This window comes from Simochromis diagramma, unplaced genomic scaffold, assembly GCF_900408965.1.
Source record: "Simochromis diagramma unplaced genomic scaffold, fSimDia1.1 OVJJ01000320.1, whole genome shotgun sequence".
NCBI classification, from domain to species: domain Eukaryota; kingdom Metazoa; phylum Chordata; class Actinopteri; order Cichliformes; family Cichlidae; genus Simochromis; species Simochromis diagramma.
Window position 1 is genome coordinate 6,280,768 of NW_024386773.1, and position 143,558 is coordinate 6,424,325.

Sequence of the window (143,558 nt, forward strand, 5' to 3'; positions counted from 1 at the left end):
GGCAAATCAGATCTGGGCCACCATCACTCTTTGCGGTATGTGGGCCATGTGTAATCACATTGTGTGGGCCAGATCCGGGCCATACCAATGTTGCTATGTGGGTATTGGTAGCTGGCTTAAATGTTTTCTATTTGTTAATAATCATTCTCAATGTAGAATGATGAGCTTTTGATTGTTTTTAAATGCCCTAATAACCCTTCCCAGATTGATGTGTTTCTAAGATCATTGCTCATTTCCTGATTGGCATTGTGTTAGCATACACCTGAATGTTCTAAACCAGCAAACTGTCCAGCAAATGTCTGCTCCTACGGATCAAGTGCATTTGATTAAAGGCACCTCTTGCTACTCACCTGTTATTCCCTAATTCCTGTACGCACTACTTTAGCATCTTGATTTAGGTTTTTGATCAATTCTGTATCAGTTGCATGAAGCTTTTTCATTTTTGACTGCACCCCCCCCCCCCCCCCCCCCAAGAAAAACCCCACCTCTCGTGCTCACTAAAATTAAACCCCCTGCACTCCTCATGCTTGCAGATGCCTGCAGCTTCTTACTAAACTCACATAGAAAATTGTAGCTGCAGATGACTTGTGACCATCAGTTCCAAGTCACAAGTTTGGATGCCAGCTTGTGTGTGACTTCACTAATGTAAAAAGCACAAGATTTTTAGTTTGTATTTGATTTGAGATTTTTCTTTTTTACAGTCATTGAATCCAATAACGCAAGTGCTTGAAAATGAGTTTATTTGACGAGTCAAAGAGGAAGAGTGGGCATTCTTTTACAACGAAAACATGTTCTAAAATTCTTTTCTTGATAAAATGTTATGAATATGGATATATCAGAGAGTAAAAAATATTGCTTTTTTAACCATAGGCATTCTTTTAAAGTAAAAACACTTTTGTTAAGTACAGAATTCTTCCAAAGCGAGAATATTTGTATGCATAAAGGTTTACAAAAGCAACATTTGAAGAGAGTAACAAGCATTTATTTCATGTAGTTAATCGAGAAATTGCTTTCAGGTTTTTATTATTACATTGTTGAATTTTGCTATGATCCTATTCATCTATTAACTCTGATGTTGGTCACTTAACACCGAAATACAACCTAAGGACTCCTGTTACATTAAATCAAACTTCTACGTGTGTAAAATAGTTTATTACGAGGGTTTGTAAAATTTGAGTGGGAGCCATGAAATTATATTTGCTGTTATCAACAAACATACTAAGCAATCAAGGAGAAAAACAGAGAAGGCTTTTCTCACTTCTCTGTTGTGAACCTCGTCTGCTCCTCCTTCCTGTGAGCCTGAAATTTACCTTAAGGTGACATGTTGATAGATGTCTCGGTTCCTAAAACGAAGAAGAGCAATGAGAAAAGAGGAGGCTCGCTGGAAGAGCTCTTCACTCGTGATGTATCAAAGAGGCATGACACACAGCTGGAAAACACATGCTAGGAGAAGACTGCATAAATAAGTGATGCTTTTGTATTCATGACCTTTACCATTTGTGTGATAAAAAAAAATTATAATAGAGAAAAATGGATCATATTCAGATCCTTCCTTCCTTTAAAATGAAACCTGTGAGCAAGGATGTCTCATTTTGTTAATTTCCTAGTACCTCATGTTCTCTGTTTGAATGAAGGTATGAGATATGAGGGCAGAAGTGAGTAAATGAGGATGTAAACTTACACATGAAGCAAAGGTGGAGAAAATACGAGTAAACTAACAGAGTAGGGGTTTGTCTCCCTCTGGTGGCTGGAAGGCACACTTCTCTGCGTCTAGTGACAGAAACAAATCCTGACTGTGAACACTAATCAAACAGCTGCCTCCTTATTATCAGAGTTGATGAAAAATAGACCAGCTTGGTTTTTACATCACAGTGGAAGCTGAGAAACAGAGTTTTGAGTCAGTTAACAGTCTCTGAGATCTCACTGAAGTTCACTGTCTGAGTGTCAGAATCAGGAATTCTCCACTGATCCATCACCGCTTGGGTGATTGTGTGTGTGTTGCATCATGCCTACATTCTTTGCAGATCCCAGTGGTGCAAACACACACATGTTCACGCACACACGATCAAGCAGGTGTGAGATAACTGGGCTGCTTTTAGTGTTGTTCAAAGTGTTTGCATCAATGATCAGACGATCCATATTTATTGCAACAGCCAATCTGTTTTTGTTTGTGCTTTTGATCATGCCTTTTATTGTTCACTGTGATCAGTAGTTTGTAGACTAGACTAGAGCAGTGCCCACTTGGAGAAAGTGTACCCCGTGCTATTTTTCAGATTTCCCTTAAATGCTTTATAATCATAAGGTGACTGTTTTAACTCTTTCCCCCATAAAGATGACATTTGAAGACCTCCCTGTACCATTAATGATGAGTTTTCATACCTCAGTTTATATAGATAAAGATGCGGTTTGACAGCCATTTGATAAGTTTCCAGGTTTTTCCAAGGGTGGCTGCATAGGCAGAGCTCCCCCTCACTAACTTCTGATGCAAACCAAGTGATTTTGTTTTGTAAGCAGGCCTAAACTACGACACAAACCATTCAGTTCAAAAAGGAACTTGTAGGGTTACTCCTAGGCTTTCCAGAGGAAAAGAGTTAACAAAAACAACACAGCTGCAAGGATACACTCGCTGAAAAAAGTGTGTGACCGTCTCTCTACAAAACAGGCAGATCATAATAAATTAAATAAAACATTAAAAAAATGCATCGTGTACCTGTCCAGTTACCTTTGAAACCAGTGAGTAACGACATTTTTTGAAAAGAAATGTTAAGTACTTTTTGTTCAGCTCTCATATGTTTTCACATCCCTTTAAAAGCCTGTTTCAAGGTAAAGACTGTTTGAGAGTTAAAGCTAGAAATAGCTTTTGGTTAGGGTTAGGTATGCTCGAGCCCTCTCTGGAACCATAAATCAGATAAGGAGAAGAAAATGGATGGATAGTTAATAAATTTAACTTTTAACTGGATATCAGAGCTGACAAATTAGCGCCTCAGTGTCCTCGGCCATGTGTGCATAAGTTGGTTCCTTATTCACAACTCTGTGAATCTGCATCACTCAGTGTTTATTGGCCTTTTTTTTGCATAAATGTTAAAAGCTCTAAAGTGTTTGGAAGTGAGGACTGCTGCCACTGCTGTTAGTGCAACTGTTATAGATGTGACATCATGGCAGTATGAGGTCAACACACATACAGGAACAAGTCAACACTCTGTAACTCTTCTGCAATCAGAGGCTGACTTCATCCTTCAACCAGCCTCTGTGAGTGTGTGTGTGTGTGTGTGTGTGTGTGTACGTGTGTGTGCGTTGGTCAGCGTTGCGTGTTGATTGCACCTCGTTACGGCAGAAAGCAGCCGGATGGTGATGGTGGGAGTGTGTGTGTGTTTGTTTGTTTTGTTTGTTTCAGTCGGAGGCGGATGGGTGAGTGAGTGTGTGTGTGTGTTTATAGGGTATTGCCTCAAGTTGCATTTGATGGTTGCACTGGAGAGCAATGAAACCACAGACACACACACACACACACACACACACACACACACTTGAGGTATAACATAGGCGTTAATGTAAATACAGAAGAAACATTAAATATTGTTTAGGTTTATATAAACTGATGTCAAAAACTTTTCTCTTTGACTCTGAAAATTCAAACATTCTTTCTTTTTGTCTTTTTTTTTATACATTTAAGAAACTTTCATTTATTTTCTTAATTAAAATGAAACATCAGGAAGTCAGAGTATCTGTTCAGCTGCATGCAGCTTTAATACGAGTCAGTGAGGACAAACTGCTCGTCAGTCTAACTGAGCAGTCACAGCTTCTCCGGTGAATCATTTGTGTCATGTTGCAGTTTTGTTTTTGTTTTTTTTCACAGAGCATTTGGTGTTTTGAATTATTTTGTGGTACAGTTTCTCGGGTATCCTGTCAGCCAAACTTTTGCACTTACATTTACACCATTGGACTGTCCAGAATCACCATCAGGCTGATTCTAAACTGTCCAATGATGCAAATACAGAGGCAAGCTTTAGATGGTCTGGACATGTGCAGAGGAATGCAGTTTCCAGGTAGAAGGAAAAGAAGAAGACCACAGAGACATGGTAACCCCTAAAGGGAGCAGCCGAAACAACATTCACACAGAATGTTGGAAGACGGGATAAGAAAAAGATCCGTTATTGTGATTGAGGAGTAATCACTGAGCATTTATGCCTTTTTCTTATTGGGATAGTTGCCCAAAGTTCTGAACCTCATTTTTAAATAGAACACTGCAAGCTAAATGGACTGTATTCCTCTTTTTTTTTTCACCATATGAGGGAAACTGTCACTGTTAAATATTCAATCTCCAAGACTGAGCATGAAAGGAGGAACTGGGGTGGTTGCCAAGTGGCTTGCAGATGTAGATTATATGATATTTGCCAGTAGGGTGTGTAGAAAGGCCGCAGCTGATTTGGGCTAGCACAGAAATCAGCAGATTTCACTTTCTGGCTTCTGTGAACTAATGTGACCGCACAATTACATCAGATTGCAGACAGTTAACATTTAGATGGCTTTTTAATGGTGCTTTCAATTCATAAATTTCATGACAAAAACACATAGTGACTGTCATATACAATCCTAGATCCCAGCAGCGGTCATAGAGCAAGACACAAAGTACAGACGGAACAGGTTGCCATTCTTACCCACAGTCATTTTAGAGTCACCAGTTAACCAAAGCCCATGCATGTCTTTGGTACCTGGAGAGAATCCAGGGAGAACATGCAAACTCCACAAAAACCCCAGACTGGATCTGAACCCAGGACCTTCTTGCTGTGAGGTCACAGTGCTAACAAGTGCTACACTGTTCAAGGACACACGGTTACTTCTGAAATGTAAATCACTGTTTTTAATGCCCACAAATTCTGTCTATGTAAAACGATTCATAATTAATAAATCCTTTTATTTATTTAAAAAAATCTGACTTTCACCAAACAAACTCTCTAAAGAAGCAACAAATAAAACAGCCGAGCTCTGTCAGCTTTCAGCTAAAAACATCAGAACCTGAATCATTAAAATAACCCTCATGTCTGCTTCTCTGCTGCTATTTATACTGTAACAGGGTTATGTTTGGGTAAATGAGGCGAAGATCTGAGGGTCCCATGAGAGGAAGAGTCTGACTGTTAATTAGCTGCTGATGTAACACACCTGGGGAGGCGCGTGCTGAGAGGAGCTGAGTTTTTTGATTGGACTGGATGAAAGGCCGAGTTGGTTTCACTTTGAGTCCCGCTTAGGTTGATGTTAGGTGGAGCTTTTCTGACTTCATGCAACAATAACGTAAATCATAAAGGTGCAACCACATCCGAGAGAGATCATCTTCTAGGAAGAAAAAAAACTGCCACATTTCTTAAGTTTAAATTGTCCTCTGTATATTTCAAAAGGAATATTGTACTTTTTCTTTTTTATGACTATATCTTTGTACAAAAATTACAGGTAAACCCCTGAAGTTCCTGGTTAAAAATTATAATAATTTTGTAACTTTATGGCTAAAGTGCACGGTGACCTACAAATATAAAGAAAAGAAAACAAACAAATGAATAATAACAAAAAGACATGGCAACATCTGTCGTACAGATGTCCAACACACCTTATAACATTTAAAACTAGAACATTATAAGACTCTCAATCTTGAAGCACAATGTGAACAAGAACTGAGTCCCTGCATCCAGAAGCATATATCGATCACATTATTTTGGACAATGGAAAGACAATTTCTCCTGATATTTTTTCCTGTGTCAATGTAATATATATTTGTTGACAATGTGATGCTAAATTTCCATTTTTACTCTGTGTCATATTGGTAAAAAAAACCCAAACAAACCCAAACCCCCCCAATACCATAAAAGATCCTTGAACTTGGATTCTGACTTCTGATTCAAAAGTTAATCAAGTCTACAAGTCTCAGCTCTTTGAAATATTTTCAGTGCAAATTGTCCATAATTTTTAAGATAGCAAGCAAACAAACAGCGACAGACAACCCACGCCATTCAAAATAATTTCACGATGAGTTAAAAAAAAGGTTTAACTTGTCCAGCCAAAAGTAAATCCACTGAACACTGATTACCTGTTGTAGTCAAACGGCTACATACAGTGAAGATTGCTTCAGTCAAACACACACATGCATATAAAGTGTTACTGAATCAGAAATGGAAGATAGAAACCATCATGTAAAAATGTTATTGTTATAACAGCTAAAATCATTTGATATCTTAGTTCTTTAGTGAGATCTACTCCCTTTCTACACACAGCGTGGAGGTCAAAGTTCAGATACCTTCTTAAAACACAACTTCACATGTGCATACACAGTCATGTCACAGAGGATGGAGTCGTCATGCCAACAGCAGACATTACCGCTGGTTTCATCACAGAGACAATCCCAGGCTGGCCTCTGTGTGTGTGTGTGTGTGTGTGAGACTGTTTATAGAGAACTACACCCCCAACACACACACACATGCATCCATACAGTATTTAAGTGTCTTCTTATCTCAGTTTTGCATCATCCCTGGTGACCTCTGTGTGTGTATGTGTGTGTGGGGATTACAAAGGAGGCTGAGACAAGATCAGGTTTCACTCTACAAAAAGAATCAAAAGAAAAGCACAACAATTATAACTGATAGGAATAATATGTACTGTAATGAGGCTATGGTGATTTTAATAATCTGAGGGATCATACTTTGAAGGCTTTAGTTGCTTTTCATAGCGAAGAGTACTTTGAAGTGATCGTCCCTTCTTGTGCAGCAACAATGGTTGTCTTTCATTTAGAGGTGCCAAAATCAGTTTCTAAATAACAGAAGAAGCACAGGGGTCTTGTGCTTGGATATGAACTCTTAAAGAAGTAACATATTTTAACAAGGGCTTATCAATGGCATATGATAGCATAAGAAAAATCTAAAATCCTGCTGTAAGTAATTTTCAATATGTGGAAATGTCTTTAATATTTATTCACTGTGTTCACTATTGAATAAATACGTAGGCTTTCATGGGTTTTGTAAACTTGTCCAGAATTGCTGATTTGCTATCAGATCAGCATTTCATAATGAAAGTTCAGCTCATGCCTATTAAATCTTTCATTTCTTTTTATTTTTTCATTTTTAACTTTTCTTTTTTTTTTCTGCAGCCATCCATGCAAATTCCATTCATTTAAAAAAAAAAAAAAAATCCTGTTAATGTATTCTAATATGAAATCACACACAGATTAATTTTAGAAACAAGTCTATTAAAGTTTATGTAGCCTATTAGCACCTAAACAATATTTCATAAAGCAGGAAAACCCAAAACAGATCAGTCTGCAAATGTAATTCAGCTGTTTAGGAACTTTTGTAATTGTTTCTCAATCATCAAGAAATCCATGAAACTGAATTTTTTATGCTCATCTACTCATTAAAATACTTCTTCAGTCCTTTAAATAGACAAAGTTGATCGTGCCATACTGTTGTTTACAGTACATTTTATAGTGAAGTGCCCGGACTTCACAGCTCTGAGTCACGGTCACAGTGCTGTTCATTTCTGGATGAATCATTTTCTTTATTGCAAAGTCTAAAAATTACTTATTGCGTTCATGGAGTGCTAACTTTGCACTCTCCAGCTGTGGTGTAGAGTCAGGGGAGTCCAGAAACTAGCTCCCTGCAGCTTTTTAATAAATGTTTACAGTCCGATCAAATGGCCATTTCTATAACATAACACTAGAAGAAAAAAGGCAGGACCATCCTGTGGTGAACAGTGTAAGAGAAAAGTTTTGCTAAAAAGAATGGGACTTGTAAGACGTGTGCTTAGATGAAAGTAGCAACTATGTAACCACAACTATGAATCTGTGCCTCTGCAAACTTAACTGGAAGAAAAAGCATCGCTTGGGTGACCAAAGGCTCAACTTTCCACAAAGCCAGTAAAAATTGTTAAAAAAGGACGAAAAAGCTTTCATGTGCTTGAAAATCTGATTTGCTGCCACCTCTCCAGCACCAGCATGCACTAAATGGAAAACCATCTACTATCTGCACTAAATGGAGAACGCATTTAAAATCACTCTGTACAGAAGGACATCCTAGACCTTACTCCACTCACTAAAATGGATTCTGTTTTTACTTTGAGACAGATTCACAGTCAAAATTATTTATACAGAAATCCGTTTTTATTTGTTTGTTTATTTGTGAACTGCAGGGGATTGCAGTTTTGTCTTCTATAGACTGTATATAAATGATGGCCATGGCAAGGGACTCCACTGGTTGCAAAAAAAACCAACAAAAAACTTGTGAGCTTGCTAAACACTTTTTTGTTTCAGATAGTAGTTTCAATTCAAACCTTGAATGTAGGATGAGGTTAATTTGCTGGTAACTTGATGCTTTTAGAGTCAAAAAAGTGCATAAAGCAGCGTATGCTTTATGTTTTAATAAGTTGTTACTTTATGGTCATTAGTTGTCAAGAGCAACATTCAAAGCACTCAACTGGAGGCATTACAAAGCCTGATGATGTCATGGTGGCTACATCCATCTTTCAAATACAGTCTATAGATCTCATAGACATTTGCCTAAATGTAGGTGGAGAGTATAATACAGACACAATAGCAACATTAAATGGAAAAAACAAAACAAAACATCAGGCCTACAGTGAAATACAGTCCCTAAAAAGAAAGGTTATATACTGTTTATTGCTGTGAGTTTTAAAAGTGAGTGACCATAAATGCATGTAAACAGTTGATTATGTAATGAACAAAACCTGTTATATTGCACTTAGATGTGGTGGCACCAAGTGGCCTAGTTGTAATACATGAAAGTACACCTATAATATTCATGTAGCTCTTAAATATAGCCAATAGGAAACACTATTGTGGAAAAAAAATCAGCTATCAATTGATTTATGCAGCACTTAGCACAGACCACAGAGCGAACAGGTCCCAGGCGAAGAATACGCTCAAGGGTGTTTTATTGTCTAACCACCTCAGGGCTTTAACGGTCTTTAAAAGCTCCCACTGTTAGCCAAATTTTAAACTCAGTGTGTTTCCCTGAGGCTCAACAGATCAGGATGCCCTGAAGCGAAACACAGAGCGGGAGAGACAGACACTGAGAGAGAGACCACCAGAACAGAGCAGAGACCAGCAGGGGTCCAAATACAGGAAGTCGATTGAAAGCTATAATACACAGACACACACGCACAGACAGACACACAGTCACAGACTGCAGCTTTAGTCAGATGGAGATCAAAATATCAGCGTCACAGCAGCACAGGTGTTAGGCAGGTGGTAATCCAGAGACTAAGGACGGTGTGTGTCAGAAAAGAGAACAAATGTGTGTGTTTTAAATGAGTGTGTGTCTCTGCGTGTGTGAGTTTGTGCATGCTGTGGAGTGTTGTTCTCGGTCTGTGTGTGTTCTTGTGGCAGGCCGTAGTTGAGTCAGACACTTGGCCTCTGATTTCATCACGTCGGTTATGAAAGAGACAGTAAAGTTTAACACACACACATCAGACACACGCATTCCTCTGTTTCTTCAATATTTCATCATGTGGCATAAAAACACGCTAACCATGTGGAGATAACCTGCTATGTCTGTGTGTGTGTGTGTGTGCATGTGTATATAACCAGGTCACTCATTCTCTTTACCTGTCACTTGAAATCTGTCCAATCAGAGCAGAGCTGCATATACTCAGAGGTGACAGGTCACCACACACGGGAAATCTACTTAACAAGGATGGGACCTCATTTCCTGTGGAGCAGCTGGTGTCTGTCTGTGATTACTGCGAGGATTAAAGGACAAGTTTGCCCACAGGTCCATACACACATGCTGCTCCTTCTGTTCTTCCTATCTGAGATGCTGTATAATACCCACAGCCCTCATTATGTGTAAAAATGACTCCTAAAGTTAAACTGAACATAATATAAAGCTCAGGCACTCTAAGTCAAACAAATCAGGAGCAGAGTTTCCGCATTTCTATTCTGTGCTGAGATACATATTACCTGTGCTGAGTAACGACTTCACTCATTTGAGTAGACGCTGTTTTATTTTTCTCCTAAAGTGAAATAAAAATGTATATATTTGTAAACAAAAAAGAAAAGATTTTACACATAAATATGATTTTTTTTTTTTAAATAAAAATATTTTAAATCAAACTTATTTTTGACTTTTTCCATTTAACTTTAATTTTGTTTGCTGGAGTGATAGTTTGTTTGTCCAGGCTTACTTTTGTCCCTTTATTAGGTGCACCCGTTCAGCTGCTTATTTAGGCATGTGGACATGGTCAATACAACCAAGCATGTGAATTAGGAAGAACTGAACACTGAACGTAGCATGGTTGATGATGCCAATGTTTTAGAAACTGCTGATCTTCTAAAGCAGATGAGCTTCAGCAGCGTGTGACAAATGCCACAGATGCAACTCCTGTCTGCTAAGAATGGGAAACTGAAACTATAATTTGTATAGGCTCACTAAAATTGGACAACTGAAGGTTGGAAAAATGTTGTGCAGTGTGAGAAATCTGGATTTCTGCTGCAGCATTTGCATGGCAGAGTCAAAATTTGGCGTAAACATGATGAAACACCACTGCCTCCGTGTGTGTTGTGAATCGGAGATTTAGGTCATGGCTGGGGCTGACAAATCTGCAGTAACTGAAGAAAAAAAGAATACAAAGAAAATATGAGCTTGAGTACATTCATGTATAGGGTGCAATCATTGTTTAATGTGTAAAAGTGAAGGGATTCACATTACATTTTTGTAATTCAATGGATTCTGTTACTAATAAAGAAAAATGTCATTTACTGCATATACTGCATTAACCTGTGTACAGATCTGGGCGAGGCGGGGAGGGGCTGAGGCATGTCAGCTGAAATCAAACAGGAGAACGTCACTGGAAACAAAACAAAAATTTAATTAAAGCCAAATGATACGTAAACAAAGCTGAATTCACGTGTTTAAACTGTGTTGGATTGTTAGAACACTGAATGATAATTTGTCATCTCAGACAGGTTGTTTATGGATCTAAATATACCCGAAAATGTCAGAGAGCTGCAATAATACACACATGTGCAGTGCAGTGCTGGTGAGAGGTGTGTTTCAGAGGTTTTAATGCCTGAAAAAACAATCAGACTCAGACAAACCGACACAAACAAGTGCAACTGCTGAGTGTCTGATTGCTCCAGGCTGAAAGGAGATTAAGGTGAGGGGTCAACAGGTGTCTGAAGCTGTGCAGGTCAGCAGTCTGTTTGAATGACTCCAGATTACACACAATATTGCGATTGGTCTGTGAGTGCCAGAGGAAAACCTCCCAGCTAGTTGATGGTGTTAATTAGAATCAGAATGAATTGTTTTCATATGTAAACAATGGGATTGTGTTTTTAACAATCTAAACATTGTACATGAATGTTGGATTGTCTATAATTTAGCAGCAATATAGAAAGTTTAATGACTTTCTTCAAGCAGCAAATGATGAGTTTTCCATCCTGACAAATTTACTGATTCTTTTTTTACTGTTAAGACTTAGCGTAAATTTTCAAAATATTTCAAAAGACAAAACTTACGTGAATAGGTTATCAAAACAGCTGGATTCTTCTCATTCTTTTAGCTTTGCGGAACCGGGAGGGGGTGGGGAGTCTTCAGGTTCCCTTTTTCTGTGAAACTGTGTGTTCAGCGCAGCTGCCATTAACTTGGGATAAACAGGTGCATTTTTATAGACAAAGGAGGCCTGTCAAAACCCTGGAAATCATTAATAACCTTCCTTTCTGTGGTCTTCATCAGAAGTTTACATACACTTATGGGCATAAATCTCATGGAAATGTTTTTTAGCTGTTCTGTTGGTTCCGGACAGGATTTAAATTGGCTAATATTTGACCGCTCTTCCTTTGTAAACAACAAGTTGGGAATTTCTCCTTGGCGGATCTTCACTGAGTTCTTTGAATTTTCCCATTGCTCTGAGTATTGGCCGATTTCACGAGTGCTATCAAACAAGAACTTTTTATGCTGGCAAAGAGAAACTACCAGTTCTCATCACTCATGTCATATTTGAACCAACATGTTTTTAACCATGTGTAGACTAGAGAAAATACAAAATAAACTAACTTATACATGGAATTCTTATCTTTAAGGTTCTACAGTGATTCTACTCTGGAAAAAGAACATTTCAACCATTAAAAGCCCCAAATTACTATGATATTCAAGCCTATGATGATTGTGTGTAAACTTCTGACCACAACTGTACATCACTAGTGAAAAGACTGTGTTCACTCAGTCTGACACACATGTTGCATTTCTGCTTTCCTAAAATTTTTTCATTTTATTCATGTTTTTTGTCCTCTTTTTGTCTCAGTTTTAGTAACTGCTTCTCGCAGGTGACTTAAGAACAGACACAAACTTAAAGAATTCCTACAAAACCTTTCACTGTTTTTGTGATGAGTCATATTTTGCACCTAACGATAATACTCTGTTTGGATTAAATGTGAAAAAAAGACATTAAGCCACAGATTTCACAAGCAGTGAATTTTTTTTATAGTCTTACATGATAAGAGTAGCCACTTCCTGTTAATTCATAGACAATGAGCATTTATTTAAGGAAACACAAAATAATGAAATATGAAGTAGCTGCTCTTTTATTGGTAAACAGTCATAATATAAAGCAGCTTCACTCCCCCGTTTAATAAAAGTTTAAATCATTTTTACTTTTTATCAGGAGTTTCTGTATGAAATTGCATTCTTTCCTTTCGTAACTAGCTTTGTGCAACTTATTCAGCAACGTGATACATTTTTTGTTGAATCATACATTTCACAAGTTATCTTCAGTGTTTATGACACAAGCGGCTCTTTTGTGAAATCTGACTATTGCAGCTTCTGACGTCACATCAGTGCTGTTACAATATTTACAAAATAGTTTGTTAACACCTGCTTTTTCAGAGAGCTGCCTCCCTTTCACATTAGTTGGAAAATGTCTTGTTCTCTTCAGGATAAGACCAAAGAGGTTTGACACAAAATGATCTGCAAATATCACGCCCCCAGATACTTTCTACTTTGGCATAAAAGGAACTTTTGGTAAAAGGCATTTAGAAACTGTGACTCAAACTATGAAAGTAGACACTAATGATGTAACTTGCGTTATAAAAAAAGAAAGCTCTGAAATGACTGACTATGTTGCTATTTTCTTTTTCATTAAAGCCATTCAAGGACATCTTGTGATCCTTCCTGCTGGAAGAAGTCACTTTCATTAGGACTGAAATGTCTCAGGATTAAAAGTTATAATCAGAATAACTTTGTTTTGATTAGCAGAGACCAATATAGCAATACAGAAGTTGGTCAGGTGGGTGTCACAAATAATAAACAACCCACAGTACAACAAAATAGTTTAGGAACAATAAAGGTAACATGTAATATACTCCCCTTTGACTTTTTAGCTACACCTGTTCGAGTACCTGTTAACACAAATCAGACACAAGGCAGCAGCTCAATGCATTAAGGCACGTAGACATGATCCAGAGGACCTGATGAAGTTCAAACTGAGCAAAAGAATTGGGAAGAAATGCGATTTTAGTGACTTTGAACAAGGCATGTTTGGTGGTGGTGCCAGATGAGCTGGTCTGGGATTCCCCTACACGGCCATTTCTAGGGCTTCAGGGGTGAATGACCAGACTGCTTTGAACTGACAGGAAGATAAGAGTAAATTAAAAAACACAACAAAAAACACACACAGAAGTGGAAGTAAAAGATTAAAAAAAATGTTTTCTGGCCTGATGAGTCTTTCTGCTGCAACATGCAGATAGTAGGCTCAAATATTTGGCAATAATACGAAAGCACGGATCTGCTGGTGGTGGTGTAAAGGACATTTTCTTGGAGCCCCTTATTATGACCCGAGCATCATTTAACACCATGGCCTACCTGAGTACTGTTGCTGATCATGTCCATCCTTTAATGCCTATAGGGTATTCATCCTCTGATGGCTGCATCCAGCAGGATGACGCGTCATGTCACAAATCTCACAACTTGTCAGACTGATTTCTTAAACATGATAATGTGTTCATTGTACACATGGAAATACACCTGACTAATGTTTGCAACTGTGTGATGCTATGAATACGGACATACCAAAATGTCGAAGGAACGGTTCCAGCACCTTGTTGAATCTTTGCCATGAAGAATTAAGACAGTTCTGAGAGCACAAGGGGGTTCAAAGCTGTACTGGCAAGATGTACCTATAATTTTCCAGTGAGTGTATTAATGGAAAACTGCTACTTAATTAAATTCTGGTTATTAATAATTTAATGTTAACAAACAATTAACCGATAACAATGTTTAGTGATTGGTTTACATCTGTTTGCAGGGGTCACTGTAAAGTTGTAAATTATATTTACCTCTGTAAATGGTTAACACTGTGTAGCTCATTTATAAGCATTGCTTGAATGGAAACTGATATTTATAGTACTTGATTTAAAGAACGGATATTTAGGGAAGTGCAATGATAGCGTTGCAAAACAAGCTTGTGATCTTGGAGTCCTCTTTTATTCACTCTTTAGTTTTGGTTTCACTTTTTTGGTGACCTCGAGTTACTCTCCCTGTCTGAATAGGTTTAGGGAAAGACTATGGCGTGGGTTAAAACCTGATGAGTTAGTAGTGAAACCTGTATCACTATTGCCACCACAAATGAGTCACAGGAAAAATGCTAAAGGAAACCCCGTGGGTGTCTCTGAAATGACAGCAGGGTTCAGTAAATGGCAGTATCTGATGCCCTTGGGATAAGAACAGGTTCACTGATCACCAATAACCCTCACTATAGTACGCTTTATCTGCTGTAAAATACTACACACTAATATCTTACTCATAAAGTAATTATTTGATGTGTATGAAGATTTTTAAACATTGTTTTATGTAAACTAATAAAGTTTTAATTATTGATCAGTTGGCCATTTACAAGCAACAGTTATCCAACTTAAGGGTTTCCAGGGAGTGCTGGAGCCTATCCCAGCTGCTTTAGGGTGTGAAGCAGAGTAGCAGTTCATCACAGGGCAAACACACAGAGAGACAATCGTTCAGGCAGTGGGAGAAAGCTGAATCATTCTGAAGAAACCCACACAGGGAGAACATACATCCTCACAATGAGTGGTGTGACAGAGGTGTTAACCACCTTACCCCAAAAAGTCAAACAAATACAACAATTGGTTGAAAATGAAGATTTGTTAGAAGCATTTGGGGGATTTTTTGGACTCTTTAAGCTGAAAACTCCTCTTTACTTTCAGATTTTTATAATTTTAGCAGTTTAAATCAGGGGTGTCAAACTCAAATACACAGTGGGCCAAAATTCAAAACTGGAACAAAGTCGCGGGCTAACGTTAATATTTATTGAAATATATTTATTCCTCCAGATATAAGAATGAATCTTTTCTTATGGACTCAAACACGTTTTGCTGAAAAACTGAATATGGAACAAGCAAAACTTAATACTAAACAATATATATATTAGCTGTATAATACCAGTAGGCCAACTCTAATAGTAATTTGGTATGGCTCCGCGGGCCAAAGTTTGACACCTATGGTTTAGATTATCTCACTGCGTTTGTCCTGCTCCATATAATCTCATATGGAGACGGTGCCTCACATGTTGACTTACTTTAGTGAAGTCATGTGAGCCTCACAGGAATGTGTGGTTCATAAAGAGGCATCACTGAACCCCAAAATGCTTACCAGCTGCTGATATGAAGCAGATTAAACATTTCATGCAACAGAAGAACTGAATGCACGAGTGCACATTTATTATAAATAAAATAAACCATTTGTTCTTCATATGATCCATTTCAAACCGGTTTATTAAAGTTACGTATACCCAAATTTCACACTGCGCCTTCCATATTGTACTACTCAAAAACATTTCCCCACCTCTAGTTTGTTGGGATCTCATTTAGCTGCTCTAATGGGTGAAACTTTGTCGAGGTCTTTCCTTTAATCAGTCACCGCTCTGCCATGCCAACCCTCTATTTTCTGACGACTGCTCGATACAGGATTGCAACATCGAAACCCCGCCCCCGCTAGATGACGACACCGGGGGAAGAAATATCGAAACCAAACAGAGCCGAAGTCACTCTGAGTCCGCTCAGCAGTCCGGCTGAAAGTTCTGAACTGCACCAGGATCCGTGGAGACCGGAGGGGATCTTATCCGGACCGGGGTCGTTTTAATGAGACCCGCCGATAGACGGATAAACGGACAGACAGGAGGACCCGAGGACTCGCTTTGTTCACTTTATCTCCGGATATTCACACAGAGAAGGACTCAGAAAGTTTCTCTTCTCTATTTCTTTTTCACACATAAGTTTTGCCGATTTGCTTTCTTTCTGCTGCTTTTTCATTGAAACCAAAGAAGTCGCTCAGAAACCGCCAGCTGACTGACGACAGGTTGCGCAACCTAGACAATAAGAAGCAAACAAAGACGTCACCACCAGTTCTCCCAGTGTCGCGGCTCCTGGTCCCAGTTGTTTTTATGTCTACACCGATTCCTGCTGCAAAGACAGACAGAAGCCAGCACCTCAACACCGACTCTACTGGATTTCTACTAAATCTACTGGCTTCCTGTTGACCTGCAGTCCGGACCAGTCTGCCTCAAGGTAAAAAAAACAACCTGGCTACTTAACAAAACTAACCAAACCACAAACGAATGCGCCTGTACAGACACATGTAAATAACATTCAAACTGTTACTTATAAAATGCAAAAGTATTATCTGTGAAGTGCACTTGAAGTATTACGTCATATTCACGTGTATTTCACGAAGCTTCGTGCATTGTCAGTTTATAAAACGATAATGCAGGTGTATGAGGCAGAGAAAAAGCGCTGTCCTATGAAATATGAACATTAAGAACAGCAAAGATCATTCCTAAGCTTTAAAGTAGTTGCTTGAGAAAATCGAGCTGGAGTTTCGCTTTGTTTCCAGGTATGGCGTGCTCATCATCATTTGGGTTTTGCGCTCTCGTTTCCGGTAGTAAAACCTGAAACTGAACTTTTAGACAGCTTCACCCTTATTTTCAGGCCTGCAGATCTGAGCTGATGAAAACTGAAGCTGTAAGTTTTATGAAAATTTAGGACCTTGAATGATTTACGTTTAAATGCATGTTACAAACTGACTGGATTGTAGCAGTCTGAGTGTGCAGTGTGAACACTAATCATAAACAGACAGATGCATTAAAAACCTCCCAGAATGACACAGTAGACTCAACAGCAAAATACGGCATCAAATAAATTATGAAAATAGGAAGAAGAGAATTGCTGAAAAGCTCTGTAAAAAGTAAAAGTAAATTCTACAAATCAGATTTTCATTTAATTAAGTTATTTAAGCAAAAATGCCAAAAGAAATTGGGATTTTATTGGAGTGACTGTTGAGTATATCTGCTGCATATCTGAGTTTCTGACCAAGTTAAAAAAAACAAAACAAAACACTACAGTGCCACACTGTTCCCGTGCGGTTCAAAAGGTTCAGTGGTGAAAACTGCTTCATCTCCTTTTACCTTTAAAGTACATTTGTGGACGGTCAAAACAGCGGTTCTGACTTATCATTCATATGGAGATAAGAGTAAAAATCACAAGTGAGGCTACGTTAAAGACTTAAGCAAACTCAGAAACAGGAATACACACAAAAAGCCGAGATTAAACTACAGAATTAAGAAACCTTGTAACAAATACCAGTGGGATTTTTGATAACTGCATTTACTTAAACTCAGCCTTGTCACAGATCTGCTTTACCTTTTTAGATGATAAAGTTGGATTGTAATTAAGATTAAAAATAAATAAATAAATGTTAACAGTTGTGTAAACTCCCGTTTCCCATGAGCTCTAGCCCCTCTCAGTTTGAAAAGTCAAAAGTTTATTCTGTTAGTCTATTTAATAACTGCTGTAATTTTGCTGAGCTATCTAAACTATTCCAGCAAATGTTCACTTGTTTTTGAATATGAAGAATAAACAAAAGAAACGGGCATCATTAACAAAATGCTGAGTGCCACTACATTTCAGCACACACTGTTACACACCCCACAAACGTTTTCTTTTAGATTATTTTTAAGAACCGGATTTCTGATTATGAGCTGAACAGAACGTCATGGAGAAATCATTCATCTTAGATTCAGTGTTTGTGTATTTGGGGGTGGATGACGTTGCTGCTGTGACTCAGGGTGTTTCAGCAGAGTGAAAGCAGCATTGCCCCACAGCAGGCAACATAGCGTTACCACAGCGACCACAGGCTCTAAAAAAACTTTACATAAGTCTCACTCACTCACACACACACCCTCTCTCTTGCATGTGTGTGTGTGTAATTGTTGACTGTATTTAAAGCCTGTTTAAACTATAAACTGTTGTGCTCTGATGCAACTATCTGAAAGCTGAAGCACCCATCAGCTTACAGGAAGTTGCATCATGAAGCCTATAGACACACCGACTGTGTAACATGTGAGCAGCGGAGACGCAGAACACGGAGAGATATGATACAAATATAACTTCTCTTACTGTATGTGAAAGTGTTACTGACAAGTGTTCAGCGGACAGAAGGGGCCAAGTCAGAGTGTCACCTGCAGAGGGCGCTGCAGTGCGGTCACGGCCTCTAAAATTAAACAGCCAGCAAATTACCAAACACTGAATGAAACATTACTTAATCATTAACAATAGTGCGCTCCTCTTCATAGTAACTGTTTAGGATTAAGGATTTCTGCAATTTTAAGAGCTTTTTATTAATGCTGCATAAATTGAGACTCTTCACCCTTTTAACAATCATACTGACCATATAATGACAAAATGCATTTATAAAGGTGCAATGCACAGATACACACGCCTGTTATTAGTGCTAAGTAAGATACTAATAAATTACCAGAATCTGAAAATCACGTTTAAAATGCTCCAGAAGTAACCAACAAGAAAAGCAAAGTAAAGAGGACAAGTTCAGTGATTGAATTAGTGGAGATGAGGCCATCCAGAGGTCAGATTGGGGAAAAAGTGTCAGAAAGCGAGGGTTTGGAGCACCCTGAATCCTGGCCTTTTGGCTCACAGGTATTACTTCTAGATATGGTGGCTTTATTCATTGAAATATTGGCTGTGTTTAATTGGGATAGTTTGGGACTGTACTTGCTGCAGCATATTACATGGAAGTGTACATTAACCTGATGATGTCCCCAATCACAGATGAGCGCCAGCGTGTCTACAACCAGATCTCAGCTGTGTCTTAAGAGGCTTCTGGACGAGCCTCAAGGCGATTCACTGAAATGTAAACGAGCCCGTCTGGCTCCACCCCCTACCTCTACTGGGATATCACCCTGCCTGAGACCCACAAGCCCCGCCCCCACATCCAACTCGAGCCAGTCTTCATCAAGAGTTGGGTCATATTTCCTCTTTGAACGGTGTGAGAGGGAAGAGACCTACAGGGCTGTGCATGTGCACACACAGCAGCAGTACACCTGTCAGGTAACACTCAGAAAAATGTCACTGTTACTTTTAATAAGAATTGAATACATGTTAAAAACTGTACTGTCGATACTACAGAAGTAGTGTTAATGATAATATTAGGAAGAAATTACTGTAAAACACTTGTGAAAGTAGTGACTGTATTGTACATCATACTACGTTACCCATGACAGTCACTCCTTTTTTTCCCCCACAGGTGCTCCCACTGCGTGGATACCAGGAGCGGTTGGCGGCCTATGACCGGATTGGTAAACATGAAAACATCTGTGCTCTGCAGGACGTTGTAATTGGCCAAAACAAGGTGTATGTCTTCCTGCCTGGTCACCACGGTGACATGCATGCGTATGTGCGCAACAGGAAACGCCTGAACGAGGAGGAGGCGGGGCTTTTGTTCGCCCAGATGCTGAATGCTGTCATGCACTGTCATGACCACGGAGTCGTTCTGAGAGACCTGAAGCTCCGCAGATTCGTCTTCATCGACAAATACAGGTGAGACTCCGAGACTGGTGCTTTGGTAATAGCACTATTACAGCAGTAATACCTGAGACTGTAAAAGACAGATGTAGGGCCCAGGTGGAAGTGCTGTGAAATATGAACTTTAATGGCCTGCAGGGGGAGACTCTTGTGGTTACAAAATACATTCACGAGGCATATCATAAATGGATGCAGTCCATTCACGCTTACATTTGTAGTCACAAAGGTCCATTTTGAGGGAGTCTAAAAGAATGCATACTACTCCCAACAAATGGACAAGTATAAATATCGCTAGATTGATCTTACTAGCATGAAGGAGGCATATGGGGGGAAAAAAAAAGTACCTCTATTAGTACCTTTACTGTATCTTACAGTCTTGGCTACTTAGCCAAGACTGTACAAATACTACAAATACTGCTGCTGATAAACTTCTGTCTGACTAGTGTTTTCTTTTTCTTTTCCCAGGACTCGTCTGGCACTACTCGGACTCGATGACTGCGTGCTCCTGCATGGTAACAACGACGATGACTCTCTAACAGACAGACATGGCTGTCCTGCCTACGTTGGCCCTGAGCTCCTGACCAATGGGAATGGGTCATACTCAGGCCGTGCCGCAGACATCTGGAGCCTGGGCGTGTCTCTGTACACAATGCTGATTGGCCGATACCCTTTTCAGGACACGCAGCCTGCTGCGCTGTTTGCTAAGATACGCCGTGGAGCATTTAGCCTGCCCGATTGGATGTCGCCAGAGGCCAAGTGTCTGATTGGCTGCATGCTAAGGAAATCTCCCACTGAGAGACTGACGGCATCTGAGCTGCCGATGCACCCGTGGCTTACCAAACCTCGCATGCCACACAGCAACATGCACAAGATACATCACAGCTCCCACACAACACTACAGAATAAACAAGAGGACAATGACCAAGTGGTGCCAATATGGACTGAGACAAATTAAAAGACATCTCTATTTCCCTGTGAGGACCTGAACTGCTATAATGAATCCCTGCAGCCTAAACCTGATTCACACTTCAGGTGTAAAACCTAATCTGGACTATAAAAACAGCGTCTTCGGGATGTGTGGCTCCGTCCTCACACCTCACACTCAAAACTCCAAAGAGGTCTTCACAGATATAGACACATTAAAAGCACAGCCGCACTACAGAGACAGTCTAATCCTGGATTACTTGACCCTTATGTGCCTTCTTTCTCTACCTGTGTCTCAGTTCAAGCCCGGCCTCTTTTAGGTGGCAGGGCCTCCAAAGGTGGTTTTCTTTCTCAAATTTTCCTTACAGTGGACTCCCAGCAGTCACTTGTTCCAGCAGTAACGGACACAAATGAGAACTAATGGTGTGTTCAGGTGCACATCCTCAACAAGTGCAGTGGAGAATATCCTACATCCCAATCTGCCCAACTAACATGTACTTGAGCAATATGATTAAGCAACTGTCATCTACTAGACTGCCCCTCATAAACTGAAGGTTTGAACAGCAGATGGGTGTGGCTTCTGTGCTCAGTGCTATCAAAGCTGTATATTAGGCATACTTGGCCTCACTGACATCACATAGAGCCAAGTACTGCAATAAATTGCTAAAATAGTGTTTAAAGGAAGGTTATGTATACATATGTTGACCTTGTTAAAGGTTTAGCATTATATTTTTATATATAACAATAAGGCATAATAGGTCCCGTTTAAGGGCAAAAGAAATGTACTTGAGTGTGTTGAGAATTGCCCTGAACGCACCTTTATATTTAAAACTGTGGACTCAAAAGGAGGTGGAGCTTAAAATGGGACATAGCTTTTTTGTTTCAGTGTTTACAATGCTGATTTCCTTCTGTGATTGTGAGAAAGATCAAACACATCTTTCTGAAAAACATTAGGAACCAGATTATAATTTTTTTTAATATAAAAAATATTTTTCAGATCTTAGCAGACCTTAAGATCAAAACTTCATTGGGTAATTTAATATAATCTGTTTTTCGTGGACTTATAAAAAAAAAAAAACCCTGTATCTCATAATAATCTCCACAAATTATTTATATTTTGATACAAACTTATAAACTGTTTTCTCATGTTTGACATTTATTTGTGAATGAATAACAACTGTGTTTATTCTGGGACACATCTTATTCTCTCACAATGTCACTGAGCAATTTAATTTGGGAATAACAGGATAAAGGAGAAGCAACATTTGTTGACTCATTAAGAAAAGAATGAAGTGATGATCTTGAGATAATGGAATACGATTAATCCTCACTTACTGGTCTTGTGTGTCCATTGAGGATGATAATAATTAGAAACAAACCTCAATTCAGACAATAAGCTGCTTCCTGGTATGCTGTATGATTCTGGTCCAACTTACAGATGATGAGAAAAAAAATAAAGGTTTTGAAAAATGTTTTGGTGTCAAAGGTTTTTTTTGTTGAATTTTAATTAAATAAACTTGACGTGTTCTGAGCCTGCATGCATATGGTCTCTTTTACATGTACACACACAATCCCCGTATTATCTTAAGACAACATTTTTTCAAGTCTGAAGTGTACCTGTACCAGCATTTTGGTATCATTGGCATTCAATTTTACACCCTTAATTTTTAAACATAATAATAAAAATAATACATGTTTGTATATAACTGTGCAAACAAGTGAATGACCCTTAGAGGTGCTAGAAAGAGAGACTGTTGACCTGTCTGTGCAAGTGCAAAGTTTAGGGTAGCTCCATATTCAGAGAGGGTCTTGGGAAAAACTGATGAAATTTCCAAAAGTGGTGCAGAGTATCATCTGCCAATCATCCAGTAATAAAGAACTGGAGAGTTGCAGTAAGAGTAGTCTGAGTATAACTGGAACTGTTTCATAGTATTATAAATTATACAGCAGTTAAGAAATTCCACCCTTTTTTTTTTTTTTTAAATATCAGTAGTTGTACTGATATTTGATAGTTGTGGGGCGATACCCAGCTACATATTAGTTGAAAGCACAGAGAAATAAAAGAGTAGCCTTGACTTTAACAAAGAAAGTAGGAGAAGAGAAAGAAAAGAAAGATTACAAGTAAACATAAATACTGACAGGAGATTTTTCCCCCCTCACCTTCATGTTTTATTATGAAATCCCACCTGAAAGAGTAAACACTCTGTGTTCATTACTTCAGTCAGACCTCTGACTCACCTCTATTCCATTTCTGTGAAACCTTCACTTCACTTAGAAGTCTGATAAGAACCACAGGCTGCTCTGTCCTTGTTCCAGTCTAAAACATATTGCATCAGCAGTCAGTAAACTGTCCCGCATGCGTCACTAAATCAAGAGGTCAGTGGGAGCAGCCATTTAGGAGCCGGCGTCAGTGTCCATGTCATCAGCTTCATCCCCCTCTGAGCGGCAGATCTCGTCCAATGCCAACTCTACAAGATGTGAAAGATGGCAAAAAAATGTGACAGTTTTAACGTATGAGAACACAAGAGCAATCGGGTAAGGTGTAGAGATGGCACGATACCACTTTTTTATGTCCGACACCAATATCATAAATTTGGATATCGGCCGATACCGATATGAATCCGATATAGTGTGTTTTTTAACCAATAAAACTGTTTTTTTAATATCTTGCTGCTTTTTGTATAAGTTCATACTTAAGTTTAAAAAAAACCCAAAAAAACCCACTAAAGCTATTCCTGTTATACCTGTATGCAAAAAATGCACTGCACCCAAAATATTTCATAGTTCAGCAAAACTGACCAATCTAATAAACTTAAACCTACTCCATCCTCCCTATTCTAGTATTTTAAAGAGTGAGCAACCTAACTAATAGGGCTCTAAAACTCCCAGCAAAAAAAAAAAAAAAAAAGGAACCACCCTCCACCTCATGATGCTTAATCGACGTAATCAACTTTAATTTGATGCAGTGTGGAAAAAAATGCCCAGAAATAAATTATTTTTCAAGAATAATTAAATAGATTCAACATCTTTCTTCAACAGAACTGCAGACTGCACAGATGGTACCTTCCCAAAGGAAAAAGTACTATAACTTACTAGGGTATATTAGACTTAATAGTTACTATATACAGTAATGGACTTCTATTCATTTTACATCAGATTAAAACTTTGGGTGTAAGATTCAGATAATAATTTATTAAAAGCTAGACATTTTAAATGAGAATAAGAAAGAAAAGTATGTCTTTGTGCCCCCTTCTCCCTGTTCATGCCCTATCGGCCCCCCTGGCTAAACTTTGCTAGATCCGCCCCTGCACAGTTACCAGCCGTCAGCTGCGTAGAAAAGGATCCTGGTCTAGAAAGTAATATTAAATAAATTCTAACAACAGATTATCAAGCTTAAACATGCTGCTGTTATTCAGCCGCTGGTTTCCTCTTTCTGGTGCAAAGTGGGAGATAAACAAACAAGAGAGACGGACTCGCGACAGAAAAGCCGATCAGCTGATCACTGATCAGTTTCATGATTGAAGTAGCAGCAGGAGACGGAGGGGGAGAGAAGAGGCAGTCGCTCCATATATCGGTTGTTAAGCTTAACGCTGGAATGCTTTACAAACATTCAGAGATGAACTTACACACTTGCTTTACTTCTCTCTGGGATAACTTCCTCGGAGATGAAATGCTGGTTTGGTAGCGAGGCCACAAACACACAGCCGCTCTATCACGTGAGCACACTGCGCTACGGTTATGAGGAGAGTTACGCCGTGTTGCAAGTTTTGTGAGGTGCTTTTTTTGATATTTAATGGATCGGATTACATTTTTTATTTCTCTCCGATATCCGATCCAGTAATCTACATCAGTATCGGACCGATACGTAATATTGGATCGGTCCATCTCTAGTAAGGTGTAAATACTGGATGATGTAGCTAGCAGTCATACTAAAATGGTCAAATTGATAATATCAATGACATTCAGACATGATTATGTTTTATTATGAGCAATGCACACTAAGTAGCTCTGACGTGGAAGACAGACAACAAAGAGAATTAGTTTAGATCACTCAAAGAGAAGCAGACCCATAAAGCTGCATCATGCATTAAATATGGAGAAAAAAAAAAAAAAAAACAGAAAGCCATCCTGTCATGTTGGGCTGATGAGTATTTGTTTTCTTTTCTTTCTTTTCGTTTTGCACTACAGCAATACTAAAGTTATATTTAAATATCCAGTGATCCTGGTACATACAGCTAGATTTAAATACTGATGAACAAATAAAAAGCTGTTTAGGTTCGGAGATCTCATCAGGATGCCCCCCCAGAACCTGCCTTTGGATGTTATCTGGGCACGTTTAGCTTTGAGGAGACCCCAGGGAAGACCCACAACTTACGGGAGGTTATAAATATATGATGTGACCTGTGAGCACCCAGCAGCTGCAGCAACAGGAGGTGGAAAATGTTGCTGGACAGAAGGTGCTGTTTCTTTCCTTAAGTTTTATTTCTGGCTTTTCTGATATAATACAGGAATAACGGAAGGTGGGAGAGAGAGGCGGAATGACATGCAGCGAATAGTGCGGGGGCAGTTGAATATAGGAGTGCTGCACTAAGGATTTTAGAGTTAAATTTATGGAGCACATGCTCTACCAGGTGAAATCCAGAAGCACCCCAAACCTCAAGTTTAATACCAGCATAATCACAGATCATCAGGTGGAATTCTAGTATAAAAATGGTTTGACAACACGTACTACCAGAGATGCCTCATCACACAACTGAAGACAGACATGTTGTTATCTAACAGCTAAAATTATCTGTGTGATACATGTAAGATTCGAGGTGGTAATTAGTCATATCCAGGAGGGGGTGTGTGAGGAAAAACTCATCATGCTCTTAGCGGTTAAGAGAAAGGAGAGCCAAAGCTCTTCATACAAAATTCAGCTATGTTTGAGTTGGTGTATTCAGGTGTAAACAGTTATCGTGGAACTTAAACATCACATTAAATCTTCCTAAATAGTTTAAAAGATTAATTCAAGGCTTAGATTCAGTGTGCGTGTTTCTGTGCCTCCGTACCCTCGCTCTCGGTCAGATCCGGGATCTTCCTCAGCGTGTCTCGTACAGCAAGGATCACCTGGTCGTACATGTGCAGCAGCGGCCTGCAGCTCAGGGAGAAGTTGCCATGATGCAGAAGCAACCAATGCAACAGCAGCACACACTCTCTGAGCAGAGATGCCGCTGAGCTGTGCCACCACGGCAAAGAGGAGCTACAGCATGGCTGCAGAGGTGAGGCAAACCCTGGAACAAGAAGCAATGCAAAGAAACTGTGTTTTTAGAGACAGACTGTCAGAATTATTATAGTTTTGTATTTATTATTGGGTTTGTATTGTTATTGTCATTTTGATTTTCAGTTGATTCAGTTTAGTTTTAGTTCATTTAAAGAGTGTATTTTCTTATTTCAGTTTCATTTTTATTGTTTGAAATGTTTGGTTTTAGTTTTTTATTAGTTTCAGTGTTTGTTTTAGTCTTTTTTATTATTATGGTAAGTAGGGCATAGATCAGAGGTAAGATTTCAAAATAAATGCAAGTATTACAATAAAAACCTTTCCAAAGCAAGTTGACTCAGATTCTTATAGACATCCAGAACTTCATCCATCAATGGCTCATCAGCCAAGTTGTAACAAAATTGTATCAAAAACTAAGGATAATTCCATTATATTTTTATTTTATTTTATTTATTTTTCCAAGCTCCAAACCTGCTATCCTTAGTTTTAAAAATTTCCAAGGTCTAGTTTATTTCAGTTAATTAATTTTTTTTTTTTTACATATTATTTTATAATAGTTTTTAACTATAGTAACCTTTCAGACCATTGTGTTACTGACATTTCATGCTTTCAACCTGAAATATGACCAACCTGTTGGGTCCGTTTGCTCCTGAGAACCACGCAGATCTAACCACTGACGATGGAAAACAATCACTGCTGTCTGAACCAGCTGTGAAGGAATCAAACACAAATGCATAAAGATGCAACACTCGTCACTCTTCACAGGGACACAACATCGTTTCACACAGTTACCTCAGTATAACACTGACAGCTGCTCCGCTGGTTGGTAGCCCAGCTCTCTGATCTCCGAGTCATCAGTCTGCTCAACAAACGAACCACCTGACACACACAAAAAACCTCACTGATTATTAACGCAGACATATCGTAAATTCTCAAATAAAAGCAGTTCATGTGTTCACAATAACAGCATTCCCAGAACGATTAAACAGTGTATTAAATGCATTGCTTAAAGTTAAAAACTAGAAGAGGAAAAAGATTGTTTAAATCAATGCAATTGATAATTAGTAATATTAATTAAATCAAACATTAATAAAATCAACGAAGCACTTTGGGAGAAATGTATTGTGCAAATGTAAAGTGCAAAAGAAAGAAACACGATGCAAAGAGGATAAACAGTCATAGAGAACAAAGAGGATGAGCACATTGGTGTTTTTTTGGGGTTTTTTTAATAAATGCATCCTTAGGGTTTAAACACTAAATTTCAAATAAACCATGAAATAATTAGTGACCGATATTGTTTCATATACATTTTGATGGCCTTTTTTAAGATTAAGAAGTATGACTCAGGGTGTATTTTAAACTTCAGGGCTTCGCGTGGCCTGGATATTCTCATCCTCCCATTCTAACTTCATCTGGCCTGATCATCATTTCAGCTGCCAACAACTACAGACATCTTACAGTTTGTTTTAGCATTCTTAGACAAGATCCCGTCTGAACATGTGGATCAAAGCATGGCTACCACTTATAGTTTAAAAAAAAAAAAAAAAAATATCTGATTCAGAGAGTTTAGACTACAAAGCCACAAGAGTTGTTGGAGGGAGATCGAGGAGCCCAGACTAACTTCTTCCCAGTTTGGATATTCAGAGCACACACAAATCCTGGCTTCAGATGCAGCTGACACACATTAAACAGAATACTGTACAAGTCAGTACACCTTTACAGTGTGTGTGCACTACCTGAAGGTCTAGCTGAATCCAGTTTGTGTGTGCTGTGTGGTTGTCTGGTCTTGTCCCGATGAACTGAAACAACTTCAAGAAAACACAGGGATCTAAAAGAAAAAGAATAAAAACTGCAATTGATTTATTCTGCTTCACACAGAAACTTCAATAACTTTGTGATTTTTTGAGCTGAAATAAAGATACATAAAAGCATAACAGCACAATAAAATGTCATCATCAGAAATATAAGAGGTGGAAACATGGCACTGAAATCTATGGAAGGATTCACTTAGATATAAATAAATAGTTCTGAGACTTGCTTCTTGTAGGACTTTGGTCGAGCATATAAATGATATTAAACTTCAGACAAGGTAAAGTGCTGCAGAGGGGGCAGCCTCACCATGCTGAGAGCATAGCTTCTTCGCCAGTGCTTCATGGTCAGACATTGATGTGAGGATGGACACACACTGTGAAACTGTCTGGAACCGGCTGTCCACTGACACACACGTACACACCACCGGCATCACACACTCTAACCTGTGAGAGGAAGGAATGATGCACACATGACTAACAGAGATTCATACATTTCTAGGTTTACACATATATTGAGGCCTATATAAAAATCTTGAACATGGTTACGCACATCTAAAAATGAAGAAATTCATCATAAGCATCTTTCACATAAAATGAATAAACTATAGAAAACAAACATAAACTAGAAATTGCAGCTCTGAATCTCTTTTTGATTAAACTATAATTTTGGACTCTTGGACCCCTGTTGGTTTGGATGTTTCACAGACAGGATTTTTGAAGTTAATATCACAATGAAAAACTGATATTACCAGTAAAATTCACATTGTTGAAACTGTCAGGAGTCATGTTGTTAAGAAATGCATTTAATGATTTATGCTGAATAATTATCATCATTACTTTCCAGCATCTTCATCCAGGTCTTGAATGAGTTGTTGTGATTTCAGACTTGGTATGAAATGATAAAAGGAAAATGAGATTCCTGACACCATCTGGAGTTTTCCAGTTTAAAAGCTGGCCCCTGTGCAGAATAACTGTGGGATGAGTTTCACCATTTTCCAGAAACGTCTACAACTGATGGTAATGAAGTTTATATTTACATTTCATCACATTTCTACTTTTAGTAAGATGACCACATTGACCATGAATCACCGCAGGTAGTTTACACTAAGATGTTACGCAAGTACTGTGAGTTAGTGGAAATTCAAACAACCCTATCACTCATCACTCCTCTGCCTGCAGCAGTATTCCACGCAACTGCAGCTGTATCATGTTCATGTGTATGTATAATCCTGCAGACTTTGCACAATATATAGAAGAACCCAAGCATTAAAATGGAGTTTCTGGTCACTTTCTCTCTTCTTTGCAGTACTGACAAACTTGAGAAACATAAACATAGTTTTTTCTTTGTTTCTTTTTCTCTTTATGTTTTCTTCAAAATCATGAAGAAGTCCTCTAAAAGACAAAAGCAACCGTCATGGGATCTGCGCATGTCTATACCAAGTAAGTAACAGGCGAAGTTTCACTTCCACATTACTTTTTAATATTATATTATTTAATGAATTGCTTACATTCTTATTCACCAAGTCTTTTGGTTTACATATTGCTAAACTATACTAAACAAATGTGTTGCCACAGAATAAGATCTCTTAACCATCAGATTTCAATTAAAAATTTTGTGTACCTGTCAACATGTTTGTCTGGCGTTCTCTCAATTAAGACACACAGAGTCTTCATGGCATTGAGGGTAATCGCCTCAATCTGTGGGCTGCTTCCACCGGGCCACGGATCACACAACCGCAGCAGTGACTGTAACAAAGTGTTCTGAGAGCAGAGGTCCACTCCATCCGCCTAAAACAAGAGCGAAGATGAAATTACATCATATAAATCTTATTCTCTGTGCTGGTCAAGACAATGAGGGAAAGTTAATAATGTTTAATATAGCACAACAAAGTGAATAGTAATTCCCTCAGTACCTTACGGTCGATGGCTCTGCTCCGACTCTCCTTTGACAACACAGCCTCCACCACCTGAGGACCACGTAAAATGTCATTACTGCATCACTGAACAGTAATTCATTTGGATAGCACTTTACTGATAAAGGTGTGCTATGTTTTTTTTAAAGTCTGAAAAATATTGCAGCAGTCGTCTGAAACTTTATTATTTTTCTGGTATTGTTCTGTTATGCACATAATGTCACAGTAATGCATATAGTTCATGCTCATATTAAACAAGGACAAAGTTTCAAATTAAAATGTCAGCATATGTAGATGTAACCCCTGTGACCCCAAAGTTCAGGCTTCAGACAGCTCTAAATACTCAGGTTCTGGAGGTTTTTTCTACTCTTCTGTTTTCTCATATTGTTGGATTCATGTAAAATAATACAGATGTTTTCTTTATATTATTGTAGGGTATTTACCTTACAATATAAAGTGCCTCGAGGTAACTGTTGTTGCGATTTGGCGCTATATAAATAAAACTGAACTGATTTGAGTATGATGTCAATAAGGCCAATAACAAGATCACTAATTATCCATGCCATTACCAAAGGGCAAAAGGCAGGGTACCTAATGGTAACTAATTAATAAGCTGTTAATTAGTGAGTGCTAAACTCAGATTAATTTTTCAACCAAAAAAATATCCAATGAAGCCAAGGCTGTTTTAGACTAATAAAGAGTATTTAGAAATCTGAATCATGCAAAGCTACTATTGTGAAAAACAATATGGAGTTGTGACGAAGATCAGGAAAAAAAACTCCCGACATTCACCATGCGGTTTGCAATTTGTATATTTGAGCCACCATTACACATTGTTACTATACTGTTGTTCTTGTGTCATCACCTCATCACTGTGGACAAGCAGGAGACAAAGGAGCCTCAGAGCAGCTAGGCCAATGTCCTCCACGTTAAACCCACATAAACGAGCCTCCTCCAGTCTTCGCAGCCCAGCAGAAGCTGCAGCAGTGCGGCCTGCTGGAAGTGTATTGGCAGCTGAAGAGTCTAAACCACTGCTGCTAGCGGAGGAGGAGCGGAGCGAGTCCAGAGACTGGCATAGCTGAGACAGGTGAAGGTCCAACAGAGAGAGGAGGAGGACACCTCCAGGACACGACCTATTTACATACACAATTTTTATTTTATTTTTTTAGATTTTTCTATCCAAATCGTTTAACCTACAACCAGTGGGTTATTTTCCATGAAGATATTTTTCTCGTTCTGACTTAAACCATTCATCCTAAAAAAATGAATCTGCCCTGTATTCGCCTTTCTCAATAGCCATCTAATGACTGATATGTCTATCAGCAAGGCAGTAGCTGTCATGCTGTTTTCACTCCTTTAGCTGCCGTTGTTTTTAAAGAGTTTGTCTCCATAATTCTGTGTTAAAGAGGAGAGTACATGCAGGAAGAACAAAGCCAGAAATTAATCAGGTTTAATGATAAAATTTTCTTTCCAGTCATCTGTTTCAGACTGGAAAGTCAGGAAAATTTATTACACTTCTCCATCCAGCCATCCTCTTCCACTTATCTTTATGAGGGGGGCTGGAGTCTATCCCAGCTGTCACAGGGCGAGTGGTGGGGTACACCCTGATCAGGTCACCTGTCTATCGCAGGGCTAACACATAGAGACAGACAACCATTCACACTCACATTTACACCTATGGGCAACTTAGAATCACCAATTAACCCAACCACACTAAGTGCAAGTCTTCGGACTGTGGCAGGAAGCCGGAGTACCCAGGGAGAAACCACGCAAACACGGGGAAAACATGCAAACTCCACTTCTGTGAAAATGATTTTTTTTTTATTATTATACTGGTGCTTTAAAACCAATTATAAAAACAACATAACACTCCAAATATATGGCCCTTGTAGCAATGCCCACAAAGTTTCTCACCAATGACAAAATAAGTTAACATAACCACCAGGACTAAAATGCTAAATATTTAGCTGGCCTACAACTCTATGTAGCTTTTATTGCTTTTAAAAAATTGTTAGTAGTTAATAAAAATGTATTTTTACATGGAGAAGTTAAAAGGTTAGCAATGTAAATGGACAATTACACTGCAGAAGTGATATGCCTCAACTCACTGACTTTGGAAGCTGCCATTTACTGATTCTGCATTTTATATAGATTCCATAAAATATTTTAAAGCAATAATGAATAAAAGTATCAGGTATTTCACCACATATCTTCAAAAAAAAAAACCTATCAAATTTAATTAAAAAAAAAAATGAAACACTCTCTTGATGTGCTCAAAAAAAATAAAAGTAATCTATATACAGAGATCCTTCAGAGCCAAGGACAGAATTCATGTACGATATGGGGAGAATTTTCAGCATATTACATTAGACAATTTTATCTGCTTTTACACTGTTTATCCACAAGAGGACTCTGCTGTCTATAGATCAGAAAGTGTATGCTGTTCTTCTGCACTTTGCAAAGAGAGACGTTTTATTGTTTCAACTGAACGGCATCGGGGTCAGTCATCCTACCTGTTTTTGCTGCTGGCTGCAGATGCCGGTTGGCTCTGGCTCAGCATGTTGAGTCCAGTTACAGCCAGACTCTGGACAGGATTAAGAGCAGCTCTGGGAGCTCCAGCTCCACTGACACCAGCTGCAGCATCAGAGTTGAGCAGAAAACCTGCTGACAGCCGACTGAACACATAAGCAACACACAACATCAGCACATCAGTTAGTCTTACAACTTCATTTAGGTTTGAGAAGTATGACTAGTGATACAATCAATGCTACGGCTGTTTTTGAAACACTATTAGGGTAAAGTCAATGCTATAAAGTTTTGTATATTGTATGAAAAAGTTCTGTTTTTGAGGACTTGGCAACAGCATGTGGTGACTGATTATCCAAATTTGAAGTCTGGTAGCTTGTTGAAGTCAGTTTCAACAAACAACAACATCAACAACAAAAGAAACCCACAATATGTTTGTTCCTAAAGTTGGATAAATTAATTTATTGATATACTTCATTTAAGCTGTTATTATATAAAATTTATACTATCATCACAAATGTTAAACCTTTCTTTCTACTTTGCCAGTAACTATTACAGCACTGCTTTATACATATTACACTACATGTTACTGCTCAGGCTGTCAAGATTAAAGTGCAAGGTGTTTACCTGGATGTCAGGTGAATGTCAGTCAGACTCATAGACAGCAAATGAGAGAGCCCGAGGCTGCTGGGAGAAAGAGGCTGCTGCAGCAATAGCCCCAGCAGGATGCCACCTGGTTGGAGGATGACACAGAATAACAGACACAGATTTTAATCAAATTAATACTCACTCATGTGATTGTTGGGGTTTTCTCTTATCTTTGTATTATTGTAAGGTAAAGCGCCTTGAGGCAACCCTTGTTGTGATTTGGCACAATATAGATAAAAGAAAATAGAACTGAACATAAACATATAAACATTTACATCGGTTCCTTTACAGATTCTGATAGTTGACGGCAGCTGATAACAGTCTGCATATGTGGTGGAACATTTATTGAAGCTGTGTGCTGTTACTGTTTCTGACCCATTCCGTGTATATTCTGATGACCCTACATCAAGTGAGCATCAGAAAACAAATAGCTGGCAGAATGCTGCATAGATGGTGGTGAACCTCACAGAAATGAAGGAACTGTTAGGAGGGTACAGAAATTTGTACCTTCCACAGTACAAGAAAAATCGCATGGTAATGAGGTCCCAGATGTAGAGTCACTTTTGTGTATTATGTCATGCTTTATGAAATAAAACAACCTACATGTAACCTATTTCAAATTCTGATACATACATGAGCTGGATCACAATCAGGCAGACATTGTGTAGCCTGACTGTAGCATAAGGGGTGTACAGGCTACTTTCTGACAGACTGTGTGTGGGAAACAGAACTAGCTACAAACAACTCAACTGTGTAAGGTCAGGAAGGTTGAATATTTCTTTCAGCTGTTCAGTAAAATCTCTAAAAATCCTAAAATTTCCTGGTAGCTTTAAAATATGAAATCTTTCAGGAACCCTTTGAAGGCACACTGCAGGGGGACTGACCTCTGTGCTGCAGATGAGACGGTCTGACAGACAGGAAGGGGTCTGGTCGAGACACATCACTAGATTTGCTGCTGGATGCTCCTCTCTCTGCTGCAACATATACATAGATATAGACAGGCAGAGTTTAACCACGAGCAGATAATTTTTGTCTTTGTAAATATATTGCTCCTACTACTGCCCCTATATTTTTCATGACATCAGCATTGTCATACAACCCACCATCTCTCCGTGCCTTCACTGGTGTCACTCTGGATGATACCTGGGCTCCAAACATTTCCTTGGTGATGAAACCATTTCCTATTGGAGAGGATGAGCTGCTGCTTCCATGATTCAGGATTTTAGGACTGTGGGGAGAAAGAAAAAGAAAAAAAAACAAAAAACAGTAATAATTGTGACCTCTAACTCTGCTGGCTGTATTAGAACTTGACTGAAGAGTCGAATTGACTCAGTTATCTGGACTCTACATGATAAAATGTGGCATTAAAACATTCAAAGCTATTACCTATCACGTTTTCCAGTTTTCCTGTCATATACAGTATACATTCTTACAATGGCAGCTTCCCGTTTTTTGTAGTCCAAGTTGTAAATAATGAAGTCTGAGTATGTATAAGTAATCCCTATGAGTTAAAAGCTGAGGATGACATTCCTGGTTCAGCAAGGCTTAAATCTGTTCTAGGAAGCACCCTGGACCCAGTGCAGGTGGTGGGAGACAGAACGACTCTGGCCAAAATAACATCTCTGATGGACAGAGTCTCCCACCCCATGCATGTAAATGTTGCTGAACTGTAGAGCTCGTTCAGTGACAGACTGCTGAATCCTAGATGCACGAAGGAGTGTTTCCGCAGGTCCTTCCTCCCTGCAGCTGTCAGACTGTACAACCAAAACTGCTCCCAACAAACATAGATGTTTACATCAGTGCTGTAATTTGCACTAATCAACAGAACTACTACTGTTACAACTTGCGCATTACATATACATATATACACACACACACACACACACACACACACACATACACATATATATATACATATTAGGGGTGCAACGATACTCGTATCGATATTGAATCGTTCGATATAGTGCTTTCGGTTCGGTACGCATATGTATCGAACAATACAAAACTTGTAATTTATTTTTATCAACTTTCCTTCTGACGATGCTGTCTGTGTTGAGCGCTCAGTGAATCTGCGTTTGACTACTCCGCCTAGGCTGCACTGTCGAGCGCAGATCCACTGAGCGTTCAACACAGACAGCATCGTCAGAAGGAAGAGCGCAGGGCAAGCTAGCTAGACAGAAGTTAAGCTCTCCTTGCAACATGGCAAATTGAACCTCCCCCACCCTCATTCAGATCTGGCGTTTGGAATTATTTTGGTTTTCATGTGACATATGACCCTGAAGGTAAGCGCGTCATGGACTAAAGTAAAACAGTATGTTGGATGTGCCACGCAATGCTCAATTACATGGGTGGGAACTAGTGTGTTAGCGCAGTTAGCTCGTTAACGTGTTGGCTGTCTAGCCCCACACAGGGGTAGCTCATTAACGGAGATTTGCCGTGTTGTGGCGTTAACGTCATTTCAACGAGATTAACGCTGACAGCACTAGTGGGACCACAACGAATATGACTGCACATTTACGCCGACATCATCCTAGTGCAAAGACAAGTGGAAGCAGACAAAAACAACAAGCATGCATGCTACAAACTTTACCCGAGTCATTTAGACAGCCGTTAGCACATGATTCTCCTTATGGGGACCTGATATGTTTAATATTGTGGCGAGCTCAGACAAGGAGGAGACGGAGGTGTCGTTTGGTCTTGCTTCCCGTGAGCTAGCCAGGGAGCACAGCCATTTATTGACATCTGCAGAAGAACACTGCCGCTAGCTAACTGCTCAGCACGGCAACCGCACAGCAACAACAACACACAGAGCGCCCTCTGACCCCGGAAGGACACACCGTCGCAGCGAGAAGGCGTCACCCGTCACTATGGCAACATAAACAAAACATAACTGTACAAACAGAACCCCGAACAGCCCTGACCCGCTACATAGCCCCCATCTAAGGGGTCTGTCGTCCCCGACGACCCCATTACCCCACACAAAGTCCTGCAAATGTCCGGTGCCTTCTTTTGGCGCACCGGCCGGTCACGAGCGGCGGGGGAAAAGTCACTCGGGTCAGAACATGGGGTGCCACCATCATCCCACTTCTGACACCAATGTGGCGAGCTCAGACAACGAGGAGACGGAAGTGTCGTTTGGTCTTGCTTCCCGTGAGCTAGCCAGGGAGCACCACCGTTTATTGAGCGCGGCAAACCGCACAGCAACAACAACACACAAGGCGCCCTCTGACCCCGGAAGGACACACCGTCGCAGCGAGAGGGCGTCACCCGTCACTATGGCAACATAAACAAAACATAACTGTACAAACAGAACCCCGAACAGCCCTGACCCGCTACAATATGCTGCTGAGAATATAGCCCAGAAGAAGCGTATAGTATAGCTTTTATTTTGGAAAGAGCCATTTCTCTGTAATAAACTCTCTTTTCCAAAGATGAGTGATTCCTCAATCAGATACAGGTGTTACCGCGCCAGATCCGCGGCCCCGAACCGTAGTAAGGAAACCTCTAGCAGTTACTTGAAGGTTCCGTAACTGACTCGTAGCCGGCAACAGCTTACTATACAGGTCAACTCCGCTAGCAAAAAGATCGAAGGAGGCGTAGGAAACTGCTTCACCGAACTTTATTTCTTCTCTAAGGCACGAACACCGCGTACAGTGGGCTGAAACAGTTTACTCACAGCGAGCATCGCCGACACAACTCTGGCGGTCGAGGGAGTTATTATATTCCTTTTATTTATTTTCTTTTCGTCTCTTCTGTAGCTAACCGTTACTTTTCCCCCTTCTCCGCTCTCTCTCTTCACACACACACACCAGGCAGTCCCGCTACACACATCCCGAATACATTTCCCATCAGGCTTCATCCTTAAAGGGCCATGCCTGTAACACAGAGCTTGCAAAATCGCTAGCCCGACGTCCCGGGGCTAGCGATTTTTCCAGTCGTACTACCAAAATCTATCTCTGCCCTGCCCGTCGGGCTATCATAGGAAGGAAACATATATGTCAATGCTTTTGCATTCTTTCGGAAATGTAGCTGGGTAATTATGTCATTGGCATCGGTGAGCCACTGTCAATATGTGACATATTGAAATCGCGTTTGAATTTGCGCTTGTTTTTTGCTTTCACTTTGCAAATGTCCACGTGCCTTCTTTTGGCGCACCGGCCGGTCACGACCGGCGGGGGAAAAGTCACTCGGGTCAGAACATGGGGTGCCACCATCATCCCACTTCTGACACCAATGTGGCGAGCTCAGACAACGAGGAGACGGAGGTGTCGTTTGGTCTTGCTTCCCGTGAGCTAGCCAGGGAGCACAGCCGTTTATTGACATCTGCAGAAGAACACTGCCGCTAGCTAACTGCTCAGCGCGGCAACCGCACAGCAACAACAACAACAACACACAGGGCGCCCTCTGACCCCGGAAGGACACACCGTCGCAGCGAGAGGGCGTCACCCGTCACTATGGCAACATAAACAAAACATAACTGTACAAACAGAACCCCGAACAGCCCTGACCCGCTACAATATGCTGCTGAGAATATAGCCCAGAAGAAGCGGATAGTATAGCTTTTATTTTGGAAGGAGCCATTTCTCTGTAATAAACTCTCTTTTCCAAAGATGAGTGATTCCTCAATCAGATACAGGGCTTGCAAAATCGCTAGCCCGACGTCCCGGGGCTAGCGATTTTTCCAGTCGGGCTACCAAAATCTATCTCTGCCCTGCCCGTCGGGCTATTGTAGGAAGGAAAAATATATGTTAATGCTTTTGCATTCTTTCGGAAATGTAGCTGGGTAATTATGTCATTGGCATCGATGAGCCACTGTCAATATGTGACATATTGAAATCGCGTTTGAATTTGCGCTTGTTTTTTGCTTTCACTTTGCAATCGCGCGAACTGTGTATAGAGAGCGACAGCACTGATTGGTGAGTGATAATAATTTGCGCACCAATTCCTCTGACATCGTCTTATCAATCGTTAGCTTACTATGCAAACATGACAAGTGAAATCTCCTGCAGCAAGCTTAAACATATGAGAGGTTGATCGCGCAGAGAATCGCTGACCGTTATGTGTGTGTGTGTAAAAGCAGCAGGATATATATTTTAGTTCTGCTGAGCCAAATAAGAGAGGTCAGGGTGAAGAAGTGACAGCCAAAGAAAAGCTTACCACAAAACAGAAAAGTTATGACAAATCAGACTATAAGGCAAAAAAGTGCAGCTTTATGGTTTCATGGACAAAAGAATTTCTGCGGCTGCAATATGACGAGCTATATAACCGGGGCTGCACATAAGTGGTCCGCAGGTGCGCATTCGCTGTCAAAAAAAAAAAAAAAAAAAAAAAAACGCGCACAAGATATGAAGTTGCAACGCGTGTTTGCATACATAAGATTTTCTGGAGGAGGACAGACATTTGTTTAAAACTCTTAAAGATGTCGAAGAAGCTCCTTTAAGCAATTACTTTGGTGTTCCTCTACCTCCAAACAAATGTCAGAAGGAGTCCGAACCACAGAAGAAGCGCGTATTCTCGGAAAAGTGGTTGCAGGAGGTGAGCTGGCTTCAAACAAATGATGAACGCACAGAGATGTAGTGCGGAATGTGCCGTGAAAATCCCCCTCTAGCGGACAAAAACAGTGCTTTTTATATGGACGCAAACGCGCGTTGCAACTTCTTATCTGGTGCGCGTCTTTTATTTTGACAGCGAATGCGCACATGCGGACCACTTATGTGCACCCGTGTAAATAACATAATGTTCTGCCAGGTGTGTTGTTGGTTTTCTCTCGATTTCTGAGTCGACAAGCGCCTTTGTTACTGGGACCAGTCATTTTAAGAAAGGCCCCCATTAGAAGCCATGAGAAATGCAAGAAATGCATTATTGCTCAGTCTGCAATATCTTTCCCAGAACAAACACCAATTGCAAATAACATACTAAAAATAAACCTGAAAAATCTGTTTAGAACAGCGTACTATGTTGCAAAGAGTGAACTACCACTGGCACAATTTAGCAGTCTTTGCAAACTTCAAAAAGCAAATGGCCTCGATCTTGGTTCCACTTGTCTCTTACCCGTGACTTCAGCGGAAATTTCAAATTCAGGATCTGACACAGACTGATTCATGTCCTACACAGTTCTTACAAGTTCATAGAAATTTCTGTTCAATTAGAACCAAGTATTTGAGTTGATGATATAATTTTTATACAATGTTGTAATTTGTTTTTCAACAATTTTTTGATTAATGTTTTGTTTCCTTTACAATATTATACTTTAATGTATAATATTGTAAAGGAAACAAAACATCAATCAAAAAAATTGCTCTCTTTTTTATTCGGGCTACTTAAATTTATTTTGGGCTACCAAAAACTGAAGAGTCCCTGCCCGAAGGGCTACCAGGGATTTTGAAATTTTGAGAGCCCTGAGATATATTTATTTTTTTAATTACTTTTGTTTCAGCAACATTAAATTTAAAAACTGTACTTTTGAGTTAAAATATATATTTATAATTTTAATAAATGACAAATTAAAAAGGCATGAACATTTTTTTTGTATCGAAAAAATATCGAACCGTGACACCAAAGTATCGAACCGAACCGTGAATTTTGTGTATCGTTGCACCCCTAATACATACATATATATATATATATATATATATTAGGGGTGCAACGATATTCGTATCGATATTGAACCGTTCGATACAGTGCTTTCGGTTCGGTACGCATATGTATCGAACAATACAACATTTGTAATTTATTTTATCAATTTTCCTTCTGACGATGCTGTCTGTGTTGAGCGCTCAGTGAATCTGTGTTCGACTACTCCGCCTAGGCTGCACTGTCGAGCGCAGATCCACTGAGCGCTCAACACAGACAGCATAGTCAGAAGGAAGAGCGCAGGGCACCTCCCCCACCCTCATTCAGATCTGGCGTTTGGAATTATTTTGGTTTTCATGTGACGTATGACCCTGAAGGTAAGCGAGTCATGGACTAAAGTAAAACAGTATGTTGGATGTGCCATGCAATGCTCAATTACATTGGTGTGAACTAGTGTGTTAGCGCAGTTAGCTCGTTAAAGTGTTTGCCGTCTAGCCCAGCCCCATGCACGGAGCGATCGGCGGTAGCTCGTTAACGGAGATTTGCCGTGTTGTGGCGTTAAGGTCATTTCAACGAGATTAACCTGAAAGCACTAGTGGGAACACAACGAATATGACTGCACATTTACGCCGACATCATCCTAGTGCAAAGACAAAAACAACAAGCATGCTACTAACTTTAGCCGAGTCATTTAGACAGCTGTTAGCACATGATTCTCCTTATGCTGCTGAGAATATAGCCCAGAAGAAGCGGATAGTATAGCTTTTATTTTGGAAAGAGACATTTCTCTGTAATAAACTCTCTTTTCCAAAGATGAGTGATTCCTCAATCAGATACAGGGCTTGCAATATCGCTAGCCCGACATCCCAGAGCTAGCGATTTTTCAGTCGGGCTACCAAAATTTATCTCTTCCCTGCCCGTCGGGCTATTGTAGGAAAAATATATGTCAATGCTTTTGCATTCTTTCAGAAATGTAGCTGGGTAATTATGTCATTGGCATCGGTGAGCCACTGTCAATATGTGACATATTGAAGTCGCGTTTGAATTTGCGCTTGTTTTTTTGCTTTCACTTTGCAATCGTGCGAACTGTGTATAGAGAGCGACAGCACTGATCTGTGAGTGATGATAATTTGTGCACCAATTCCTCTGACATCGTCTTATTAATCGTTAGCTTACTATGCAAACATGACAAGTGAAATCTCCCGCAGCAAGCTTAAACATGTGAGAGGTTGATCGCGCAGAGAATCGCTGAGCTTATGTGAGTGAGCGTGTAAAAGCATTTCAGTTCTGCTGAGCCAAATAAGACAGGTCAGGGTGAAGAAGTGACAGCCAAAGAAAAGCTTACCACAAAACGGAGAAGTTATGACAAATCAGACTATAAGGCAAAAAGAAAGTGCAGCTTTATGGTTTCATGGACAAAATAATTTCTGTGGCTGCAATATGATGAGCTAAATAACCAGGGCTGCACATAAGTGGTCCGCAGGTGCGCATTCGCTGTCAAAATAAAAAACACGCACAAGGGTTAGGGTTAAATTTAAAAACTGTACTTTTGAGTTAAAATATATATTTATAATTTTAATAAATGACAAATTAAAAATGCATGAACATTTTTTTTGTATCGAAAAAATATCGAACCGTGACACCAAAGTATCGAACCGAACCGAACCGTGAATTTTGTGTATCGTTGCACCCCTAATATATATATATATATATATATACACACACATGTGTGTGTGTGTGTGTGTATGTTTCTGTTCTGTCCTGTTCTGTTTGTATGTGTGCTTTTATTCTGCTGCTGTTACAACTAGATTTCCCCTTGTGGGACAAGTAAAGGATTATTCTAAGGCATATTTATTCATGTTAAACTCTCCCTTTAAAGTAAAATAGTAAAAGCAGAAAGCTGACAGCAATAAACAGAATTTTGCAAAATGTTTACAAAAATAAAACAGTAAAAGATTAAAAATGTTAAGACAATCTAAACCCCTAAGTAACAAAGTATTTGATTATCAGCTCTGCTGATAATGTTGAGGATGGCTGACCTGTTCCTAGGCAGCGGAGAGGCTGTTTTGTTTTTGTCTGAAGTGTGCAGTTTGGTCTTCATCTCATTGATCTCTGCTTCTTTAAACTGCAGTTCAGACTGCAGAGACTGAACCTGTGCACAGAAAACATGCCAGTGTCACATTATTCCAAAGGATCATAAGCACCATATGCTCTATGCTGATGTGTTTTTAGTGCCTCACCTTCCTGTTAAGCTCCTTTTCCCTTTCACTATACTCTTTCTGTCTCTGAGTGTCCAGTAGGGTCTGATTCTGTCTCTGAGCCTCCTTCTCCTGTTGAGCTGCTTTTAGAGAGTCCCTCAGGACCCGGATCTCCCCGCTCTTCAACACAATCTCCTCTTCCACCTCCTTCAGCTAATAACATACACAAAACACACTTATCTAAATAACTTATCTAAACAAAAAAACGCAGAAATCCTGCTTTGTAAGACATTTGCTCAGGTACTGATGAAAATAGATACATACATCTAACGTTCTAGTTAGGGCTGCTCAATTAATCGAATTTTAATCTCGATTACGATCTGGGCTTTCAACGATCGTTAAAAATGACTGAGCCGATTATTAGCACCTCCCTCGTGCTTTACTCTCGCGCTGCTCCGTGTGGCAAATCGAGCGCACCTCTCTGCATTTCGAACACGCGTCACAACAATTAAGAGGACCTGAGGGAAGCTCGGAAAGCTAAGCAGAAGTTATTTGGAGAGGAGAGTGACTACCGTTGGTTGAAAAGAGAGGTAAAAAAAAACTTCAGTGGTGTGGAAACATTATGGGTTCGCGGAGTCAGACGTGGATCAAGTAGACATAGTGTGTAAACTTTGCTACAGTGTCGTAGCTGCACCACAGAGCAACACTGCAAAGTTCACTAAACATAGATGTTTACATTTTTCATTTATTTTTTATATTGCAAACATTTGCACTGTTATCAGTATTTGCACACTATTTTATATTATTTTTTGACAATCTTTAAAGTCATTATTCAATACATTGTTATTGTTAAATAAATATCGTCAAATAATCGAGATCTCAATTTCAGTGAAAATAATCGTGATTATCATTTTTGCCATAATCGAGCAGCCCTAGTTCTAGTACAGATATCCAAATTTGAACCAAGGCTTTATTGTATACTTCCATGTTATGGAGAGAAACTAGAAATGGCATAGAGTCTCAGGTTTGTTAAGGAGTATAGACATTATAAAGTTAAAATACTATAATAATTTTCACAAAATATTAAAGCTACGTGAGAGGGAAAAAAAATGAAGGAAGGAAAATTTGTAGCCTCCACTTTCTTAAAAAAGAAATCAGGACCTTTTGGATGTTGTACTTTTGGACAGTCTCCATTTTAAAAGAGCCTCACCTTCCTCTTCAGCTCTGCATGCTGAGCCTCCAGGAGACCGTAGGAGTCCTCTCTGTCTGACCCAAACTGCTGCTGCCTGTTACCTGAACAGCAACAGCAACAGCTTTATCAATGTGTTCAGTACAAAAATCGACTGTATTAACACTTTGATAATGATTTTTGCATTTGCATGTTAAAGGACTTTACAAAAACTTTTCAAATACAAACGATTAGCTACACACTAATTTTTTCAAAGGTCTTTTTCAAAATGTAAGGAAACACATGAGAAGATATTTTGTTTTCTTATCTTCCTGTTTACAAGCAAAGATCGATGATTTTACTCAATTTGAGCTCTTGATTGGATTAATTAGCAGGTCCATATCAAATGTTTTATTTACAACTTTTAGCCATTCATCTGTTTTTGATGGTTCTCCTGACTCCTTCACAAACATCACATTTTGTCATCTATTGTTATATCATCTTGTCTATCTATACACACGACTGTACTTGTGAATCCTGTCTCTGAAAGGACAAAACACCATAAACTGTGCCCACGTTTCAAATGCCCACTGGCTTTTGGTTACATAGAGGAGCAGATTCTGTGCCAGATGAAGGTCCAAAACACTTTTCTTAACGTGATAAAGAAAAAATAACAGGAACAGATGAGATGGAATTCACACCTTTTCAATTCTGGACTGGGAAGATAAAATTGCATGTGGTTTATCGTGTTAAATAACTGTTGTTAAAAAGAATACTACTCTCACAGGAACTGTGTAGACATAAGCATAATTCTTTTTTGAACACTGACAGTGATTTATTCAGTCTCCATCTCGTATATTAAATTAGTTTTTATGATATTTCAAGAAATACTACAACAGGTTAGGGTTTTTTTTTTTAGAAGGAAGACACTGAAAAGGTACTTTAATGTGCTGCTTGCATGAATATCAAAAAATAATTGAATTTGCTTCAGCTATTCCTAAAGGCAGCTCCCTGAGTTTTAGATAAAAGAATGAAATATGACATTTAACACATGTAGGACGGTTATTACACTGGTTTCCACGTAATTTTAGAACAGATTTTAAAATCTGAATGCTTGCTCTTAAAGATCCTGCACATCTTCATCTTCATGAACTATGAACCAGCTCCACCACTTGGGTTATTTTCCAGGTGTCTTCTACTACTACTACTGAAGACATAATAACCTTTATGCTACTGCAATAACCTACAAAATCCTAATAATGGTGTGCCACCATTATCAGTATGTGTTTAGCAGTGCCTTTCAGAAATCCAGGTACTTATCAATTAATTTCATTTTGCTTATTGCTCTACTTTTACTTTGGGAGTTTTATCAGATTTCCAAGGCTACCATGATTTATATTTATTATTTCTACTTGTTTTAAAGGCTTAACTTATTATTTTTTTTCATCTATTGCTGTTTTTATTGCCTTGTTGGTGAGTGCAATTTGTAAAGATTTTATTTATTCACCTGCTCAAGCCCATCTATGAACTAACTAAAATTGTATCAAATTACATTTTCCATATAGTTTTGTGGCTGCAAAACTGTAATATGGACTTTTTTATGCAGCTCATTTTGCTTCTACAATGAAAGTGCTACATTTTTTTTTTCAGAGAGCTACATAAATAGTTTTTCTTGCTTGCAATTTTCATTTAAATCAATTTAAATCAATGGTAGACTAGAAAGACAGAAATCAATCTTTTCAATGATTAATGCACACGATGAAAAGGAATTAAGCATACTGGAATGTAATTGCCGGTGGAATTAACATTCCACAGCATATTTAAATGTTTAATACTTCTTCTTCTGCTCTTTGCTGCTTCCTTTAGAGTTTACCCTAACAGATAACTTGCTTCCATCCCAAACCATCCTTAGCATCCTCCTCTTTTACACCAGCTCTCTGCCCATCCTCCTTCACTATATCCACAAAACTTCTCTGTGGTCTCTCTCATTTCCCCTGCCTGGAAGACCCATCTTCAACATCCTTTGTCCAATATATCCACACTTCCTCCTCTGCACACATCCAAACCTTGTTAACCTTGCCTCTCTAACTTTGTCTCCAAACAACTCCACCTGAGCTGCACCTCTGATTTACTCATTTCCAACCTTGTCTATTTTTGTCACTCCCAATGAAAACCTCAACATCTTCCACTGACACCTCTAGCATCTCCTGTCTATTTATCGGTTTCCAAACCCTGCCATCTTGTAAACCTTCTATTTCACTCCCGTTCTGATCCTTCTGTTACAAATCACATCTGAAACTCATGTCCGCTCACTCCACCTTTCCTGCACTCTCTACTTCACCTCTCTTGTGCACCTTCATTGTTTTGAATGACTGACACGAGTTATTTAAAATCACCCACCTTCACCTTTCCACCTGTCTTCCTTTAATTTACACACATAATGCTCTGGTGTTTAATTAAGGGCATATTTTTACATAAATAATGTTAATAATAGTGTAGATTAAAAAAATACAAAATAAATACTCACCCAATGGTTCTCTACTTGGTATCCCCGCATTCTCTCTGTGGCTACTGTTTAAAGAAAATGCATTTTCTCTGCTATGATTAGATGTGGTTGTCTTCACAGGTTTGTTCTGCCCAAAGGAGGATGGCCAGGATGACCCGCGGGGTGGCTGAGTCGTTTTGGATCCTGTCCCTGGCTCTACACCTTCCGAAGCCGACGTGATGGCTTGCGAGGCGATATCATCGATTTCATCTAAGACTTCCTGGGTGAATTCTTCATCATCTCCAAAAGGGTCATCAAAAGCCACTGCTGTCACTACATCCTCGTTCAGGCCACGGAAACGCTTTGTTGGGGGACAGTTCATGCTGCATGGGGAGAACATATCATTAGCATTTGTGAGTAATTCTCATGCATGCATATTCACAAACAATAAGACTAGGCGACTGTGTGGGTCTCTTAGGAATAACTAGTATAACTGAAGATAACTATTTTAATCAAACCCGTACTTTGCGATTAAAACTGATTCGTTTAATCGCTTCAAGACTACCCCTGAAATAACTTAGTTAGGTACAGCATCAGCTAATAACTTATTAAGCAAAGTCACGTTCAGGAATTGAAAAAAAACTCAGGCTAATGTGACTGAAGCAAAAAGAAAAAAAAAACCCAAAACGCATGTTTCTTATTTTAGCTTAACTACATGCATGAACACGTACAAGTTTCTTCTGACTTTATTGCGTTACCTTGCCTCTGGCTTCTCTGGCTGTCGCTGCTGTCAGCTAAGCTAGCAAAAACTAGCCGTGATTTCCAATGGGAAGTTAGCCTGCTAAGCTACAAAACCGCATTCAGTCAAAACAATATTTGGATTTATTGATTAAAAAGATATAGAGAGTGTCTTAAATAGAGCTCCTTTACACGGCACCCATGAATTAAACTGTGAAATGCTGTATAATATGGTACAACAGCACATAAACAACACCTAACTAAAGTTGACAAGACAGAAGTGTGTCGTTCATCCCGCTCCGGTGTGCCTGATAACGTGACCAATCATCGTACTGCTTTCGCTGTTCGGCCAATCATTGACACCGAATTCCTAAACTGGGTCTTTTACAGGTACCCGTTTGAGACAAACTATACTAAACGCGCAAATTGGTATCCTTAAAAGAGTAGCTACGCATAATAGTTACTGATCTTGTTAAGGGTGAACTCATGACTGAAGCTTTCCTTAGAACACTGTTTGGAAATAAGGGAAATACCTTTATTATATAGCCCAGAATGTTTTTTCTTCGCCCACGTGTGTGTGTGTGTGTGTGTATGTGTGTGCGCGCGCGTCTGAATTGGGGCAGGGGCAGAGACTATTTGGGCTATTTCTTACGTGTAGTACCTTCTTGAAGTGTCTGGTGGTTGCATGGCAACCACATAGTGATTAAAAAAATCCGTTATCCTGTGTCCAATATCACTGCCTTATTCACCCTTCTCTACATAACATTAAACCAATATTCTTCATCCCCAGTGGAAATTAACATGGGTGTAGTAAGAAAATGAAATTTAATTCATTAAACTGTGCCCTTGTAACACCCACCACGTTGGCGTGTATAATCTGACATCAGCTGCCAGTTTTGTATCCACATCCTATGAATCCCTACATGTACGCTCTCTTCATATAGAAGCTTCTTGTGGCTTCTCAGCAACAGCAAGTGTGCTTTCCATTTTTAGACACAGACAGGTTTGCGTGTCGCAGCTGAGGCTCTACTCTGTGTGCGTGTATGTCTAACACTGACACATGCTCATTCTACCGCTGCCTCTCTTTCTTTTTCCGCCTCCGTACTTCAGTACAGAAATGGCAGAGCTCAACGACAGGCATCCAGATGCACCCTTCAGCCTTATGAGCAGCAGCACCATGACACGCACACACACGCGCGCGCACACGCGCAATCATCACCAACATCTGCACTAGCACAGTGATGCCAGTAACACCAGCATTCAGCACCACTGCAGGTCTCATCTGCACAGATTATTCTCTTCACGTTTTAAAAAGACAATTGAGTAAATTAAGAAAGCAACATAAATACACTCTCTCACACACAAACACATATATTTGGCAGGGAAGCTGGTTACCATAACAACCAAACAGTCAAAGCTCAGAGTGAATCAGATGAAATGAAGCCCACATACAGTACATGTACATGTGACTGCAGAGCAGAAGAGTAACCCTGTGTGTTTTCTTTCCTCTTTTACAACATCCTCTCAAAATCCAGGTGTTTGTTCTGCTCACCTTATGGTGGTGTGTATGTACATTCCTTGCAATGCACCCACCACATCTAAGGTATGAGTACCATCTTCCAAGAGTGAGACAATGCAATACATTTAATTAAGCATTAAGTAAGGTAAACCCACCTTATTCACTGTCATGCCTGTCAGGTTTTCTGTTCTGCACTGCACACGTGCGATTCACTGTTTGCTTTGTGACATTCAGACGTGGGTGACATTTAAAGAAAGAGCTGAAGGTGCGTGTAAAATTGGGCACTTTGATGAAAGGGGAGGTAGAGAACATATAAGGAGAGACCAACAGTGCATGTTTTCGTTCTCACTCATTCTGCATCACTAATGGATTTTACAACTTTGCCACTTAAGACATAATTGATGACGATCCTCATGAGTGTGAGGGACACACTGTTGACTTCTCACAGATTCAGCTGCATCATTGAACTTTATTATAGCACACACTTTGAGTGACATGACAGTCAATTTGGGTTCTGTTTTATTCCCTCTTGTCACTTTCTGCATACAATGTGCTTTGCTAAATATTAATTTGTCTGTATGCAACTGTATGACTAGTTCCTTTAGGGTGTTCTCACCAGTTTCACGGTTTGTTAAAATAATTTTATTTTCATTGTGCATCAGAGATGAAGCCTGAGATAATAAACTAATACTCTGTAGAAAGGAGAACAACATATAAGCAACATATTATTCTGATATTTATTTTAAGCTGTGTACATTTACTGTAATAAAGCTGCTGCTGTGATTGCAGTAAAAGTGACTGAACACTGACATGTTAAGTTGCTATCAGATTAAAGGGGTTCATGTGTGAAAGGCACTATTACACAAAATACAGTAAACATAGAGAAAATCAATTTCTCAGTTGTCACTGTGTAACCATGTTTTAATAATTTGTGTTAACGCAAGAGCTGAAAAGGGTTTTCTAATGGCTGCTGAGATCATATTAAGGTAAAAGACAGATGTCCGAGGTGCATGGATCATTAGGTGGTGAGGTTGCTGACTTCTAAAAAAGTCAGCAACCTCACCACCTAATGATCCAGTTAGATGACAGAAAAAAAAAGCACCGGACTGTTTCCGTGCTGCAATGCAGAGATAGCTTGTTCCAGTATGATCATACAGTAATGGCACCATAATAAATTAATTCCTCAATATTTTGGATGGCATACTAATATTTACAGTTCATGTTTAAGCAAAGATGCATGCCTAAAAGCAAAGCAACAGTGCACTGTACTCTTGTTTTATATCTTTTAAAGTCAACTCACCACATTTTTTCATAAAGAGCGTTTTCAGATATATTCAATTTGTGAATGTAAATTCTTTCTGTGGTCTGTAAATTCAGATGGTTATAGATCTGTTGAATATTTTGTTCAATGATCTTTACAAGTAACAGAAGTACACAAACAAAGAAGTCCTGCCACTAGTTATTGCTTCAATGTTAATTATGATCAACCTACATCTAATAATTGGCCATGTACCACAGGCCTTCAACCTTCAGAATCCAAAACATTGCAGCAAGAGTACTGACAGGGACTAGAAATAAAGAGCATATTTCTCCTATATTGACTTCTCTTCAATGGCTCCCTGTGAAATCCAGGATCAAATTCAAAATCCTGCTCCTCACGTATAAGGTCTTGAATAATCAGGCCCCATCTTATCTTAATGACCTTATGGTACCGCATCAGAGCACTTCACTCTCAGATTTCAGGCTTACTTATGGTTCCCAGAGCATTTAAAAGTAGAATGGGAGGCAGAGCCTTCAGCTTTTAGGCCCCTCTTCTGTGGAACCAGCTTCCAGTTTGGATTCAGGAGACAGACACCCTTGCTTTTTTTAAGATTAGGCTTAAAACTTTCGTTTTTCCAGATAAAGCATAAAGCCTATAGTTAGTTACACTGCAATAGGTTTATGCTACTAGGGTATTCCAATGATGCATTGGAACTGGTCATGGCAGATGGCCGCCCCTCCCTGAGTCTGGTTCTGCTGGAGGTGTCTTCCTGTTAAAAGGGAGTTTTTCCTTCCCACTGTCACCAAAGTGGTTGCTCATATGAGGTCATATCATTGCTGTTGTTTCTCTGTTTTCTTTGTATTATCATAGGGCACCTTAAAATATGGAGCGCCTTGAGGCAACTGTTGTCATCATTTGGTGTTTTATAAATAAAATTGATTAAATTGAATGAATAAAGTTTGTTTCATGTGTCACATTCAACGTACATTGCTCATAATTTAACAGTCACCACAATTTGTATCCGCAAACTAACCATTAAATATCAACTAAGATTTGAAAAACCACCATAGGGCAAAAGCCAAGATACACCCCGGACGGCTCGCCAGCCTATTGCAGGGCTAACGCACAGAGACCATTCACACTCACCAACGAATTTAACCACACTGACTAGATATCTTTTAGGTGTGGAAGGAAGCCTGAGTACCTGCAGAAAACCCAAAAAGACGCAGGGAGAACATGCAAACTCCACACAGACTGGCCTTGAGTAGATTAGACCCCAGGAGTGCCTTGCTGTGAGGCAACGGTGTTAAGCTAACCACCACACCAATGTGCTGCCTACACACTGATTTTCGCTTGTAGAAATATGCTTGGATTGAACAGATAAATTGTAGCAAATAATAGCAGGGCAATGCAAAACAAGAAAGCTGAGGCAAAGGACTTAACAAAAAAGGGCTAGAACTTTTTGTCAGTTTTGTTTTAGAAAATATCTTCCTCTGTTAGAATACACTTGGATCAGGATCTGGTCGAGACACTTCCAACACTCTGTCTGACCATTTCTGTAACTTCCTAAAAATTACAATTAACACTCACACCCACTTCACGACATGATTGGCTATTGTGTGGAGGTGGTGACTGTACGCTGGGTGTGAATCTCTCACTATTTTTTTTTTTCAATTCGTTACGCAACAACTTGTCGTGCTTTTCGTGAGTACAACTGAGTGTAGCACTATAGGTGTTTTTAATCAGAGAAAAGGCACTGTATTATTAGCTGCACTTACACAATAACTTAAAACTGCAGACATTTGGTACAGGATAGATGCCAGGCCTCACAGACTGGTTCTGATTGTGCTCAGGTCCCTCTCTTTTAAAAATAATTATTAAAAATAAATTATTTATTCATTTTAAAATGAAAATCTGCTAATGAGCTCCAGCGCCGCTTCATCACACCTGCTGTCCTATTCCAAATGTATTAATTTGATACTATTTTTTTATTGCGTTGAATCATTTTCCAATTCATTTCACAATGAAATCAAACAATAGAGCTATTTGGCAAACTTTTTTATTTATTCCCATTAAATGCAGAATCTATACGTTTCAGCTATATTTCAGCCTCAATATTTAACCATTTTTCATTTATTAGATAACTTATTCAACATTTTTTTTCTGCCAACCTTTCAAATTTGTCACCCGCTGCTATTAAAGCTGGTTCTTTTTAATGTTATAATTCTAATAAATCTAGCCATTTATATTGATACTATGAACTGCTATTATTTTTTAACAGTTTACATTTAATTTCAGCTTCACCCATTTCTTTTTAGCTGATATATTTACAAACTACCACTACTACGACTTTTTTGCCATCTATGACTCTGGTGTGCTTTTTTAATTGTAAGATGTATAAACTCATAAAGCGAATGTATCCTATAGAGTAGGATGCGATTTATAGTACCGCAGGATACTGTAAACTATGCTCCCTTGTTATAAGCAATCAAGTATACTCTCTTGTACAGCATATACCACCTCAGTATACTTTGTATTCACTACACCTCCCAGCATGCATCAACTGGGGGATCCTGGATGAACAGCAAGAAGATGGATGTCTGGATGGTGTGTCTCCTCTGCCACTGTGGGTATATTGCTGCAGTAGAGGCTGCCTTATGCATGAGGCTTTGCTGAGGAGTTTCAGTCACAGAGGAAGACATCCACAGGGAAAATGCTGCCTCCGATTGGCTGATGATCCTTTAAAGACTACCAATCAGACACCATCCTCATAGTGTGACTGCGTGTTTCCCTCTCCTTCTCTAAATGTACTGTGTCAGCCTGCGCATATTTTTATGTTTGCAGCGTTGCATGCAAGCGTGTCTGTGTGTGTGCAGGATGCCAAAATCAGAAGCCGTAAAGGAAGGGGAGGGGCAAGGATAGAAACGCTGAAGAAATAGATAGAGGGATACACAGAAGAGAAAAGAGGACAGTGGAGAGGGGACAGATGCCGAGAGACCAAGAGTGAAAGGCACACTGAGGAGAGACAGAAAGCGTGAGGAGGAGGAGGAGGAGGAGACGATCTGCTGAAGGAAGCAGCAGTGTCGTTGATTTTCATAGGAGTCAAGGCAGCTGTCCTCTGTCACCGTGACGATGGGCTGCTGGCTTTCTGGACCGTGGATGGGCGACCAAACGGTGAGCCGCCAAATACCTGCCTCACTGTTACAGATAATGCTGTAACAGTGTTTTATGATGTCTCATTAAAGTAGATGGAATTAAGCTTCATTCACATCCAGGTTTGAGTGCGTGCGTACGTGTGCATGTCTGTGTGTCTGTATATGCAGATGCAAAAAGGCATCATCATTTCTGCAAGACTACATTTTTGTGTGAGTGCGCATGTTTATAAATGGATGATAAACCCAATTCTTCAGCATTAAATCTAAATACTTTTTGTACGAATGTCGAATTTTTAATGTTGTGTGTATAACATCTTCATCATCTCCTGAAGACTACTGCCGTCCTCTGGCTACACACACAGGTGCCATTTTGTGCTTCTCAGCTCATGGTGTGTGCGCGTGTGCCTGTTTGCTAGTGTGTGTGTGAGTGTGCAGTTGAATGTAGAGGAGGGTGACTCATGGTTGTGATGTGCTGGAGTTAACAATACTGTCCATGCGTCTAATTCGATAGCCACTGAGCTGCATGTGTGTGACAGTGTATGTGTGTGTTTGTGTGTGTGCATGAAGCAGGATGTTGCTTGAAGGTATTAACCCTTTAAAGCAGCCATGGATACCATGTCACTATTTTTCATATTTCCTTTAAACTGCCATAATTCAGCTGTTTGGGTGTTGCATACCGGAAAAAAAACTACCATCTTTCTGCAGGCGCAGGGTCTTCTGACCTAGTTGCGTAATATTGAAAAATTGAGTCCGTTTGTGGTCTGTAGTGTGTTCACACTGCAAAAAAACCCCAAAACAAAACAAAATCCTACATGAAGTGCATTTAAAATGGCAGCGGGCAAGCATAAATTTGATTGTGGTGTTGATGAATGCAGTTTTCCCACAGCACATTACCAGATTATGTTTGTTTGTAGAACCTCATCATTCAATTAATTCTATCATGTCATTAGGGCAAGAAGCCACATCTTTAGTCCACACCACCCACTCAGTTTGTAACTCAGGTGTCCAATTTACACATTAGTGGTTTCTAAGCTTAAGGCCATGTATCTGCAATAAAATCACAAGGGTTTATTTTTCAGACTTGACAAAGTTCTTCCAGAGCCACATAAGGCCTGCCGTTTTCACAGGCTGTGAAGGATTAACCATAGCTACTGTTCTATGTAGCAGCTGTTACATGTATTATATTTAATCAGGAAAAAATAAATCCACATTAAGACACGTACTAACAGTACCAACTGTCTGCAGTGTGGAGTTCTGTTTTGTTCTACCTCACTACCATAGGGACTAAAAAAATTCTGTTGCTGGAGAAAATCTAGGAGTCAGAACCAATCCAAAAAGATGACGCACGAATTACACAAATATTTTATTTTGACCAACCCCTAGCTAAGAGTAATGCTAGTTATCCTTCAAGCTGTAGGCACTTTTTTCCCCTCGAGGCTGGTATTTATAATCAAAACCAACCACTACTCTGGTTATTATTTTTTACCTGTAGCTGAGCACTATAGTTCTTTTGGAGCGCTTTGTTCTAACCCATTGGTGGCAGGACTTCACTATGCAGTTTGCATGTTGTCCCTGTGAATGTGAGTGGAAATAATTGTTTTTCTTTTCCTGAGTCAGCCCTCTGATGACCCAGGGTGTATTCCTCCACTCTCAAAGTGTCACCTGAAATAGGCTCAAGCCCACCTGTGAGCTCTAAAGTTTAGAAAATATCTAATTGAGATGGAAACCCTTTGTTATCAGAAGATTTCACATTTACAATCACACAGTTTGACGTGTTAAATATGAGACACTTACTCTGTTAAGTCTTAAGCATATACAAAGGTTATATTAGTTAATGAAGGCAGGATTATTAGGGTGAGTATCGAGCTAATGTTAATGTGTCCATTGGTGGCGATTAATGTGTCCTTCAATGAGCTTTGTGTCACATGAATTCAGCAGCAGGCAACTTTGCTAACATCACAACCCTTCTGTCTGTTTGCCTCAGATGAATGGGCGGAGTCTAGCACACCTGAGCCAAAGGGATGCTCTGCGAATCCTGGCAGCCAATCAGCGTCCAATCACCATGCAGATCAAGGGCCAGAGGAGGCGTGGCACAGAGGCAGATAGGGGATCCTGGGAGCCCCTTCCCCTTGACCTGAAGCACCTCAATCTGCCCCTCCCTCTGATGGGGGCGGGCCTTAACACTTCTAGTCCCTCTTACCAACACAGGTAATAAAACATATGATTTGTTATGTAATGTTAAGAGCTGTAAAACCACTTTGTCTCACGGTGATTTTAAGAAATGCCGGTATGCAGTTACATCGGATTTCTTATGACCACACTGTACTAAACAACTAAATAACAATGTCATTATACTGTGCAAACATCCTTGTATGCCCTGAAAGGTTAAAAGGAGCCAGTATCATAAATAAATTATAGTGTTTGCTGCATCCCTGTGCAGTGATGATTGGAAACTGTTTAATTGAACAAGAAAACTAAATGCTTTACTGATATTTGTAAAAATGTAAAAACTGTTTTAGTAAGAGGATGCTTCTTGGGGTTTTTTTTTTTTTTTTTAAAGCAAAAGCAGTAAATATTCAGTCATTCCACTTTTAAAGACCACAGAAAATGACTTTTCTTAAAAGTAATGCAGTACATTACTTAATTATGCTAGAGAAAGTAATTTGTTTCACTACTCATTTCATTACTTTCTCATTACTCTGTAAAATGATCTAAAATACGCTGTCTCATAATTATCCATTAACAATATAAACCTGAGGCTACAGCTTCACATACCAACACAAACTCCTATCCTAAAGAGGATACACATGGGATCTTTCTTTAGTATTTAAACATAAACACAAAGCTGACAACACAATGCAAAGTTTAAAACCAGCCCAAAGAGACTTAAAAGCGATCGTCACAGTGATTCTCTTGTAAAAACATGAACAGGTAGAAACTGAGGCTGTAAACATGACTGCCCATCATTTACCTGTTGAAGTTCAGGCTCTGGCTGCTGGGTTGGGGTCAGCATACACTCAGCTTTATAGGTTTATTACTCTAGATTCTTGGCTAGCTTTGTGCTAGCATGCAAATAACACAGCAGTATAATGCAGCTGTTTGTGTAGTGAAAGCATTTTGCACTTTAAAATCAAATTCTTGTCCTTTTGTGCAATAAAATAAAAGTGTATCTGAAACTGTGTATTTCACTCCTCCTGCACAGAAACTGAAATCAGCTAAGTGTATTTGTTTGATGTCTGATGGCTTGCAGATGACTGAGGAACCTTTGTAATGCAAGTAACTAGTGTGTTAAATTACTGCATTACTGAAAAATGTAATGGGATTACATTGTAATGTATACATATACATGTGTGTGTTTGTGTGTTTGTGCATGTGTCTGTGTGACATAAATTTCATTATCACATGTTGAGTACAATGTAATGATTACAATGATTATGCATGCGCCCCAGGTGGCAGGCTTTCAACTAGAAGCCTGTCAGAATCAAGGATAACATGAATGACTACTTAGCCGTTGTGTCTTTGGCTGTTAATCGACAACAGTACAGTCAAAGGATTTTCAAAGCCGCTATCATATAGTGCGGTGTTCCTGAGATGCCGTCACATGTGGTTCCAAAACACCAAGATGGTGATGTAAACACACTCAGGATGAGGTGTCACAATAGACTTCATGACCAGTTGATCCCGTCATGGTGACTACACCCGTCTCTCATACAGTCGGCAGTCTCATCTTTAGTTTGTCTGTGAACTGTTGATTGTAAGAGTCAGTTGTTATTTTTTTAAATGTGTGAAATAAAAATAAATAAATTAAAGTAACTGTGACAAAGTTCAACTTAACAGACTATACAGTGAAACAGACACAAATGTATAACCATGTTATGCAGCCTGAAAGTTAAGGAACGTTACTTACTTCTTCCAAGGGGATACCCACTTGTCCAATGAAACGTTATCCATGTTTGTTTTGAAGAACGTTAGTGTCTTCGGACCTGTATAATTCCAGGATTTTTGCTTTAAAATGTCTGAATTCTGTGTCCTTGTCATCTCTTTCAGACATTATTACAACCACCTGTCTCTGCCTCAAGATCACTGTGATGGCGGACGGTATAGCTACCTGTCTAGCTCCCCACGGGACACTGTGGACATTGGTCGCCAGGTGATATTAAGAGACACACACACACACACACACACACACACACACACACACACACACACACACAGAGAAGTGCATCAGAACACTTGCATCCAGATTGTCGATGAGGCCATATAGCACAGCTTATTACTATTTTCGTATTTTCATAAAACACAGCTCAGTAGCTCCTCTCACGTGTTTTTTTTGTTTTGTTCTGGCTGACATGGCTGAAAAAGCTCATGAAAGGAATATTAAATGGTCTACCAATTACACCTCTAATTTCTAATCACAGTTTGGTTTCCAAAACAACCAACAACAACAAAAAAACCCCTCATGCACACTCATCTGTGATTCTAGAGTTGCACTGCGGATGAATTTGTAAAAGTTCATTTGCAATATATGGGTACCTTCACACTGTAGTTTCTGATTTGACCAAGAATGAGTTTAATCAGTAACAAATTGTATTACACATTCTCATGTTCTTCTGTCACTTCCTACATTACTCAGGATCTAGAACTAGCTGGCCGTCGATCAAAGGGACAGAACTGCCTGATGGGATGCTGCAGTACTAACTTAGAAGAGCAAAACGCCTGCCACAGTCAGGTATGTAAAAATCTGCTTTTCCATAAAATTGTTAACGTTGTTGTTTTAAACATATATCTGGTGAGTACGCAAACCCTGTTTGTTAAATCAATTATGAATTGCTTATACTTGCTAGTACTCTCTGTGCAAGTAGTAATAAAGCTTACTCATTTCAGTCATGGAGCTTCATGGAGCCTCACAGCTGCACCGGCTGACACGTTCCTTCATTAACATAAATGCACCCACTATTATTTATTCTCAGTTCAACTTGTACTATCTGGAAATATTTTCTGTTTTAGTAGTGTTTATTTTCAGTGACTAGCTAGTTTTTTAATAGTCATTAAGGGTTTTTTTCTATTTTTATTTTTTAATGAAACATAAAAGATCCACATCTTTCATATTAGGCGATATGAGCTTGTGGTTCAATGCTAGACAGACTGGCAACACTATTTACAGGCATACACGATTAAATTTGTTTAGATTTGTTAAAATCAAAAAAGAATACTGGCACCCTTCCTCTTTGGCCATTGATGTTGATTTAACCGTCACTCAGGAACTTTTAAAAGCAGGAAACAACTGAACAAAAGGCAAGTGAATAAACTGAGAATTAGAGCAGATCTCAATGCTTACCTTTAGTATTTAACAGTTTTTCACTCTACAGACACAATCAGCCAGGTTTCACTTTTTACTGAGATTCTTCACACATTTTAAACATAAAACATGTGGTCATTTTTAGTGTTTGGTGTCATGATGCACTGGACTGACCCTGCCTGTTTTTATAGACAGATGATGAGGATTTTATGCTAGAGAAGCCAATGGGTTTCCTGCCCCTGCACCATGAGTTGGACAGTGGTCTGGGCTGGACAGATGGCTCCCTTCACCAGGGTGACCTCTCAGGTCTGGAGACCGAGGAGGGAGGTCTGGAGGACTGTCATTCACATGGGGCCCTCGCCCCAGGAGGGTGTGGGGGTTTTGGAGGTGGTGGCTCTCCTTCCTCAGAGTCCTTCATTTCCTCAGAGCTCAGCGACTCAGGCTTCTATAGTGTAAGCACCGGGGAGTTCAGGCACTTCCAGAGGCTGCTGGAGAAGCGAATGCGTCTCTACAATGCCAGGCTGCAACATCAGGGTGAACCATGCGAAAGGCAGGAACGGCGTGACAGCTGCCCCAAGAGCCACCGTGAGCTGCTGGAGGCCATCCCTGAGGCGCTGACAATGCAACCTCAATGTCAGCATCTGCAGATTGGGATGGAGGATGGTGCTGGGCCTGTCATGGACCTGCCATCACGTGGCCTAGTCAGGTAATTAGAATATCAAATTTTTATCATGGTGCTGGTTTCTCTAAGGTCTGTCAGATAGGTGTACATAGTTAAACCAGTCTTGTTTTTAATATTACTCACTTATATAATACCAGTTACAAATGATACCAATCTAACCGAACGCCAACACACAAAACAACCATTGATTGCAATGTGATTTAAAACTTGTTAAAAAAAATCTTTAAAACACTTTTTTTTTTCAGAATAAAAAAGAGCTATGCTGCTTGGAACTCAAACATTTGTGTTAATTTACCAAAAAAACATATCTTTGTAGAATACAACCCATGGATTACAGGGACTACACATGACCTAAAACCTTTTCCTTTGGTGCCTTTTTTTCATTAAACTCTTTGTATTTCCAGGGTTTCATCAGTCCAGTTCCACAAAGCTGATCGGCCCTGTCTGAACCGTCACAGCTCCAGCAGTGGCGCCCTCTTCAATCCCTCCCATACACACACTGCAGTGTCACGAATGACAGGCCCAGTCCTCTCAACCTGCAGCACTCCCTCTAGCCACCGGAGACCACTAGTGCCAGTGCAGCACCACCAGGGGTCAAGCTCAGTTGGGATGCTGAGGAGAAGCAGAACATTGCACCATCGGCCACCTCCACAAGAGTACCGTCGACGAGCCAGCCACCCAGCTTCCCCATCCTACTGCGCTGCAACCCTGCACCACTGTGGAGGCGTCGCACCATGTAACGTCTTGCCACCAGGCTTGCCAGAGGAAGCCGAGCTAGTGACAGGTGTGATGGCTTCCCACCCTGGAGGCATGGCCCTCTCACCCCAACAACATGCCACCACTCTGGGGCACATCAGAGGTGCCAACAACCATGAGCGTTGCTATGACAACAACTCCAACAGCCAGCTCGCGCACCATGACTGGTGGCACTCACAAGAAAGAAGCTTGATGCCTGAGCCAATGTTGGTAGAAAGGAACAGAGAGATAGAGAGGGAACTGGAGCAAAAAAGGCAAATTCAAAAAGAGAAAGAGCTTGAAAGGGAGAGGGAGACACAGATTCAGGAGGAGATGGAAAGGGAAAGGCAGAAGGAGATTGAGAGGAGCCGAGTCGGAGAGCAGCAGCACCTCCAGAGTCTTGTCTTGCCTCCTCAGGCCGGTGACGTCAATGACACATGGCCAAAACCCGCCAGCCGTCAGTCTCATGGAAGTGGAGGTGGCAGAGGCCTCTACAGCACTCTGGAAGGTCACACAGGAGCTTGTGCTACAGCTGGACAGGATGTAAACAAAGGACCAATTAATGCAGGTTCAAATTCTAACCACAGTTCTGGTCTGCAGTCAAAATTTAATCCAAACTGTAAACCCAACACAACCACACGAGTCTCTAGGAGCCAGTTGCTTAGAGATCGAGCCTCTCAGCTAGCGGATGAGCGCAGCGGGATGAGCACCGACGAGGAGACCAGCACTGACATACTGATGGGCCGATACTGGAGTCGAACTGAGAGGAGGGAACAATTTCTTTTGGCCCGTGAGCAGAGGCAGCAACAGCAGCTACAACAGCTGCAGGCCAGTAGAGGGATTGTACGAGATGTCGTTAGCAGGGGAGGACCCGTGGTAGGAGGAGGAGGAGGAGGAGGAGCCTCCGCTGATGATGGAGGTCTTCTGGACAGCAATGGAGTCAGAGGTTTTGCAGAAGGCAGGTGCAACACGGTCCTGGAGCTGAGTCAGAGGAAGCTGAGTCGTATGAGGAACAGAAAGCTGTTGGATGACTGGACGACAGTAGAGGAGCTCCTGACTCATGGGACCAGGCTGGACAACCAGGATGACATGCTGTGTCCCAGCTCCCTGCTGACGGTCACCACTGTCTAACTGCATGGACACAGTGTCTAACTGTAACTCTGTGTGTGAATGTGTGTGACATTAAGCTAACAATACAACATTTTAGCAATTGTTCTTGTGCTGTCTCTCCGAGGCCAGATGAGACGATGATATTAGTTTTAACTACATGTGTCACTTACAGAGAGGTCCAGGACATATTTAGCCTTGCTAAGCACAGACTAGCTGCAGCTTGCTTCCAGTCCTTGTGTTAAGCCAGGTTAAACACTGCAAAGCCATTCATGTATTTTTTAAAAATGATCCAGGGCAACATGAGGTATTTACAGCTAAATAATCCTTTTATGTCTCACCCAGTTCAGCTGTTTTTTGATCAGCCCAGGTTTTTGAGATTTGAGTTAATTTATGGTTTGATAAACAGATGGCCATAAATTTCATGTCAAACCAAACCCAAATTATGAGCTGTGAATTTTCATAGTAACATATGGGTCCATATGACTGGCATTTGTCCCCTGTGGACATACAATGGAGCGTGCAATGTTTACCACACTCTGCTGTTCATACCTTTGTTGCAGCAGTAATGTGTAGTGACTTTGGATGAACAAGGTCCTCACCATCTCTGTATTTGAAGCATAATGATGAACCTAATACTCATTTTCTCAAGTCTCTGGGGAAGACAGAGAACAAGAAGACTGACAGAAAGTTGAATTGTTCCTTTAATGAATGTGTGAATGGGAGGGAACCTCACTGTCATTGCTGTACATCACCTCAACTGATAGCTTTATGTGTGGGTGTTTGACCACTGTATAGCACTCTGGACAAAACGTCTGTGTCAGTGCATGACGCTTGTTATAACACACAAACGAACAAGGTCAGATGAGTGTGTTTGTTTGCATCATGTCTTTCATGCTCCATCTTATGCCCCATTTATTTCACCGAAGCTCTGATAGATTTACAGACATTTAGGTTTTCACTTAGATCCTCAATCCAAGACGTTCGGGGAGCAATACTGTTCTACGTGATGCACCTGGCTGCGCACTAATGATGAATTACATGCTTTTTTATCAGCACTACAGAAACCATCAACTGTAGCAATTCAGACTACAACTGAGATTTAATGCCAAATCCTAAAGGTTTCTTTTTTGTTTTTTAACAGAAACTGTTTACAATTCAAAGGTCAGTGGGAGCTTTTCTAACTGAAATGCTAAATAGTGTGACCTGAATGACTGGCTTGGGCAACATGAGTAAAAACATGCTGATCAAGGGGGTAAAGAGTTTGCCATGGAGGTTTTTCACAGGTGACCACAGCTTTAGTCTGTGAAATCAGTTGTAATAGTCTTTGGGAGTCAGTTTTATGCTACATTCACGTCACATTTTTAATGCCATGAATTACATGCAGCTGATTGGAATATTTGTCCCACTTGGTGAAAAGAAAACCAAGAAAGTGCCAGTATAAAAAAAACGATAAAACTAATGGGAAGCCATAAAATAAAAATAAAAGCCATTCCCACTGGCAGTTACATCTTAATGTAATTTAATAAGATGGATACAATTGATTCAGATAATTAAAAAGGAGCCAAGAAGGAGCTGCACATATTTGTTACCTTCTGGTAAGCCAAACCTTGTATTTTATTTTTGATTGTTTAACTATAGGTCACTTCTATGATGAGACCAAATGATGGCAATGGACATTACTAGTTGTAGCAAGTGTTTAGCTAAAATACACCATTACTGCTGAGTGGCACATTCATATTGCAAAGATGTTATAACAACATTTCATTCCTTTCTTACTGACGTGATGTGAATGCAGCATCAGATTTCTGGCCCTTCCTGGCTCATGGGTCTCTGTTCTTGGTGTCTTTACTGTTGGCTGGATGTTTACAAATCTATCTGTGCACTAAATGTTTATGCATGTTTACTGAAATCTACATGCGTTGACTTTGGTGAGAGAATTTTCAAGAAAAAAGTTACACCTCAAGACAGCTTTAGATTAAGTTTGCAGACTGCTGCTGCATATGGTTACAGTCAGAAGGTTGCTTACACTCATCATAAATGTTATAGCAGTTTTGGGCTTGTAATGATTGCCTTGAACTGCTATTTTTTCCAGACTGGCATGATTGTAAAGCATATATCTTTATTTACCTCTAGAAACAAGAACTGGGTGCACAAGTTTGAATTTATTTAGGATTTCTCAAATCCACACAGGGTCAAAAATAAACATACTTAGTCAGAAGCGCACATGGTCCCACACTAATGTTTGGTTACATCTCCACCAGACCCTTTTGGTAGCCATCAACAAGCTTCAGGCAAAATTCTGGCTGATTATTTAACCACTCTCCTTGAAAGAATTGGTAGAGTTCATTAAAATTGGTTGGTGTCCTGGCACGGACCCTGCTTTTAAGTATAGTTCACAGATCTTAATTAGCGTTTAGATCGGGGCCAACGAATTTAAAGGTCAGAAGTTTAATTTAAACTTGTGCACCCAATTCTTGCTTTTTAATGACCTATACTGCACAATCTTTCCCTCTGGAAGAAGTACAGTTCACAGAAACCATTGCAATCCCCAGAATTACCATGACATTAAGGCCAATGATGACTGTATGTAAATTTGTGAACACAACTGTATGTCTGCCCAGAACAGACAGAGCTAAAGTCAGCGTCGACATTCCACTAAAAGCTGGTATGAAGTGTGAGTAAATCTGAAAACTTACTGATTCCAGGTCCGCGGTTCAGGAAAATGTGCAATAATACCTCAAGCTAGTTTTAATATGACAATGACGGTGTTGTGTACGCTACCTGTCAGGGTTCCATCGAATGCAGTAACTTGTTTTCGATTCAACAGATGCACAAAGTGACAAGTCACCACAAGTGTACAGCAGTCGTAGAATTTACAACAGCAACAGCAAAGGTTATGTATATATTTACGTTATTTCTTTACATAGTTTTCCATGAGAGGGACCTAAGAAAACAACTTTTTGCACATCGTTTTTATACAAAAAGTTTTCCCTACTTTTCTGTACCAGGGACCGAGGCCAGTGGAACGACTGTAGATAGAATGACAGTGTGTGTTAATGTTTTCTTTATAAACTAACATAGTGATTTATGGAGGAAAAAATCGTTTATTGTGATTGTGTTGGACATATTTCAATATTTTCTTGTGATGGTTTCAAAACCAATGTGAACAGTTTTTATGATCTTTAAAATCTTTCCGAGCTACTTTAGTTAAAAAGCTGGTTAAACCTTGATTTACTGTTTTCAAGAAGTGAACACAAAATGTGAATATTATTGTCTCTTTAAATGGATCAATTGAATTTTACTGTTGTTTTGTGTCATTAAGACATGTAGATATTGATTTTGTCAGATGGTGCGTTTGAGGACTGAGTCGGTAACAGGACATGAAAATGCCATCAGACGCCTCCAGTGGTTTATGATGTGATTCTGTAGGTTTATAGCTGTGTTACGGAGGCTGTATATACAGCACAGAGATGAACACTGTAGTATTAGTATGCTTAAAACTCACATCCACATTATCAGCATTCATGGATAGTGGCTCATTTTGGTCTGAATGTTAAATGTGACTTCCATGAATTATGAGTAAGATAACAAACACTGTAATGCTTAAAAGTGACACAGACAATACAGACAAATGTTTTCTGTCTTCTTCAGAGTGAGATGTTTCAGATATATATCAGTTTTATCTGATAGTCAGTTCCAGACCCTTTTACTGTGAAGCTCCATGAAGCTTGAAACATAGGTTGTATGACTTAAATCTCAATGTTATCAATCTGTGAATATGAAATGAAAAAAGGAGAAATCACAGTTTTGCTGTGTTTTAAAAGCGAAAGACTTAAAGGCAGGAAACTCATAGACTACTTATTTTAGAACTTGTTATTAAATTCCTCATGAAGCAAAACTAGATAGACGGTAACACGGAAAAAATAGCCCTGTGAAAAAGTAAAATGGAGACATAACAGCTGATTAATATCCTCTATCTTGTGAATTTTGAAACAAGCTTCTCCTGTTTCGTGATGCGATGTACTGTGCTGCATTTGCACACAGTTCAGTCATGGCTGGATTAGCAATTGGGCAAGTTTAGCAAATGCCCAGGGAATTCAGACAGCCAGGGTCCACAACAACCAGGTTTACTCTGTATTATTTGGGTCTGCTTCATTTCATTTATCCCAAATTAAATCGAAATCTGCAGATTGTGAGTACAGTGTAAACTTCTGCTAAATCAGAGTTTCAGTGTATAGGTTTAAATCATTGTACTTTGTTTCTTTTGCTGTAAAATCTGCTTCATTACATTATTATTATTATTATTTTCACATTTCCAGAAACTAACACAAAGAACACCCACAACAGGATTATCTTAATTCATTATCAAAGTGCTGTAAAAAAAAAAGAATTTTAAAATTACATGATTTTTTGGCGTTTAAAATATTAAAAATAGTATTCAACCTTATGCTAAGACACTAATAGCTATAAGTTGTATTAAAAGATGTCAGCTGAAGGTTCCAGTTTTTGTGCTAAACTAAGAGGATCCTGCACTTCACAGAAATAGCTGCTTTCTAATTAATTAATCTCACTCGGAAGAAGACAGACAAAATCTTTTTTTTTTTTTTTTTACAGAAAATTCAAACAGTTTGAAACCTGTTAAGCATTCAGTGAGGAAAGACATGAAATCAACCTTGCACCCTGTTTATTTCCCCGTTTTACCTCTTTCAGCTGTGACTCAAACACTCTGAATAATGGATGACGAAGAGAGAAATTTTCCTTCTCACCCACCCCCCTCATTCTCTTTGCTTACGTTACACAAGGACACAGAGGGCTGAAAATAGCGCTGCTGTCCTCATGTGATGTGAAATTAAAAGCACACTGGAGCGGAGATACTTGCTGCTGGGGGATCTCAATACTTGTTTTACTCCATCTGACAATACTTCCATCCAGCTTGCAACACCGCATCCATCTGTCTGTGCAAGGGTACTTTTCACTACGGCAAGCTTTTTGGAATATAATGATGTACATGTGATTGTAATAAAGAGATTTTAATTAGCTATGAAATTGTTGTTTTGTGCTTTTATTCAAGACTTAACTTTTGTTGGCGGTCAGACACAAGCAGTAAACTTCTGTCTGTTTCACAGCTGCTTTGAACAGGTGAGGTTTTTTTGAGCCTAGCCATTTTCAACAGATTGCTGCAATTCAGTCTTATATCACCTTTATCGCTACTACTCTAGAAAACTCGGCTTTCAATGTGTCTTTGACAATATTTGAATTAAAATAAATAAAGCCATTTCAGCTTCAGGTGTTCAGGTGTTTTAAAGGATAACTCAAGAGGTCCCACATTGCAACCAATCAGATCACCATTAGTTAATGCTGCATTAATCCATAAGTAAAAACAATGAAAAGTAAGGACTCTTAAACTAAGTAAGAGTCGAGCTGAGACAAAAGGTTAAGACATCTAAAATTTCTGAACCAAGGTTAAGATAGAATTGGATGTAAAAAGGAAATCCTGCCCATCTGTTTTAGAATAGTCTTACATTGGTGCGTGTTTATATTATAACGACACTGACTTAAACTTGATGTAAAAAACTGATGATGCTCGCTATTGTTGATAACTGTCCACTTTAAAAAGACTATAGGCATGTAGTCATTTATTACTGTATTGCTACACTTTCTATAACATCATGTAAATAAGTTTCTTTTTTGTGATGTACATTAATTCAGTTTTTACCATCATGTACTTTGCTAAATGAAACATGTAAAATATCATAACCAGATAAAATGAAATAGTCTCTTTGGGACCAGTGCTTTGACTGTATCAATCTAGGCTGACTTCTCCTGTAAGCTCCACAGCTCAGGCCAGCATCTCCAAAGACAAGAATCCGATCAACAGCTCCCTCTGGAGGACGTGGGCAACTGCTACAGGCTGGTTTTAATATCAGACAAAATGAGAAGTTGTTTTTGGATATCACTAAAATCAAATCCTTTGACTTTTTTTCTTCTGTATGTATAGATAAGCATCGTTTTTGGATGTTTTTTTTTTTTTCTGAATTAGTGTTCAAAGTAGTTTCTTAAGAAACAACAATTGGCAGACAGTGTAGAGCAGTGTTTCCCAAACTTTTGGAGCCACAGCTCATATTTTACATTAGAAAATCACATGGCGCACCACCAAACAAAAATGTTACAAAATGAATGTTGATAATTTTTCCGTTTACCGTTTTTGCTTTCTTTTGACCACTACACATGCTGGGGCCTTCATCTGGGTCGGAACTTTCTCCAGGACCCACGTCATATTGACTACTTTTTCTTTTCAAATATATTTATCTATTGCTATTACTCGCTGTGTTGTCTCACTTGCAGCATGACTATTATATAATTTCTACTTCGTCTTCTTCTGTTTTACTGGCAGCTGGCAACCCATTTAATTAGAGCATGTAGTTGTACACGGTCACTTAGTAGTAATCAGGTGGAACCAGATAATCTTCCACGGCACACCTGATCATTTCTCACGGCACACCTATGTGGCGTGGCACAGTGGGTAGGAGACACTGGTGTAGAGCAGGGGTCTCAAACTCAAAGGAGCTGTGGGCCACTGCCAGCAATGTCATCTCATACGAGAGCCACTTTAGTCTTAAAGTACTACAAACAAACAAGAAAACACCCACAAATATTTCTGAAACTGCAAACGTGAACACATTTTTTCCCCTCACTTTTAACTAACTGAAGCTTTTAACTGAACTAACAAATAGATAAACTGGTACTCTCTTTCTGGCCAGACACGTGACATCGCAATTTTGTTTGTATTTAACAAAAAGAAATGCAGACATAAGTGTACACATTAGTGAAAACTGTTTTCTTTACAAATAACTCTCTCACTGAGCTACAACAGCCAATCCCTTACGTTTGTACTCTTTGCTCATATTGCCTTCATATTAAATAAGATTTTGCTTTTTAAAGAACTTATTTTAACATTGCACTCAAAAACAAACAAATCTTCCCTAACAAAAAAAGTAACTTCAAGGGCCAAATTGCATTATATTTCTTCACGTCAATATACGTGAAGAAGTAGGGGTGATGTGGGCCACTAGTTTGAGACCCCTGGTGTAGAGGTTTGAGGTTAGGCAATAAGTTTCTCACAGGCAGTCATTCATCCAGGAATGAAGAACAAATGCTAGCCAATAGATCCCCCCATGACACCCCCCCCCCCCCCCCCCCCAATAATCAGACCCAACCAATATAACCCCCCCCAATAAAATTATGAATTATCTTGCATAAATAGGCTGTTGATTTTCTTTACTCATTCCAGGTATTACCAGCAAACTAGTTGCACGTTTAATCATCTGGGAATTTACCCAGGTTTATTTATTTATTTAGACAGAGATCTTGACACCCCCACCCCCCAATGTTCAGCACAAAGTTAAGCCGATGATTAGGCAGTTTTGGTAGAAAGTGCAGATAATGTCATTTTTAACGGTTTAAGTAACGCTGATGATGAACCTCGTAATCTTTATGTAGAGATGACAGTTGCTCTGATATTTTTGAGTGAAGTGAGAAAACATACCGATGTGATGTACCAACACATCCTACCTTCCCTGTTTGTGCAATTCCTTTGAATACACACAAACACATCTAATCCTTTGCATTTAGGCTCACATGTCCTCTTTTAATTTGTTTTTGTTTTGTTTTTAAAGAAAAGACTTATTAGAGGATGAAGATTGACTGTTGTGTGCACATAAAGAGATCTGATGAACTGACACAGTTCTTCTTGCTCTATTGTTAAAGTATTGAGGAGAAAGTTATTGAAATTTTAAGGAAACAAAAGGTGTTCCCAGATTAATGTGACACATAATGAGACACAAGGTAGTGATCCACCAGTAAAAGTGGTAAAGGGACAGACTGTAAGAAAGCACAGAAGAGTCCCGGTCAGATCCCCAGAGGGACAATACACGAGACCTTTGACCTTAATAGAAAGATTAAAATGAATATGATCACACTTAAGGAAAGCTATATTTGTCAAATCAGTGAGCTTGGTAGAAAATCTGGTGTAACTCAACGCTGCTAAACAAGAAAAATATTTATTTGCAAATTTAAGATGAGTTGAGTCATAATATGTCAGTTATGTAACAATGTAACATGCTAAACTCAATGTAGTGAGCATAGAAAGCTCTAAGGACAAAATTCAAGTTGATTTGCATTCTTAACCACTCCGGTGCCTGACTATTGTCCTGGGGGATTTGGCACACTTTCAAAAACAGCTGCCTCAACCTCCCCCTTCATGAAAACATATGACGTTCATCAGCATCCGACAGCATAAAGGTTTCATCATAATTAGATGTTCTAACTTCACCCAGTTGCAAAATGTAAACTGAAACGATGGATCCCAGAATGGTGATGTCAATTTCTGCCTCTGTTAGAGCTCAGTAACCATTTTAAAGACCTTTGTAGTGCACTGACATCATCATTCAATACTGTGGGAATCTGACAACAACTTCCTGCTCACAAATTCATACAGAAAGTGTATCAAGATGATGAGTGTGTGCCCAGTCAAAGTCATTGATCTCAGCATCAAGGCAGTGTATTAGTATTCTCTACAAGGTCACAGTTTTCTATTATCTGCACACAGCTCTCTGAGTCTTTAACTCCATCTCCACTTCAGTCCACCACCGGTCACCTGAAATCAAACTATTGTCCCCTACCAATATGACCAGTGCACATGTGGGAGACCAGATTTCTTTCCTCTTATGTCCGGCACTCTACTTGGTCAAGACTGTGGGAAACTCCAGTCAGACCAAGACCCACACATTCATATGGTGATGTGTGAGTATAAATAGGAGGGATGAAGACAGTAGAGATCAGAGTCTCTCTACAGAGACCTCTACAGCACAGAGATCCAGCCATGGCACCTACAGTCTCTCCAGTAATGACTAATTCTCAGGACCATGTGACTCTGAATCATAAGGTAAATTGGATATTATCAGAATGTCATTCATTATTCATTAAAGATTATGTTTAATAACACTAAACCTATGCACCTGAACTGATTTATTAATGACTTTGTTCTTCTTCTTGCAGCTCAGAAAGCCTCTGGTGGAGAAGATCCACAGAAAGAGAATCAACAGCAGTATTGAACAACTCTCCTGGGTCCTGAGCTCCTCAAACAGCAGCCAGACTCCAAACTGGAGAAGGCAGATGTCCTGGCTTCCTGCAAAGACTGCAGCAGAAGTGTCAACCTGTGGACTCAGCAGCTGTTAAGGGCTACTCAAGATGTATTCAAGAGCTGGTGCATGTCCTGTTAAAACAGGAGGTGAAGACTCAGTCTGAACCACATCAACCAGCTGCACATTTCCTCTGAAGGAAACCTGAGTGAGGCGGACTTCTCTCCTCTGATTGTCACATCCAAAGACAAGAGTCCAGTCTACAGCTCCCTCTGCTGGCCGTGGTAGAAGCTCACAGACTGGAGTCACTACTAGATCAGCTATACTGATGATATTGACTGAATTCTATGAAATTTCAAAGACTCCTTCTTCTTTATGTACAGAAGGCTTTACTTTCTTTGTTTTGTACTTAACATTTCCTGAAGAAACAGTGATATCGCTATCTTTCGAGTAAAGAGAGAAAACACAGATAAGCTGAAGGACCAAGGCTTGGTCAGCTGGTTGGTTAAATATTTGAAAAATGAATTCTTTTTTGGGGAGTTTGACGTTTAAATTTTAAACTAAGTGTACTTCACACTTCCTTGTCAAACATATTTCCCATGGAAGTAATTAAATCAAACATACCTTTTGTTTTAAGAAAGAACGTTTGACATTCTTGGTGTTCCAATCAAATCATAAGCTGACCAAACAAGCATATCCAGCTACTGCTCACTTGTATTTAAAGTAACACTGTACATTACATTGGGGTGATATGTGTTGAAACTATTGCTTGTCATTGACATTTTTTTTTCTGAATTGACAGAATTTTAATCGCTTTGATTACTAAGCCAGTGTTTCCCAAATCCCCCCCCTCCCGTTTTACTAGAAAAATGTTCGCCTGTGCAAAATGGGTTTAAAAACATAAACAGCTGTGGGATACTGTTTGTCCGTGATTAAAACGGGGGGAACAAATCGTGGCAGGATCAGCCTGATATTATTTGTATCCTGCTTTACTGTATAAAGAGCTAATATCTCCAAAATGTCAGGAGTAGTTAGTCATTACAAGTGTTTGTGAACTAAAAATCAAGAATGTGGGATACTGTTTGTCCGTGATTTGAACAGCCCAGCGGTGCTCCCGACAAAGGGAAAAGCAATTCTGCAGGGGAGAATTAGTTTTCTTCTTGTGAAAGCACCAAAACGACAGAGTGTGGGAAAAAAGAGGAGCCTTGCTCACAGACCCCCAACAGATGCTGACCTAACCCTAAGGTTAAGAGGGTATACTCGAAAGCCTACTCTTTCAAGTTAGAACTCTTTTAATTACATATATATTATTGGCTAATATCAACCAAGTTATAAAGCTATGAAAAAATTAACCATGTATAACAGAGTGGTGTCCGGGTACATAATAAAGATAAAGATTTCAGTGTTATGTATCGTTATAAACAGGACAAAAAGGTGCAGGTTTTACAGACAACTACAGTATGATGCTGAAACTCCATAAAATACCAGTACCAAATACCAAAGGAGATTAGTTTGCTGTAAATATCAGAAGATGATTCTAAAGAGTAAATATACAGTTCTTAATAAATTTATTAGACCACCACCAAGGTTTATGGTACAGCTGCCCTTAATGAACAGCATTGTCAATTACCAAAATCTTTTTTCTTGCTTTGTTAATGGTTAACCCATTATTATGCAGAAGTGTTTTATTTGAAAATTTTTAATACTAAAATGTAATTTTTTTGTTATCCTTTAAATTATAAATTTACTGTTGAAAACAAAGATGAAAAAATAGTAAAGCACAACATTATTTTTCATTTACTTGCATTATTGAACAAAAAAAAGTTTAGTGGTTGAATGTTGTGCTTGATTAATTTCTGACTTCTTAGACGGTGTATTCTCATTGCCAACGTGTAACATACTGAAGATTTGTCACATCCTGAGGTGTCTCATAGCTACGCGAAAGGTACCCTTCCGCATCCTTATGAGACGTAACATACCAACACGGTATGTTGCGTGTTGGAGTGAGAATGAACGTGCTGTCTCGGAGAAGTGTGATGACTGAAATTTGGGTGTAAAAAGGCAATTGGTGGATTTGTTACTGTTAGAACAATAAATAATTAAATTTTTAGTTTTGATGGATTTCTAAAATACTTGTGTTTTCTTGTTTTTTATGAGAGGTGGTCTAATAAATTTGTTAAGCAATGTATTTATTGTTAATCTCAGTGTATGCTGATGTTGATATTTCATTGATGTTGCACGAATCCCTTATTAAACACTGTACTTCAAGAACTGGTAACGCACCTGAGTGTACAGTGGTATTGTGGATTTCTTTTGGAAGAAACCGGATTTCTTAACGGACACTATATTTGCTACTGATAAATTTCCCACAGATAATCTTTTTTCAGTTTTATTCTTTCAGTAGGCAGAATGTGTGAAAACTTTGTTTAAACTGAGTTCGAAACCAACGTAGACTATTGTCCAGTGGGATTTGGCGCACTTCAGAAGTAGCTGTCTCAATCCCTCACCCTCATTTGTAAAATGTTAAGGCTTGAAGAGATGATGATGTTCACTTTTCTACATTTTAAGAAATGACAAAAAAATAATGATCCAGCTCATAGACAGAACCAATCAGATCATTTCCCTCCAGATGGTTGGTGACGTCAGGCTCTGTCTCTGTTGGAGCACACGACCACCAAGGATCACAAAAGCTCCTTTGAAAGTCTTTTGTAGTGCACTGACCACATCCCTCAATACTAAGTGTGGGAACCTGGGAGAAACTTTCTGCTTACACCATCTACAAACCACAAGACAGAGGTCACACCTGCCCCATCTGGACATGCCTTTTTTCTAAATAGCTTCAAAAAGGTTTTAAACAAGCTATGAAAATTTTAAGTTCTACTTTTGCACCCACAGAGCATTGAATTAGTGCTTTATCCGTATTAATTTCCTGAACAATACCCATAACAAACAGAATCACTGACAGATATATACTATGGGTTTGTAGGCTGTATTTGCATGTAGTGGTCAATTGATCTCAGCATCAGGCATCAGATCTACTTTCTTTAACAACCACTTTCCCAGATTCACACAGAGCTTTCTGACTCTCTTACGCCATCTCCTCGTCAGCCCACCACCTGTTCTCCTGAGATGTAACTATTGTTCCCGACCACTGAGCAGCTGGCATTTCCTTTCTCTTATGTCAGGCACTCTGACTGGTCAAGACTGTGAGAAATTTGAGTAAGACCAAGACCCACACATTCATATGGAAATGCAGGACTATAAATATGTGGGATGAAGCCACCAGAGATCAGTCTCTCTACAGAGACCCTTGCCATGCTGCAGAGGCCCATGGCACCTACAGTCACTCCAGCAATGATTTGATATTCTCAGGATCAGATCTCAAGAATCACAAGGTAAATTGGAGACTCCCAGAATGCCAATTTATGAATTACTGCTTCATAATGATAGACCTATGCACATGAACTAATTTCTTAATGATTTTGTTCTTCTTGCAGATCAGAAAGCCTCTGGTGGAGAAATAATGCAGACAGCAGACCGACCGGTGACCTGAGCAACTCGTGTCTCTCCTGGATCCAGAGATCATTAAACAGCAGCCAGACTCCAAACTGGAGAAAGCAGACATCCTAGAGACGACATTATGGCTGGAACTTGAGAAGACTTCAGCAGGAGCACCAAGTTGTGGACTCAGCAGCTATTGATTAGACCTACTTCGGATGTGTCCATCTGTACCTCCTGTTGCAGGAGGACTTGAAGATTCAGTCCCAGAAAAATTAGCTGAACTATACAAACACCTTGCAGACAGACGTTCTTTAAATGAGAGAGGCTGACTTCTCTCCTCTGAGCTGCACAATCCTCACTACCTCCACTAAGGAGGACTAAGGACATGAGCTGGGTCAACACTGCCCTCTGGAGGTCATGGTAGACTCCTACAGACTGGAGTTGCAACTTCATGAGTTGACCATACTGGTCAAAGATTACTGGACTGAATTCCTGAAATTTGAATACCTTGTTATTCTGGATTAACAGAAGTGTTAATATCTCCACACACTGTGTGTGTTTTGTATTTTTAAAAAGATATTTCCTGAAGAAATGCAAGCAATAATATCTTTCTGGTTAAGAAGAAAAAGAAATGTCATGCATGTTGCATGAGTGAAGTCTGATTGCATTGGCAATTATTACTTTTATATTGTACTATATTGTACTTAAAAATCTGATAATGTTATAGTAACATAATTTTTTGATCACTTTGGTCAAAACCTCCAGTGTCCTTTTTTATGGACAAATTCTGATACTGAAACTGCATTTACTCAAACAGATTTGTTGTAAGATCCAACAAATCACCTTTATATTAATGCTTTTTTTAAAGTGTTTTTTAAAAATATTATTTTGTGTGATTATAGAAAAATGATCCGTTTTAGGATTAGTACATTTATCCTTTAACTGTAAAAGCTTTTTTGTGTGTAACAATATCACTGTTTTTAGTGACAATGTGATTGCTAACCATTAATAAGGTTTAATATCATTTGATCTGTTTAAAGGTCAGACTTACTCTATTTGTTTTGTTCATTAAAACCTTTTGTCCATTTGCTAAATAATGTTACAGAACCCTGTACTGTGCACTGTTTTTGGTTCATAAAGACAGCTGTTCCTTCACATTCTCTGAGTACAGTGTAACTCGCAGACACAAGCTCCAGATGTGATGTCTCATCACCTCCTCTTGTAGCTGTCATACTTCATGTGGCGCCGTGTGCCTTGTTAAATAAACAAACACTGCCAGCTGACAATTTTGCGTTCTCACATGAGCGTGTATTTTTACTATATACAAATGACTTCCTTACAAATGACATCATTATCTATAATTACCATAAAGCTTTGAAGCCATTTAGCAAGGTTGTTTGATGAACAGTTTCAGTTCATACCTGAATAGATAAAGCCACCAAACCCATTGGAAAAACATTTAAAATGATGCAGCTGTCAGTTGTGGGTGTTATCAATCAAGAAGCGTTAACAGTTTACCCATTAGTGATGTCACACAATGCATTTAATGCGATGTATAATGAGGGACACTGCTATTGTTGTTACAGTCAAAGCAGTGAAAGGACAGAGTGGGAAACCAGGGAAACTCACTGACGAGCTCCAGTGGGACACTAGACCTTTGCCCTGAAGAGATAGAATATGCATTTATAATCTCTCTTATTACTCAACATTTATCTGTTAGAGGATCACCAAAAAGTTTTGGTTGTTAATCTGTTACTGTGGAAAAGCAATGGATAGCTCAACTGTTTTAACTTCTTAGTTTATGAAATTCAGCTTAACTGATTATCAATCTAATCTTGACTCTGTGATTATCTTAACTTCCATATATGAGTAAAGTGTTATAGATATAACCAAGTTAGCATTGAGATGTGTCTTCACATGTACCTACAAATATAGACACGTTGAAATAAAAGAAAAAAACTAATCAGCTACGTGCATTTATTGTTTAAACGTGAAGTTTAATGTACTGCTGACTCCTTAAGTGTGAATTCATGTCTTGTACTGATTTGATATAATGTTTTGTCATCACTCTGCGATTCCAAACAGTGGAATAATTTTCTATCATCCATGAACATTTTCAGCGTAACTTCTATATGGCTTAATGAAGAGCTAGCAGGTATTGTCACAACTAGGGACATTATCTTTTAGTGTCTGACTGACATGGTTAGCATGGTAATTAAAACTGAAGCGAAACATGCAACTCGGCTCTGTAAAGTAACTGAAACTCAACCAAGTGGAAATAAAGGAGATTTAAAGAAACAAACTTAAAACTAATTAAAAATAAAGCTGGCCAGTGTGCTCAGGTCGACATGTTAGAATTCAAAAACTACCTGTGTCATATCTTTTAAATTTGATGGTTACTTGAAAGAATTTACAGTGAGTGATCAGTACTGTAATAATATAGCAAATGGTGATGATGAGGAATTATTAGATGGGTTAAACATAATCCTAACCTATAGATATACGAACTAAAAGGTTTAAAATGAAGGCTATGAAAACTAAAACGTTAAAATGAGTGAATATTTGTAATAATTTTCTGTACAGCTATAAAAATAAAAAGGATTTTGCTGTGAAAAGCATTCCAAAAATGTGTTATTGCGCTTTGGGAGTGCAACATTACATATCTATATCTATTATCTATATCTAAAAAAAGAATGGAAAAGAAATTCATTAAAGTAAGATGACTATGTGTGCCAGCTTCTTAGATGAAATGGCAAACTTTGATGAATGGAGAGATTGTGGGAAACCTCTGAGGCAAAGAGTCACACTTCGAGATAATTTGCATCCTAAACCGCACCAGCATGCGCCTATTATCCAGAGGGGATTGGCACACTTCAGGAAACAGCTGCCGGAAAAACCCTTTTCATGCAAAGTCTGACCGTCGAGTTCACTAGATGTTAAAAAATAATATCACTCAAAAGTTAAAAAGTGGAACTAAGATTCTGTGATTTTGTTGAAAATAACTTCAGTTACTGTAGAGTATATTTTCAAATGTAATTAAATATTTGAGGCAACCAATCATGTTGTTTCCCTCCAGATGGTTGGTGACGTCGGCCTCTGTCTCCGTTAGAAACACGGCGAGCAACCATCACAAAAGCTCCTTTCAAAGACCTTTGTAGTGCACCGGCCACATCATTCAATACTGAGTGTGGGAAAGTGAGAAATCTTCCTGCTCACACTAACCACAGACCACAAGACAGGGGACACACTTACTAGATATGGATATCTGACACCTGAGTCAGAGAAAAACTGCATACTTATCCAGACCTTTCCTGGTAGAGTTGTAGTTGATAATGGAAAAGTCTTCATCAGTTGGATCAGCTTCTTAGTACAAAGAACATGCGATTTCTGACTGAGCCATTACACAGTGTCCCGAGCACATTTTAGCTCACAGCAAATGTGAGAAGAGTGAAGACATCAGAAGCAGAGAAACAGTAGGAGTGAAATTGAATTTTTCACTGATACATGGTCTGTATATGCACTTGTACAGCTGTAACTGGTTGATAAGCGTGTGCCCAGTCAAAGTCACTGGCACCACGCATCAGATCAATAGTCTCTACAGGGTCACCACTTTCCCAGATCCACACAGAGCTTTCTCAGTCTTTTACTCCATCTCCACTTCAGTCCACCACCTGTTCCCCTGGGATGTAACAATTGTCCCCTACTAATATGACCACAGAGCATCTGGCGGGCAAGATTTCTTTTCTCTTATGTCAGGCACTCTGATTGGTCAACACCGTGAGAAGCTCCAGTCAGACCAAGACCCACACATTCATATGGAGATGTGGGAGTATAAATAGGAGGGATGAAGGCAGCAGTGATCAGAGTCTCTCTACAGAGACCTCTACAGCACAGAGATCCAGCCATGGCAGCTACAGTCTCTCCAGTAATGACTAATTCTCAGGATCATCTCGCTTTGACTCATAAGGTAAATTGGAGATCATCTGAATGTCATTCATTATTCATGAAAGATTGCATTTGATAAAGCTAAACCTGTTCATCTGAATTATTTTATTAATGACTTTGTTCTTCTTCTTGTAGCTCAGAAAGCCTCTGGTGGAGAAGATCCACAGAGTGAATCAACAGCAGTACTGAACAGTTCAAGTCTCTCCTGGGTCCTGAGTTCCTCAAACAGCAGCCAGACTCCAAACTGGAGAAGGCAGACATCCTGGAGATGACCGTTTGCTACCTGACAAGACCGCAGCAATAGTGTCATCCAGTGGACTCAGCAGCTGTTGATAAGAGCTATTCCAGGTGTGCCCAAGAGATGGTCAACTTCCTGCCAAAGGTGGACCTGAAGACTCAGTCCCAGAGAAACCTGCTGAACCACATCAACCAGCTGCACACTTCCTCTGATAAAACCCTGAGTGAGGCTGACTTCTCTCCTCTGAGCTACACAGTCCAGACCAGCATCACCAAAGACAACACACTCACCAGCTCCCTCTGGAGGCCGTGGTAGAAACCTGCAGACTGGAGTCAAACTCAACGCAACGTGCAACGATCGTATTGGTCAGAAATTACAGGATTCTTCTTTCTTTTTTTAAAAAAAGACTTGTTCTTCTGTATGTACAGAAGGTTTTACTTTGTGTGTATTTGTTCTTGGTCACAGATGATATTTCCTGCGGAAATGACACCAACCATCTTTGTAATAGAGAGAGAAAACATTTTGTCATGCAATAGACAAGCTTAAAGACCATGTTGGTCAGTCTTTTTCTTCTGTGTTTACAGAAGGTTTTATTTTAAACTAAATGCATTGTATTTAAGTATATATGTTTTAATTATTCAGGATGGACTTGTGAAATTATTTTTATCCTTTTGTATAAGAGGGTAGATAGAAGCATGTCTAGACTGTAAAGCATGTGAACTTTATATATATATATGTATGTATATCGACTTTACTTTGTATTAAGTACTAATGTCAAATTGTGATCATTGTGATATGATACGCTTTAGCGTCATTTTTTTTCTTCACCCTTGTTATAAAGTGTGGTTTATGCTCATTTTGGAGCACATTATATGAAGATTTGTGTTATAATGTTTAAGTCTTTTGTAAAGACGACTGATCCTAAACTCATTTTGGGTTCAGTGTCCTGCTGATAAAGCTGTTCTTGTGATGTATCATCACCTCTATCGTCCTCCAATAGGAGCTTTTATATATAAAACAGATAATACTGAGTTTAACTTAATAAACATTGAAATCAAAATATTTTTTCTGTTCCTGTGTCATTATGTATATATATACATATATATATATATACTTATTTTGCAGTGAGTATGCATCATTCCTTTAAAAATCCCATACAGTATTTTATATAGCATAATATTGTAATATAATATTGTAATATGGTAATGTTATACAGTAGTATAAAGTATGATATTTGAAGAAGTTCTTATTAATGTATTACAATTGTAAATTATTTAGAGCTTTCAAAATATCAAAGTTATATAATACATGTCTCGCAGGAGCTCTGTGTATGTGATCAAGGTAAATTATCAAGTGACCACTTTGGAGCAGTCCTCAGTTCCAGAAGATAAAACTTGCAGTGAAAAGACAGAGTGTGGGAACTCAGAGAAAACTCACTCACTGTGTCTCAGGGGGGCAATACATGCCAACCTTTTTTCTGAGGAGACAAAGCAGGAAAGGTGATATGGTTGAATGAAAAGTGGAACCTGATCATACATAACAGACAGGTTTAAAATACTGAATAGCTAGTCATAGTACATGACAACACCAATAGAACAACACTGCAAAGGTCTTAGAACTATAGTGTTATAAAACTGCACGTTTTTTAAATCCCGGTGAGTGAGGGTGGATGCAAATTAAAATATTTAAAAGGCATAAACACATACACACAAAAAATGAAATGAAAATACTGATCTCTGTGTTCCCAAAGTAAATAAAAAATTAAAAAAAAAAGTAATCTAAACCATTTCAGCATTTGTGAACTGTTGTCTATTTGGCACACATCAGAAACAGATTCTCAGTCTCTCAGCCCTGTTTCTGAAACTGTAATGTTTAACAGCTTGATGACTTTGCACATCATTTTCTACCAATATTTTGCAGCCCCACCCCCAAAAACCAGAGCTTATTTCTTAATTTGTATTCTAATATCTGTAGGTAGCTAGTATATTTTCATATTGTTATTTATATTAATATTTTTAAAGAGATGTATATAGTTTCTATCTATCTATCTATCTATCTATCTATCTATCTATCTATCTATCTATCTATCTATCTATCTATCTATCTATCTATCTATCTATCTCTGTCTCTCTACATATATATATATATATATATATATCTCCTATACCAAGGGCTCAGAGAAGAGCTCGAGAGGATGTGGAGGGTGAAGGTAACAGTGGTCCCCGTGGTAATCGGAGCACTAGGTGCGGTGACTCCCAAGCTAGGCGAGTGGCTCCAGCAGATCCCGGGAACAACGTCAGAGATCTCTGTCCAGAAGAGCGCAGTCCTGGGAACAGCTAAGATACTGCGCAGGACCCTTAAGCTCCCAGGCCTCTGGTAGAGGACCCGAGCTTGAAGGATAAACCGCCCGCAGGGGCGTGCTGGGTGTTTTTATATATATATATATAGTATATATATATATATATATATATATATATATATATATATATATATATATATACACACACACACACACACGCACACACACACACACACACTTTAAATAACATTTATTCAGTTTCTGTACCATTAACACCAAGATAAATTTGTGTAAAAACGTATCATTTTCAACAGATATAACTTAAATAGGCAAGTGCATATTATTATGAGAAACAGCTGATGTGGTTTTGACTTTAGTTTGGGATTTTATCACATGGCTGAAAACACCAATCATGTTGTTTCCCTCCAGAAAGGTTGGTGACATCAGACTCTGTCTTTGTCTGAGCACACAACCACAAACCATGACAAAAGCTGTTTTCAAAGACCTTTGTGGTGCACTTACCACCTCATTCAACACTGAGTGTGGGAATGTGGAGCAACTGTCTGCTCACACCAACTACAATCCACAAGACAGATGGTACATCTGTTACAGCTGGATAGGATGACTTTATAAAAAAAAACTATTAGCATTTTCCTTTTAACCAATTTGATTGTTAAATGCAATATTGCACGTTTTTGAAATGATACAAACTTTGTATATGATCTCAGTTTCCATATAGTTTTCACCATATACATCTTGAATGAGTGTTTTGATTTACTGTGTAGCCTATGGTTTAACAGGTCTGGTGGAACAATGAGAATATTCCTGATTAAAAACATTTATGACAGACTGAGTTGTCACTTTTTTTTTGTTTGCAATGGGTCATAAGTTAAGTTAAACTCCACAAGGAAGTTTCCTTTGTGTAGTTATTTAGGTGGGAAAATGTGGCCAGTTTGATCTGCTGGAATTTGAAAACTTTTAAATGAAGCATTCAGACAAAACTGTATTGATCCACCAGAAAAAGCTGTAAAAAGATAGAAAATAGAGGGAAAATAGACAAGACTCACTCTCAGAGACCCAGTGGGAAAAACTTTAATGAAGTAAGGGTGGGAAACCTCAGACAGAGATGGTCACAGTACAAGTTGATTTGCATCCTAACCATGCACGAGTGCCGGACTATTGTCCAGAGGAATTTGGCACACTTCAGGAAACAGCTGTGTCGACCGCCTCATTTATAATCTGCAGCAGGTGTTTGTGATAAAATTGGAATTAAGTGAATTTAACCAAACTGCAAAATGAAAAACAGAAAACCAAGTTTTGTATTATCAGAGAATCTAAATGTATTTGCATTATATATTCAAATTTTAGCATATCTGGAGGAAACCAATCATGTTGTTTCCCTCCAGATGGTTGTTGACGTCAGGCTCTGTCTCTGTTGGAGCACACGACCACCGACCACCACAAAAGCTCCTTTCAAAGACCTTTGTAGTGCACTGACCACATCATTCAGTGCTGAGTGTGGGAAAGTGAGAGCAGCTATCTGCTCACACCAACCACAAACTGAAAAGCAAAAACCGCACCTGCTACATCTGGATATCAGAAAAAATGAGAAAAATCCATACTATATGTTATAATGAAACAGTACTGTTCATTATTATAAATGATATTGTTTTCTAGTGTCCTTCAGCACTTGGGAAATGAATTTGGTCACTTTGCCACATGAGTTGAACTTCATGTCAGAAGGAAGAGATCAGATCTGACATTAAATGATTTTTCCATAGAAAAACACACAGACCATCTGATGTCTGATTGAGTTTGTGTGAGAACCAAAAATGTTACTTTCAGGATAATCAATGACACTAAGTGGGTGTCAGGTGAGACATGAAAAGTATCTTAATCAGAGAAACAGTTTGATTTGAAAAGCGTGTGCCGAGTCAAAGTCACTGATCTCAGCATCAGGCAGCAGATGTATCCTCTACAGGGTCACCACTTTCTCAGATTCACACAGAGCTTTCAGGAGTCTTTTACGCTGACACACCCACCCAAAAGTGCTCCATCTGTTCCCCTGGGATGTATCAATTGTCCCCTACTAATATGACCACTGAGCATGTGGCGGGCAAGATTTCTTTTCTTTAATTGACAGCTCTGTGATTGGTCAAAACTGTGAGAAACTCCAGTCAGACCAAGACCCACACATTCATATGGAGATGTGGGAGTATAAATAGGAGGGATGAAGGCAGCAGTGATCAGAGTCTCTCTACAGAGACCTCTACAGCACAGAGATCCAGCCATGGCAGCTACAGTCTCTCCAGTAATGACTAATTCTCAGGACCATGTGACTCTGAATCATAAGGTAAATTGGAGATCAGATCATTCATTATTCATGAAAGATTGTGACTGATAACAATAAAAATATGCAACTAGAACTTTTTTATTAATGACTTTGTTCTTCTTCTTGCAGCTCAGAAAGCCTCTGGTGGAGAAGATCCGCAGAGAGAGAATCAACAGCAGTATTGAACAGCTCAAGTCTCTTCTAGGTCCTGAGCCCCTCAAACAGCAGCCAGACTCCAAACTGTAGAAGGCAGACGTCCTGGAGATGACTGTTTGCTTCCTGAGAAGACTGCAGCAGCAGCGTCAAACAGCAGAATCAGGAGTTCTTGAACAGGGCTATTCCAGGTGTGCCCAAGAGATGGTCAACTTCCTGTCAAAGGTGGACTTGAAGACTCAGTCCCAGAGAAACCTGCTGAACCACATCAACCAGCTGCACACTTCCTCTGATAAAACCCTGAGTGAGGCTGACTTCTCTCCTCTGACCTACATAGTCCAAACCAGCATCACCAAAGACAACACACTCACCAGCTCCCTCTGGAGGCCGTGATAGAAACCTACAGACTGGAATCACTACTAAATCATCTACACTGATCATATTGGTCAACGATTGCAGGGAAAGAAAATTCAAAGACTTGTTCTTCTGTATGTACAGAAGGTTTTTCTTTGTTTTGTTCTTCATGCAAGATGATATTTCCTGAGCAAATGACACCAACAACATCTTTCAAGTCAAGAGAGAAAGCCTCTTGTCATACCACAGAGATGTTTGGAGACCACGTTGGTCAAAGATTTAAGGAACTTTTTCTTCTGTATGTACAGAAGGTGTTTGTAAAACCAGGCATAATTCACATGTTCATGTAACAAATATTTCCTATGGAAAGAATGAAACAAGCTCCTCTTTCATGTTAAGAAAGAACATTTGACATTCTTGTTCCAATTTGCTTTTACTGCTGATATTTACTAGCAGTGTATGTAGAAATGTGCATCACATTGTGGTGACTTATGTTGAAATGACGTTTATTACTTCTTGAATTTTATCATGTTGATAACACACGATTGCTCAAATTTTGCTGAGATGTTTCTTCTAAACTAATTTTAATCTTTGTGATTATTCTGCATTGTTCTGTTATCAGAGCCAGATTTATTTTTGTCCTTTGTTTAAGAGGATTATATACCTGACACTGTAAAGTCAGTGGATTTGGTTCATCTACTCATATCACTTTGTGATTGTTTTAATGTGATTCGTTGTAGAATCCCTTTGTTCTTTGCCTTTGTTATAAAGTGCAGTTTGTGCTTATTCCAAAGTGTATTTTATGAAAATGTGACATGAAGATTCATGTCATAATGTTTGTGTCTTTTGTAAAGATGATTGGTCCCCCACTCATTTTGAGTGCAGTGTCTTGGTGATGTTACCAAGTTATTGTTGTGATGCATCATCATTTATCTTACTCTCATATATAAACTTGACGCTCTGTTTATCTTAATAAACAACCACTGAAAGGACATCAAAGTGTTTCTGTTATCGTTTCATTCTATGTTACGCATATATGTCTTGTAGTTATAGTGGATCACTCATCTAGGCATCCTATACATTTATTGGGCCAATATCACTATATATTGTAAAAACAGCAAAGCTCACACCTGGACTATGGTGTAGTAGGGTGACAGGTGAGGGCTTCATGATCATATCTGGAGCCTTATTCTAATCCAAATGTCACAGAAATTAAAATGACAATAATATTCAAATCAAATTAAAATATCTGATGAGTTATAATTCTTATGGGACTTTTTGTATATGCAATAGCTTGATTGAAATAGTCTGATAAATAATGATATGTTTGTCATGTTTTCCTTAAGCAGTCACCATTTTTGGAGCAGTCGTTACTTGGAGGCTAAAACTTTCACGATAACTATTGTCTCTTCACATGATGGGTAAGGGGACACACTCCTATTGTTGTTCCAGTGAAACAGTGAAAGGACAGAGTGTGGGAAACCAGAAGAAACTCACTCACAGAGCCCCAGCGGCACAACAGATGCTGACCTCTGTCCTGAGGAGAAACATGTCGAAAGGTAGTATGATGGAATGAAAACTGATGATGGAAAACAACAACACATTTGTATGGGATTAGTTACTTTTAACATACCATGAAATAAAATAACATGAAAATATTTGCTGATCTCCAAAGTTTTGTAGCACTTAAGAAATAATGTAGTTGTAATTTAATGGAGGAATTCATGAAATTACAATATCTATAAGCATTTTCATGATGGTAACTTTAAAGTGTTTGTGATTTTTTTTTACCCCCAAACTGTGACCTGCTGTTTTAATCTACAATACACATATTTACCAGAATTCACACAGATCCATACATATTGTACATGTAGAATAAAATTACATCTTGAGGAGCCTTTTTCTTCTCCAGGACCAAAGAGAAGGAGGGTCACAGTTCAAGTTGATTTGCATTCTTCACCACACGGGTTTCTGACTATTGTCCAGAGGGATTTGGCACACTTCAGGAAACAGCTGCCGTGACCTTCTCCTGCATTTCAGAACATGAGATTTGGAGCTTGTGAAAACATGAAAGTTTCATGATGGGCAATTTTCAAACTTTCTCCAACTGTAAACTGAAATAGTGGATCATGGATTGTATATTACTGGATAAGGTAAATATGATCGACTTTTGAAATTTGAGTAAATTTTGAGTCAACCAATCATGTTGTTTCCCTCCAGATGGTTGTTGACGTCAGGCTCTGTCTCTGTTGGAGCACACGACCACCGACCACCACAAAAGCTCCTTTCAAAGACCTTTGTAGTGCACTGACCACATCATTCAGCACTGAGTGTGGGAAAGTGAGGACAACTATCTGCTCACACCAACCACAAACTGAAAAGCAAAAAACACACCTGCTACATCTGGACATCAGAAAAAAATAAAATAAATCCATTCTATATGTTATAATGAAACAATATTTTTTGTTATTATCACTGCTATTATTTTGTAGTTTCCTCGCAGAACTATCTCAGTGATTTTTTTATTTAATCTTTAAACATTCTCTACAACACTTTAGAAATTTGGTCACTTTGCCACATGAGTTGAACTTCATGTCAGAAGGAAAAGATCAGATCTGACATTAAATGATTTTTCCATAGAAAAACACACAGACCATCTGATGTCTGATTGAGTTTGTGTGAGAACCAAAAATGTTACTTTCAGGATAATCAATGACACTAAGTGGGTGTCAGGTGAGACATGAAAAGTATCTTAATCAGAGAAACAGTTTGATTTGAAAAGCGTGTGCCCAGTCAAAGTCACTGATCTCAGCATCAGGCAGCAGATGTATCCTCTACAGGGTCACCACTTTCTCAGATTCACACAGAGCTTTCGGAGTCTTTTACGCTGACACACTCACCCACCCAAAAGTGCTCCATCTGTTCCCCTGGGATGTATCAATTGTCCCCTACTAATATGACCACTGAGCATGTGGCGGGCAAGATTTCTTTTCTCTAATGGACAGCTCTGTGATTGGTCAAGACTGTGAGAAACTCCAGTTAGACCAAGACCCACACATTCATATGGAGATGTGGGAGTATAAATAGGAGGGATGAAGGCAGCAGTGATCAGAGTCTCTCTACAGAGACCTCTACAGCACAGAGATCCAGCCATGGCAGCTACAGTCTCTCCAGTAATGACTAATTCTCAGGATCATCTAACTTTGACTCATAAGGTAAATTGGATATTATCAGAATGTCATTCATTATTCATGAAAGATTGCATTTGATAAAGCTAAACCTGTTCACCTGAACTGTTTTATTAATGACTTTGTTCTTCTTCTTGCAGCTCTGGTGGAGAAGATCCGCAGAGAGAGAATCAACAGCAGTATTGGACAGCTCAAGTCTCTTCTGGGTCCTGAGCCCCTCAAACAGCAGCCAAACTCCAAACTGGAGAAGGCAGACGTCCTGGAGATGACCGTTTGCTACCTGAGAAGACTGCAGCAGCAGCGTCAAACAGCAGAATCAGGAGTTCTTGAACAGGGCTATTCCAGGTGTGCCCAAGAGATGGTCAACTTCCTGTCAAAGGTGGACTTGAAGACTCAGTCCCAGAGAAACCTGCTGAACCACATCAACCAGCTGCACACTTCCTCTGTTAAACCCTGAGTGAGGCTGACTTCTCTCCTCTGAGCTACATAGTCCAGACCAGCATCACCAAAGACAACACACTCACCAGCTCCCTCTGGAGGCCGTGGTAGAAACCTGCAGACTGGAATCACTACTAAATCATCTACACTGATCATATTGGTCAACGATTGCAGGGAAAGACAATTCAAAGACTTGTTCTTCTGTATGTACAGAAGGTTTTTCTTTGTTTTGTTCTTCATGCAAGATGATATTTCCTGAGCAAATGACACCAACAACATCTTTCAAGTCAAGAGAGAAAGCCTCTTGTCATACCACAGAGATGTTTGGAGACCACGTTGGTCAAAGATTTAAGGAACTTTTTCTTCTGTATGTACAGAAGGTGTTTGTAAAACCAGGCATAATTCACATGTTCATGTAACAAATATTTCCTATGGAAAGAATGAAACAAGCTCCTCTTTCATGTTAAGAAAGAACATTTGACATTCTTGTTCCAATTTGCTTTTACTGCTGATATTTACTAGCAGTGTATGTAAAAATGTGCATCACATTGTGGTGACTTGTGCTGAAATGAAGTTTATTACTTCTTGAATTTTATCATGTTGATAACACACGATTGCTCAAATTTTGCTGAGATGTTTCTTCTAAACTAATTTTAATCTTTGTGATTATTCTGCATTGTTCTGTTATCAGAGCCAGATTTATTTTTGTCCTTTGTTTAAGAGGATTATATACCTGACACTGTAAAGTCAGTGGATTTGGTTCAGCTATTCATATCACTTTGTGATTGTTTTAATGTGATTTGTTGTAGAATCCCTTTGTTCTTTGCCTTTGTTATAAATTGCAGTTTGTGCTTATTCCAAAGTGTATTTTATGAAAATGTGACATGCAGATTCATGTCATAATGTTTGTGTCTTTTGTAAAGATGATTGGTCCCCCACTCATTTTGAGTGCAGTGTCTTGGTGATGTTACCAAGTTATTGTTGTGATGCATCATCATTTATCTTACTCTCATATATAAACTTGACGCTCTGTTTATCTTAATAAACAACCACTGAAATGACATCAAAGTGTTTCTGTTATCGTTTCATTCTATGTTACGCATATATGTCTTGTAGTTATAGTGGATCATTCATCTAGGCATCCTATACATTTATTGGGCCAATATCACTATATATTGTAAAAACAGCAAAGCTCACACCAGGACAATGGTGTAGTAGGGTGACAGGTGAGGGCTTCATGATCATATCTGGAGCCTTATTCTAATCCAAATATCACAGAAATTAAAATGACAATAATATTCAAATCAAATTAAAATATCTGATGAGTTATAATTCTTATGGGACTTTTTGTATATGCAATAGCTTGATTGAAATAGTCCGATAAGTAATGATATGTGTGTCATGTTTTCCTTAAGCAGTCACCATTTTTGGAGCAGTCGTTACTTGGAGGCTAAAACTTTCACGATAACTATTGTCTCGTCACATGATGGGTAAGGGGACACACTCCTATTGTTGTTCCAGTGACACTGTGAAAGGACAGAGTGTGGGAAACCAGAAGAAACTCACTCACAGAGCCCCAGCGGCACAACAGATGCTGACCTCTGTCCTGAGGAGAAACATGTCGAAAGGTAATATGATGGAATGAAAACTGATGATGGAAAACAACAACACATTTGTATGGGATTCGTTACTTTTAACATACCATGAAATAAAATAACATGAAAATATTTGCTGATCTCCAAACTTTTGTAGCACTTAAGAAATAATGTAGTTGTAATTTAATGGAGGAATTTATGAAATTACAATATCTATAAGCATTTTCAGGATGGTAACTTTAAAGTGTTTGTGATTTTTTTCACCCCCAAACTGTGACCTGCTGTTTTAATCTATAATACATATATTCACCAGAATTCACACAGATCCATACATATTGTACATGTAGAATAAAATTACATCTTGAGGAGCCTTTTTCTTCTCCAGGACCAAAGAGAAGGAGGGTCACAGTTCAAGTTGATTTGCATTCTTCACCACACGGGTTTCTGACTATTGTCCAGAGGGATTTGGCACACTTCAGGAAACAGCTGCCTTGACCTTCTCCTGCATTTCAGAACATGAGATTTGGAGCTTGTGAAAACATGAAAGTTTCATGATGGGCAATTTTCAAACTTTCTCCAACTGTAAACTGAAATAGTGGATCATGGATTGTATATTACTGGATAAGGTAAATATGATCGACTTTTGAAATTTGAGTAAATTTTGAGTCAACCAATCATGTTGTTTCCCTCCAGATGGTTGTTGACGTCAGGCTCTGTCTCTGTTGGAGCACACGACCACCGACCACCACAAAAGCTCCTTTCAAAGACCTTTGTAGTGCACTGACCACATCATTCAGCACTGAGTGTGGGAAAGTGAGGACAACTATCTGCTCACACCAACCACAAACTGAAAAGCAAAAAACACACCTGCTACATCTGGATATCAGAAAAAAAAGATAAATCAATTTTATATGTTATAAAAAGTAATATTGTTTATTAGTTTCCTCGCAGAACTATCTCAGTGATTTTTTTATTTAATCTTTAAACATTCTCTACAACACTTTAGAAATTTGGTCACTTTGCCACATGAGTTGAACTTCATGTCAGAAGGAAGAGATCAGATCTGACATTAAATGATTTTTCCATAGAAAAACACACAGACCATCTGATGTCTGATTGAGTTTGTGTGAGAACCAAAAATGTTACTTTCAGGATAATCAATGACACTAAGTGGGTGTCAGGTGAGAAATGTGAAGTATCTTAATCAGAGAAACAGTTTGATTTGAAAAGTGTGTGCCCAGTCAAAGTCACTGATCTCAGCATCAGGCAGCAGATGTATCCTCTACAGGGTCACCACTTTCTCAGATTCACACAGAGCTTTCGGAGTCTTTTACGCTGACACACCCACCCAAAAGTGCTCCACTCGTTCCCCTGGGATGTATCAATGTGGCGGGCAAGATTTCTTTTCTCTAATGGACAGCTCTGTGATTGGTCAAAACTGTGAGAAACTCCAGTCAGACCAAGACCCACACATTCATATGGAGATGTGGGAGTATAAATAGGAGGGATGAAGGCAGCAGTGATCAGAGTCTCTCTACAGAGACCTCTACAGCACAGAGATCCAGCCATGGCAGCTACAGTCTCTCCAGTAATGACTAATTCTCAGGACCATGTGATGTGATCATCTCTGTTTGAATCATAAGGTAAATTGGAGATCAGATCAGAATGTCATCCATTATTCATGAAAGGTTTTGTTTGATAACACTAAAAATATGCGCTAGAACTGTTTTATTAATGACTTTGTTCTTCTTCTTGCAGCTCAGAAAGCCTCTGGTGGAGAAGATCCGCAGAGAGAGAATCAACAGCAGTATTGAACAGCTCAAGTCTCTTCTGGGTCCTGAGCCCCTCAAACAGCAGCCAGACTCCAAACTGGAGAAGCCAGACGTCCTGGAGATGACCGTTTGCTACCTGAGAAGACTGCAGCAGCAGCGTCAAACCGCAGAATCAGGAGTTCTTGAACAGGGCTATTCCAGGTGTGCCCAAGAGATGGTCAACTTCCTGTCAAAGGTGGAGGTGAAGACTCAGTCCCAGAGAAACCTGCTGAACCACATCAACCAGCTGCACACTTCCTCTGATAAAACCCTGAGTGAGGCTGACTTCTCTCCTCTGAGCTACACAGTCCAGACCAGCATCACCAAAGACAACACACTCACCAGCTCCCTCTGGAGGCCGTGGTAGAAACCTGCAGACTTCAGTCAGCCTTACTAACTTCAATGATCATATTGGTCAAAGAATTCAGAGCCGCATTCTTTTGTAATTTAGAGATTTTTAAGATTTTTCCTCTTGTTCATACAGAACAGTTTACTTTGTTTTGTTTTTAGTGGAAAAAAATTTTTCCTGAGGAAATCAAAGAAACAATATATTTTGTTTTTTGAAACAACATATCTTGTCATGCACATTGCATGAATGAAATCTGATTGCATCTGCAATTATTAATATTACCTACTCTTCAGGTACCGCTGATGTTATATTAACATTTGTTATCTTTAGTTTGTTATTGACCCAAACAATAACTTTTGACTAAAGACAGAAAGCATCATGTCAACATGAAAGACCGTGTTGGTTAAAGATTACAGAATTCTGCTTCAGAAAACTTTCTTCTGTATGTACAGATGTTTTCTTAACCTATTATTCTGCTTTTTCATGTAAAAAAAAAAAAAACCCAAAAAAACTACAAAAAATAATCCCTATGGGAATGACACAATGTCAGATTATTTTTCATTTTTAGAATCATTGGTGTATCAATTAAATGCAGTTAAGTTGATAAATACACTGTATAGACAGTGGATTGACTTATTTGGATCACTTTGTGATTGTTTTAAGATAATGCCTTTTGGAGCATGTTTTATGAAAGTCTGATATGAAGATTCATATCATACTGTTGGTGTCTTTTGTAAAGATGACTGATCCTCCACTCATTTTGAGTACGGTGTCTGTTGTTACCAGGCTGTTGTGATGTATCATCACCTCTATCTACCTCCCGTTGGAGCCTTTATAAAATGTTAATACTGAGTGTGTCTTAATAAAGAAATATTGTGATCATACAAGGTTTTGTTCATTTGTCAATCCATAATTCAATCAAAAAGTGGAAATTCACAACTAGAAGAGGAATTCATTTAAATATAAAAATTCAAATATAAATATTTTGTGTTTTTTTTCTTGAGCTTCAAATATCAACAAATTATTGGCCACCACTTTGGAGCAGTCCCCAGGCCATGGGAGGGCCAAAACTTCAACGATAACTATTGTCTTTTAATGTTATGGGTAAGGAGACACGCTTCCATTGTTCTTCCTGTGAAAGCAGTGAAAGGACGCAGTGTGGGAAACCAGAAGAGACTCACTCACAGAGCCCCAGTGGGGACAATGCATGTTGATCTTTGTCCTCGGTAGACAGAGAGTGAAATGGAATATGGTGGCATAATGCTGAAAACCGATCATGTTAAACATACAGGTGTTAAGATACTTAACATGCAAATATTTATTCTTATTAATAAGCGTCCAAAATGAATGTACATAAAATATGTCACTAACATCCTTTCAGCGGTGGATTGTTGGCACACTTTAGAACCAAATTAGGCTGTGAGTCCTTAACTATCGATCACTAGTTGGTTATGTGCAATCCAAATTTTCTCCATTAAGTGTAATAGTTAGGTGCAGATTTGGTCAACTGATTTGGTTTTGACAGTAGTTTGGGATTTTTATCAGGCCTGGTCATGCCAACCAATCATGTACTTTCCCTCCAGATGGTTAGTGACGTCACGCAGTTTCAGTCAAAGCACAGCCAAACCTTTATATAATGTCTTTTCAGGGTCCTTTTGTCGTGCACTGACCACATGATTCAATACTGAGTGTGGGAAACTGAGAGCAGCTACAAACCAGAGACAGAGGACACACATGTGACATGGACAAGATGACTTTGTCCAGCACAAAAACTGTGTATTTTTCCTACTAGCAATTTTCAGCACTTACAGTCAATTCAAAGAGAGAGAAAAAGTTTAAAAATAACATACAGAGAAGTCCAATTCCAAAAAGCATTTCATGATCACATAGTATTCTCATAGTTTGGCAGAATATATACGGTGTGAACTTGTCGCTACAAAGTCGTGAATTGGTGCTGATAACTTTGTAAACATCTACCTTGCTTTATGTGAAACACAATCTGTTTGTGTCTTTTATAAAGACAGCTGTTTCTCTGTTCAGTACAGTGAGTAGACATGGTTTTTTTGTTGACGTTTAACATAAATATTTAAAAAAAACATGCCAATTTATATAAATGTATAAATTTATATAAATTCATCTTTAAACCAGGCTATCAATTTTCAAGAAATTTAACAGACAATCAAACTACACATGTTTTATTTAACTAAATTATCAAAGTCTGGAGCAATATAATCGAAACTCATTTAATGAAGCTGAATTATTCGTTTTGTGTTACTGTATTTAATTGAACAACATTACGCCATCAAACCAATTCATGTTTTTGTGCATTCGTGCATGTTTTCATTTTTTTTTTTAAATGTAACTTTAAACACATCCCTTTTTAAGGACGTCAGACAATGTATCTAATGTGTTGTATAATGAGGCACACTTCTATTGTTCTTCCAGTGAAAGCAGTGAAAGGGAATTGTGTGGGAAACCAGGCAAAACTCACTCACATAGCTGCTGTGGGACAATAGATCCAGACCTTTGCCCTGACAGATTAACAAGGAATCAGGAGTCTAAAACCCCCTCAAATCACAAAATCACACGGGCCATCATACTTTTTCTTTTTCTAACTAAGAGAATAACAGCTGAAGTCCAAGTTACAGTATATTGCTTATGATATCTGGCTTTCCAAAGGGAAACAATTCCTTTATCATTACAAACAATAGTTTAAATAAACAATGCTTGATCAAACTCAAAATGTGTTATAGATGTATATCCTGGGGTTCAAGAAATGCATTCAAGGCTTAATGGGCAATTATTTGCTGAGAAGCCCATCCACTGTGTAGCACCTGCACGTGTGCAGTCCATTAATGAAAGTCTATTTGTAGGCAGGCACCTGCTAATTTTGGAGGACTGTGGCAAAAGCACCAGCAGCTTTTTATTACTGCAAAGGGATTTGGCACACTTCAGCAATCCCCATGAACACCCCATCACAGTGATTGCAACCTGAAAATATGATGTGAAACTACTCTGATTACGGCAAATTTTCACCACAATTTCAAATTTTACTACCACTCAGAGCCAGCCAATGGGATCCTTTCCCTCCAGATGGTTGGTGATGCAATGCTTTCTTTCTACAGCAACCCACGGGCAGCATCTGCCACTAAAGTCTCTTTGTGGCTCACTGACAACAGCACAGGGAGTCAGTGTGGGAAACCCAGATCAACGTGTTACTCCCATTGACTAAAAGGCACATGTCACTGGCACAAGAGCAACAGCACAATTATTGCCTTGAGTACTTGAGTAAAGCAATAAACTACAGCAAACCAATCAGCAAACTAAAACAGCCCACAATACCAATCTGATAAACTGTCAACATGTTAGTAAACATAACTTGTTATCCTGCATAAAAATTAAGCATTTCATTAAAACTGAATGATGTTCAGTTGACAATTTATTTTAAAAAAGATGCATTAAAGGTTTGGGTTTAGAAATTATCAAACAAATTGAGACCAAAAAGTCTGAATAAGTTTTACTTTATATGTGGTTCATTAATTAGATCGTTAATAGATCATTAAGCTGGGATGATGAGTGTGTACTCATATTAGTTTTCTTTACAGGGTTTCTATTTTCCAAGATTCAATTTGAGCTCCGAGAGTACCTCTCTCCCAGAGTCCATCACCTGTTCCCCTGATCTCTATCCACTGTTTCCTGGGCAATAACAGGAGCATGATGCCACTGATTGGCTCAGACTGGGAAAAATCAAGCAGGGAAAGACCCAAACATTCATATAGAGATGGTGAAGTATAAATGGGAGGGATATCAGGTTCTGTCCACTGAGACCTTTACAGCACAGAGATCCACTTACAGTCCCTACTGCAATGATCGCTTATCAGGAGAAAGTGATCCCAACTAATTAGGTAAATCAAAAATTGACGCAATTGTCAAAAACTTGTAATAAATTAGATACATTTTTACTAAAACAAAATTCTTGAATTTTTTTTAAATTTATTTTCTACTTTCTGCAGCTCAGAAAGCCTCTTGTGGAGAAGTTGTGCAAAGACAGAATTAAGTCCTGCGTTCAGCAGCTGAAATTTATCCTGGGTCCAGAGTTCCTCAAACAGCAGCCGGACTCCAAACTGGAGAAAGCAGAAATCCTGGAGATGACTGTCTGCTTCCTGACACAGCTACAGCAGAGAAAATAGCAGAGCTGATAGCAGAGAAGCCTGCTGACCCACTGCTGAACCAGCTGCTCTGGTGCTCTGACAAGAACCTGACAGAGGCTGACTTTCTCCTCTGAGCTCCACCAGCATCACCAAAAACTAATGTTCAAACAACAGCGCCCTCTGGCGGTCAATAATAAAAGCAGCGAATAGTCAACAACCAGAATAAACTTGTCTGCAGGGCCCTGTTACATTTAAGACTATGTGAGGTTTAAGTTAAGGGTAAACAACTTCAGTTTCTAAATAATCTAATTCCACCCACAGGCTGCAGCTGTACATATTTTTTTCAGCTGCTGCAAAATCTGACCTTCTTGTTGCTCATGTAAACTCTGAGTGGCAAAAAGTTGAAGGCCATCCAATACTGTTAATATTTTTGCTTAAGTTATTTATCTCAATTTTGACAGGGCATGCCATTCAGTTTTATTTTTACATATTGATTAATAGGTAAATATTTTTAAAGATGATTCTATGGGAGAATTTTCAACCTGCAACAGGGCACAAGAGTTATTTTTTATTATTATTATTTATTTATTTATTTATTTATGGTTAAGTGAATACTCTGGAGAAAAGAGTAGGACACCCCACCAGTTGTGAATTAATCCACCAGAAGCACTGGACACACTTCATGAAACTGCCACCACCATCCTCCACCCCCAGGACCCTAAGAGGTGAGATTTTGATGTAGTTGATGGTCAGTAATCAGTAATCATGATTAGCATTAGAGGTATAAAATGTGTAGCTGATTGCAAACTGAAAATAATACTTTCCAAATTGTGGTACCCTAATTTGATTACTTTAAGAATGTTTTTTTTTTATTATAAATTTTAATTGTAACAACTGTCCAAGGCAGCCAATGGGATTCTTTCCCTCCAGGTGGTTGGTGATGTAACCTCACGTTTCTATAACAACCCACAGCATCTGCAACAGAAGTTCTTTTGTGGTTCATTGACAATAACACGGGTGTGGGAAACTGAAATTAAATTGCTACTCATGCTCACTATATGGCACGTGTCAAAAGACATGACTGCATCTGGTCGGCTACATGATTATTTTCTAGAGACATTATGATTTAATTAATTGGTACAACACCAAAATATATTCTTGCATTTGTAAAATATATATATAAAACAAAATTTGTAACTCTTTATACAATAGTATAAATGAAATTATCAGTTAAAATCAAATTGATGTTTACAGTTTCCCTTAATATTAATCTCATTATAAACAACACATGCGAAATAAACCATTAATCCCATTATTTTATTTTTACCCATAATTTTTACATTAAAACATGAATGTTTTTCCCTGACATGTGATGGGATAATCAGCGTGTGCTCCGTCAAAACCATTGATCCCAGTATCAGGCAGCAGATCTCCTTTCCCTACAGGGTCACCCCTTTCCCATAATCACACAGAGATCTGTTACACTCGCTTCGTTTACCCACAGTCTTCCACCTGTTCCCCTGAGACCTCACTATTATCCCCCAGGCATTAACGGCAGCATGCTGCTGGCTCCACATGGCTTATTGTCTCGCAGAGCACTCTGATTGGCTCAGACTGTGGGAAACCTCAACCAGACTAAGACCCACACATTCATATGGAGATGCTGGAGTATAAATGGGAGGGATGAAACCAGTAGAGATCAGATTCTCTCTACAGAGATCTCCACAGCACAGAGATCCAGGCATGGCACCTAAAATCCCTGCAGCAATTAACAGTTCTGAGGAGCATCTGACTCTGACTCACAAGGTAAATCAAAAATTTGTGGAATTTGTTTTCTATAAAATTTTATCAATTATATTTTCTTGTTAACACAAAACTCCCGAACAAATTTATTAATTGCATTATTCTTCTTTGCAGCTCAGAAAGCCTCTGGTGGAGAAGTTACGCAGAGAGCGAATCAACACCTGCATTGAGCAGCTCAAGTCTCTCCTGGGTCCAGAGTTCCTCAAACAGCAACCAGACTCCAAACTGGAGAAAGCAGACATCCTGGAGATGACCGTTTGCTTCCTGACGCAGCTACAGCAGCAGAAAAACCTGACGCACTGCAACAAGCTGCAGGCTGCCTCTGATAAGAAGCTGAAAGAGGCTGACTTCTCTCCTCTGAGCTCCACAGTCCAGAACATGATCACCAAAAACAAATGTCCGATCAACAGCGCTCTCTGGAGGCCATGGTAGACACGACAAACTGGAGTTAATACCAAGAAAAAAAGAGGCCATATTGGTCAAACGTGACAGGACTGAATTATTTGAACTTTCTGTGTTCTTCTGTGTGTGCAAGACGACATTTCCTGAGGAAATGACAGCAATAGAGCCTTTCGCGTTAAGGAAGAAAATATCTTGTCATGCATGTAGCATGAATGAAATCTGATTGCATCAGCGATTATTATCAATGCCTAATGTACGTGTTATGGTAACATAGTTGTATATATAGTACTATAGTTTTTGTCTGTTTTTTTTCTGTGCAAGATGACATTTCCTGAGGAAATGACATCTTTCACATTAAGAAAGAAAACCTCATGTCATGCATGTTGCATGAACCAAATGTAGTATTTTGTTTGTTGGTTTTTGACCCTTGTGATCTAAGATTTAAATGTCCTTTTTCTGGACTGATTGTAAAATTAAACTTGACCCCCATTTAATATCAAAACAGATCTGTTCTAAGATCCAGTTGTTTATCCTTTTAATTATAAAAGGCTTGATATGACAATTTTAACCCCTACTTCACTGAGGATTAAACAGTATATTATTTGTACCTTTTGATAAACACTGATCACTTCGTGATTACTGAAAACCAATCTGTTTTAAGATTAATATTTTATGTTTCACACTGTCAGCTTTTTTGTGACAGGTGTTTTTTTTTTTCTTTTGGGAACGTAAATGTGATCTGTTTGAAGGTCGATATTAATAGTTTTCATATTGATTAATGTGTTCTTAAATGCTGTAAATATTTTGTCTTTCACAAAGACGGTGTCCCTTCACTCTCTCTGAGCACAGTGTGCCTTGTAGAAATCTACAAGTTGTCGTTGTGATGTGTCATCACTTCCTGTTTAAAGCATTTATGTTTTATGTGGCTCTTGTTAAATAAACAAACACTGCCAAGTGAAAACTGTATTTCCATGTTGTTGTTTGTTGTGGTTTTCATAAGTAATGGCAAAGATGTACTCCATTCACTTCCAATTTAGGTCAATTTAAGGGGTGTTTATCACAGATCTTTGTTTAATTTACATATCCAATTAAAAATGCTGCAGTCTAAAAACTATTTAGGTTAGAGCATACAAAAGAAAAACAAGGTTCAATTCTTTTTTTAATGAGGGGAACTTTCTGGATATTTGGGTTTTTAAAACAAAAATAAAAGACACTTTTTAGACCCTGCTACTTTGATAAAATTAAGTGTTTCTGGTGTGTCTAAAGTAAAAGCTCTCACTTCCATGAAACCGTCACAAATGAAATCTAATGACATGCAGACTAAGACACACTTCTATTGTTCCTGTAGTGAAAGCACCGAAAGGACGGACTGTGGGAAACCAGAAGAAACTCACTCACAGAGCCTCAGAGGAACAATAGATCCAGACCTTTGCCCTGAAGTGACAGGGGATAAAAGGGAGCCTGACTCCCTATTTCTAATCGTTTTGTTGTTGTCTTTTTGGCCATGATTTTGTCCATTCCTTACATAAAACAGTAACACCATTTTTTTTAATTGTCATTTCTTATTGTTAATCTCTATTTTAACAAGAGATCTTCGAAAGTGTCTTGTGTGGATTTAAATTAAAGACACGAATGAAAGAATAATTTTGTTATTGACAGTGCAAACTGCTCAACGTGTCACACATTCAATCGTTGTTAATTTTTCTGGGTCTAAAATCTATTCGTCATAACGCCTATTGTAAGTTCAAGCCCAAATGAAGAAGCTCCCTGTCACAGATGGTTTCATAAGTATTTGTGGATCCAAGTTAAACTGAACAAACTAGAGGTCTTTAATTAAAACTGCACATGCAAACTCTTTAAGTAGGCATATAAAGGTTATTCAAAATGAACTGCAAGAAGCCTGAAGTTTACTTCAGCATTTCTTCTCATTCATTCACTTGACCCTTTGCCAAGTCTGTAGACAGCCTTTCTCTCTCTTGTCATGTTTATGTCTTGTTGGCGCTCAAATCAAAGCCGTTTCTTTCTCAGGAATATATTTTCCAAGATAATATGAAACAGAGAAACCAGGTGAACATGTAACAGCTTGCCTCCATGCCCCTGACAGAAAGGAATCTTGCTCAACAAGACATACTGTTTCTAGAAACATGCTATAGATACAGCTTTACATTGGATGGATATCACTAATTCTTAGGTTCTGCAAGTTATCTGGTTAACATAGTCGATTTTATTAGTACCCCACTTTTCTGAGAGAAAACATAAGCTAATATTTAAAACTCACAAATCACCACTTTAAAAAACAATGAAAGTCACTGGGGATTTCTAGAAAACAGCTGTCTAATTAGATAGCTAGCTGGAAATTTATTGCAAAACACTGATGTTGTCTCAGTCTGCACAGGAGAAAATAAAGCTAGAGGATACAGAAAAGTTAAATTAATAGGGGTAGTGATGGCATCCATTCATAACATCCTAATAGAGGGGACTACATACAAATTCTGTACATAAAGGTCTCATGTTGGATTCAAACCACTGACCTTGTTAATATCAAGTATCAGTGCTGACCACCACACCAGTGAGCTGCCCTGCAGTCTTAACATATACAGCATAAGGTTTACAAAAGATTTAGCATCTCAGCAAAAGGCCAGAGGATGAAGAAATACTCAAACATTACCCATTATTAGCTGAGGTTAACCTACTGTAGTTGAATTCACTTATTACAGATCTTGAACCTCTGTATGCTTCTTCGTATGCTGCAGTATCTGGCCTCCCCATTCCTGATGTAAAGCATTCTAAGTCCCTTTCCAGTTTGTTGGAGTGATAATAATTTCAACTTTCACAAACTGAACTATGGGTAAATAATCTTCAAGATGAAAATTAACTTGTAAATTGGGGCATGCTTATTTAGGCAAATGATAGAAGTGTGGGAAAACCCATGAGACGAGAGTTCAGTGGCAATCACTCCACCAGCAACGTGGGAATTCTCCAAAGGGATTTGACACACTTCATGAAAATTGTGTCACCCAGGAAGGCTCCCACTATCACAATCTCAAAATTTCAATCCAGCTCTCAGTCAGTTATCAGTCACAAATATGAACCGAGGATCAAAATGTGTCAAAGATTAAAAAAGTAGAAATTATTTTGATATAATCTTTTCAAATGTTATTATCCCAGCCAACCAATGGGATCCATTCCCACCAGATGGTTTGTGATGTAATTCACTGTCTCTATAACAACACACAACCAGCATCTGTGACAAAAATCCCTTTGTGGCTCAATGGCCACAGCACGGGGGTAAGTGTGGGAAACTGAGATCGACCTGCTACTCACAGTGGTTACAAGGCACGTGTCACAAGACACAGTAGCATCTGGATGAAGTGAGTTTGTTTTGAGTATTTTAATGTATTATATTGAGTAATTCAAATTAAATGTGTAGATACAGCATTCAAAGATCTTATGGAGTTTTCAAAATGTGGGTTTTTGGATAAATTAAAAAAAAAAAAGATATTTAAGCTCTATGATAGAAAATTGTCCATTAAAATCAACAGAAGCAGAAAATGCAGAAAAATTCACCTAGTCTATCACTTTTTTTGCTTATATGAAATTCATACATTACAGCGTTGTTATTCCTGCACACGTGCACTGGGTGCTCAGTCAGAATCATTGATCTCAGCATCTGGCAGCAGATCTTCTACAGGGTCACCACTTTCCCAGCTTCATACAGAGATCTGTGGGCATGTCTCAGTCTCCCCCCAGTCCTCCAGCTGTTCCCCTGAGACCTAACCATTATCCCCCAGGCATACAGGAGCATGTTGCTGCTCCACATGCCTTATTGTCTCACAGAGCTCTCTGATTGGTTCAGACTGTGGGAAACCTCAACCAGAGTAAGACCCACACATTGATATGGAAATGTGGGACTATAAGTAGGAGCCAGGAAGCCAGCAGAGATCAGATTCTTGCTACAGAGACTTCTGCAACACAGATCCAACCATGGCACCTACAATTGCTGCACCAATGACCACTTCAACGGATCATTTGACTCTGACCCAAAAGGTAAATTGAACACTGCCTGGATTTAAATTATTATTAAGTTGATAGTCTTTCTTTTCTTTTTCTAACAAAAAACAAACAAACGAGGTTATTTATGACTCTGTTCTTCTTTCTGCAGCTCAGAAAGCCTCTGGTGGAGAAGTTACGCAGAGAGCGAATCAACACCTGCATTGAGCAGCTCAAGTCTCTCCTGGGTCCAGAGTTCCTCAAACAGCAGCCAGACTCCAGACTGGAGAAAGCAGACATCCTGGAGATGACCGTTTGCTTACTGACGCAGCTACAGCTGCAGAAAAACCTGGTGACCCACTCCAACAAGCTGCAGACTGCCTCTGATGAGAAGCTGAGGGAAGTTGACCTTTGTCTTCTGAGCTCCACAGTTCAGACCAGCATCACCCAATGCTCTCTGGAGAGAAAACACAACAGCGTCCTCTGGAGGCCGTGGTAGACCACTCACACTGGACTCCATACCAGACAAGCTAAACAGACCATATTGGTCAGACATGACTGGACTGAATTGTTTAAAATTCTGTGGACTTTTTCTTCTGTATGTACAGAAGGTTTTACTTTGTGTGTGTGTGTGTGTGTGTGTGTGTGTGTGTGTGTGTGTGTGTGTGTGTGTGTGTGTGTGTGTGTGTCAGATGATATTTCCTAAGGAAAGTGTAGTAGCAATATCTTTCATGTTGAGAAAGAAAATTTCATGTCATGCATATTGCATGAATTGAATCTGATTGCATCAGCAATTTTAATTGTTTCTTTCTGTACTTCATGTACTGATGATGTTATAGTAATGCTTTTTACTATTATTGATTTTTTTCAATTGACATTGACGTTACCTTTTATTGGTTTTCGATTTTTTGGATCTAAATTTTAAGTGTCCATTTTAAGGATTTATTGTGATTGTAGATATTAATCACACAAAATTGATCTGTTATAAGATCCAAATGTTTAGTATTTCTTTCATGAAGATTTTCTAACTATACAACTCAATGTGGGCAAGTCGTGTAATTGTGATGTTTGTACCTCTTGACTGTTACTGATCAGTTTAACATTAATCTAAATTCAAGGTTGAATTTGTTATAAGATCTAAGTGTTTACAGCTTCTTTCTAAAAGGTTTTCTTAATATCACAATTTTCTTAGTCGGTAAAAACTTGACAGTGATATTGGTACTTCATGATCATTATTGATCAGTTTAATATCTTAATTGTTCTATGCGGACATTTAGATGACGTGTATCTCAATGTATGTCATTACTAAAACTGATCTGTTTTAAGATCAATATGTTTATTGTTTTACTGAAAACATTACTGTTTTTGTTAATGTCAGGTTTGAGAAGACAAAGTAATATTTACTTTGTGAGAAAAAATTGAATTTAGCAGTTAATAACAATGTATTTTAAGGTCATTTGCTGTTTAGTGAAAGTGGAAAAAGAAATCAAATGTCACTGAGTACTGGGTTTTTGAATATTGTAAATTCATTGTCTTTCATAAAGACAGCTTTTCCTCTACTCTTTCTGAGTACAGTGTGTCTTGTAGAAATCTACAAGTTGTTGTTGTGATGTATCATCACCACCTGTTTGAGCTTTCGTCCTTGTTGAATAAATAAACACTGCCAAGTGTAAAACATTGTGCTTGCATATAATTTTAATGCAGTTGATCTGTTATCTTTTTACATTGATGCTAGTCAGACAGTGACTAACAAATTTATTAGAACACCACCCAGTGTAAGTGCATTGACGCATGCTCAATCATCAAGCTAATGAAATCCCAAAAAGCCGATTCTGTTTATCTGGACGTAGCGTTTTCAGAATGAAGAAGTCCATGTAACGTCTTTTTGGGGCACCCAAGGTTTACATTTGGTGGAACAGCTGCTATAAATTAACAGAATTGGTAATTGTGTTATTGTTAATCCACCAATATGCTCAAACTCATTATTTAAAATTATATTTTTAATGCTAAAATATAATTGTTATCAATACATTTTTTGTTTTGTTTTTTACAAAAAAAGTAAAAAAAAAAAAAAGTAAAGCACATTATTATTTTTGCTTATGATACTAAATTACAATTACTTGGATTCCAGAACAGAAAAAAAAAAAGTTTTAGTGATTGATTGTAATGCTCAATTAACTTCTGACTTCTCAGAGGCATCCAGTGCGCCGGTGTCATGGTCCTGCGACCATGACTCAGTGACTTTGTGTTTATGTACTTATTGTTATTACTTTCATTATTATTCATGGCTGTTTTGGGATGGTTTGTGTTTGGGATTTTAGACACTGGGTTCTGGGTTTGTGCTCCCTCTGTTGGTCCCTGGTGTTAGTGTTCCCCTGTCTCGTCAGGTTAATCAGGTCCAGCTGTTTCCCCCACCTGTGTGTGATTTCCCAGTGTCTCTTTGTGTATTTATAGTGTGTGATTTCCTCCGCTCCTCGTCGCATCGTCTGTGTACATACCCTGTGTTCATACCTGGTGTAATCCTCTGCGTGCTCTCCCTGCTGTTCTCCCTTCATGTTCAGGTTTGCCACTCCTCTGTGTAGTTTATCCCAGTTTAGTTCGTCCTTAGTTCTGTTTGCCATCTCCACTTTGTGTTTGATATTATCAATAAATCACCCTCACACCTGAATAAGTGCTGCGTTTTGGGTCCTCCTTCCACTCTCCACACGGCCGCTGCCCCGGACCGTGACAGTACGACGCGACCACCAAATGGACCCAGCAGCGCTTAATCCGTCCAGGGAGCTACGAGAGACTCTCATCGATGCCACACAGGAGCTGATCGACCTGTGGCTGGAAAGCCCGGGTGGCACGTCCCAGCGCGCTATAGAGAGGCGGCTACAGCGTCTGGTGACCGGTCTCCCATGGCTTCTGGACTCGCTCTGTTCGTGGGAGCGGGAGTTTCTCCTTTTGGACCTTGGACTTCACCCCCCGTCTGCATTTACTTTCGAGCAGCCCGAGGCGGTGAGTGAGCGGGATGCATTGGCTTCCCCAGATTCCGGGACTTTGTTTTCTGGGGCTATTCAGAGCGGGATGGGAGACTGTACGGGTCGCTTACCTACCTTCGTGGTAACGGATCCTTCCCAAGTGGGCGTGTACAAACCCTCTGGAAAACTGACAGACTGTGTCTCTGCCGCTCCCTCCGAGCCAGGACTTTATCACCATTCTCCGGCTCAGTTCTGTGTCCAGCCACAAGCTTCCAGGTCTTTAGCTCAACCGTTAGCCTCCCTACGGACACAATTACCTGTTCCGCCGCCGCTCCAGTTAGCCACTCAGTCACCACCACCGCTAGCATCGCTTCAACCCATAGTTCAGTTAATGGCTGAGTCACAATATTCACACTGTTTTTCCACCGCTGTTTCTAAGCAGGGAGATGAACTGTTTTACAACGGACCTGTTCCTCAAAAGCTGGCAACATTAGAGACTGTTGCTCACTCCGGGGCTTCCCCAGAGGCGGGGTTGCTGCCCTCAGCTTACTCTGGACCCCTGGTGGCCAAGATGCCAGCTGTGAACTGCACCGGGCTGTCACTGCCTGAGCAGGGTCAGTGCTCTGCGCAGCTGCAGCCCTCCGTATGTGTGCCGGAGGCCCACGTGCCTACTGGTTTTGTTTCAAATGTGCCAGAGGCCCACGTGCCTACTGGTTTTGTTTCATATGTGCCAGAGGCCCACGTGCCTCCTGGTTTTGTTTCATGTGTGCCAGAGGCCCACGTGCCTCCTAGTTTTGTTTCATGTGTGCCAGAGGCCCACGTGCCTCCTAGTTTTGTTTTGTGTGTGCCGGGGGCCCCGGTGCCCGCTGGTTCTGAGGCTGTTTTTGCTGGGGGGCCCGAGGAGCCCGTCCAGCCTCCTGTTTCGCCTGCTGGGGGGCCCGAGGAGCCCGTCCAGCCTCCTGCTTCGCTAGCTGGGGGGCCCGAGGAGCCCGTCCGGCCTCATGCCACACCGGCTGCCACGTCGGCTGGGGGGCCCGAGGAGCCCGTCCGGCCTCCTGTGGCTGCTTCTCCACCTGTGGCTGCTTCTCCACCTGTGGCTGCAGCGCTGCCTCCTGCAGTACCACCACCGGCAGTGCTACCGCCCGCTACGGCCACACCTCAGCCTGAGGACGCATCATCGCCTGGCCCGGCTTCATCATCGCCTGGTCCGGCTTCATCCGCATCGTCTGGTCCAGCATCATCCGCATCGTCTGGTCCAGCATCATCCGCATCGTCTGGTCCAGCATCATCCGCATCGTCTGGTCCAGCATCATCCGCATCGTCTGGTCCAGCATCGTCTGGTCCAGCCTCCGTGTCTTCATCGTCTGGTCCAGCCTCCGTGTCTTCATTCACACCTGGTCCAGCTTCAGCTTCAGCTTCAGCTTCGCCTGGTCCAGCCTCCGTGTCTTCATTCACACCTGGTCCAGCTTCTGCTTCAGCTTCGTCCACGCCTGGTCCAGCTTCAGCTTCAGTATCCTCATCAGCTGCTTCGCCTGGCCCAGCTCCATCGTCTTCCTCGTCTGGTCCAGCCTTCGTGTCTGCATCCTCGTCTGGTCCAGCCTTCGTGTCTGCATCCTCGTCTGGTCCAGCCTTCGTGTCTGCATCCTCGTCTGGTCCAGCCTTCGTGTCTGCATCTCCGCCTGCAGTAGAGCCTGCAGCATCCGCACCATCGCCTGCTGCAGCGTCTTCCGTGCCTTCAGCCTCGCCTGGCCCAGCCTCGTTTGGGTCTGGACCTAAACGGCCGTTTTCTAGACCGCTGGCTAGGCTACTGGCCGGGCGCCGTCGCCTGACTGGCCGCCGTTGCCTTCCGCACGGCCAGCCCCCGGACCGCCATCGCCTGAGCGGCCGCCGTTGCCTTCCGCACGGCCGGCCCCCGGACCGCCATCGCCTGAGCGGCCGCCGTTGCCTTCCGCACGGACGGCCCCCGGACCGCCATCGCCTGTGTGGCCGCCGTTGCCTTCCGCACGGCCGGCCTCCTGAACTCTTTACGCGCCGCCGTTGCCTTCCGCACGGCCGGCCTCCTGAACTCTTTACGCGCCGCCGCTGCCTTCCGCACGGCCGGCCTCCTGAACTCTTTACGCGCCGCCGCTGCCTTCCGCACGGCCGGCCTCCTGAACTCTTTACGCGCTGCCGCAGCCCCTTTCGCGGACGGCCTCCTGACCTTTTTACGCGCCGCCACGACCTTCTTCGTGGACGGCCTCCTGAGCTGTGCTTTGGACTCTGCTCCCCTGTGGGTTTGTGTTCATCTTTGTTTTGGGACTCTGGGGCCTCCGTCCATGGTCGTGGCCCGGTCCCTCCGTCCTGGGCCCCCTGCCGCCCGCCCGGATCTGGTGTGTTTCTGTGGCTGTCGGGGGCCAGCCCTTGAGGGGGGGGTACTGTCATGGTCCTGCGACCATGACTCAGTGACTTTATGTTTATGTACTTATTGTTATTACTTTCATTATTATTCATGGCTGTTTTGGGATGGTTTGTGTTTGGGATTTTAGACACTGGGTTCTGGGTTTGTGCTCCCTCTGTTGGTCCCTGGTGTTAGTGTTCCCCTGTCTCGTCAGGTTAACCAGGTCCAGCTGTTTCCCCCACCTGTGTGTGATTTCCCAGTGTCTCTTTGTGTACTTATAGTGTGTGATTTCCTCTGCTCCTCGTCGCGTCGTCTGTGTACATACCCTGTGTTCATACCTGGTGTAATCCTCTGCGTGCTCTCCCTGCTGTTCTCCCTTCATGTTCAGGTTTGCCACTCCTCTGTGTAGTTTATCCCAGTTTAGTTCGTCCTTAGTTCTGTTTGCCATCTCCACTTTGTGTTTGATATTATCAATAAATCACCCTCACACCTGAATAAGTGCTGCGTTTTGGGTCCTCCTTCCACTCTCCACACGGCCGCTGCCCCGGACCGTGACAGCCGGCTCATATTTATAATGTAATTTCTAGTTTCTAACAAGTTTTTGACAGATTTCTAAGATGTCTGTTTTATTGTTTTATAACAGGCGGTTCAATAAATTTGTTGAGCACTGTATGTTCTTCATTTTCTGTCATGTGTCTCTATCTTTGTCTCCATTTGTTGTAGACAAATACTTCAAACCTTTAGAACCTTATTATAATTGTTTATCCAAAAAATGCACATTCAGTGAAAAGCCAACATTTGTAATGAGAAGGGCCATCGATGTTATTTCAATTTGTTCAGTTGGAAGTCAAATCTTTAAACTTAAAGGTCAAATATGCAGTGTCTTAACTTTTCTGGTAAAATCATCAGATTCACACGTTTTAATAATTGTTTCAAAGTTAATCATTTAAATCTTAAAAGATGATGTATATTTTAGCTTATGTGGTGCTCAATAAGGCACACTTCTATTGTTTCTCAAGTGACAGCACTGAAAGGACTAAGTGTTGGAAAGCAGAAGAAACTCATTCACAGAGCCCCAGTGGAACAATAGATCCAGACCTTTGCCCTGAAGGGACAGAGGATAAAGGGGAGCGAGACTCCACAAGCGGAAAGATGTTTTAAATCATCATGATGGCTGCGCTTCCTTTGAAAAAAGCAGCAGTACCATTTCCATCAGAAAACTGTTATATGATCTTCTTAAACTAGAAGCACTATTTAAACACAATGTGTTTGAGAACAATTCAGCTGTGGACTAGAACCAAAGAGATGATGTGGAAAATCATTGTACAAACCTTGAAAAAGAGTCATTCAGAAAAAGCTAAAGTTTTTTGAATAACAGGAAGTCTACAGGAACTACAGGTCACAGTAATTTTTTAATCTCTCTTCTTATTTTATATTTTTTAAGCATCCACCACCTGAAACCTGTCTTTTGCAGGTTGGGGATTCAGTGAAAAAGTTTTGCTATAACAATAAAGTAAAGCAAACATCAGAGGATGCTATATGCGTGTGTACCAGTTTAGCTTTAGTAGCAGACATGCAACTCTTATTTAAAACTAATTATCAGAAATCTGTTTTGTTTTTTTGTTTTTTGTTGTAAGATTATTGAATTTTAATTTTTCTCAAAAAGGTTTGAACAACCAGGTTTTTAAAAAAAATAAACTGGCAAGATTTTTCAAAAGATTTCACACACCTTTGCAATAAAAAAATATGTTGACTTACATACTGGCACATGTCAATTTTTTTACTAAAGTGTGGGAAAACTCTGGAGAACAGAGCTGAGAGTGAATAACGATCAGCCGACCAGCAGCCGGCTAATTCTCCTGAGGGATTTGGCACACTTCAGGAAACCTCCCACTCTCACAGTTAAAATGTTGATTACTTTGATACTCAGTAGTGAGTGAGTGATTATCACCAAAGTTCAAAATGTATTATAGTGTTAGAAAACTTAAAATGTGACAGGTTTAAACATTCTGAGTTTAGTTTTGATAAACTTTTTAACAGCAGTTTTAAATTGAAACTGTCTGTCAGAGCCAACCAATGGGAACTTTTCCCTCCAGATGGTTGGTGATGTAATTCTTTCTTTGTATAACAACACACGGGCAGCATCTGTCACAGTAGTCCCTTTGTGGTTAATTGAACACAGCGCGGGGAGTCAGTGTGGGAAACTGAGATCAACTTGCTACTCACACTGGATATACGGCACGTGTCAAAGGATGACTGCATGTGGTCAGCAGCATGATAATCGTGTTGAGTACTTTCAGTAAGAAAATCACAGGCTATTGCACTCAACCATGTTATTACAGGAAAAATTTGATTTTTTTATTGAAAAAAGGTTTGATAAAAGTTTAAATAAAGTATCAAATGAAATATCTTGATAAATTACAAATTAAATATAACAATACATTCAATACACAATTCACTCTTCAGCTTTTTTGGTAAACAAGCAAAGAGCTAATGTCATCTACCTATCAGTTAGAGCTATAATTCATTAATTAGATCAAGTAAACTTGCACGTATTTGATAGGATGTTAAGGGTGTGCTGAGATATCAGATCTGCTCCCTTTCACAGATTCACAAAGCGCCCTCTTGCACTCTCTTTATCTCCTCCACCTGCTCCCCTGGGAGCTAACTATTATACTCCCGGTGGTAATGACAGAATGTCGCTGCCTCACATGCCTTATTGTCTCGAAGAGCTCTCTGTTTGGCTCAGAGTGTGGGAAACCTCAACAAGACCAAGACTCACACATTCATATGGAGATGATGGAGTATAAATAGGAGGGATGAAATCAGAAAGGATCAGATTCTCTCTACAGAGACCTCTACAGCATAGCGATCCAGCCATGACCAGTTCTCGGGATCTGACTCTGAACCACAAGGTAAACTGAAGGTTTCGTTCATGTAAACTGTCAAATTGTAGAAAATATATTTTGTTGCTAACAAAAACAAAACTCCTGAACAAGTTTATTAATGACTTTGTTCTTTTTTCTGCAGCTCAGAAAGCCTCTGGTGGAGAAGTTACGCAGAGAGCGAATCAACACCTGCATTGAGCAGCTCAAGTCTCTCCTGGTTCCAGAGTTCCTCAAACAGCAGCCAGACTCCAACCTGGAGAAGGCAGACATCCTGGAGATGACCGTTTGCTTTCTGACACAGCTACAGCAGCAGAGAAACCTGCTAACACACTCCAACAAGCTGCAGACTGCCTCTGATGAGAAGCTGAAAGAGGCTGACTTCTCTATTCTGAGCTCGAAAGACCACACAAGCATCACCCAATGCTCTCTGGAGAGAAAAGACAACAGCGACCTCTGGAGGCCGTGGTAGACCACTCACACTGGACTCCATACCAGACAAGCCAAACAGACCATATCGGTCAGACATGACAGGACTGAATTGTTTAAAATTCTGTGGACTTTTTCTTCTGTATGTACAGAAGGTTTTACTTTGTGTGTTCTTGTGTATGTGCAAGATGACGTTTCCTAAGGAAATGACATTGACAGTATCCTACATGTTAGGAAAGAAAAAAATCGTAAGGTGCATATTGCATGAATGAAATCTGATTGAATCTGCAATCATTATTATATCTGAGAGGTACTTCTTGTACTGATTATGTTATAGTAATACTTTTTACCATTATTGATTTTTTAATCTAAAATTAAAATGTCCTCTTTCTGACCAGAAAAGTAATAATGAACTTTACCTGAACTGGACTCACTAGAACTCATCGTGGGTTGAGTTGTGTAATTGGGTTATTTATAGCTTTTTATCATCAGTGAGAGTTTTTATTTGTATCCTTTGTGGATAAAACTTTTTTTTTCATCAAGTTTACTTTAATGTAAGTGATTAATGAAAAGGAATCTGTTTTAAGATCAAATTAAATGTTTTGCAGAAAACATTACATTTAAGTCATTCTCAGATTTGAAGAGACAATGCAGTTTATTTTAATTTTACCTGACCTGTTTTAAGGTCATTTTTTGTAAATTTTTGCTTTGTTTGAGGAAAACATTGTCGTGGCTTCCTAAATACTGCAAATCCATTGTCTTTCATAAAGACAGCTTTCCCTCTGTAGTACAGTGTCTCTTGTAGAAACTATGAGTTGTTGTTGTGATGGATCATCACCTCCTGTTTGAGCTTTCGTTCATGCTAAATAAACAAACACTGTACGATGAAAACACTGTGCTCTAATATTATTTTATGGCATAACTGACCTATCTGCTGAAAGATATGCATTCTTCATTTTCCTTCATTTTAAGTCTCCACTTTTTATAAATACCTAGAAGGTCCAGCACTCATTATAATTGTTTCTCAAAAAGACATGTTCACAGGAAAATAAAGCACAAAATTCTGTGATGAAGAGTGTTATTTAATTTAGTTTAGGTCATATTGAACCGAATAACAACTGGGGAACTGTGGGAAACCAAAATAAAATCACTTACAGAGCCCCAGTGAAACAATAGATCCAGAACGATCAGATTATAAATGGGAGCGTGGCTCAAAGTGAAACTTGTTTCTTATAAATTGTGTTTTTTGGCTCTTCCTCTATTTAAAAAAAGCAGTGTCAACGGCACTTTTAAAACATTATAATTTAATATTGTTAAACAAAACAACCATTTCAAGCATTAGCTTCTGGAGAACTTTTTTTAGGTGGACCAGAGTTGAAAACATGTATTAAACCCGATTCTTTGATCCCCATGATAGAACAGAGAAAACCCGACTCAGGAGTGGTCAAAACATTTATAGTTCTTTATTCAATCATCTTCCGGAAGAGAGAGCCCTGCACAGCCCAAAGCCAGTTGCAGAATCTCTAACATTAGAAGCTAAAAATGTGTCTCATATAGGTGTTATTTTGGTACTTTACACGTCATACATCGTTTCGATATAATCAACTCCTTATATGTTACTAGTTCCGTTTTTTTCTTTCTGGTTTCCTGTATTTATTAATATGCTTGTACAGCTCTACACTAACTTCCTGTTTTTCAGTCTGGCTGAGCACTTGGTTTAGGAGTCAAAAGTGGCCTTGCTTTACAAGCCTTTATTATTAAAATACATAAAACAATATAATCAGAAAATAAGCACTAAGAACACATATTGATCTTGTAACACATGGTCTGAAAGTATTTGTAAAGATGGTGATCAATGCTGTTCTATATGATTCACTATAAAGTCAAGTGCCACCATAAACCTCACTACCCCAAATGTGTTAGCTGCCGGTTTGTGAGTCCTGATGAAGTTCTTTGAGATTAGTTTTTCTGGGGCTATAGCAACTCATCTAGTCAATGATAATGTTTGTCAACGGATATTTTCACAGCGACACACTGAAAATTAAGGATTTAGCTCTAGCTGTGTATAGTCTAATTCACAGAATAAAAAGCTCATTTCAACTCAAGCCTTCAGGAGTAGACAGAAACCTACCACACAGGACTCAGGCGCAAAGAAGTTATTTAAAACAGAAATACCTCAGCATAAAAACCACCAGGCCAAAGATTAGTGAAAGTATTCTTGTAGTATTGGTGACTTACTTAAGAAACCCTGTACAAGCATACTTTGGAAAAAAAAATACAAACTCCATGGTGTTAGAAACACAGTCCTAGCTTGTTAGCCAGCTAGCTACACAACTGAATTCATTGGTGACATTCTTACACCTGCATACAGTCAAATATTGCAAAGCTTACTTCTGCAGCACAGCAAGGAAGAGCTTGTGGTAAAACAAAAAGCTTTAGTCAACATAAACGTAAAAACTTGAGGGGACTGTTCTGAAACTTCTCCGAATAATTACCTCTTGTGAATTATGAATAGTTTGATATTAAATCTGCTCTCTTCTACTGGTTGTGCAAATAAACAGAATAAAGTTAAGGTTAATGACAACCAGACTTGTTCTGGAAATTACCCATTATGCCTTGTGGGCTTTTTGAAATTATGCAGAAACATATTATTGTTAGATTCAGCACTGAAAACAAACCTTTGAGTTATATGACAGAGGCTAACAAGGCTCTCCTCCTTTACAATCTCTGATATTTTCCTGGTTGAATTCAAAAATAGTTTTCTTGATAACAACTTCCATCAAAGACGATCAAATAATATAGTCTAATTGTTACACTTATAGAGATTTTATTTGTTAGCTGAATGTCTGTATGTTCATGCTGTGTAATAAAGTGTTCACCTAAATGTTGTGACCCAGATTTAGAGAGCAAACACAGAGACTTGTCATACTATATTTTCCTGTATAAAGAGCACATATACAGCTGTTTAACAGAAGGGATACTGTCCTGGGTCAGATACATATTTTAAGAGGTTTGTCACACTTTGGCCCAAAGAAAAACAATCCTCAAACTAATTTGGAAATGGGCACATGCCAATTTTCTGTTAAAGGAGGAAGTGTGGGAAAAATCCAGAATATCTAGTTATCTTTCCACCAGCAGTTTGCTGTTTCTCCAGAGGGAAATGGCACACTTGAGGAAACTGCTTGCTCACAGGAAACCTCCTACCCTCCCATCCATTTGGTGGCTGGTAATTATCAGTCATATTTATGCCTTAAAGTAGAAAATGTAGTGGCGGAAAACTGAAAGTAGGACCTGCAAAACATTTTTATTTTGCTTCTTATAGAGTTTTCAAACTAATTTTAAAAAATTTCAAGCTGTCAGAGCCATCCAATGGGATCTTTTCCCTCCAGATGGCTGATGATGTAATGCTGTCTTTCTTCAACAACACACAGGCAGCATCTGTCACTGAAATCCCTTTGTGGTTCATTGAACACAACACAGAGAGTCCGTGTGGGAAACTTAGATCAACTTGCTACTCACACTGGATATATGGCATGTGTGAAAAGACACAAAGGACACCAGTAAGTTTATTGCACTGAATAATTTAAACTAAAACAATGGGAACAACACTCAGCTTACTAATGGTGCAGTTGCAAAAAATATGTTTAGTAATACTATAAACCAGCCCAGGTCTAAGCACTTTGGCCTTCCTTTAATATTCATTACATAAATGTGCACGATAGACGTTCTATACACTGGAAGCCTATGTGAACTTATAATGATGGAGCCAAGTCTAATTATTTTTTCTTTCTCTGTTCAAGCATGACTTTTAAAAGGAGTTTATGGGAAAGGAGTGTGCCATTTTTCTGTACTTACAGGGTAAGAAGAGGAAATATTGTTTGTTTTTCCAAAAAGATTAGAGAAAGAAATTTTGCACTTAAAATTACTAATTCTGTACTAAACATTTTACAGCATAATCTGAGTTACCTTGCCTGCAAAACACACAGAATTTAGGCACTATTTAAATTGGCTTGAAATATAATTACTTCTTCTTTCCTCTAAAACAAAATTACTTATGCACCACCTAAAATTACTTCTACATATTTCAAATTACATACAGACTACTTAAATTTACTTAAAGCATAATTAATTCCTTATTTCCTGTAAAAACGTGGCTCGTTACCCCCTTATTCTAGTGTACGTCCTCTACCTATTTGCAGGTAAATATAATTACTTTGTAATTTGACATAAAATATGCTAAAATTTCACTTAATTACAAGTACACCCTTAGTTGTGGGACATGTTAAAAAGTGCCACCAACTCATACATTAAAAGTTTGTCATTCCCCACTCATGCAATGGGATCATGAGTGTTAGCTTAGTCAAAGTTATTGATCCGAGCATCAGGCAGCAGATCTGCTCACTGTAAGGTCACCACTTTCCCTGATTCACATAATAAGTACCTCTCCATCTCCCTCCAGGTCTCCTCCTCTGGGACTTAATATCACCCAGGCACACAGGACTAAGATGCTGGCTCCACATGCTTTATTGTGTCAGAGAGCCCGCTGATTGGTTCAGACTGTGGGAAATCTCAGCCAGACTTAAACCCACACATTCATATGGAGATGGTGAAGTATAAATAAGAGGGATGAAGCCAGCAGAGATCAGAACACAGATCTCCACAGAGATCTCTGCAGGACATAAAACCAGGAATGGCGCCTAGAATCACTGCAGCAATGACCAATCCCCAGGAACATCAGACTCTGGCTCACAAGGTAAACTGAAGATTTTATTTGAACCAGTTTTGATATTGATTATAGGCACTTGCATTTTTTAAATTTTAACAAGTTTATTAACTACTTTGTTCTTCATTCTGCAGCTCAGAAAACCTCAGATGATTACGCATAGAGCAAATCAATAGCTGCACCGAGTCCAAGTCTCTCCTTGGTCCAGAGTTCCTCAAACAGCAATGTGAGAAGGCAAACATCCTGGAAATGAGAATTTGTTTCCTGATGCAGCTATAGCAGCAGAGAGGCCTACTGACTGGCTTCAAGAAGATGCAGTTTTCCTCTGAGAAGAACTCTCAAGAGGTTGAGTTCCCTCATCTGAACTCCACAGTCCAGACAAGTGTCCAGTCAACAGCGCCCTCTGGGGGTGTGGTAGACACCTACAGACTGGAGTTAATAGATGAGCTAAAAAGGCCACATTGATCAAACATGATAGGACTGAATTCTTTGAAATTCAAGGAACTTCTTCTTCTGTATGCTCAGAAGGCTTTACTTTGTGTGTTCTTGTGTGTGTGTGCAAGACGACATTTCCTGGGGAAATGACGGCAACAGTACCTTTCGTGTTAAGGAAGAAAACATCTTGTCATGTATGTAACATGAATGAAATCTGAAATATTCTTTATCCGTACTGTACATGTTATAGTAGCTTTCATTACCTTTTGGTTATGATATTTGTGACTTAAGTGTCCTCTTTAAGGACAGATTGTAATAAGTGACTTAACAAAAATGTAATAATGATTCAAAGCTGATCTGTTATAGGATCCACATGTTTACGAGGTTTTTTTCTAAAAGGTTTTCTTACTGTCACAGTTTTCTTGATCCTTATTGTGGGTTAAAAATGTGATAGTGATATTTGCTCCTCTTGATCAATATTGACCTGTAAGGTCAGTTTTTGCTTAGTGAGGTTTTTAATTAATATTTTTGTGTTATTTCAAATTAATTTGTCAAAGACACTGAGTACTGTAACTGCTGTAAACTTTGTCTTTCATAAAGACAGCTCTTTCTGATTATAGCTTTTCTTGTCGAAATCCACAAGTTGCTGTTGTGATGTATCATCACTTCCTGTTGGAGCTTTTATCATTGTTGAATAAACGGACTGCCTGCTGAAAACAATGTCTACTCATTATTTTATGTCATCACTAACATCTTTATAAAGATCAAAGACAAATGTTCTTCTATTTCTTAACTGTTAAGTTGACTGTAAATGCCTGTAAAAAGTGTTGTTGCTGTTGTAGCCAAACATACATGTTTAGTGCAAAACAAAGCACTTTTATGTGATTATTAGGAGTGTTATTAATATAATTTTACTCTGTTTGATTATAGTAAGTCATGTCATCAAACCAAATAAAATTCAAACACATGTTGTGCATATCTATTTATATCACCTTTAGGTGAATAAGAAGTTTAAGGTTTTTGGAGTCTGGATTCACGTGACACTCTGATGTGACACTCAATAAGGCACACTTCTATTGCTCTTCCATGGAAAGCAGTCAAAGGACAGAGTGTGGGAAACCAGAAGAAGCTGACTCACAGACCCCCAGGGCAACAATAGATCAAGACCATTGCCCTGAAGGGACAGAGGATAAATGGGAGCATGACTTCAAAAACTGATGTTTTTAACTGTTATATTGGCTATTCCTCTTTTACCCAAAGTAGGATCACCATATCACTGTCTTGCACTACAACTACAAATTTTATAATAAGGTGTAAAACATATTTCATATGTAAAGTAGGAACAATGATGTGATGTAAAACAAAATTTGAAGACAAAACATCTTTAAAGTGTATGCAATTTTTAACAGAAGGGACAATTCAAGAATATTTGTATATTTTAAGAGATTTACCACTCATTGGACAAAAAAAGAATCAAGAATAAAGGAGGAAGCGTGGGAAAATTTTGGAGAACAGTGTTGACTGTAAATGACTATCACTCCACTAGCAGTTTAATAATTCTCCAGAGGGATTTGGCACACTTCGGGAAATTTTTCCCTCCCGGAAAACTTCCCACCCTCACAGCTGAAACTACAGTCAATTATCAATCGTGATTGTAAATTTAAGTAGGACAGGCCAAAATATTTTGATCTTACTCTTGGTGGATTTTACAGTGTAATTGTAAGTTTAACTATCTGTCACAGCCATCCAATGGGATCTTTTCCCTCCAGATGGTTGGTGATGTAATGCTGTCTTTCTTTGACAACACACAGGCAGCATCTGTCACAGACGTCCCTTTGTAGCTCATTGAACACAGCACAGAGAGTCAGTGTGGGATACTGAAATCAACTTGCTACTCCCACTGACTTTACAGCATGTGTCAAAAGGACAGCAGAATGGTTCAGCAGTAATTTTAATAAAATCAATAGGCACAACACTTATAATGGTTTATTAAAAGATTAGGTTGTAATAAATTGAATATTTGATTAAATTTTCCATTAAAATTACACCAATTTATATATATATATATATATATATATATATATATATATATATATATATATATATATATATATTAGGGGTGCAACGATACTCGTATTGATATTGAACCGTTTGATACAGTGCTTTCGGTTCGGTACCCATATGTATGAACAATACAAAATAAATTTTTAATTTATTTTATCAACTTTCCTTCTGACGATGCTGTCTGTGTTGAGCGCTCAGTGGATCTGCGCTTGACAATGCAGCCTAGGCGGAGTAGTCGAACGCAGATTCACTGAGCGCAGGGCAAGCTAGCGAGACAGAAGTTAAGCTCTCCTTGCAACATGGCAAATTGAACCTCCCCCACCCTCATTCAGATCTGGCGTTTGGAACTATTTTGGTTTTCATGTGACATATTACCCTGAAGGTAAGCGTGTCATGGACTAAAGTAACACAGTATGTTGGATGTGCCACGCAATGCTCAATTACATGGGTGGGAGCTAGTGTGTTAGCACAGTTAGCTCGTTAACGTGTTGGCCGTCCAGCCCCATGCACAGGCCATCCGTGGTAGCTTGTTAACGGAGATTTGCCATGTTGTGGCGTTAACGTCATTTCAACGAGATTTACGCTGACAGCACTAGTGGGAACACAACAAATATGACTGCACATTTACACTGACATCATCCTAGTGCAAAGACAAGTGGAAGCAGACAAAAACAACAAGCACGCATGCTACAAACTTTACCCGAGTCATTTAGACAGCCGTTAGCACATGATTCTCCTTATGGGGACCTGATATGTTTAATATGCTGCTGAGAATATAGCCCAGAAGAAGCGTATAGTATAGCTTTTATTTTGGAAAGAGCCATTTCTCTGTAATAAACTCTCTTTTCCAAAGATGAGTGATTCCTCAATCAGATACAGGGCTCGCAAAATCGCCTGCCCGAAGTTGGGCTACCAAAATCTATCTCTGCCCTGCCCATCGGGCTATCGTAGGAAGGAAAAATATATGTCAATGCTTTTGCATTCTTTCGGAAATGTAGCTGGGTAATTATGTCATTGGCATCGGTGAGCCACTGCCAATATGTGACATATTGAAATCGCGTTTGAATTTGCGCTTGCTTTTTGCTTTCACTTTGCAATCCCGCAAACTGTGTATAGAGAGCGACAGCACTGATTGGTGAGTGATGATAATTTGCGCACCAATTCCTCTGACATTGTCTTATCAATCGTTATCTTACTATGCAAACATGACAAGTGAAATCTCCCGCAGCAAGCTTAAACATGTGAGAGGTTGATCGCGCAGAGAATCGCTGAGCGTTATGTGAGTGCGTGTGTAAAAGCAGCGGGATATATATTGTAGCGGGTCAGGGCTGTTCGGGGTTCTGTTTGTACAGTTATGTTTTGTTTATGTTGCCATAGTGACGGGTGACGCCCTCTCGCTGCGACGGTGTGTCCTTCCGGGGTCAGAGGGCGCCCTGTGTGTTGTTGTTGTTGCTGTGGCACTGAGCAGTTAGCTAGCGGCAGTGTTCTTCTGCAGATGTCAATAAACGGCTGTGCTCCCTGGCTAGCTCACGGGAAGCAAGACCAAACGATACCTCCGTCTCCTCCTTGTCTGAGCTCGCCACATTGGTGTCAGAAGTGGGATGATGGTGGCACCCCATGTTCTGACCCGAGTGACTTTTCCCCCTCCGGTCGTGACCGGCCGGTGCGCCAAAAGAAGGCACCTGGACATTTGCAGGACTTTGTGTGGGGTAATGGGGTCGTTGGGGACGACTGACCCCTTAGGTGGGGGCTATGTAGCGGGTCAGGGCTGTTCGGGGTTCTGTTTGTACAGTTATGTTTTGTGGTATGTTGCCTTAGTGACGGGTGACGCCCTCTCGCTGCGACGGTGTGTCCTTCCGGGGTCAGAGGGCGCCCTGTGTGTTGTTGTTGTTGTGGCTGTGCGGTTGCTGCGCTGAGCAGTTAGCTAGCGGCAGTGTTCTTCTGCAGATGTCAATAAACGGCTGTGCTCCCTGGCTAGCTCACGGGAAGCAAGACCAAACGATACCTCCGTCTCCTCCTTGTCTGAGCTCGCCACAATATTTTAGTTCTGCTGAGCCAAATAAGACAGGTCAGGGTGAAGAAGTGACAGCCAAAGAAAAGCTTACCACAAAACGGAAAAGTTATGACAAATCAGACTATAAGGCAAAAAGAAAGTGCAGCTTTATGGTTTCATGGACAAAAGAATTTCTGTGGCTGCGATATGACAAGCGAAATAACCAGGGCTGCACATAAGTGGTCCGCAGGTGCGCATTCGCTGTCAAAATAAAAAACGGGCACAAGATAAGAAGTTGCAACGCGTGTTTGCATACATAAGATTTTCAGGAGGAGGACAGACATTTGTTTAGAACTCTTAAAGATGTCGAAGAAGCAATTACTGTGATGTTCCTCCACCTCCAAAGAAATGTCAGAAGGAGTCCGAACCACAAAAGAAGCACGTATTCTCGGAAAAGTGGTTGCAGGAGGTGAGCTGGCTTCAAACAAATGATGTGTGCCGGAATGTGCCGTGAAAATTTAATAAATGACAAATTAAAAAGGCATGAACATTTTTTTTGTATCGAAAAAATATCGAACCGTGACACCAAAGTATCGAACCGAACCGTGAATTTTGTGTATTGTTGCACCCCTAATATATATATATATATATATATATATATATATATATATATATATATATATATATATATATATATATATATATATAATTCCCCCATAGGTGAAAATTCCCCAACGGGATGATAAGCGTGCGCTTAGTCAAAGTTATAGATCCCAGCATCAGGCCTCCCTGGGAGGTCACCACTTTCCCTGATTCACATAGAACTCTGAACCTATCTCTCCCTCTCCCTCCAGTCCTCCAGCTGTTTCCCTGAAACCTATTATCCCCTGGGCATACTGGAGCATGTTGCTGGCTCCACATGCCTTATTGTTTGACAGAGCCCGCTGATTGGTTTAGACTGTGGGAAACCTGAATCAGAGTAAGACCCACACATTCATATGGAGATGCTGTAGTATAAATAGGAGGGATGAAGCCAGCAGAGATCGGTGCTATCTACAGAGACTTCTAGAGCACAGAAATCCAAGCATGGTGCCTAAAGTCACTGCAGCAATGACCAGTACCCCAGAGCATCTGACACTGACTCACAAGGTAAGTGGAACATAGAATTTACATAATATTCACAGCATGCCAGTAATCATGAAAGCTTGTGTTCTGTTAAGGCTAACTTCATCCTCCCAAATGATGTTATTAATGACTTTGTTCTTTTTTCTGCAGCTCAGAAAGCCTCTGGTGGAGAAGTTACGCAGAGAGCGAATCAACACCTGCATTGAGCAGCTCAAGTCTCTCCTGGGTCCAGAGTTCCTCAAACAGCAGCCAGACTCCAACCTGGAGAAGGCAGACATCCTGGAGATGACCGTTTGCTTCCTGACACAGCTACAGCTGCAGAACCAGCAGCAGAGAAACCTGCTGAACAGCTTCAGCAAGCTGCAGACAGCTTCTGATGAAAATCTGAGAGAGGATGACCTCTTTCCTCTGAGTTCCACAGTCCAGACAAGCACCACGAAAGACAACAGCGCCCTGTGGAGGCCGTGGTAGAGACTCACATAAAGTAGTCCCTAATACAATGGTTTAAAAGACCATATTGGTCAAAGATTACTGGACTGAATTCCTTGAAATTCTTTGTACTTTTTCTTCTGTAGTTACAGAAGTCTTTACTTTGTGTGCTTAATGTGTAATTTCCTGGTAAATGACACCAGTACTGTTTTTCATGTTAAGAAAGAAAACATCTTGCCATGCATGTTGCATGAATCAAATTGATTGCATCAACAATGATTATTATTTCTCAACATGCTACAAGCATAGGTTCTCTATAATGTTATAGTAACATTATCTTTTAAAAAATATTGATCATTTGATAAGAAGCTTTAGCTGTTCTTCATCCAAAGTGTGGCCATATGTAAATGTTTAAATAATTTTTGGGGGGTTAATATCACTCTGTCACAGTTTTAGTGACTATTATCTGTTTGTAAATGAACATTTTTATGTAGATGTTATTATTACATTGTGATTAGAACCTTTGATCTGTTTTAAGGTCACTTTTTATTTTGTTTAGTAATTTGGCATTTTGTCTTTCATAAAGACAGCTGTTCCTTTACTCGCTTTGAGTACAGTGTTTCTTGTAGTCATTTACAAGTTATTGCTGTGATGTATCATCACCTGCTGTTTGAAGATTTATACTTTATGCGCCTCACTTTGTCTCATTGAATAAACAAACACTGCCAGATGGAAACGATGTCTCCTGATATCTTTGGGTATTTTTTAAGGGCATTTGATCATTTTTGAGTAGAAGCTGAAGTTTCACTCTGCACGTTTAATCTAACTCTCTGCTTTCAAGACGCTTTATGGTCAACCTTTCAAAGAGAAGAAGCAGTTTCTGATAGGTTACAGCTTTTGGAACCTTTTGAATTCATTTTGAGATCTCTTTTACTTATTTGTAGTTTATATTTTTTATTTAAACGAGATACAGTTAACATGACAACTCAAAAGTCTACATCAAGAAACACCATCATTCCTATGGAGTAGATTCTATGCAAGGTTTTATGCTTGTAGCAAAGAAAAGTTAAGATAAAAAGCTCTTTTACAGTGTTTTGTTTTTTCAAAAAAGCTAAACTTTTGTTGTCCATGTGTCCATGTGAACTGTAGACTCAGGGTCTTGGTCTTAACTGAGAGGTGGGGCCCTCAGTCCGACAGGTGTGGTCTTCTGCTGCTGTAGCTCATTTTTTTTCAAGGTTTAACAAAGATGTTCTTCTGCATAACTTGGTAGTTATAATAATTGGTTTCCCCTCCTCTCAGCTCCTCTGAGGAACACAGATTAACACACAAGGGATCTGAGAGGTGCACAGAAGTGAGCTACACAATTTGCAGAAGGGGCAATTTGAGATAGGAGACTTAAAGGTACAGTAGTGGCAGAGGAGAATGTAGCATCTGATGGTATCCTGTAGGATGGCTTTGGAAGTGATGCTACATAAAACAGCGCTCACTTCAAGAAAAATAAGTGATGATAGAGGCAAAAATTAAACAGTGTAAGTTGAAGAACATTGTCCATAGTTTTTGTGGAATGAGTAAGTACAGGAAAGTATTCAAAGGTTAAGGCGATTAGGGACATAAATAGACATGGGAAGAACAAGTGAAGAGCGTGTGTTGACAAAATAGAAGGAGCACTTTGAGGAGCGGATGAATGAAGTAAATGAGAGAAAGAGAGAGGCAGAGAGATGGAGAACAGTTAGTGAAGAGGAAAGTTCAGAGAATTAATAAGGAGGAAATGAAGGCAGCTAAAAAAAAGTATGGAAATTGAAAAGCCGGTTGGTCCAGATGACTGGATGCCTGGAGAATGGAGAAGAAGTGTACTGGTACAAATTTTCAAGGACAAAGTGAAAAAAAGGTTAAAACGAAGATTAAACCAAGGTTAAAAGCAAAGGAGAGCAGCAGAGATGATTCATGTGGATTCATTCATGTGGAGAAAGAGCACCGCAGATACAGTATAATGCTTGCTTTGTGAGTGCTGGGGTTGCACTGTCTTTGTGGATCTAGAGAAAGCATATGATAGGAAGCCAAGAGAGGAACTACAAATGAGGAAGTAGTTGTAGCATATATTTGAGGCTGGTGAAGGACATTTATGAGGACATGAAGACAGAGATGTAGAATGCAGCAGGTGAGAGAAAAAGGTTCAAGATGGGGATGGGATTACATCAGGGATCAGCTCTGAACCCCTTCTTGTTTGCAGTGGTGATGGACAGGTTGACAGACGAGGTCAGGCAGGAGTCTCCCAAGTGGCCACATGAGAAACTGGGACTGTTTTGGAGGCTCCCACCAATAAGTTTATAAAGAGATTAAATTAATATTGAGCAGAGCTGAGTTCATCTTATTGGGGTGGCCCTCCAGAGTCCTATTAGACAAAGTATAAAAGTTAAACTTTTATACTTTGTCTAACTTTACCTTCACACAACCAATATATAAATGCCATGAAATGTGGAGGGACCCATTCGATAGTTCTGTCAACTGGGCTCCTTCTATCTTTCAGGTACTGGGGTACTGCATGTCTACTTTTTGGTACTTTTTCTTTTTTCTTTTTTTTTTTGATAAATAGCAAGCGTATTATTCTGTCAGTATTGAGCAAAATCGCTTCCAGCACTTTGTTGAAATAACATGTAAATAGATAGATAGTTACCCTGAGAAGGTATACCTAGTAAAGTATCTGGCGAGAGTATCCACGTGGGCACACCAACTAGTTAAAAATCAGTAGCCACTTTCAGTCTTACAATACTACTATTGTAGTCTGTCAAAAGAACATTTTACTATAAAACCTTTGAGAAATGTCTGTTTTCTGTTTCTGTAATGACTGATGTAATGTCTTTTTATCTTTATGTTGTGCTTTTAAATGCAGTGAGCACCCTAAAAAAATGCAAAACTGACATATAACCAGGCTCAAGTGGGTATACATTCTCTGCTTATCTCCTCTCCATCTGTTTGTGCTGTCTGTGTAGGGGCTCAGGTTTCTCATTTCCCTGCCTCTGAGCCCCCCACAGCTCCATGCACAAGGCCGAACGTGCCCCAGTCACACGCCCTCCTCTTTCTCTGCTGCTGGGAGCCACAGCGACACACGGCTTCCCACACTTCTGTATGCAGCCTGCTCAGCAGCACACACAATAGAAGTGTGTCTGCTCTAACAAAGCCTCGGGACCGTTCTCAGGCAGGGAAAGCACAGAGGCCCACTTCACAACCATCTGGTTTTGCTATAACTGGCTGCTGAGAAAAAGAGACTGAGAAAATATTAAACATTAAAAATATTAATAATGCTTTTACCTCATTTTGAAAGTTATTTAATATTATTCATTTGAGTTGTCTTTTTTATCATTAGAAATAATTAAAGACAGAAACAGTGGTGCTATTTGAGAATAAAAAGCCACGTATTTAAAAAATGTTGTAGTGAGTATTTGCTGTTGCAGTTGAGATGTTAATAATATGTTAGTAATGAGTTTTATCATCCACGCAGCACATTTTACAGTCTTTTTAGTGTCGATCAGATTAGTGTCGTTGAAGTGTCTGTCCTATGTCCCATCATGGTCCATGTGCATAGTCTAAGCTTCACAGAAGGAAACAAAATTTTCCCGTGTCCACTTCAGGAAGAGCATTTTCCCACTGATCTCTCTTATGTATGGCATACAGATAAAGCATCCCACCTGTTCTCTATGACAGCCATTAAATGTGCTCTATTGTCCTGAGCTCTGAGGCCCCTGATTGGCCAGAAAGCAGTGAAAGCGCAAGATGAGCAGCATAAATAAGGAGCAGGCACACAGAAGTAAACAGAGACGTCGTCTGAACCTTTGCAAGCAAGACCAGAACTTCCCACAAGAAAAAACAGACCTCGTCATGGCTCTCTACGCAGATCTCACTCTTCAAGACACCATGAAGGAGCAACTGTTTAGGTGAGCTGAAGTTCTGTTTCTCTATTCCTAGTACGAGCTGTTCACTAGAAATGTACTTTTCACCAAAAGGACAAATATGTTAACATTGTTGTGACTTTTCTTTCAGATGTAAACTTCACATGCTGGAGAAGAAATGCAGCACCGGAGTGGAGAAGCTGAAGGCTCTGATTGCAGAACATCTGCAGAATGGTCTCCCTCTCTCAGACTTACTGGAGAAAACAAAGTCATTGCTCACGTTAAGAAAAGCCCTGCTGACACACAACGGCTACTCCAAATATTCAAGGGACATTTTACGCCTGTTTCCCGATGCAGAGGATGACGTGGCTCCGCTGTGCTTTTAAGAACAAAACACGAACTACAAAAAGTCATCGAAACTGGATTCAAACCACTGCATTTTTAATGGCAGTGATGCAAGCTGGATCTCTGTGTTAAAAATCTACTGACTGTTAAAAGATGCATTATTTGCATTACGACAAGGAGACTCTCAAGGGCACCTGCGGCACATTTCAACCATTTTACTGAGTATTTCTTTTTTTTAAAAGGAAACATTTATTTTAGCTCATACGATATGATTTCAGTCTAGCTTTAACAGGAGCCTGTGAAAGATAACTGAATTCAGGGTCAAAAGTGGTTGTTGACTGTGCAGAAGATGTGTTTTGCTGCTATTTGTGGGATTTATGTTTCTTGTGGTTGTCAGATTTTTATGTGAAGGCCACAGAAGAAAAATCCAGCCTCGAAACTATGCAACAATTAGTTGTTGTTTGTGTAATTACTATTTTTTTTTTCACCAGAATTTTAGCGGTATAATTTTTACATTTTATACCAACAGTAACACTGTGTGATTATATTTTTGCATATGTATTTCGCTGCCTTGTTTCAAGGTATATTTGATAAAATCCCTTAATACAAACCTTTCTTTTGAAAGGAGATTCATCTCTGTTTATGCTGTGTATGCATATTTTGTTTATTCATCAGTTTCGTTTTTATTCATCCAAAGTGGATTTTAATTTGTTTTTATGGTTTTTTTTTTTTTTTGCATATTTCAAGAAAAATAAATATCTGAAGATCAAATTCTTGTCATGTGACTTTATTTGAATTAATTTGGGAGAATCAAACTATTTAAATATTTTGTGTTGATTCAAGAAACTTTATTATAAATTTATTAAATGTATTATATTTTCACACTCCCTTGAGTGGAAATTTTAAACACCATGTTTCATGAGAAAGGCTTGATCAGTGTGAAAAGATGCTAATCGTAGACTATGATAATGTCTGAATTTGATGACATAGAGCAAGGGTTCCAATGGCAGCCCTTGACAACCATTCGTGTGTGACTGACAGGCACATCCAGAAAGGAATGTAGTGCTATGCATTTCCTTTATCCACTTTATTTCATGCTATGATATAGCAGCTTGGAATGAGACAAAAAGAGATTTTCATTCATTTCTTCGATTTTAGCTCCTCTGTCCTGGTCATTATAGCAGACCTCACCTTCTTAGCACTGACAAATATTGTGGTTATCATGGAAAAAAAAAACACAAGCCAGCACAACAACTTGTGTGCAGTTTTCTTGTGCAATTCTCAGTAACATGCTGACTCCCTAAATAGACACTCAGTCATCAGAGCACTGGGAGCATCTGATCTACAGTATCATACTTTAACAGGAGGACAGGACTTTAACACTGCTGTTAAGCCATCATTCAAACACTAAATTTGCTTGTGAAAAAGTGCTGCTAATCCCATCAGCATATGCAGTAGCTATATGTCATGCTGTTTTATATAACACCACATTTTAGAATGATGAAATATGGTGTAAGCTATTAGCTCAAAAGAGAAGAGTTTTACCAGCATCTGTCTGTCTGTTCTACGGTCCGTCACATCTTTATGTGAACCTAACAAAAGCAGTCATAGTCAAGTGAGAAATAAGCAGTTTTGCCAAAAGATGTTAAAACATTTTTCTCAGTAAACAGCAGGTAAAGTTACCCTGTTGTTTCAGATAACGTTGCCTATTAAAAAACACGTTGCTAAACATGCAGAGCAGATTTTCAGTTTTATATAATTTCCATGATTAAATAATCAAAATAAGTCAAGCAAAATGTGTTGTTTTTTCTGATTGCTTTATTGCGCATCACTTGGCTTGAAGAGATACATTCATTTTGAGATGTTTTACAAATAACAGCGCCTTCATTGAAGGTATGTGTGCTGTCACTCACAGAGTCAATAAGCAACACGTTTGTCTTGAAGGTTATCTGCTAAAAATGCAGACAGTTAACACATTTAAAGACCAGAAAGGACATTTCAATCAGTAAAATATGTGGATATCACATAAAATTTTACACATGTTCAACATGCATACATACATCACTGTCAGTGTAACCAACATTATATAGGAATTCAAACTGGGAATAATAACGTCTACTTCACAATGAATCGGAATGCGACTACTTTTGAAACACAAAATAACAGCCAACCCGTTGTCTGCAAATATTGCAGAAACACAGAATCTGACCTTTACAAAAGGCAATAATATAGATTAAAGGAAAATGCTGCACAGGCACCCTTCAAAATAAGACAATCCCAGAAACAAGTACAACTACAGGTACTTCTACGAAGATAGAGTTTTTACTTCCAAGCACACTTTTACACAAGTCCTTCCAAGGCTTCTACCAAGGTCTCCATAGAGCAGTGCTGACTGGACTTTTGTCTTTGATGATGCTCGTCTGGACTGTGGAGCTAGATAAGTTGGCCTCTCTCAGGTTCTTATTAGAAGAAGCATGCAGGTTGTTGACATGGTTCAGCAGTCTTCTCTGGGACTGAGTCTTCACCTCATCTTTGGACAGGAAATGGACCATTTCTTGGACACACCTGGAGTAGCCCTGATCGACTGTTGCAGAGTTCACAGCTTGACGCTGCTGCTGCAGTCGTCTCAGGAAGCAAACTGTCATCTCCAGGATGTCTGCCTTCTCCAGTTTGGAGTCTGGCTGCTGTTTCAGGAACTCTGGACCCAGCAGAGACTTGAGCTGCTCAATGCTGGTGTTAATTCGCTCTCTGCGTAACTTCTCCACCAGAGGCTTTCTGAGCTGCAGAAAGAAGAACAATAATATTACTAAACTTGTTCAGTGGCACAGTTTTTAACACAAAAAAAAAATCAGTTGGCTGTATGTGATATTAAAATATCTATGAGTCTCCAGTTTACCTTGTGGGTCAGAGTTGGATGCTCCTGAGAACCGGTCATTGTCGCAGTGACAGGTGCCATGGCTGGATCTCTGTGCTGTAGCGAGAATCTGATCTCTGCTGGCTTCATCCCTCCTATTTATACTCCCACATCTCCATATGAATGTGTGGGTCTTGGTCTGACTGGAGTTTCTCACAGTCTGAGCCAATCAGAGAGCTCAGCAAGACAATAAAGGATGCAAGACACTGAATGGTGTTATTGCCTTAAGGATAATGGTTAGATCTCAGGGGAACAGCTGGCGGGCTGGGGGGAGGTTGATGGAGAGAGACTCACACAGCTCTGTGTGGATCTGGGAAAGTGGTGACCCTGTAGAGAAAGCTGATCTGCTGCCTGATGCTGAGATCAATGACTTTGACTGAGCACACGCTCATCATAACAACAGAAAACACATCTGAAACAGTCATGAAAATATGTTAGGCTTAGACAACCACATATTTCTGCCTTATTTACAACAAACGTGTCACAATTAGGTGTCATTTTAACTTGACTAGAATGCATCAAAGTAATACTCTTGCTCTACAAGAGATATTTTTGTTGATAATGTTATCGCACAAAATACTATCGCAGATACAACAGAAACTTTCCTCAACACATCTCCCTATCAACAGCTGGATTAATGAGATTTTTAATAAAGTTTGATTATTGATACAACCTAAACTCATCAGACCACAACCAGCACACGATCAATTCATGAGTGAACACCCTTTATCCTATCAAAATCATTATCATCATCATCATCATCAAAAAAAAAAAAACTTAAGGAAAAAGAAATTAAGAAAGAAAGCCTGGAATGCAGAGAGACAATCTGAGTTCGAAGAAGGAGAAAAGGAGCCTTTGAATTTTTATTAATCCAAAACATGTCTGCATTCCTTATAGCAGTTTTACAAAAGCCTGGTAATGACGAGTCTTGATGGCTGGAATTTCCATTCACAGGCAATGAGACAAAACTCGTAAACTGACTCCATAATTAATGTGATGTGCAACCAGACACACTTCTTTTGTTCTTGAAAGCAGTAAATGGGGAGAGTGTGGGAAACCAGAGAAAACCCACTCACAGAGCCCCTGAAGGACAATAGAGGCAGGCCAGACAAAGATGTCTGTGAAGGGGGAGGAATTCTTTACCACTGAATTTAAACTTTTTACATAATTTACTCACTCAAGATGAGAAAATGTTAATTTAGAGTTCTTAATAATTATATTTTTTGTACAGATATTAAATATATTCTTTGAAAACTTTGGTTATGATTTGTGGTTTTGTTTAAATAAAATCTAAATTATTTTTTTGAATAAATTTTATTTTTAAATACAATTTAAATTAAAGAAAAGTGCCAAATTATCACACTGTTTTTAAATTACATTTTTATTTGTAGTTCTACATTGTTACCAATGACCAATTTTAAACTCCCGACAGCTACATCATTATAACAATGTGTATTACCTGGATACATTTTCATGACAAAAGAAAAAGTAAGTAATATAGTAACAGCTATAATAATGTACAATTAAAAAAAATAAAATAAGACAAGGCATACTTTATCTAGTCCAAAAATAGCAGCCAATACATTAAATAGCTCAATAAAATACAATATGACAAATCAAAAAAGTTTAATAAAGTTTAAAAAAGAGCCTAATTAACCTGAAAATAAAGTAGAATAAAATAAATGAAATATTTTAAAGTAAAAATATAAAATAAAAAAAGGAGAATGTCATATTTATTACATATTTTTCTTAATAAATACTTATAATGTCCTTATATGTCTGTGCAGGTATAGAAAGTAAATGCACATACATAAAATTTAAATATAAAATACACATCCAAATATACTTTGTTGACTAACAGTTAGGTTACATCCCTAATCAAAATATTTGTGTTTATACTCACTCTCCTAGCTTAATTACTGACAGTGTCTACACAACAAACTCTGCCCTCATGGGAGAGCCGGGAGCTGCTGGTGTGTAGATGAATTAGCATTTAACAAGGCACATGCCCATTGTTGAGTGAGAGCTCAGTCAATGAACAGAGTGTGGGAAAACTGTGAGAGAGCGAGTCACAGTTCAGTGTGATTAGCATCTTCAACCTCACCAGCACCTGACTATTCTCCAAAGGGGAATTGGCACACTTCAGAGGAAGATTTTCTTCACTGTTTATTCTCTTTTTCCTTGTATTTCTTTCTCTGCTGGTCTCTCTTTGGTGCCAATTCTGTAACTTTTGCCAGCTTCATTTCCACTCTGTGTGGTGGGTCATTATTTCAATCTAAACCTCTTTACTTTTTCCACTGATGGATGCCAAAATACCATGGCAATGTGGTCCTTTTTAAACAGGTTATAAAGGCTTTTTCTGCAAAGTACATTTTGACAAAGACTTTTTTTTTTTTAAATCAATGCCACAATATATAATTTGACTAACGATGGTGGGTAATAAATACAGAAAGGGACTCTAATAGCTAATATCTCAGGTGATATCTTATTTCCTGACTGTGAAAGTTAAACCAAACTTACATTATGTAAGTTTGGTTTAACTAATGCACTCTATTAAAACAAAAAAGGTAATAATCAAACTTCAGCATATGGCCTTGTGCTATGTCTCAGATTATTGCTTAATCTTAAAACACAAATCTGCCTTTCAATCCTGCTATTTTATTTTAACATCATGGGATTTTTAATGTGAAAGGTGCATATGGCGTGCTCTCACATGTGTGATGGGATGATCAGCGTGTGCTCAGTCAAAGTTATTGATCAAAGCATCAGGGGGAAGATCTCCTCTCTACAGGGTCACAACTTTCCCAGATTCATACAAGCCCCACCCATTACCCCCACCCCCAGTCCTCCACCTGTTCCCCTGAGACCTAGCTATTGTTCCTCCAGCAATAAAACAACATTCAGCATGTTGCTTCATCCATATTGTCTTGCTGAGCTCCCTGATTGGTCAAAATGGTGAGAAACTTCAGCCAGGCCAGAACCCACATATTCATATGGAGATGTGAGATTATAAATAGTGAGATGAAGATGATAGAGAGATGAGATTTCTACAGCACAGATATCCAGGCATGGCACCTACAATCACTGCAGCAATGAGCAATTCTCAGAAGCATTCAACTCTGAATCACAAGGTAAATTGCCCACCAATACCTAAACATATCTTTACAAATTGTCTCATATAATGCTTAAGTTACACTCTGGATAAAGTTTATTTACTATTTTCTTTCCTCTTTTTGCAGATCAGAAAGCCTCTGGTGTAGAAGTTACGCAGAGAGCGAATTAACAGCAGCATTGAGCAGCTCAAGTCTTTCCTGGGTCCAGAGTTCCTCAAACAGCAGACCGTTTGCTTCCTGAGACGACTGCAGCAGCAGCGTCAAGCTGTGGCCTCAGCAGCTGTCGATAAGGGCTACTCCAGATGTGTCCAAGAGGTGGCACATGTTCTGTCCAAAGAGGAGGCGAACACTCTGTCTCAGAGAAGACTGCTGAACCACATCAACAAACTGCAAAACTCCTCTGACAACCTGAGAGAGGCTCATATCTCTCGTCTGAGCTACACAGTCCAGACTACCATGACCAAAGATAAGACTCGAGCCAACAGCTCCCTCTGGAGGCCGTGGTAGACACCAACTGACAGAAGATGTTAACAATGTGACCATGTTGGTTAAATATAAATACGATTTTCAATGTTAAATGAGAAATCTGTGTCAGATTTTTAGCACAAAGTTCTGTTGCACTGATAGTTTCTTTCTTTTTTAGAAACACAATATTGTTTTCTATGATAACATACTTTCTCTCATTGATGCATGATATGATAACTACCATAAAAACTGACCAAGCTTGGTTAGGAATGATCATACTTAACTTATATTCCTGTTGACAGGAGTTGTGAATTTTCTACCTACTTTTTTGTTTTAATATCACCCTTTCTGATGCACTTTTATGCATTGCTTTCTTATCTGGAAGATTTGTTGACCCATATTGGGTACTGGAATTATGTGTTCTATTATTAACATATTTTGCAGTGCAAAAAGCATAAATGTGTGCATAACTCAAAATGTATTTTCTCTGATTGAGATTTGGGTCACTTTCTTTAGTTTATATTAAATTACCCTGCTGTGCCTTTTTTAAACATACTGGAGCTTTTCATTCTACTCTGATTAAGGGCATTGACTAGAAATACAAGTTTTTGCTGCCATGCATCATCACCACTCATGCCTCAGTGAAAGTACGTAAACATGATGTGACCTCTTTATTCTTCACGATCAAAAATAAATAAATAAATAACTGAATATTGAGTTGTGTCACCTCATCCCTTCTACTGACAAAAGATCAGTGTTGGTCAAGCTTTTAGTGGAGCAGAGTTGTCATTGTTTACTGGAGCATTACATTGTTGAGATACATGAACCACATCTTTCAGTAAGGACACTTTCTGTTATGGCTGCCAAATATCTTGTAGCTGCTGCTGAAACACACAGAAATCGATTCATTTCTTAAAACATATGATGACTTGTAAAATAAAACTGACAATTTGATCATTCCCATCTGTTGTTGTGCCTTTATTAGTCTTAAGGTTGGCAAGCTCCTCTTATTTCACAGTCTAGGATCACACTTCAAACATGTGGCCCTTGAGCCAGAACAGGCCATTTAAATGGTTGAATAAAGCCCTGAGAATGGCTTTTCAAAGCTGATAAATGCAGAGCAGAAGGTTTTCATGTTTAGACTACATGCTGCATTTGTAACAGGACTCTATTACTGAAAAACTGCAACATTACAGTTCTGACTAAACTCCCAAGTCTGTCCAAGCTAGAAGTCAAGCTAATCATCAGTTTTACAGATTTCTGACTTCTTAAGGAGTTAACTCAACATGTTTTTTTCATTTACTAAAGTAGTGTTTATTTTTAATGACAGTGGACTGGATGTGAAAAAAAGAAAGATCATTAGTTCTTGTACTTTGTAACATATACATAAGTACAAGTTATGCATCATATACGAGTGGGAGTGCATGTATTTGAGCCTGTATGTCTACTTTCGATCGTGCGCGGACAGGGACAATTACATTCAAACTTTTAGAAGGCTCAGCTTCCAATCGTCTCATAAATGCAGCGCTTCATAATTAATATTTATGGAATATGCTGTTTACAAATCTAATCAGCGTAAATAATCAGAGATTCCAATCTAATCCACCCATTTTAGGGTGGAGCCTTTAGGTATCAAACCCGAGGCAAAGACTCAGTAATTAGAAGTGAAAGAAATGTGGCAAAGCAGATAAGATGACAAACAAGCACAACATTATTTCAGTCTCTTAACCACATAGCGGCAGTCCACCGAATCATCAAGCACTTATCCAGTACAGACACTGGAACATCACCTTGTCACTCCATAGACCTGTACACAAACCAAACTGGTAATACAGTTGTTTTATATTAAAGTTTTTGAATTCATACAGTACAAACCCTCTATTTAATATGCAGTCACAGCACAGAGCATCATGTACTCCAATTTCATGAGTGGAGAATAGATTTGTAGTCCCTCACATCAATGTAGTGGCAGCCGTCCTGTTCAAGACAAGTTTAGAGTGGTATGAATCCTGTAAAATGCGACCATTCATATCAATATGGGATCAATATGATGTGAGTCAACAACAGTACAAAACACTGCTTAGTTATGAGAAATCATCAATGTATGTGAGAAAACAGAGGCTACAGCTTCATAATTTCTGGTGAATTTGACTACATGTCCACTCTTTATTGTTTCTTTTTGCTCTCTCTCTCTCTCTTTGCTGTCTCCATCAAGCCCTCTTTATCTTCTTCTCTCAGTCTTGGTGCCGGCACAAAGTTAAATATTACTGGTAACAAAAAGCACTAACAGATTCATATCTATTTACAGCAACATTCAAACTGAATGCAGGTTGCAGACGGTTATTAACAGTCAACATCCTTTTGACTTGCTGTCACCTGGATCTGGAGCTGTACACTAAACAAACACTGAAGCCCAATTCAATAAGAACAGGAACAGACAATTTTTAAGAGCTAAAATAAAAAAAAATCATCTCCTTGGCTCGCAACTTGTGACATACCAGCAGACTACTGGCTCAGACAGTTAAAATTAACTAATAATCTCTAGTGATTTAAGATAGATTAGATAAAGTTTTTAACGCTATTTATAGGACAAATAAAAAAAGCAGACATTTTATAAGTCACAGCAATGTCCCCTCAGTTTGAATTTTTGCTATATGTCAGTTAAAGTGTGTTTTAAATCTGCGTCACTGATTTGTGTCATGAAATTACATCTTCATCTTCTTGCTGCAGCCAAAGTCTTATTCAGTCTATTAAAATCAAACCAGCAACGCCTCTGTGTGAGCACACTGTAACATCATGATATCATCAACACTAGACATTAAACCTGTTTTCATTCTATCCTGTACTGGCGTCAGTTGACAAGTTGGGAAAATAAAACATTTGAAGATAATTTCAGAAAATAATACTAAAATGCGCTGTTATTACTACTATTACTACTATTAGTTATTTTTAGGGGTGCTGTGAGGGACCAAGCAGCCAAAGCAAAGAGGACACAAGCAAAAAATATCTTCAAAAAGGGTTTTCTTTATTTTAACCCTCAAAAAGTCCAAAATTAACAAAATTCAAAACCATACTTAGCAGGCCCATAAAACAGGTCAACTAAATATAATTCTACAAAAAGTAATTTCCAAAAACTTAAACAACAAAGTGAGACACAACTTAACTCACAAACTGACCTAATTACAAAGACACATGAGGGTAGCTTTTATAATGATTTGGCCAAACCATTTGAACACAATAGGGGGAAAACAAAACACACACTAATATTAACTAAGCACAGAATAACCTAACTAAACCTAAAACACCCCTGCTCCTGGTAAGCCCATGGTTGGTCCTGCTGAGCAGGCATTTTGTCCCCAGAGTCCTCAGCCACGCCTTTTGCCCAGACAGGAAACAGCCACCGCCCAAACCCAGGTAACTCAAAGAAAGAGAAACATAATTAATATAACAAAACATTTTAGAAAAACCACACAATGCTACTATGTGCGCGCCTCATAATACCAGTGTTAGGTTTAACCAAATGATTAATGAATTATATTAATGAAGAATACTGCAAAGCAAAATAATAAAGTGAAAAATGGACTAATTTACCCCTGTGTGGCTGATGCCATCACATGCTCTGATGAAATTTTGGGGTGCCAGAGGGTTTAAACTCGCCTATGTGCCTGGATTACAAAAAAATCCAAAATAAATTCAAACTTGTGCGCTCAGTTCTTAGTTTAATTCTTTCACCCTGGAAAAAGAATACTTCAAATAAGTCATCAAAAGCCCCCCAAATATCATACCATTCACGTCTGTGACGAGTATAAGTAAACTTCTGACGTCAACTGTACGTCCACGAATTCTAAAATTATCCGGTTTTTTTAATTAGTTAATACGTTTTTTACATAATAAAATAATTATTAGTGTGGAATGGGGAAAAAACCCGCGTTACTACCTGTTAACGTTCACGTCGCTCCAGAACTTGTTTACCAGATGACGTGCACGCTCTGCACTGGGCGTGGATGCTGATTGGACGTCGCGGGGCACTCACGTACAGCACGCACACAGCGTCACGTAATTACCGACCATGGCGGAATGTGGTCGAGTTGACAGCAACACAAGTCACACCATGGATAAAAGCATTACTCTTCCTCCCGATGAAATCTTCCGCAATTTGGAAAACGCAAAGCGCTTCGCCATAGATATCGGTACTTGGAAATATGAGCGCTTTCTTTCATTTTGCGGCAACTTTTGCACACACTGAGCTAATCTTCGTGTTTGTAGACCAGCTCTGCCGCATCCTTAATACTCTGACAAACACTAGACTTTAGGTGAAAGAAGACAAAGCTAATGGTAGCGGCTTAACTTTACACGCGATGTTAATTTGTTTGACAGCCAGTCAGTTTATTCTAAAGATGGAAGTCTGATGAGCTTTCGGGATTATCGTTTTACCTTTAAGCGGATGTGTGCCTAAACACAACCTGGCCAACTTTGACAAGTGCACGAGCCTTCACGTTAGCTGTTAGCTACTCCGTTATAAGAACTTATCTCTTTCAAGACAATATCAGAGTTTGTCACTTCATTGCTCGTTTTAAATGTCGATTCGCCCTGCTGTTTTCTTATCGGACATTATCGATGTTGTTTTGCTTTAACAGGTGGCTCTTTGACAAAGCTGGCTTACTACTCAACCGTCCAGCACAAGGTGGCCAAAGTGCGATCATTCGACCACACTGCAAAGGTACGGATGAAAAATACACTGTTTATGCTTTAAAATGCAACCACCCAAAAATATGAATCAGCACACTTGTAGGATGTTCATTCAGCCTTGTTTTGTTTTTGTTTGTTACTTAGAATAACAAAAACAAACAAACAAACAAAAACATAGCAAAATCAGATCAAGTATTGGGAGAAGTGTGTTGACCCATCCTTACATCATCAGCTAGTACTCTGTACTTTTCACGAAGTAGATGTCAGTACTTTCTTGCACCTCCTCTGGGTGTTATGATGTGCAGGATTTTTTGAGGTATATGCTCCACTATAAAAACCAAAGCTCTCCATCAATCTCCTTCTAATAATTTTAACTATAATTTTCAATTAGATTAGTATCTGGGTTGTTTGCTGACCATGTCACGGGGATGAGGAAAAGCTTTAACTGTAGCTTTGGGACGTCCGTAAAAATCACTTAATCATAATGATTGGATTGTCATCTCCCTTGGTCCTTTACATTAGATGCATTCCTACATCTTGAAGTCAAACTATTCAGCTACTAAATATATTTCTGAGTTGTTGTGTTTTTATTTTATTTGATTTGCTACAGAGTTTAAAAATAAGTGCTGGCTGTGCATCCTTCAAGTGTAGCAATTCCACATTTTTTGTCAGGGCTTGTATCAGAAGCCAACATCTGGACTGCTTGAAGTACTCAGACATTTCTCTTCCGTATGTCTGTTTTCTAGGCGGCTGCTGGTGACAAGCTGTATGAAATATCAATGCAGGAGGAGGTGACGGCACGCCTGCACTTTATCAAGTTTGAAAATGCTTACATCGAAACATGCTTGGACTTCATTAAAGACCATCTAGTTAACACTGAAACCAAAGTTATCAAAGCCACAGGTGGAGGGGCACACAAGTTCAAAGAGCTAATCGAGAGGAAACTGGGACTCAAGTCAGTATATACAAATCAATGTTAGCTATCACCAAAAAAAACCCTTTACCTGTGCTGTATCATTCAGCATTTGTGGCAGTGTGCTAAAGTGTAGAAACTGTAGGTATAAATGGAAACAAAGGGAGCTACATTTCTAGCATATTCTGGGTGACCAGCCTTGAATTAACAATAGTCCTCCGTTCTTGTTGTAACCAGTGCACAAAGCAATATCCTGTCCTCTTCCTGTAAAACAGGAAATTGCACGACAAATTGTATGGTTGTTTTTTTTTTACAGAGACCTTTGGAAGACCTTATAAAGACTCCTCTGGAAAATATTTAATATTTGATGGCTTCCCAAGTTTGGCAGCCTTCTTTTTTTGTATCGGCTAATTAAACAGACGACAAAAAAAATCATTAATGTGATCGAGAGCGAGATACAGTTTCAGTTTTCCCAGTTTGTTACTCTAGTCGTTTAATACAAAAAAGTAACGTATTTGCATCAGCTGGTGCTTGTTTGTAATTATTACCTGTGTAGCTTGAAGAGTGTAAATTTGTAGTCATATTGAATTAGATCGTTTGTTATTGTTGGTGATGATGCTCACCTGTTTTTGTGCTGTACTGTGGCAGAGTGGACAAAGAGGATGAGATGACATGCCTCATCAAGGGCTGTAATTTTGTACTGAAGAACATACCACACGAGGCTTTCGTGTACGCCAAGCATGCCGACTCAGAATTCCGCTTTCAGACGACTAATCCAGACATCTTTCCTTACCTGCTGGTAAACATCGGCTCCGGGGTGTCCATAGTTAAGGTAATACAATAAATAAGTAAGAGAATAAAGAATGCTCCTTCTTGTGCTGCATCTGCATTCATTACATTGGATCATGTGTCCATTTCTTCCCATCCTTTGCATTTGCACAGATTTTAAGAGTATACTTTGTTATACTGTACAAATACCCTGTTTTTCCCACATGTCTTTGTGTCCTCTTAAAAAGCTCAATTGTAGAAACAACAGACAAATACTGGCTTTTTAAAAGGACTTAAGATGCAGTGTTTTTTGTTAAATAGGACATACTATCACTTCTCTCAATGATGCAGTAAAAATATAATATTAAGAGGTTATATGATCACTTTCATTTGATTTACTAGGTTCTTTTGTGATTAACGCACTACGCTGTATCACTTTTTTCTCACTTTCTCCAGGTTGAATCAGAGGACAAATTTGAGAGAATAGGAGGAAGCTCAATAGGTGGAGGGACATTCTGGGGACTTGGAGCCCTTCTCACCAAAACAAAGGTATCCTGAGTAATGTGGACTGGTTTTATTACAAGTCATTTATCAGCAACTACTTAAATCGTGTATTTAAGGTTGTCTTGACTTTTTTTATTTTATTTATTTAAACCATAGAGATTTGACGAGCTGCTACAGTTGGCCTCGAAAGGTCAGCATGCAAGTGTTGATATGCTTGTTAAAGATATCTATGGAGGATCATACGGGTATTTGGGCTTGACTGGAGATCTTATAGCGAGCAGTTTTGGGAAGTCTGCTACTGCCGACAAAGGTGAGTCATGGACGAACAGGTTTCATTTAGCTAACCTGTAGTGTTATATAAGTGTTGAGTCACTCCTCATTTCATTACATTTTGCTAAAAAATAATGGGAAAACGTGCAATAATTTATGTATTATTATTTATTTATTCATTGTAATTTCTGTAAGTAGTATTAAAGAGGACTTTTCCAGGCTTCTAGAAGGACATTCAAAGCTCTTCTTTGGATGTTGGCTGTGTTTTTGTTCTCACACTGCTTCAGTGGGAAGGCCAATTAATGGCTGATAATGAATCATTATATCTTGGTTTGTTTTCATTGCATTGTCAGTGTGTTTGGGTTCACACCCATGCTGGACAATTAAGTTGTTGCCAGTCAGATACTTTACATATTGCACTGGATGATGGATCAAACTCTTTCTGTGATCTCCAACACCACCACACCACAGCCGCAAACCATTACAGAGCCTCCTCTGTGTTTCAGAGATGGCTGTAGACACTGACTGCTGTATTTCTACTCTGAACTCATCTGTACATATTAAAAATGAATTTAAACAAAAAAATAAATGAAATCATATCCGTCACTCCGTGTGACCTGTTGCCACTAATTTTCAGTTCAGTTCTAGTGTAATTTGGCATACCTCAGCCTTTTTGCCCCATTTCCCCTCCTGAAGAGTGTCTTCTTGACAGCCACCCTTCCACTGAGACCGTTTCTAATGAGGCTTCAGTGAACTGTAGATGGATCAACTGAAGGGCCATATTTATCTCTGGATTTTTTCCTTTTTCTTAAGGCAGTGAGTTTCATATACTGTTCATCTGCTGTAGATATTTGGCATGCCACTTCTTCTTTTATCCTCCAGCTTCCTCAAATATTTCTAATGGGTACACTGCACAGCATGCTGCAGTATGCCAAGTCAGCTAATAGCTCTTTGGGAATCACCTGGTCGTTGCAAAAAAATATTATCTTATGCCTGTTAACTGTTATCTTTAGCATTTTTTTTGTGGATTCAACTAAAGAAATGGGAGCAAATTATATGTTAAGTGGCAGGCTGCTAATAAGAAAGTGCCTAAAGGGTCAATTTAAAATTGTTTCTTTTTTAAGTTGTCTGTTATGTGTGGACACAACACTGGTTCATTCCTTTAGTTATATTGCGCTTTTGTTTAATTGCAAAAATAGTACAAAAACTGGGCTGAAAATGAGCATAAAGCAGTTAATGTCCAAAGAAAACTCTCAAAGACCTTCAAAAAGCTCAAAGAACTTTTTCCCAAGAAAAAATTAGAAACTTGCAAAAATGTGCATCTCATGGAAGCAAATTATAAAGAAATTGTGGGTGGTTAAAGACAGTACTGTGCATCCTTGTAATGTCAGACTCTAACAACTTGGTTATATATTGTGTTTTGTATTTGCAGCTTATTCATTTATCATGACAAAAAAAAAACACCTCACATCCTTTTAGTATGTTTTTAGTCCTAAAATGAAAGAGGCTTGCTCTGAAGATCAACAGCTGCAGGGCAGCAGCTGCAGTAAGCTCAGATTATTCATGGTAAAATGTATTTCAGTGATGGCCTAGTTTCAAAGCATAATATATCTGAATTTGCATTTAAACTCAAACCACACTAGTCCACCTCAGATTATTACATTTGAGTAGTTTCTTCCTCAGTATGTGGAAAAATGGCTTCTTCCTTTTTAACTGTCATATAATGGGTTTTTTAAGTGTAGCTACTGCAGTTTAAAGATGTAATTGATTTAAATAAATTGATTATAACCAGATACTTTTATTTCTCTAACAAGGCAGGATCCCTGTTCTTTTTTACCTTGTTAACTACTTCATGTGATGTTTTTGCTCAAAGACATATGAGCATGGCTGTCATGGCTGAGCATTTCTATTGGAATTGCAGCCCAGTTTAATGCCTAACAATCCTCTCACATGCCATATCTTTTAGGGAGGGTTTAACTTGTCAGAACTTGCAATTACAAACGAGTTTGAGCTAACATTAGTGACACCCTATATATTAGGTAATGTCAGGAAAAAAATATCCTATATAGAGCTTTTCTACTTAGTTTTCTACACATGCTTTCTATCTAACATCAACAGCAACTTGGGGTTTAGGATCTTGCCCAAAGATACTTTGGCAGACTGAAGACTGGAGACACCAACCTTCCAGTTAGTGAATGACCTGCTCTACCTCATGAACCAGGGCTGGTTTATTCATATATTACATATTGACTATACATATTAAAGGAGGAAATCGTGTTGAGTTGCTTCTAAGCCATACTTGGCCCTGTTGCCTCACAGCAAAAAGTTCTCACCCTGTCAGGTTTTCTTTGTGTGTTCCTGCTTCCTTCCATAGTCCAAAGACATGCACTTCCTGGGGTTAGGGGTTAAGTGATGATTCAAATTGCCCACAGGTGTGAATGTTACCATAAATTGGAAAAGTAGAAGAGGATGGATGGATGGATGAAAGCCAAACTATCATGATAAATTGAATTTTGTTATTGTCTCCAGGAAAAAAAAAGCATCTAATATTTTTCAGTTTTATTACAGCTGCAGAATCAAATTGATGCCTCTTCATCCGGTGTTGTATTGGTGAATATTGTGGAATAAAGGGATGGTGTTATCCCAGAAAATTCAACATCTTTTATAATTTATTGAAGTGAAGTCTGTAACTGTTCAGCTGCTACTGTTGAGCAATTATTGTAGGTAAGTAGTAATTCTAGGTTATAGTTCCAGTTTGAAAATTAAGGAAGTGTTTTAATATGGTTTTTGTTTTGTTTTGTTTTATGGAGGCTATCACAGTGCCATCCCGGTGCTATTTATATACTAATATAAAGTCTTACCTCTTTTATGCCTTTATGTTCATATAACCTGCTCTGAATTTTAGACTTTTCTAAAGAAGACATGGCCAAGAGTTTACTCCATATGATCAGCAATGACATCGGGCAGCTGGCCTGTCTTTATGCCAAGCTTCACAACCTGTCCAGAGTGTATTTTGGAGGCTTCTTTATTAGAGGACACCCTGTTACCATGCACACAATCACCTATAGCATCAACTTCTTTACCAAGGTAAGCAAAACTCTGTGCTCTGACACAGAAACAACTTTACAAAAGGCAGTCGTCTATTTGTTTCATGTCAGTATAGCTGTGAACTGTACAATATTTAAACCACAGCCTTTTGACCTCCTCTTGCTTTGTTGTAGGGTGAAGTTCAGGCCTTGTTTTTGAGGCATGAAGGTTATTTGGGAACCATTGGAGCCTTTCTTAAAGGAGCAGAGGAAGACAGTAAGAAAGAAACAGCTAATGCCTGTTGTGGTTTTCAAACAACGATGATTGCACTTGACTGTTCTGCTTTGGTTTAGACAACAACCTGATCTAGTTGGTCTTTGACAGGGCCCTTGTTCTTATCTTATAATTTCTGCTGCTAACTAGTAGCTGCTAAATCCTTTATATCAAGTAGCTTTCTAGATTCAACCTGTGGTTGGACAGACTCTCTACTCCCCCGTCACGGACTGCAGCTGGACAAAAGTAGTCTTTTTTTTTTTTTTTCCTGCTCTTGAGATCTACTGCACGTTGAAGGGCCACTCTAACCAGAACCTGCAGCACTAGTGCTCCTTCACTAAGCTCTTCAAGACTGCACAACAGGGACTGCCTTTGCTAGTTGGAGTCCAAGATGGTGAAGTTAAAGTCCATCCACAGTGACCACTGGAACAGTTATGGGTATTCTGTGGGAAACATTAAAAGGATCACTGAAAACTTAACAGTATTCCGAGAATTTTTTTGGAAGCAGTTTTCAGTGAGATTAAATGTAAATAAAATCTGTGGAGGTGGTCCTTGACAAAAACACATTTCATAAACTGCCATAATAGTATATTAAAGGAATGGTGTATCATCAAAGACCAATAACGGTAACGTTTAAATACGTTAACTTTGCAAAAGACTTGTTTAAATATTAACTGTAATGATATTAAAATTCTCTGTAATCCAAACAGTGTTTGGTAAATGTATTAACGTTTACATTTTTTCTCCTCTAGATCCAAACCAGTATAGCTGGGGTGAGAATTACGCAGGTAGCTCAGGTCTGATGAGCGTTTCCCCTGACATGAATCCTATGCAACGTGCTCGTAGTGGAACGGTGAGTCCACAGTGAGTTAGAGATTTGGGGTATCTGAAGACCTGAGGCTGGGCCACGTAGCACAACATGGCACATCAGCCCTCATTTGCTAATGTTTTTTTTTCTTTACATCCTTTTCCATCTAATTATTGATAAGTTTGTCTATAAACTTCAATTAATGTTTTCGTTTTTGATGGCGATGCCATCATTATTGTTCTCGCTGAATACAAAGTCATAAAAAATTCATTCCATTCATCTTTGTATTCTAATTTTTTTCCCCATTTTCTGTCCACACACTCTTCTAACTCTCTCCTTCAGTTTCCTGTAAGTACCTCTGCCTGTTTTGCTTGTTTGGTGGTTTGATGGCACATTGGTTGTGTTCAACACGTCGTGTAACTGCAAACACTTAAACAGTTGTTGTGACAGGCATTCATTTGTGTGTTCACATTAGATGAACAATAGAAAATAATGGGTTGTTTGATGGTTTTAAAAGATGTGAAGTGTTTCAGGTGTGCACTTTGCTTTTTTTTGTAATACCTTGAGCTTCTAGGCCACTGTAGTAGCAGGAGCAGCTATGTGCCCTCCCCACTCCCAGTCTCCCTCCCTCAGCCCACAATCACTGAAATACCCTTGTGCCCAACTTGCATTCACTAGTTTTCATTACTGCAGACTTCTTTGCTTTTCTTTCCTCTCAAGAAACCATCAGCAGATGTACTAAGTTCTTTAAAAGGAAAGGACTTCCTCTAATGGACTATTGATTGTGTCCATTTAATGAATCTGTTGGCTTTCATTGGCTTTTAGAGTTAAATTCTGCTTTAACCTCTCCTCTTTACTACATCTCACGCTCATCGTTTTTGTTGACACACTGAAGAAAAAATACTGACATGAGTGCCACAAAAAAGGGGAAATATTTTAAAATACATCCTGGAATGATGGTGTTTAAGAAGGGTAGCGGGAATAGGCTTGTACAATTTAACAGCTGGAATAAACGTCAAGTTATCTGAGTGGTTAGGCTTTTATCCATAAAAGCCTCTTATGGGCAAGGCGTGATAGCGTTAATGTTTTCTGTCTCTTTGTTGTACAGTTTGACATGTTGGAGATGGACCGTCTGGAGAGGCAACTGGTGAACCTGCCTCTGCTGCAAGACCCTTCCTCTTACATCCCTGACACTGTGGACCTCACAGAGGATGCTCTGGCCCGTGAATACTGGCTATACTGCTTCGAAGAGGCCCTAGATGGGGTAGGATGGCGTCATAGCTGTAATAGCAGGACAAATGTGGTAAATATCTGCAAAATTATTCATAAAAGAAGGGGAAAAAACACAACGACAAAAATCAAGTCGGAGCCCAGCATTCGGCTTTGAAATCGAAGGTATGAATTCTAAGGTGTCTGTTTCTATTAATATTTTAACTCTGTCAGATTAGACAGCTACAAAGTAATGTTGTCTTCTCATTACTATAGACATGACTGACTGCACGTTCTTCCCACGTTACTCATGCATGCAGCATCAGGAAGAGCTGCTAGCTAGTAATTTCCAGTAAAGAATGTAAACACAATGGGAACCAAAGCAGTGTTTGTAATGCTATCTGCCAGTCTAGTCACAGTTCCACCTGACTGCACTGGCAGCATCGTTGGCTGTCAGACTGCTCTGTGTTTATTTTGGTCAACCTCAATTAAATTGCTCAAAATAATTCTAACATGCCAGTCTTTCTGTTAGGACGTACTGAGGGATCTCAGATGAGGCATAGGTTCTCATAGATTGTGACACATCATGCAAGACAAAAAGAAAATGTTGTGCATGACATCCATTTTTTTCCTTCTGAACCCAAAGAAATTATCCCATTTTTGCTCATAATCGGGTTGATCTAGTGTAGTTTGATTTTTGGGTCACTGTTGGGGAGATCTGTCTCTTATGTGGTGGGATCTTTTTTTTTTTAACAAAGGAATGAATTTTGACCTGATCCTGGTCTGACAGTAAAACATCACGTTTCCCTTTTGGATCTGGGAAAAGTTCTAGTCGAAATATTTGCCATTTACATGGTGATATATACACATTTCTTTTATTTCTTTGCTCAAAAGTTGAAGTGTTTTCTGATTACTTTTCTTTTTGGTCCTTGAGCAGGTGGTTAAGAGAGCTGTAGCGAGTCAGCCTGACATGCCGGAGGCAGCCCTGCGTGCTGAGAAGTTCCGTCAGAAATACAGACACAAGCTTCAGACCCTTCGTCAACAGCCGTTGTAAGGACTGCTAGTGGCTCTGCTACTGCATCTAGTTTACTCAGAGGTTACTTTAAGTCTAACTCTTTCTTCACCGTCTGCATTAGTTTCATCTCTTTATACCTGCAAAATCTTGATGTTGATCCTGTTTACTCTTTCAGTTTTTAGGACTGGGCTGCACTCCATAAGTGTGGATTAGTAATAGAATCACAGCACTAGGTCTGTAACAGTCTATAAAATTAAAGAAGAAATACTTCCAAATTCCAGATATTTATATATTTTAACTTTCTAATAGTTTATTTCAGAACATTAAAAAAGGGGGGGAAACTGTGGAAAAGTGCTTTGCATTTATTA

At 39.2% G+C, this 143,558-nt stretch overlaps 10 protein-coding genes and 5 pseudogenes across 15 annotated transcripts in view; 13 read left to right on the forward strand and 2 right to left on the reverse strand.

Moving 5' to 3' along the window:
- The first annotated feature begins 16,015 nt into the window (after positions 1–16,015).
- Positions 16,016–22,269, forward strand: trib3 (tribbles pseudokinase 3). 2 transcript variants are annotated; one of them, XM_040005242.1, is made up of 5 exons: positions 16,016–16,564; positions 19,121–19,399; positions 19,596–19,888; positions 20,339–20,833; positions 20,935–22,269. In XM_040005242.1, exons 2-4 carry the CDS (start codon positions 19,121–19,123, stop codon positions 20,826–20,828), a joined length of 1,062 nt encoding a protein of 353 aa, XP_039861176.1. In that variant the 5' UTR covers positions 16,016–16,564; the 3' UTR covers positions 20,829–20,833; positions 20,935–22,269. The 2 variants fall into 2 exon arrangements, with proteins under 2 accessions (XP_039861176.1, XP_039861175.1); XM_040005241.1 differs by having other exon boundaries at positions 20,339–22,269.
- A 494-nt stretch (positions 22,270–22,763) lies between these two features.
- LOC120717280 (ATR interacting protein) lies at positions 22,764–46,450 on the reverse strand. 3 transcript variants are annotated; one of them, XM_040005233.1, is made up of 18 exons: positions 46,111–46,450; positions 45,422–45,762; positions 42,937–43,019; positions 41,769–41,939; positions 41,568–41,680; positions 34,059–34,183; positions 33,840–33,929; positions 32,935–33,040; positions 32,295–32,456; positions 30,647–30,914; positions 29,782–29,835; positions 29,490–29,656; positions 28,176–28,312; positions 27,794–27,885; positions 26,850–26,936; positions 26,688–26,766; positions 25,849–26,070; positions 22,764–23,265 (listed from the first exon to the last, which is right to left on the reverse strand). In XM_040005233.1, exons 2-18 carry the CDS (start codon positions 45,759–45,761, stop codon positions 23,192–23,194), a joined length of 2,370 nt encoding a protein of 789 aa, XP_039861167.1. In that variant the 5' UTR covers position 45,762; positions 46,111–46,450; the 3' UTR covers positions 22,764–23,191. The 3 variants fall into 3 exon arrangements, with proteins under 3 accessions (XP_039861167.1, XP_039861174.1, XP_039861158.1); XM_040005240.1 differs by having other exon boundaries at positions 33,840–33,926; positions 46,138–46,449; XM_040005224.1 differs by having other exon boundaries at positions 46,138–46,449.
- A 5,026-nt stretch (positions 46,451–51,476) lies between these two features.
- LOC120717275 lies at positions 51,477–64,536 on the forward strand. Its single transcript, XM_040005214.1, has 6 exons — positions 51,477–52,071; positions 54,037–54,260; positions 56,100–56,202; positions 56,686–56,781; positions 57,543–58,057; positions 58,438–64,536. The coding sequence occupies exons 1-6, from the start codon at positions 52,030–52,032 to the stop codon at positions 59,897–59,899; spliced, it is 2,442 nt and encodes an 813-aa protein (XP_039861148.1). The 5' UTR covers positions 51,477–52,029; the 3' UTR covers positions 59,900–64,536.
- Positions 64,537–67,883: 3,347 nt separating this feature from the next.
- LOC120717348 lies at positions 67,884–69,370 on the forward strand (annotated as a pseudogene).
- A 5,895-nt stretch (positions 69,371–75,265) lies between these two features.
- On the forward strand, positions 75,266–77,750 carry LOC120717328 (annotated as a pseudogene).
- A 3,279-nt stretch (positions 77,751–81,029) lies between these two features.
- LOC120717324 lies at positions 81,030–81,920 on the forward strand (annotated as a pseudogene).
- Positions 81,921–84,743: 2,823 nt separating this feature from the next.
- LOC120714342 lies at positions 84,744–86,303 on the forward strand (annotated as a pseudogene).
- Positions 86,304–88,299: 1,996 nt separating this feature from the next.
- LOC120717358 (transcription factor HES-5-like) lies at positions 88,300–90,105 on the forward strand. The gene is given in 3 exon segments (XM_040005292.1): positions 88,300–88,667; positions 88,669–88,704; positions 88,820–90,105. Coding segments are annotated over 3 exon segments (555 nt in total). The 5' UTR covers positions 88,300–88,568; the 3' UTR covers positions 89,240–90,105.
- A 4,903-nt stretch (positions 90,106–95,008) lies between these two features.
- LOC120714346 (transcription factor HES-4-like) lies at positions 95,009–96,848 on the forward strand. Its single transcript, XM_040000520.1, has 2 exons — positions 95,009–95,178; positions 95,290–96,848. The coding sequence occupies exons 1-2, from the start codon at positions 95,047–95,049 to the stop codon at positions 95,605–95,607; spliced, it is 450 nt and encodes a 149-aa protein (XP_039856454.1). The 5' UTR covers positions 95,009–95,046; the 3' UTR covers positions 95,608–96,848.
- Positions 96,849–99,506: 2,658 nt separating this feature from the next.
- On the forward strand, positions 99,507–101,234 carry LOC120714354 (transcription factor HES-5-like). Its single transcript, XM_040000532.1, has 2 exons — positions 99,507–99,624; positions 99,740–101,234. Exons 1-2 carry the CDS (start codon positions 99,562–99,564, stop codon positions 100,064–100,066), a joined length of 390 nt encoding a protein of 129 aa, XP_039856466.1. The 5' UTR covers positions 99,507–99,561; the 3' UTR covers positions 100,067–101,234.
- Positions 101,235–107,723: 6,489 nt separating this feature from the next.
- On the forward strand, positions 107,724–109,346 carry LOC120714361 (transcription factor HES-5-like). Its single transcript, XM_040000544.1, has 2 exons — positions 107,724–107,822; positions 107,938–109,346. Exons 1-2 carry the CDS (start codon positions 107,727–107,729, stop codon positions 108,262–108,264), a joined length of 423 nt encoding a protein of 140 aa, XP_039856478.1. The 5' UTR covers positions 107,724–107,726; the 3' UTR covers positions 108,265–109,346.
- An 8,805-nt stretch (positions 109,347–118,151) lies between these two features.
- Positions 118,152–119,715, forward strand: LOC120714379 (transcription factor HES-5-like). The gene is made up of 2 exons (XM_040000562.1): positions 118,152–118,585; positions 118,712–119,715. The coding sequence occupies exons 1-2, from the start codon at positions 118,523–118,525 to the stop codon at positions 119,030–119,032; spliced, it is 384 nt and encodes a 127-aa protein (XP_039856496.1). The 5' UTR covers positions 118,152–118,522; the 3' UTR covers positions 119,033–119,715.
- Positions 119,716–124,930: 5,215 nt separating this feature from the next.
- On the reverse strand, positions 124,931–127,384 carry LOC120717365 (transcription factor HES-5-like). Its single transcript, XM_040005304.1, has 2 exons — positions 126,119–127,384; positions 124,931–126,002 (listed from the first exon to the last, which is right to left on the reverse strand). The coding sequence occupies exons 1-2, from the start codon at positions 126,224–126,226 to the stop codon at positions 125,586–125,588; spliced, it is 525 nt and encodes a 174-aa protein (XP_039861238.1). The 5' UTR covers positions 126,227–127,384; the 3' UTR covers positions 124,931–125,585.
- Positions 127,385–129,204: 1,820 nt separating this feature from the next.
- On the forward strand, positions 129,205–130,038 carry LOC120717388 (annotated as a pseudogene).
- A 3,719-nt stretch (positions 130,039–133,757) lies between these two features.
- The window catches only part of pank4 (pantothenate kinase 4 (inactive)), a 14,893-nt gene continuing 5,092 nt past the window's right edge, over positions 133,758–143,558 (forward strand). The window contains exons 1-12 of one of the 3 annotated variants that reach the window (XM_040005315.1): positions 133,758–133,904; positions 134,352–134,434; positions 135,150–135,358; positions 135,965–136,148; positions 136,541–136,633; positions 136,745–136,898; positions 139,764–139,945; positions 140,080–140,161; positions 140,911–141,011; positions 141,309–141,314; positions 142,075–142,230; positions 143,113–143,225. In XM_040005315.1, coding sequence (XP_039861249.1) covers positions 133,784–133,904; positions 134,352–134,434; positions 135,150–135,358; positions 135,965–136,148; positions 136,541–136,633; positions 136,745–136,898; positions 139,764–139,945; positions 140,080–140,161; positions 140,911–141,011; positions 141,309–141,314; positions 142,075–142,230; positions 143,113–143,225 — 1,484 coding nt within the window. In that variant the 5' untranslated portion in view covers positions 133,758–133,783. The remainder of the gene's footprint in view (positions 133,905–134,351; positions 134,435–135,149; positions 135,359–135,964; positions 136,149–136,540; positions 136,634–136,744; positions 136,899–139,763; positions 139,946–140,079; positions 140,162–140,910; positions 141,012–141,308; positions 141,315–142,074; positions 142,231–143,112; positions 143,226–143,558) is intronic. The other 2 variants (XM_040005329.1, XM_040005321.1) reach the window with 2 other exon arrangements.

What these genes read in the sequence shown, in the direction of transcription:
- LOC120714379 (XM_040000562.1), top strand. Translation starts at nt 118,523, where the DNA reads ATGGTGCCTAAAGTCACTGCAGCAATGACCAGTACCCCAGAGCATCTG. An exon ending in ATCTGACACTGACTCACAAG is followed by an intron (nt 118,586 to 118,711) that starts GTAAGTGGAACA and finishes TTTTTTCTGCAG; the next exon opens with CTCAGAAAGCCTCTGGTGGA.
- LOC120714354 (XM_040000532.1), top strand. Translation starts at nt 99,562, where the DNA reads ATGGCACCTACAATTGCTGCACCAATGACCACTTCAACGGATCATTTG. An exon ending in ATTTGACTCTGACCCAAAAG is followed by an intron (nt 99,625 to 99,739) that starts GTAAATTGAACA and finishes TTCTTTCTGCAG; the next exon opens with CTCAGAAAGCCTCTGGTGGA.
- trib3 (XM_040005241.1), top strand. Translation starts at nt 19,121, where the DNA reads ATGAGCGCCAGCGTGTCTACAACCAGATCTCAGCTGTGTCTTAAGAGG. An exon ending in AGCAGCAGTACACCTGTCAG is followed by an intron (nt 19,400 to 19,595) that starts GTAACACTCAGA and finishes TTTCCCCCACAG; the next exon opens with GTGCTCCCACTGCGTGGATA. An exon ending in GTCTTCATCGACAAATACAG is followed by an intron (nt 19,889 to 20,338) that starts GTGAGACTCCGA and finishes TTCTTTTCCCAG; the next exon opens with GACTCGTCTGGCACTACTCG.
- LOC120717275 (XM_040005214.1), top strand. Translation starts at nt 52,030, where the DNA reads ATGGGCTGCTGGCTTTCTGGACCGTGGATGGGCGACCAAACG. An exon ending in CGTGGATGGGCGACCAAACG is followed by an intron (nt 52,072 to 54,036) that starts GTGAGCCGCCAA and finishes TGTTTGCCTCAG; the next exon opens with ATGAATGGGCGGAGTCTAGC. An exon ending in AGTCCCTCTTACCAACACAG is followed by an intron (nt 54,261 to 56,099) that starts GTAATAAAACAT and finishes CATCTCTTTCAG; the next exon opens with ACATTATTACAACCACCTGT.
- LOC120717280 (XM_040005233.1), bottom strand. Translation starts at nt 45,761, where the DNA reads ATGAACTGTCCCCCAACAAAGCGTTTCCGTGGCCTGAACGAGGATGTA. An exon ending in GGATTCAGCTAGACCTTCAG is followed by an intron (nt 26,937 to 27,793) that starts GTAGTGCACACA and finishes TGTGTGTGTCAG; the next exon opens with GTGGTTCGTTTGTTGAGCAG. An exon ending in GCTGTCAGTGTTATACTGAG is followed by an intron (nt 26,767 to 26,849) that starts GTAACTGTGTGA and finishes ATTCCTTCACAG; the next exon opens with CTGGTTCAGACAGCAGTGAT.
- LOC120714361 (XM_040000544.1), top strand. Translation starts at nt 107,727, where the DNA reads ATGAAATCAGAAAGGATCAGATTCTCTCTACAGAGACCTCTACAGCAT. An exon ending in ATCTGACTCTGAACCACAAG is followed by an intron (nt 107,823 to 107,937) that starts GTAAACTGAAGG and finishes TTTTTTCTGCAG; the next exon opens with CTCAGAAAGCCTCTGGTGGA.
- LOC120714346 (XM_040000520.1), top strand. Translation starts at nt 95,047, where the DNA reads ATGGGAGGGATGAAACCAGTAGAGATCAGATTCTCTCTACAGAGATCT. An exon ending in ATCTGACTCTGACTCACAAG is followed by an intron (nt 95,179 to 95,289) that starts GTAAATCAAAAA and finishes TCTTCTTTGCAG; the next exon opens with CTCAGAAAGCCTCTGGTGGA.
- LOC120717365 (XM_040005304.1), bottom strand. Translation starts at nt 126,226, where the DNA reads ATGAAGCCAGCAGAGATCAGATTCTCGCTACAGCACAGAGATCCAGCC. An exon ending in ATCCAACTCTGACCCACAAG is followed by an intron (nt 126,003 to 126,118) that starts GTAAACTGGAGA and finishes TTCTTTCTGCAG; the next exon opens with CTCAGAAAGCCTCTGGTGGA.